Below are 144,179 nucleotides of genomic sequence, written 5' to 3' on the forward strand. Positions count from 1 at the left end.
CACAGGCACCAAAAAAGAGGAGGAAATAGTCTTTCTTCTCTTATTCACTGCTTTGTCTGGTTCCCTGTTCTGGGGACCATAACCCAATCTAGTGTAATAGGTACAGGTATGCCTTGGAGATACTGAGAGCTCTGCTGCAGACAATAAAGCAAGTCACATAACTTTATTGCTTTCTCAGTGCATATAAAAGTTACGTTTATACTGTAGTCTATTAAGTGTGCAATAGCACTGTGTCTAAAAAACAATGTACATACCCTAATTAAAGAATACTTTGACAGGGCACGGTGGCTCATACCTGTAATCCCAGCACTCTGAGAGGCCCAAGCGGGAGGATCGCTTGAGCCCAGGAGTTTGAGACCAGCTTGGGCAACACAGTGAGACCCTGGATCTACAAAAACTTAAAAAATTTAGCTAGGTACTGTGGTGAGAGCCTGTAGTCCCAGCTACTCGAGAGGCTGAGGTGGGAGGATGGCTTGAGCCTGGGAGGCAGAGGTTGCAGTGAGCAGAGATGACACCACAGCACTCCGACCTGGGTGACAGAGCCAGACTCTGTCTCAACAACAATAGCAACAACAACAATGAACCAACCAAAAAAACTTTACTGCTAAAAAAAAATGCTAACAGTAATCTGAGTCTTCACAGACTCATAATCTTTTTGCTGTCAGAGGGTCTTGTCTTGATGTTGACGACTGCTGACTGATCAGGGTGGTGGTTGTTGAATGTTACAGTGGCTGTGCCAATTTCCTCAAATAACAGTGAAGTTTGCTGCATTGATCGACTTTTCCTTTCATAAATGATTTCTCTGCAGCATGCAATGCTGTTTAATAGTACTTCACCCACAGTACAACTTCCTTCAAAATTAGAACCAATCCTCTCAAATCCTGCTGCTCCTTTATCAACAAAGTTTATGTTATACTCTAAATTGTTTGTTGTTATTTCAACAATGTTCATAGCATCTCCACCAGCAGTAGTTTTCATTTCAAGAAACCACTTTCTTTGCTCAGCCATAAGAAGCAACTTCTGATCTGTTCAAGTTTGATCATGGGATAGCAGCAATTCAGCCCCATCTTCAGGCTCCACTTCTAATTCTAGTTCTCTTGCTATTTCTGTCCATCTGCAGTGACATGTTCCATTCAAGTCTTGAACCTCTTGGTCATCCATGAGGGTTGGAATCAAATTCTTCCAAACTCCTGTTCATGTTGATATTTTGACCTCCCATGAATCATGAATGTTCTTAATGGCATCTAGAATGGTAAAGTCTTTCCAGAAGCTTTTCAATGTACTTTGCCCAGATCCATCTGAGGAATCAGTGTCTATGGCAACTATAGCCTTAAGAAATGTGTTTCTTAAGTAATAAAACTTGGGAGTCAAAATGACTCCTTGATCCATGGGCTGGATCAAGAATGGATGTTGTATTAGCAGGTGTGAAAGCAACATTAATCTTCTTGTACGTGTCCATCAGAGCTCTTGGGTGACCAGGTGCATTGTCAATGAGCAGTAATATTTTCAAAGGAAACTTTTTTTCTCAGTCTCAACAGTGGCCTTACAATATTCAGTCAATCACACTGTAAACGGATGTGCTGTCAACCAGGCTTTGTTGTTCCATTTATAGAACACAGGCAAAGTAGATTTAGCACAATTCTTAAGGGCCCTAGGATTTTCAGAATGGTAAATAAGCATTGGTTTCAACCTAAAGTCACCAGCAGCATTAGCCCCTAATGAGAGAGTGGGCCTGTCCTTCGAAGCTTGGAAGCCAGGCACTGACTTCTCCTCTCTAACTAGGAAAGTCGCAGACGGCATCTTCTTTCAATACAAGGCTGTTTCATCTACATTGAATATCTGTTGTTTAGTGTAGCCACCTTCATCAATGATCTTAGCTAGATCTTCTGGATAACTTGCTGCAGCTTCTACGTCAGCACTAGCTGCTTTGCCTTGCGCTTTCAGGTTATGGAGATGGCATCTTTCCTTAAACCTCATGAACCCACCTCTGCTAGCTTTCAGCTTTTCTTATTTTATTTCATGTTATTTTATTTTTTTGAGACGGAGTCTTGCTCTGTCGCCCAGGCTGGAGTGCGGTGGCACGATCTCAGCTCACTGCAAGCTCCGCCTCCCGGATTCACACCATTCTCCTGCCTCAGCCTCCCAAGTAGCTGGGACTATAGGCGCCTGCCTCCACGCCTGGCTAATTTTTTGTATTTTTAGTGGAGACGGGGTTTCACCATGTTAGCCAGGATATTCTCGATCTCCTGACTTCGTGATCTACCCACCTTGGCCTCCCAAAGTGCTGGGATTACAGGCGTGAGCCTCACACCTGGCCTTACTTCCAACTTTTCTTCTGCAGCTTTCTCACCTCGCTCAGCCTTCACAGAATTGAAGAGAATTAGGACTTTGCTCTGACTAGGCTTTGGCTTATGCGAATATTGTGACTGCTTTGATCTTCTATCCAGACCACTCAAACTTTCTCCATATCAGCAATAAGGCTGTTTTGCTTTCTTATCATTTTTGTGTTCACTGGAGTAGCATTTACTTCCTTCAAGAACTTTTCCGTTGCATTCACAACTTGGTTAACAGGCACAAGAGGTCTAGCTTGTGGCCTAGCTCAGCTTTTGACGTGTCTTCCTCTCAAAGCTCAATCATTTCTAGCTTTTGATTTAAAGTGAGAGACGTACTACTCTTTCTTTCACTTGAACAGTTAGAGGCCAATGTAGGGTTATTAATTGTCCTAATTTCAATATTGCAGAGTCTCAGGGACTAGGGAGGCCCAAGCAGAGGGAGAGAGATGTGGGAACAGCCAGTTGGTAGAGCTGTCAGAACACACAGAACATGTAGCGATTGAATTTGCTGCCTTCTGTGGGTGCAGTTCTTGGTGCCCCAAAGCAATTATAATAGCAACATCGAAGATCCCTGAACACAGATCACCATAACTACATCATAATGTTGAAATTTTGAATTGTTGCCAGAATTACCAAAATGTGACACAGAAACAGGCAGTGAGAGCACATGTTCTCGCAGGGTTGCTACCGACGTTCAATTTGTAAAAACTGCAGTATCTGCGAAGCACAGTGAAGTGAAATGCAGTAAAAGGAGGTATTTCTGTGCTATAATCAGTCATGAATTAGACGGGGTTCTCTGGATTCACTTGGGAATCTAGCGTTGGGTGATATGTGTATAAGGAAATATAGTCTCAGTTTTAAACAACCACTTTACAAATGAGTATGTGGATCACAACCCGTTTATCATTTGAGGATTATGCAGGTGAGACCGTCCTTACCAAAGTCATCTTTTGACTCCTCTGGGAATGATTCTTCCGGGTACGTGTCCTTCAGGGCCCTAAGTCTACTTGCTGCTTGTCTATTGACCATGTTTTCTTATTGAATGCCTACAAAAGTTAAGTGATGAATAAAAAGAGAAGGATGCATTTAAACCAGTTCTGCTATTTGGAAATTCTGAGTAAATCCTTAGTTTGGTGAAGAGTGATATATCTCAAAAAGGCAGTTTTGGTTTAAACGGTGCATTTTCTTTCTCCATTTTTCCCTCTGATCCCCAATGCCATGACTAGTTAAGTTATGAAAAGCCCTTCAGTTGCTTGAAGAGAAGGGTGCTCATGGGATCTGCATAGATTTTTGAAATAAATGGCGAGGCAAATTGCATCAACTTTCCTTCTTTCCTTGGTCCATTTTTTGCAGGTTTCTGAGCTTCCTTTGGGGGTTTCATGAATGCTGCATGTCTAACGAATGTAGCACAAAATAGTAGGGTCTAATAAAGCCAATGTTGTAAAAGCCAGTGTGTGTGCTTATTTCTATTTTCCGGGCACATACTGCACGTGTAACCAGGGCAGTACCTTCCTCATGGATTCCAGCACTACAGTTTTGTGCCATCTGCATCCCTTCAGACTTTTACAGGTAAGTTCTATAATCAAATCATGGTAATGAAATGATTCTTCTCAACCTTGGTTGCTCATCGGAATCACCTGGGAAGCTTTAAAAACTACTGATGCCTGTGTCACAACCCCAGGGCTATTGATTCAGTTGATTTGAGAAATGGCCTGGGTGTTGAGATTTTTAAAAAATCTCCCCAGGAGATTTTAATGTGCAGGAAAGGTTAACAATCATTGCTTAGACTGAATACACTTTATATAGAAATAAACTTACTTATATATGATTTAAAATTCCATTTAGGTCGGTAAATATTTATTGAGTGACTACTCTATATAAGGCATGAAGACAAACACCTGACACAGTCCGTACCAACAAGTAGCCAAAACCTAATGCAAACAAGAGTGGGCTAGTGCAAGAAGGAGGGCAGGCAGGTACACAGAGGCTGTGTTCTGTACAAAACACTGTAGAGGCCAGGTGCAGTGGCTCATACCTGTAGTCCCAGCACTTTGGGAGACTAAGGCTGGTGGATTGCTTGAGGTCAGGAGTTCGAGACCGGCTTGGCTAACATGGTGAAACCCCGTCTCTACTAAAATCACAAAAATTAGCCGGGCATGGTGGGGGGTGCCTGCAATCCCAGCTATCTCGGGAGGCTGAGGCATGAGAATTGCTTGAACCCTAGGAGGCAGATGTTGCAATGAGTGAGATCACACTCCTGCACCCCAGCCTGGGCGACAGAGTGAGACTCTGTCTCAAAAACAAACAAACAAAAAAACACTGTAGAAAGTAATCTTTTCTTCCTCCAGACTCAAGGAATTTTGTATAAGTCTTCAAAGAAAGTAGAATTCTATTTGGTTGGAGATATATTTGGTTCTATTTTAGGAGATCCTAAAATATATCAGAGGTAATGGCATTTGAGATGGACTTGAAGGAACTGATAAGGCTTCCGTAGGTGGAGACTGAGGAGAACCTTCCAGGCAGAAGCAGAAGAAAGGCATGTGGCTGGAAAGCGGGGTCTTGTGTGTGGTTTGCTGCTGTGTTGGGTACGTTTTCTGAGTAACGGATGAAAAGCTTTGGGATCATATTAGGGTAGCACACGGCAGGTCAGCTGGTACCTGAGTTGGCTCCAGGTAGCCATTAGGGGTTTGAACACTTGAAATAATATTAATATAACTGGAGCAGTTATTGAGTAGGGAGAAACAGCAGGACTAGAGGCAGGGAGACCAGAAGGAGTACGTCATGGCTGAAGTCAGAAATATTGAGGTCAAGTGGCCGGACCTGGTGGCTCATGCCTGTAATCCCATCACTTTGGGAGGCCGAGGCAGGCATATCACTTGAGGTCAGGAGTTCAAGACCAGCTTGGCCAATATGGTGAAACCCCGTCTCTACTAAAAATACAAAAATTAGTTGTGTGTGATGGCTCACGTCTGTATTCCCAGCTACTCGGGAGGTTGAGGCAGGAGAATTGCTTGAACCCGGGAGGCAGAGGTTGCAGTGAGCCAAGACTGTACCACTGCACTCCAGGCTGGGTGACAGAGCAAGACTCCATCTCAAAAACAAACAAACAAACAAACAACACGACTATTATTGAGTGCAAATGAAGGAAGTAATGGAAGTCTGAACTGGAGCACTGCAGGGGAAAGGAAGAAACTCCTGACTATAAGAAGAATGATAGAAGTAGAATTAGCAGGACTTGTCCATTGATAGGGTAGAGGAAGCAAAAACTGACTTGGATGTTTCTTATTAGAATTATGAAGAACGTTGATGGTGCCATTAACAGAAATCATTAAACTGATTAAGGAATGATTTATAAAGGGAAGATGAATCTGATTTTGGATATGTTGAAAACAAACATCCAATGGAACTAAAATTTTTATTCAAATATTCCTCATTGTAATTGAATTCTAATTGGATTCTTTTTTTAAAGTTAATATTTTGTAGAGATAGAGTCTTGCTATTTGCTTAGGCTGGCCTCGGACTCTTGGGCTCAAGCGATCCTCCTGCCTGGGCCTCCCAAAGTGCCGGAATTACAGGCATGAGTCATCGTGCTGGGTTGAATTCTAGTGGAATTCTTAAAGCAGGGCCCTGATTTGTTTGACACAGTGGTTCTCAACAAAGGGGTATTCTGCCTTTTAGGGAACATATGGCCATGTCTGGAGACATTTTGGGCTGCCACAACTTGGGGAAGAACAACTAGTGGGTAAGGCCAGGGATGCTGCTAAACATTCTACAATGCACAGGACAGTCCGCCATAACAAAGAATTATCCAGTCCAAAGTGTCAGTACCCTTGAGGTTGGGAAACCCTGCTTTAATATAATCTAATAGCTCAAATTTCAGGAATTGTTAGGCCTGTTAATATTTGGGAGTGAGACAGTGCCATCTAGTGGCCAAATGTAATATTTATCCTAGTTCTCTGTTGAACACTAAAGGCGAGAGAAAAAATTCAGAAAGCTAAGACACAGAGATGAAGAACATCCTTTCATGGGAGAACTATCTAGGGTTTACAGAAGTAGGTGTGATGGGGAGGTCTAGTGTACAATCTAGAAGCAGTCCTGGAGTTAGAAAGTGCTCTTTAAGCTGGACACGGTGGCTTACGCCTGTAATCCCAGCACTTAGGGAGGCTGAGGTGGGTGGATCACTTGAGGTCAGGAGTTCGAGACCAGCCTGGCCAACACAGCGAAACCCCCGTCTCTACAAAAAATACAAAAATTAGCCGGGCGTGGTGTTGCGTGCCTGTAATCCCAGCTACTTGGGAGGCTGAGGCAGGAGAATCGCTGGAACCTGGGAGGCGGAGGTTGCAGTAAGCCAAGATTGTGGCATTGCACTGAAGCCTGGGTGACAGCAAGACTCCATTAAAAAAAAAAAAAAAGAAAGAAAGAAAGAAAGAAAAAAGTGCTCTTTGTTTATAAGAGATCTCATAATAGAAGTCAATATGGAAACAATATTTTACTGGATTCCATATGAAATGCATTCTATTCCATTAAGGGTGCCTATATTGCATTACTGTTACTGAATACATTAAAAAACAGAATCTAATAATCCTGCTGAATAATTGAAATAGTTATTGCTTGGGGATGTAACCTATGGCATTTTGTTTTATTAAGAAATAAAGATTGAAAATATTTTTAAAGTTATGAAAAAATAGAACGAAGAGCACTAGAAACTTCTACTTTGCTTCAAGAGACAGCATTCTGCATGCCTCAAATATTACCTTCTCTAGTAGGTTGTGAGCTCTCTGAGGGCAGGGACTGTGACTTATTCATATCTTTATATCTGCCTCAGTATCTAGCACAGCATCTCATACAGAGTAGACATACAAATGATTTCTCGAGTGAATGAATTTATTTTTATGCTGGAAATCCTTGCCTTGAAGTGAAGAAAGTTTCAAGCCTTTCTAAGCAGTTACTATCTGTTCACACAAATACAATGCCAGCTGGGGGTGCTTGGCACAGACAGCATCAGAGATTCGAGCACAGGGAATTGGTAACAGACACCTGCAATTCATTTCCCTGCACAGCCTAGAGCAAACTGTGCTATCATGAGCGTTCCCAGGGCAGTGTTTGGACTGGTGTGTGGGTGGTATACTCCTGCAGAATATAAGATTAGGCTATCTTATAATAGACATAATAATAGAAGATTCATTCATCCAGCAAATATTTATTGAATGTCTACTTTGTGCTAGGTACTCTTCTAGGCACTAGGGATATCACAGTGAACTTAAGTCTAAAAATTCCTTAAGAGGCAGGGTTTGAATTGGTGATCAGAATAAAGATGCATATTCCCCTTTCCCCCAACTTTTCCACCTAGCAGAATATTTTCTACATAGAAAATGCAATTTGACTAATGATCTCAAAGCATTTCAAAGCGATTAAAGACCTCTCCTTCCCAAACCACTGCTCTGCTGGGGCAAGTGACAAAAACAACACTCTCCCATCATTTCCTCTCCTTGTTTGTATCTCTTCCTTCCTCCCGCACTTTCAGACTTTTGGGGAGAGGGGTAGGAGCTCGTGAGGTGTATTTTGTGGGTAAATGATGACTCTTGCACATTTTGTAAGTGGCAGTTGAAGCTAGTAGTTTTTAAAGTGACCCCGCAGAGGATTTCTTTCTGATTGGCTTATTAACAATCCTTTAGTTCTAGTGTCTAGGGATATGCAAAGTCAGAAAAAAACAGTCACCACCCAAAAGAAAATGGTGCAGACAAGCTGGTAAGGCCGTGTTTTGGCCACAAAACAAGTGCACTGTGCAATATCAACTGTTTCAGTGAGTTTTTGGACTCTCAAGCACATTTTGACACCTTATTATGTGGCTCAGTACACCCAGGATATGCAAATCAAAAGTGTCTGTCTGCATACGTGAGTTGTATGGCATGACCTCCTAATGCTAAGTGGAAGCTGATTTAGTGAATTCACCAAAACTACTGCTATACATGTAATCGATGAAAGGCGATGGTGACCTCCCCACCTTTCTCCTTGGCATTGTTTGGTGAGTTAGTTATATCCTAAGGTCACTACTGCCTAACTCCTCTCAGGCCAGGCATATTGCTCCTAATTGCTCCTAGTACAACCTAAACATCCCTAACACAACAGGGGGCAGGGGAACATGCTAGTTTTTTCCCAAAGCAGTGGATGGCAACTGTGTGACATCTTTGGTTCATCTGTATTATCTTCTCACATCTCTGTTGGAATCTTTAGAAGGCACGGCCCTACCTTTCTCCCCCAGCTGAGACTGCAAGAATCCCTAGCTGACTTGTTCAAAGCACTCCTTGCCACAGGTCCAGCAGCGTGGGAACTTACTCAACTTCGATTGTTTGGAAACCACCAAGTCTGGCTTGTTCTCATTCCCCCTCCACAGTCCGCTGTGTTACACAGCAGGCACCCAGACATTCTTAAAGTTCATCACTCTCCACCACACTCCGAGAAGAGCATGAATACACAATCGTGCTTTCCATGGAGGAAAAGGCAGAAAATATGTCAAGTCCTTTACTGGTGAGAGATCCGTAGCGACTGCCGCTGGGCCGGACAGACATGGGCGGTGGGATCTGATGGTGCCACTGAGCTGGAAAATGGACCAAATAATGTGTTATGATCAAAGGAATGAAGTCCAGCAGGTACACTTAGCGGCGCATTCGGTCCTCACCCTGATGCTCCCTGCAGATTCTTGGTAAAGCATGTAACTATATCTGGGTCTGAATTGCCTCATCTGTAGAAGAGAACAATAAAGCCTTCCCTGCCAGGAATAAGGAAACTGTGCTGGCGATGTCTTAAGCCCCTAATTCCAAAATCTGTGATTCTAATTCAGTAAGATAATAGAATCCTACAAGTGAGAGATCAGAATTCCTCTAAGATGGGGCCAGGCACAGTGGCTCATGCCTGTAATCCCAGCACTTTGGGAGGCTGAGGCGGGCACATCACTTGAGCTCAGGAGTTCAAGACCAGGCTGGCCAACACGGTGAAACCCAGTTTCTACTAAATACAAAAATGAGCTGGACATGGTGGCGTACACCTCTAATCCCAGCTACTCAGGAAGCTGAGGCATGAGAATCACTTGAACCCAGGAGGTGGCGGTTGCAGTGAGCCAAGATCACGCCAAGGCATGCCACTTCACCTAAGTGACAGAGCGAGACTCTATCTCAAAAAAAAAAAAAAAAAAAGAATTCTGTAAGATGGAAGAGTGAGTGACTAGGGCAATTTCTCAAGCTTATCCCCTTCCACCAGCCTACCATGAAGGCCTGTTAGGGGCAGTGTACAGAGGGTTGTAGGCTCTCAAAGAGGGTACCTCAAAAGATAGAGATAAGAAAGCTGCAGAAATGAAAGCCAAACAATGGGTTTGACCTGAGCAGTGCCTACCTCACACCCTAATCACCCTCATCAGCCATTACTTATCTACCCATCTCCCCAGTCAGGTTCTATTGTTACAGCAAGGAGACTGAAAAGTACTTTAGGTACAATCAACCATGGTTCAGGGACAAAAGACAATTTATTAGAGTTTCTATGTTCACCAAGTGCTGCTGTTTTTAGCAGACATGACTTTAAGGTTTGAACATGGCCTGAGTGAGATACCCATCCAAACTTCATAGTCTCTGCGGTGGTTCCTGATTCAGAAATTACCAGGCAATCTTCTGATTAGGTTTCTGGGTACTTTGATGTGGAGAAGCGTGTTCCCTACGTGGGGAACTCTCATGCTGTGGGTCCTGGAAAGCTGTGCCCCTTTCTAGCATTCCGATTTAGAAATTGGTCCTTTGTTGATTTCATCATCTTGATTCAGTTTTTCAGTCTACATACCTCTGAGTGAATTCGGAAAAATAAAAATCTGGGGGACCAAACCTAGAGCAGTTTCACTAAAGAGCAGACACTCAGTAAGGCCTGCTCTTGCACAGTCTCTCCTCCCAGCCCCTCCATCTCTTAGCCCTTCCCTGCTCTCTCTGACATCGTAACTGGACTACTGCAGTTCCTAGGATTAGGAAGTGAGAGAAGAGCGAGGGGAGCCCTACGTGTCCCCATTCCTCAGAAAGGCAGAAAGTGTGGTGGCGGGGAAGGGAACTGATTCCAGCCCAAGTCCTCCACGCCTTCTCCATCCTAGGTCCCAGCTGAGGAAACAGCACTGCCTATCGTTGGTGCTATGGAAGCAGGACAGGAATGAAAGGGAGAGGAGAGCCAGGACAAAGTGACCTGGAAACTCAGCCACTGGAGGGCAGGATTGGCACAAGAGTCATCTGTTTCAGGGCTTATTGGTAGGGAGTTTCTCAGTTGGAGACCTACTGCCTTCTGACTTGGTGAAGACTGGGAAATGGCTAAGGACTTAGCCTTGATTAAGGAACCTATCACTATTGGCCTCTTTCTCCCCCGATTTTTCCAGGGAAAAGCACATTAGTGTCTGCTTCCTTCACAGTTTAATTTCTTCTCAAGTCCTAGGATAAGGGAAAATAACCAGAAAATTACATATTTTCTCCGAAAACTAGACCTAGGGAAAATGGCAGGCTGAAGCCCCTCCTGCATAGTACTAAACAAACGGAATACCTGCTGTGTACCCATAAATAACAGAGACGTCTATCAGGCAATAGACAGAGCTACTCTTATTTATTATGTTGGTTAATCAGGTTAAGCCAGTTTTGAATGTGAGACTTCAATTATGTTTTTAAAAAAAAATATTAAAAAAAAAGAAACACTCTTTTGGGTTAAGAAATATGTCTCCAAAAATACCAGTTAATGTAAAAAAGTGTAGGATTGACTACACAAATACATAAATAAAAATCAATTTCTTGGATCCTTTTGAAAATTGGAAATGTCGTTCAAAGAAACAATGCAAAGGCCTAGATTTGCTTCCTAACTGTAGTCACTAACCTCTCTGAGCCTTCCACTAAATATATAACACAGCCAATTCAAGTGTGAGGGAGCTTCCCAGAAGACGTGCTCCAGCTCAGTCTAAAAGGTTGAGTGGAAACTCACAGGGAGGGTGGGGCGGGCTGTTCCAGGTGGTGGGACAGCCTGTACAATGTTGTTACTCTCATGTGATCTTCAGCCTTAGATGAAGGTAACTACAATTATAATAATCTCATGGGTCTGGGAGATTTAAGGGTATCACTTTGGATCCCGCCTTTGGAAGAGAGAGGGGATCCTATGTGTCATTCTACAAATGTCACCTGATATTATCATTATTAGGACAGCTCTCTATTATTAGAGACGTCTGATTGGGGGACTGGAGCAATACACATTTGTTAAATGAATAAATGAAAGGAGTGTCAAAAATTCTGCCGGGGGATCACAGGTAGTGGGAAGTTCCAGTGGGTAGCCCGCAGCAGCAAGGAGATGGCAAGAAAACATTGGATGTTCAGAAGCACAAGCACTTGGAAACTCTGGACTAGCTGTAATTCCTGATATTAGAGGCCCTCTTTTGGAAGAAGGTTAAGCTCATAGTAAAACGTAAAAGTAATGCCCTGAGGTAACCAGGATGAGATGACTTTTAAAATCTATCTCTTAAGCACTAAAATATAGTATAGCCTACCCAATTCATTTATGGAAGCATACTCCATCTATCTTTATTTTATTTATTTATTTAGAAGCAGAGTCTTTCTCTGTTACCCAGGCTGGAGTGCAGTGGTACAATCTCGGGTCACTGCAACCTCTGCCTCCTGGGTTCAAGCGATTCTCCTGCCTCAGCTACCTGAGTAGCTGGGATTACAGGCATGTGCCACCATGCCTGGCTAATTTTTGTATTTTTAGTGGAGGTGGGGTTTCACCATGTTGACCAGGCTGGTCTTGAACTCCTGACCTCGGGTGATCTGCCTGCCTCGGCCTCCCGAAGTGCTGGGATTACAGGCGTGAGCCACCTTGCCCGGCCCACTTATCTTTAAAGAAAGATTTGTAAGCTATCAGTTGCATACAGATGTTCAACTGACAGCATTACACTTACCATATATATCCAGCCTGGCGGTGCACGACACGATGCCGGCTTCGTTCTTGGCTGACAACGTGTACCATCCAGCATCTGATTTCTTGGCTGGCTGAATGAGAAGGCAGGCATACCCTGTCGTGTCCTGGTGCATACTGGAGAAAAAGAGAATATACCTATATTTTATTTGGGGGCGGAAGTGCCTTTGTCAAATTTAGGGTTCCAGGAAGAAGGGGGAACTCAGCTTAAGGCAAATATCAAGACAAATTTGAAGGTGGAAGATGTCACAGAAGAGCGGCAGTGAGCTTAATCATACTAGGAGGAGGGGGCAGCTGGGGCTGAGACCTGCTCTTGCCCTCCCCTCTGCTGCAAGTCCACTGAAGTTGCACTCCCCACCAGCAGAACCCCCACTTTTCACAACCAAAGTACAGAAAGATCTCTTTTCCAAACAAGGTTGGACATTGCATCGATTACTTTGTTAGGACGCTCTGGGAAAGCAGGACAAAACAGAGCCAGGGGGTGGATGGACTGGCAGCGTAGACAGCATTTCCTAATGTAACCAGCCGGGCTCACGCAGCATCCAGCTTCATGAGGTTTAGGAGGAAACCAGCCTGCTGTTTCCTTCTGTTTTTCTCCACATCAATAGTTTTTCACCTTGATTGCATGTTGGAATCCCAGGCCACATGCTAGGTAATTCTATCAGAGTCAAAGGCTGGGATCCAAGCATTAGGATTTTTGGAAACATCCCAGAGATTCCAATATACAGCCATGGATCAAAAAACATCGGGCCACATGTTCCCTACACCCCTTGTTGGCCTGGCCCTCTTATCACTCATAGTTCCAAGCTCTCCTATGGGGCTGCCACAGCTCATTTGCACGGTAGGGGCAATAGCAACAGCTTCCTGAGCTCAAAGGATGAATAAGTGTTTGCCTTTCATTGAAAGTTATTATGTCTAAGAATTTATAAAGTAATAAGAATAAACAAGAATAAATCAATTAATAACAAGTACAACAAGAATAAAGTAATGAAATATCCACCACGATTTCACTAGATTAACACATTGGCTGCCTTCACCTTCTGATTAGTTAATTAATTAATCCATTCATTCTTCGATATATTTCTTTAGTAAACACTTACTGGATACTATGTTGGGGAAAATGCTGGGTGCTGTTGCCTTTGGTGCTGAGGGTGTAAAGATGAACAGGACAAAAATTTCTTCTCTTTTTTTTGAGACAGAGTCTTGCTCTGTTGCCCAGGCTGGAATGCAGTGGCATAATCTTGGCTCACTGCACCCTCCACCTCCCGGGTTCAGGAGACTCTTATGCCTCAACTTTCCAAGTAGCTGGGATTACAGATGCCCACCACCATGCCTGCCTAATTTTTTGTTGTTTGTAGTAGAAATGGAGTTTCACCGTGTTAGCCAGGCTGGTCTCGAACTCCTGACCTCAGGTGGTCCACCCGCCTTGGCCTCCCAAAGTGCTGGGATTATGGGTGTGAGCCACCACACCTAGCCAAAGAAATTCCTTCTCTAGAAGGATCCCTAAGTTTAATGGAAAATAAATAAATAAAAGATAAATAAGTAGAAATAAAGATAAATAGAATGCAAATGCTAGAGTAATGCTGTGGGAAAGATGCCTGGGGAAGACAGAGGGGAAAAGGTTATTCTGGGAAGCCGCAGTCATCAAGGAGGAAGCATGAAGATACTGGATGTTCAGAAGCACAAGCATATGTGAAGCTAGGCTCACAGAAAAATGTAACACTGTATAAAGACCTGAGATGACTAAAATGAGATTACGTTAACAATCTATTTCTCAAGCACTGAAATATAATGCAGCCAATTCCAGGGTGGGAAAACTTCCCAGAAGATGTGCTCCAGCTCAGTCTCAAAGGTCAAGTGGAAACTCACAGGGAGGGTGGGATGTGGCTGTTCCAGGTGGTGGAACAGCCTGCACAAAGGCAGGGGAGGGAGGGAGGCATGTTCCTTACAGCTGGGGTTGGAGGGCACACCGGGTACTGGCAAGTGGGGGGACTGGGAAGAAGGCAGGGGAGAGGGTCACGTGCACCATGGTAAAGGGATGGGACCCTTCCTCTCAGATTATGGGAAACTAATGATGTATTTTAAGCAGGAGCTGATATGATCCGTTTGTATTTTTTATTTATTTATTTTTTCTGAGACGGAGTCTCACTCTGTAGCCCAGGCTGGAGTGTAGTGGTGTGATCTCAGCTCAGTGCAACCTCTGCCTCCCAGGTTCAAGTAATTCTCCTGCCTCAGCCTCCCAAGTAGCTGGGATTACAGGCACGTGTCACCATGCCTTACTAATTTTTGTATTTTTAGCAGAGACAGGGTTTTGCCATGTTAGCCAGACTGCTCTCCAACTCCTGACCTCAGGTGATCTACCTGCCTTGGCCTCCCAAAGTGCTGGGATTACAGGCGTTAGCCACTGCACCCTGTCAGTTTGCATTCTTAAAAGATCATCTTCACAGTGGTGAGGAGGTGTATTGAATAGGGCTTGAGCCTGGCCGCAGAGAGACACATTAGGATGCTATTGCTGTAGTTTGATGAGGTGAGGCAATAGCAGTGGAAATTCATGCATTTGTTCATAATTCCTTCATCTTACATAATATGCTACTAGGTGAAAGGCATTGGGTGTTGTGATGAGTCAGGACACATGAAAACAAAGGAGACGCGGTCTCTTCCCTCAAGATGCTCACAGTCTAGTTGTGGGAGACAGAATGAAAGCATCAATACTAACAATTGTGACTATGTGCAAGAGTTGCTGGTAGAAGAACATCAACTCAGTCCTGGACCAAGTAGGGGAGGAAGCAGGGGCGCTGCTCTTCCTTAGACAGATGATGTTTGAGGTGAGCGTTAAGGGATAACAGACATTAGAGAGGTGGGCTGCAGCGTGTGGGTAGGGGAGAAGGCGAAGAGAGTTCCCAAAGAAGGAACGTCCTGAGCAGAGGCATATAGGTGAGAGAAGTCAGGGACATGAAAACCGTAAATACTTACAGCACAGTTATAACCATGGTGATATACAGGCAGTTCCTGACTTAGGATGCTTGCATCCCGTATGCTCCTCAATTTATGATGGGGTTACATCCAGATAAGTCCATCGTAAGTTGAGAAGCAATTCTCTCTCTCTCTCTCTCTCTTTCTCTCTCTCTCTCTATGTGTGTGTGTGCGTGTGTGCATGCGTGCATGCGTGCGTTTATTTAGGACCATTCAGATGTTCCCAGGTGTGTGGTTTTCAGAAGCTAATCACTACGACTTTAAAGTATCAAAATATCCTATTCCTTTTTCTTTTGAGACTGAGTTTTGCTTATCCCCAGGTTGGAGTACAATGGCATGATCATGGCTCACTGCAGCCTTCAAATCCTGAGCTCAAGCAATCCTCCCTTCTCAGCCTCCTGAGTAGCTGGGGCTACAGGTGTGTGTCACCATGCCTAGCCAATTAATTGTTTTTTAGAGATGGGGCCTTGCTATGTTGCCCAGGCTGGTCTTGAACTCCTGGTCCCAAGCAATCCTCCTGCCTTGGCCTCCCAAAGTGTTGAGATTACAGGCATGAGCCACTGTGCCCAGCCAGAATGTTGTATGCTTACATTAAAATGACAGGCATCTTTTCACTAAAGGCAGGGGGAAGATGAATGGACAGTGAATGGGCAGCAGTCTCTGAGTCTTAGGCTTTCCCCACTGCAGCATCTCAGTCACTCCTCCTCCCTCCCCTGCCACTGCCTTCCCCAGGAAGTGGTGACCAAACCGAGCTGGTCCTCAGAGTCCAGGGCTGAGCAATTACCCAGCCCCAGCAGTCAGCCTCGACTAGGAATGAGCTTTCCAGACATTGATTTTGTTTTTGCCCAATAAAACCATATTTAAAATTGTAGACCCTCAGTTTACTTAGTGTATATAGTTTAATCTAGTTTAACATGTTGCATTGTTAGATTGGAGCGTTAACCCAAGACTGTTCTCTGTTCTTGCTTAAGTTTTACTGGAGAAAAATACACACCCCCACACCGCCAACACACACAATACACACACATATTTTAGATGACAAAATTCTTTAAACCCAACAGCTACAACATCCTCTGGGGCAATTTCAGTTTACTGTGGAGAAATAATTTTCAGTAGAAAGTTTTGTACGGCTACCTTTACTTACTTGTCCCCTTGTAGGATAAAACCAAAATGGCAAATAAATTGCCATTTCCCTAAGTTGGTTAGGGAAGATTTTTTTTTGAGACGGAGTCTCGCTGTGTCGCTCAGGCTGGAGTGCAGTGGCGTGATCTCGGCTCACTGCGAGCTCCGCCTGCCGGGTTCACGCCATTCTCCCGCCTCAGCCTCCCGAGTTGCTGGGACTACAGGCGCCCACCACCACACTTGGCTAATTTTTTGTATTTTTAGTAGAGACGGGGTTTCACTGTGTTAGCCAGGATGGTCTTGATCTGACCTCGTGATCCACCCACCTCCGCCTCCCAAAGTGCTGGGATTACAGGCGTGAGCCACCGCGCCCGGCCTGGTTAGGGAAGATTAAGCAAGGTACCCAGTTTAAGAAACCGGATCCTTAAGCTTACCTTAAAAACAATCATTTAGTGATGGATGGAAAAGGAGTGTAACTGCCTTGATGTTTTATTTTGTTTTAGTTTTTTTACTTCAAAGAGCTTTTCTGGGTCCTAATATAAATGAAGGCATGGGACAAAAAATGTGCAAAGTCTGTACCTGATCCTCTCTCTGGTGAAAGGGATGGTCTCATTGTCTTTCTTCCAGTAGAACACAGGTGGGGGCATGCCTATTACGCGGCACTCCAGTCTCACAGGGTGGCCTTCGGGAACACCGCAGTTCTGTAGTTTCTCCAGGATCACTGGTGCTTTCTTCACCTCTTTGGCTGAGCAAGAGAAGGGTCATTCTTTTTCTCTTTGGTGTTTTTTTTTTTTTTTTTTTGGAGACTTGCTCTGTCACCCAGGCTGGAGTGCAGTGGTGCAACCTCAGCTCACTGCAACCTCTGCCCGCATCCCTTCCCCACCGGGTTCGGGTGATTCTCCAACCTCAGCCTCCCCAGTAGCTGGGACTACAGGTGTGCACCATCAGGCCTGGCTATTTTTTGTCATTTTAAGAGAGATGGGGTTTCACCATGTTAGCCAGGCTGATCTCGATCTCCTGACCTCAGGTGATCCACCTGCCTTGGCCTCGCAAAGTGCTGGGATTACAGGCGTGAGTCACTGCGCCTGGTGGAGAAGGGTCATTCTTATTTGAATAGTAAGTACTTTGAGGTTCATGCCTCACACTCACCACAGTTCTGGAATTTAGCACAGCGGGCATGCACCCACCTTACCTCCTGGTCAGAACACTCCTCATGTCTCTTAGTGAGGATCACTGCCTTGATAAAAGCTTCATAAATGGTTTAAAAAACCAAAAGAAATGGGGCAACCATCTCTGCACATCCCACGAGAGGCAATACTTGAGGATCTGGGTCATACGCACGGGATGCAAATGCCAGGAATGGTGGAATTAAAGGAATTTATTTTATACCTCAACAGTAGATTTTGAGAAACCATATATTCTATTTACTGAAACAGATTTTGGGGGGAGGAGTTTTATTTTGTAGAAGTCATAATAGTTTTTCCACAAAAATCTGACACCTACAGAATACTACTATCTCAAACACACACACAAGACTGTGCTTCCCAAGGGGGCTTTTAGAGATTTGGCCAGGACAAATTTAGGTAAAGGTCCCTCATGTCTTAGGGTTCCCAAGCCAATATTTTTTAGCAAAATAGTGGAATAAAGGTAAAAGCCTGAAATCAATGTATTCTTGCAGAATGAGTTTTTCCTATTTTATTGGTGAGAAGAAATTAAAAGTGAGGAAAGGAAAAAGATATACAGGGGAAACTGCCACTAGCCTAGAGTGAGGATTAGCATGCTGAAGGCACCCTGATTTTCTTCTTCTTTTTTCTTCTTCTTCTTTTTTTTTTTTTTTTGAGATGGAGTCTTGCTCTGTCACCCAGGCTGGAGTGCAGTGGTGCAGTCTTGGCTGACTGCAACCTCCCCCTCCCGGGTTCAAGTGATTTCTCCCACCTCAGCCTCCCTAGTAGCTGGGATTACAGGTGTGCGCCACCACACTCAGCTAATTTTTGTATTTGTAGTAGAGATGGGGTTTCGCCATGTTGGCCAGGCTGGTCTTGAACTCCTAACCTCAGGTGATCTACCTGCCTCGGCCTCCCAAAATGCTGGGATTACAGGCGTGAGCCACCATGCCCCACACCCTGATTTTCTTAAAAGGTCACACCGAGAGCAGGAGGAAGCCCAGCACCAGAATTCCTGCATTCTGAAATTTACTTCTGGTTGGACTACTGCTCTGCAAGGCTGGCACCTCCCAGATGACAATGTCTTGTTATCCTTATGGATAGGCATTACAGTGTTTTGTTCACATCATCTAAGAATATAAAATTTCATTTGTTTAGATATTGATTCAATATTTCTTGGGCACCTTCCACGTTCCAGGCACTGAGATTCACAGAAGAGAGACAGAGGCACTGGAGATGCGCAAGACGAGCCACAGTCTCTGACCTCAGGAGCTCAGCATCTCTTCAGGGAGGCAAAGAATTAACAGTTACACAGAAGGCCCTGCGTACTCTGTGAATCTCTCCTTTTCTGAGTGCTATAGAAACACTTTATTGTTGTTAGGCTGGGAAGGGGTAGTTGTGCCTGGTGGATTCACTGTACCTGGCGGTGACATTTCAGTTAGACCTTACAGAATGAGTAGGAGGTTGCCAGGCAGAAAAGGAGATTCTGGTAGAGGGATCATTGGTGCAAAGGCATGAAAACTTAGACGGGGGACAAAGAGGCTGGTATGTTACAGGAATGATGGACTGCAGGGCACATAACTGGAATTTAGTGACGGCTAATGGATGGATGGATTGATTGATGATTACAATGGCTCTCATTTATTTAATGGGTATTATGCACATGGTATCAGGTTATGATTTTAGATTACTGGCATGGTTTTGAAAGTGATGTGGGAAATACCGTCCCACCACAGTGAAGGGGAAATTGAGATTGGAGTTAGCCGGGCAAAGGATGAAGGAATTCTGGCAGAGGCTCTGCCTATTTGGGCAATGACTTTGGAGGAAGTTTTGTTTAGGGGTCCCAGCAGCAAACCTTACCTACTACAGAGAGCTCCAGGCTAAAAGAATTCTGCCCGGTTTTGTTGGTAGCGATGCACGTATAGGTCCCCGCGTCGCGCTGAGTGAGCGGGTCAATGAGCAGAGAGTGGACTCCGGTCTCCCTGACCAGCATCTTGTGGGAGGCATCTGGTAGCACAGGTTGGCCATTGAGTAGCCACGTCAGCTCCGGGGGCGGTAAACCACTCACCTAATAAACAACAGGACAGCTGAGGCAAATGACTGACGACAGGCACAGTTATTTGATGGCTGAATTCTTTATCCTTGCTTGGCACCAAACAGACAGGGAGAGAAAACATGGAGTGATGAGAAAGCTCTCTGTAGGGGCATCGAGAGAAAAGAAGGGTCTGAATAAACGGCTGCATGAATTTGAACTGTATGGTACTTTGATCACAGTTGAGGTCATGGTTAACCTATGTGATTATACTCTAGATTAGAATAAATAAGAATTAAAAAGCGAAATAGATAGATACAGTAGGCCTGCAGCATCAATTTCAGAGACGATATACTGTTTACATACCTAATAGCCAAGAGAAAAGCCAGATTTTTTTTTCTAAAACCAAAAAACAAAAACAAAAACACAGGATACATGTGCAGAACGTGCAGGTTTGTTACATAGGTATGCATGTGCCACGGTGGTTTGCTGCACCTATTGAACTGTCCTCTAAGTTCCCTCCCCTCACCCCTCCCGCCCCCCCAACAGGGCACGGTATGCCTCCTCCCTGTGTCCATGTGTTCTCAGTGTTCAGCTCCCACTTATGAGTGAGAACATGTGGTGTTTGGTTTGCTGTTCCTGTGTTAGTTTGCTGAGGATAATGAAAAGCCAGACAGTAAACCAGAGTTCTTGAACCTTGCTGTATATTACAATCATGTGGGAGGTGTTTAAAAATCCTGGTGCCCATTTACCATAAATCAGAATCTCTGGGGATGGGACCCAGGCATGGGAATCTTTCAGAGTTTAGGGAGGGGGATGTAACAATCAATCTGAATATTATTTAGGCAGCCACAAAGAGAAGAAGAACCATAGATAGCATAGATAGAAGTGGACCCTTTACGGATGCTTAACCTCAAGCTTTGACTAATTTGCATCTAAGTCTTCCATAGCATTCTGCACCTATGGGGCAGAAAGGGTGATGCAAGCTTCTCTTCATACTGAGAGATATCCACGCTGCTCAACTAAAGCCTGGTCAAAAAATGAGAATGTAGAATAGCTAAAGGTAAAGGAGGTTGATTAGTATGAGAAACCAGCTTTTGTTCTCATACACTACCTTGGGGCCATATTTTCACGTCTGTACATTTTCAAAGGCCACAAGTCCAACAATTCACTTCAAGGATGTGAAAATCACACCATATGCTCTATAGTTTTTATTACTTTCCAGACACCAAATGAAAAGACTTGTAACTAAACCTTCTATGGCATTCTAGAATTCTTAAAAGGCTTAGATGCAAATGTCTGAATTATAGTAGTCCTCCTTTTATCTAAAGTTTCAGTTACCTGAGGTCAACCACAGTCTGACAATATTAAATGAAAAATTTCAGAAATAAAGTTTCTAAGTTTTCAGTTGTGTTTCGTTCTGAGTGGCATGATGAAATCTCATGCTGTCTTACTCCATCCTATCCAGGGTATGAATCACCCGTTTGTCCACCGTGTTCACACTGTCTATGCTACCTGCCCCTTAGATAGTAGCTGTCTTGGTTATCAAATTTAAAAAATACTATATATAGGGCTCAATACTACCTAAAGTTTCAGGCATTCACTGCGGGGCTTGAAACGCGGGCCCCTCAGATAAAGGACAACTACTGTGTGTCACCTCTTTGGTTGTCTTCTAAAAATGCAATTAACTTGATATAACACCAATGTAATTTTTATTAATATCTAAAGATTCAAAAATTTCATAAAATAATTTCGTCTGACATTAAATACTCCAAACAAGCTTTATGATTAAAAAAAAAGTAATCTCTGTCCCTTCCCCATCTCATCTTTCCTGAAAAAAGAAACCCACAAAACAAATACAAACAAAAATGAATGCAAACAAATACAAAACACGAACAGATCTGGAACCAAGGACGGGTGCCGGACTCTACCTTACAGTCCAGCCGACAGAGGCGCCCCTCGTGAGCTACCATATCCCCAGGAGCCTGCAGGAAATGTGGTCGGAAAAAGCGTTCCTGTAGGGGCTCTTTGTCTCTTTCTTGCACTCGGGATCTTCCCCTATAAGAACAAGTGTGTTCAGATATTAAACATAGAAATAAATTTACAAATTTATGATGATAGGCATTTAGGCATGGCTACAGGACCTAGAGAACAGATTTTTTTTTTTGTTTGTTTGAAGGGAGAAAGGGGAGGCTGGAGCATAAACAATAAATAATGGTGTAGAGCTGATGTAAAACACGAACTGGTAAGTATCTCACACACTGTGGGACTGTCTTGTGAGATCTGCAATCAAATAAACAGGCTTAGCTTCTTTCTGTCATTCTGGGTTAAGTGGGCTCAGCTCACCTTGCTATGAGTTCAACCAGTTGTTCAAAAGTCATCAAAATAAACAAATAGATCAGTATTCAATCCGAACTTCAAACAAGAGCCAAAAGAGAAGTCCTGTTTATTACCCAGAGCAAGGCAGCGGCAATCCCTGTGTCTTTGAGTAATAAAATTTAACCTGGCTATAAATCATGGCAGACCATTAAAGATGAGTATGAACTTAAACTGGATAAGACTGAACAACAGTAACAGCTGTTCTTAAAAAAGAAAGGAGGAGGAGGAAAAGAAGGAGGAGGAGGAGGCAAAGGGAGAGGGGGCCAGGTTTGGTGGCTCAAGCCTGTAATCCTAGCACTTTGAGAGGCTGAAGCAGGTTGATTGCTTGAGGAGTTTGAGACCAGCCTGGGCAACATGGTGAAACCCCATCTCTACAAAAAATACAAAAATTAGCCGGGCATGGTGGCACACATCTGTGGTCCCAATTACTTGGAAGGCCGAGGTGGGAGGATAACTTGAGCCCGGGAGGTGGAGGTTGCAGTGAACTGAGATTGCACCACTGCATTCCGGCCTGGATGACAGAGTGAGACCCCATCTCAAAAAAAAAAAAGAAAAAAAAGAAAAAAAAGAAGAAGAAGAAGGTATAGTTGCAATGCTGGTGAAATACTGTATCTGGAACATGGGTCACTATTTTTGTTCCTTTGGTAAGTCACATTTAATTCTTCTGTGTCAGCAGCTATGGAATGCTTTGCTAAGACTTTGTGGCACCGTAAGATTCAAGTGGAGAGCCAGGCTCTTTCTTCTTAGTGGTTAGTAAAATCAGAGAGGAAGAAAACCAGTTGTTACATTGGAGACAACAACAAAAACATTCCATCAATATACATTCAATCATGAAAGGTTTCTGTTTTATTAAACAAAAGATGGTAATTTACTTCAGTGGATCTGATTTACATATTACGTGTGCAGGTGCTACTGATGGTTACAAATTTTGAACCATTAAAAGCATGCCAGGTTGGGAGTGGTGGCTCATGCCTGTAATCCCAGCACTTTGGGAGGCCAAGGCAGGAGGATTGCTTGAGGCCAGGAGTGTGAGACAAACCTAGGCAACATAGCGAGACACCTGTCTCTACACACACATAGAAAAATTTAGCCGGCATGGTGGCATGCGTCTGTAGTCTCAGCTACTTGGGAGGCTGAGATGGGAAGATGGCTTGAGCCCATGAGTTTGAAGTTGCAGTGAGCTATGATCACACGACTGCACTCCAGCCTGGGCAACAAAGTGAGACTTTGTCTCTAAAAAATAAAAATCAAACTTAAAAAAAAAACCCCAGAGACTAGTGCTTGTTAAACTTTACTATGCTTGTGAATCACCTGGGAATTCTGTTAAAATGCAGATTCTGAGTCAGTAGATCCGGAGTGGGGCCTGGGATTCTGCATTTCCAGCCAACTCCCAGGTGATGCTGATGCTGAAAGTGAAGGACTACCTTTAATTAAGAATTCATGGATCCAGTAGTTTGGTGCTCATGATAGTGGGGAGGTGCTTGGGAAGGACCTAGAGAAGGGGAATTCTTATTGTTTTTACCTGTGAGACTGACCGGCAGAGGTTAGTCGACTGCGAATGGGCAAACTTTGTACCATCAAGTGGCCAGAACAGCTGATTCTCCCCTGACAAACAGAAAATGAACAAGATTAAAATAAGAAGAATCTCACACTTTTTCAATGTACATAAAATTTTCTGGACCAGAACACTGTGAAATTTTGACTATTATGAGTTTTTCTTTGGGGGAGAGGAATAAAAACAATAAAATCAATAAAATATGATTTCTTAAATCACTGTTAATATTCCGGGGGAGAGATTTTTAAGAGTATGGTAATGACTTTCATTTTAAATTGAGATATAAACAGCACAAAGGTAAAAAGAAATTTGAATTCTTATGTACTTAACGTTATTTGCAGTCATAATTTAAAAGCATGGCCAAATATTTTCATACGTTCCTCAACAGAGACTCTTTAAAACTAACATTTCAGTAGGAATGGATGTTATAGTTCTGTACTTCCTACTCAAATAGTAATTGAAGATGTTTATTCTGCCACATCTTTTAGGGGAGTTTTAATATTTGCCTTCATTCAGAAAAGGAAAGTGGATGATTATGGCTTTCCAAGTTTAAAAAACAAAACAATCCAAAAATGTGGACATTATGAGTTTGAGGGACATTCACAAACCTTTGCAAAGTAATTTGCCTATTCGCTAAAGAACAAAAACGACAGATCATTCCTGATAGAATGATTGGTCAATTGATTTATTGACTCTTCAAGAGAATCAATGTGTTGAGAAACACAAGACTGAGTTCAATAAGTCTGCAAGGTATACACAGTGAAAAAATAGTACTAGTGTCCCTTGACAAAGGCTGAAGCATTGAGTGACCTGTTAGTGGCTAACTAGTCTTTTAAGTTGTGACGCTGTGCCCTAGTTACACACAATCACAATGCTTCTCATTCATTTTCCTCAGCAATCCTTAGTAACTCGCACTTCTCAAGGTCTCATTCACAATGACATCAACTGCTCCTTCCTCAGAGTGCAGCACAGCGCAGAACCCTGCGTCTCCACCTGGGGGTTGGCTGCCATGATGGTGTAGTTGCCATCGTCATCGCTGGTGGTGGATTCAATGTGCAGAGAACATGTCCCATCTCCTTCTCGCCTCATTTTGCAGTGCTCATTTCTCTTAGAAATCTGCTTACCATCTTTGAACCAGTAAACCTGAAATGAAAAATTATCAAGATGTACACTGTTTTGTTTATCTTTAGAGGTTAATAAACTAGGGTCTGGGGTGAGGCAAGGGACAACTGCCATCTTTTAAGTGACCCATACTTTATGAAGCACTTGGAAAAAAAACTTATAAAACATATTAAAAATGACTGTATAATCTGCCCCTCGACTTGTACCTACATAATACTATTTAACATTAAATGTTATTATTTAAGTCAAGAATTCAATATAATTTAGGACTAAGATGACGTTTTTGACGATTTTTCTTGTGCTTCATATTTAGTTTTAAAAACTACCCTAAGGAATGGACATGTCTTCAGAAGCAAAATAATGAAAACCAGGAGACGGGATATTTTCTCATTACCTTATTTACAAGTTCAAGTCTCCTGCAGTTGCAGATCTCAGCACTTAGAATAAGTCACCTTGCTTGAAAGGTTAGTATGGTTTGTTGCACTAAATGGAATGAGGCTAGGATTAACTTGCTAAATTTCTCATCCACCCAAAATGTAAATATCTATGTGTGTGTGTGTGTGTGTGTATACGTGTGTGTGTGTGCATGCACATACACATCTATCTATATATCTCATGTTAAGTTTTGCATGTGTGAAGGAGATCTCTCAAAGACAGAGGAGATAAATACTGGTTGCAGCTGTCCTCCTCTACTTTTCCTGGTTACCTAACCATACATGATAACACCATGCTAATGTTTATGAAAGAAGAGCAGAGAGATTCTTTGCCACAAACCATGCTGGGTGTAAATCCTTCTCTCAGCTGACTGCCAAAAAATCTGCTGATTTATGTGATTTTTCAGCATCCAGTGATAACGATGTGACATTCTTAGCATTTACCAACCTAATAGTAATGCTACAAATATAGCTCACTTTGTACAAGAACAGGTACCCTGTGGATATTAAATAGATATTAAGTAGACAGAAAAATATCAGTTTGGTGAGCTTGATGGCTATGAAAATCAATAGCCCAAAATATAGTATCATGACTAGGACACTTATTTTAAACTTTTATTAAAATTTGAACTTACCCATAAGTCTGATTTCTTTTTAGCCTATTTAATGATCTCATTCCTGATGGTTTTTTTTTAAGTGAAATTATCTGGGCTTTGCTAATTTTCTGGTATGGGTTTTCATTCTCTTTGTATATACTTCACTAGAGTCTGATAAGACTTTCTTACTAAAAGGGAAGTTTATAGCAATAAATTCCTACATAAAAAAACCCAGAAAGACTCCAAATAAATTAGCTAAAGAGGCATCTCAAGGAACAAAGAACAAACCAAATCCAAAATTAGTAGAAGGAAAGAAATAATAAATACAGAGCAGAAATCAATGAAATTGAGACTAAAAAAAAATACAAAAGACCAAAAATACAAGAGATGAAAAGTTGGTTTTTTAAAAAGATAAACAAAATTCACAAACATTTAGCTAGACTAAGAAAGAATCAGAGAAGAGAGAAGACCCAAAAAAATAAAATAAGAGATGAAAAAGGAGACAATACAACTGATACCACAAAAATACAAATGATCACTACAGACTATTGTGAACAACTATATGCCAGCAAATTGCAAACCCTGGAAGAAATTGGCAAATTCCTGGACACATATAACCTACGAAGACTAAACTACAAAGAAATAGAAAACCTAAACAGACCAGACCAATAATGAGTGATGAGACTGAAGCAGTAATGAAAAAGTCTCCCATCCAAGAGAAGCCCAGGGCCTAATGGATTCACTGTTGAATTCTACCAAATATTTAAAGAAGAACTAATATCAATTCTACTCAAACTATTTCAAAAAATTAAAGAGGAGGTAATACTTCCAAACTCATTCTACAAGACCAGCATTATCCTGATACTCAAACCAAAGACCCAATAACAACAACAGCAACAACAAAAAGACGACAGGTAAACATTCCTGATAAACATAGGTGCAAAAATCCTCAACAAAATACTACCAAACTGAATTCAATAACACATTGAAAAGATTATTCATCATGATCAAGTGTGATTCATCTCAGCTCTGCAAGGATGATTCAACATAGGCAAGTCAATAAACACGACACATCACATCAATAGAATCAAAGACAAAAACCATATGATCATCTCAATAGACAATGAAAAAGCACTCAATAAAATTCAGCACCTCTTTATGATAAAAAACCCTCAACAAATTGAGTGCAGAAGGAACACAACACAATGAAAGTCATATATGACAAACCCACAGCTAATACCGTATGGAACAGGGAAAAATTGAAAGTCTTTACACTAAGATCAGGAACAAGACAAAGATGCCCACTTTCACCACTTTTATCCAACATAGGCCTAAAAGTCCTGGCCAGAGTAATTAGGCAAGAGAAAGAAATAAAGGGTACCCAAACTGGAAAGGAAGAAGTCAAATTATCCTTGCTTGCAGATGACATGATCTTATGTTTTAGAAAAATGTAGGCTCTATCAAAAACCTCTTAGGGTAAACAAATTTAGTAAAGTTGCATGATACAAAATCAACATACAAAAATCAGTAGCATTTCTATACACTAACAGCAATCAATCTGAAAAAGAAATCAAGAAAGCAATACAATACCTACAAAAATAAATAAATAAAATGCCTAGGAATACATTTAACCAAAGAAGTGAAAGATCTCTACAAGGAAAACTATAAAACACTGAAAGAAATAGAAGAGGGCACACACACAAATGGAAAGATATCCCATGTTCACGAATTGGAAGAATTAACATTGTTAAAATGTCTATGCTGCTCAACGTGATCTTCAGATTCAACGCAATCCCTATCAAAATACCAATGGCATCCTTTGCAGAAATAGAAAAAACAGGCTGGGAGTGGTGGCTCACGCCTGTATTCCTAGCATTTTGGAAGCCCGAGGTGGGTGAATCACTTGAGGCCAGGAGTTCAAGACCAGCCCGGCCAACATGGCGAAATCCCATCTTTATTAAAGGTACAAAAATTAGCCAGGCGTAGTGGCACACAGCTGTCATCCCAGCTACTCGAGAGTCTGAGGCAGGAGAATCGCTTGAACCTAGGAGGTGGAGGTTGCAGTGAGCAGAGATCTCACCACTGCACTCCAGCCTGGGCAATAGAGCAAGACCCTGTCTCAAAAAAGGAAAAAAAAAAAATAGAAAAAGCAATTCTAAAATTCATATGGAATCATGAAAGACCACAAATAGCCAAAGCAATCCTGAGCAAAAAGAACAAAGCTGGAGGCATTATGCTACCTGATTTCAAATTATACTATAAAGCTATAGTATCCAAAACACCATGGTACTGGCATACAAATAGACACATAGACCAATGGAACAGAATAGAGAACCCAGAAATAAATCCATGTATTTATAGCCAACTCATTTTTGACAAGGGCACCAAGAACATATATCGAGAGAAAGGATAGTCTCTTCAATAAATGGTGCTAGGAAAACTGAATACCCATATGGAGAAGAATGAAACTAGATCCTCACCTTTCACCAGATAAAAAAATCCACTCTAAATACATTAAAGACTTAAATGCCAGGCCTGAAACTATGAAACTACTAGAAGAAAACAATGGGGAAACACTATAGGATATTGGTCTAGGCAAATTTTTTGGGGGTTAAGACCTTAAAAGCACAGGCAACAAAGGCAAAAATAGATAAATGGGATTACTGCAAGTAAAAAGCTTCTGCACAGCAAAGGAAACAATTAACAAAGTGAAGAGACAACCTACGGAATGCGAGAAAATATTTGCAAAGTATTCATCTGACAAGGGATTGCTAACTAGAATATATAAAGAACCCAAACAACTCAATAGCAAAAAACAAAAACAAAAACCAAGACTGTTAAAAATGGGCAACAGACCTGAATAGGCTGGGCATGGTGGCTCACGCCTGTAATCCCAGCACTTTGGGAGGCTGGGGTCTCCAGGGTGGATCACCTGAGGTCAGGAGTTTCAGACCAGCTTGGCTAACATGGTGAAACCCCATTTCTACTAAAAATACAAAAATTAGCTGGGCATAGTGGCGGGCGCCTGTAATCCCAGCTACTCAGGAGGTTGAGGCACGAGAATCGCTTGAACCTGGGAGGCAGAGGTTGCAGTGAGCCGAGACTGTGCCACTGCACTCCAGCCTGGGTGACAGAGTGAGACTTTGTCTCACACACACACACAAAAGACCTAAATAGACATTTCTCAAAAGAACACATACAAATGGCCAACAGGTATATGAAAAAATGTTCAACATTACTAATCAACAGGAAAATGCAAATCAAACCCCAAGAAATATCATCTCACCAGAGTTAGAATGGCTATTACCAAAAAGACAAAAAAATAACAAGTGCTGGTGAGGATGTGGAGAAAGGGGAACCCTCATACACCGTTGGTGGAAATGTAAAGTAGTGCAGCTGTTATGGAAAACAGTATGGAGACTGTTTTCTCCAAAAAACTAAAAATAGAACTACCATATGATCCAGCAATCCCACTGCTGGATATATATCCAAAAGAAAGGAAATCAGTATGTTGAAGAGATATCTGCACTCCTGTATTTATTGCAGCACTATTCACAATAGCCGAGTTACAAAATCAACCTATATTTGTCCATCAGTGGATGAATACATAAAGAAAATGGGGTATCTATACACAATGGAATATTATTCTGCTATAAAAAGAATGAATGAAATCCCATCATTTGCAGCAAAATGGATGGAACTGGAAGTCATTATGTTAAGTGAAGTAAGTTGGGCACAGAAAGACATGTATTGCATGTTCTGACTTATATGTGGGAGCTAAAGGAAATGATCTCATGGAGGTAGTGAGTAAAATGGTGGTTACCACAGGCTGGGAGGGGTAGACGGGAGAAGGGAATGAAGAGAGGTTGGTTAATGGGTGAAAACGTACAGTTAGATAGAAGAAATAAGTTCTAGTACTTGATAGTACAGTGGAAAAATTATAGTTAATAACTTATTGTATATTTCAAAATAGCTAGAAGAGAAAAACTGTAATGTTCCTAATACACAAAAAAGATAAATGTTTGAGTGATGGATATCCCAGTTATCCTGATTTGATCATTTCACACTGTATACAAGTATAAAATATCGCATATACCCTAAAACATGTACAACTATATCAATAACAAATACAAAAAAGAAGAAAAAACATTGTGTATATGTTTTAAAGACCTTCTTGAAGGCACTGTCTATAGTTCCATGCTGTTAGGTGGCCAACTGGCTTGTCATCTTCCCCTACCTTTGGAACAGGTATCCCAACAATTTTGCAGGTGAATGTGACTGGAGAGCCTTCTGTGACCCGGAAGTGCTTGAGTCTCTTGTCAAAGATGGGAGCAATACACTTGCCCATGGGGATCTCATCGTGTTGAATTTCATCATCTGATTCATCAACAGGAGTACGTTCCAAGCGAAACTCTATTTCATTCATCAGCCTCTGCTCAAAGCTTGAAATTTTGTACTCCTGTCAAAATGACAAACATGTTTCAATTTCCATATGGCAAGGAAGAGCATGTCCATCAGGACAATTGAGGAAGCCACTTTTTAAGATTCAGACATTAGATTTATACCATGAAATCCAAATAAACCAGATATGTTCCAGATCCAGTTTCTCACCATGGAGCACTAAAGGAAATGTCAGTGTCTCTCCTAAAATCCCACATGGCCTTAGTGCATCCTGACATTCCACCTGAGCATGCAGTCCCAGTAGAATTCTGTAGGAAATGGAATGTAGATGGAATATAATTTTCAGAGCTATATTAGTGTTCCTTTCAATATGGATAACTTCCTATAGAGTTATTTTGGCAAAGCCATTCTGAACTGCATTCTGATATATGCCTGCAACGCCTGCATCACCAGCTTCTTGTCTCTACTGGATTTTTCCATCTTCACACTTGAGGAAAAGCTGTCTTGAAAAATATATCGCTACTGTAACAATACAAGATGGTGAAAAAAAAAAAAAAAGAGGCCAGGCACAGTGACTCACACCTGTAATCCCAGCACTTTGAGAGGCTGAGGTAGGTGGATCACCTGAGGCCAGGAGTTCGAGACCAGCCTGGCCAACACGGCAAAACTCTGTATCTACTAAAAATACAAAAATTAGCTGGGTGTGGCGGTGCACACCTATAATCCCAGCTACTGGGGTGGCTGAGTTATGAGAATTGCTTGAACCCAGGAGGCAAAGGTTGCAGTGAGCTGAGATCATGCCACCACAATTTAGCCTGGGCAACAGAGCAAAACTCTGTGTCAAAGAAAAAAAAAAAATAAGAAAGAAAGAAACAGAAAAGAAAAAGGAAAAAATCTCTCTTAACTCCATATCTACTTTCACTGCATCTCTCTGCCCCCCTCACAACAAAACCATTTGAAATAATCCTCTGCTGTTATGAGATCATTTCATTGTCACCTATTGTCTTGCTAACCTACTTCAATTAGTCTTGTGTTCTTTTTGTTCCTCTGAGATTGCGACTGTCAGGGTCTTCAAATATGCCACATCTAATTGTCATTTATCTATTCTTACCTTACTTGATCTAAGCAGCATTAGACACAGATGACTACATTTTCCTTTTGAAACATTTTCTTCCGTGACACACCATACTGGTCTTTCCTTCTCTTTCTCTCGCCGCACCAGTCTCCTGTGCTGGCTCCATCTCTGCTCTAGGTGACCTCATCCAATGTCCAAGCTTCACATACTTTCTGCTCATGACTCCCAAATCCATATCTCCAAGCCTGGTTTCTTTCCCAGAATTCCAGAGTCATATACTACTATTCTACATTATGATGTCTAATGGGCATGTCAAACAGGATGGCTCAAACAGAACACGCTTGATTTCTGTCCCCCAGAGATACTCCTAACCTCCTTTTCCTCATTTCAGGAAATGGCACCACTATTCATCCACTTGGTTAAGTGATTAAACCAATGTTTCTCACACTGTCTACCATGAAAATCAGGTTTTAAAAATTTCCAGCCTGCACTTTTGTAAAGTAAAATAAAAACAAATTACTAGCAAAATGAAAGAAATGCAAAATTATTGTATACTATGTAAAACTTCCCTGTCAAATTTCTATAAAATTTTCTGAATTGTTACCCTTTTTTTTTTTTTGGAGACAGAGTCTCCCTCTGTTTTGTTGCCCAGGCTGGCGTGCACCCTCTGCCATGCCCAGCTAACTTTTGTATTTCTAGTAGAGACGGGGTTTCACCATGTTGGCCAGGCTGATCTCGAACTCCTGATCTCAAGTGATCTACCCACCTCAGCTTCCCAAAGTGCTGGGATTACAGGCATGAGCCACCATGCCTGGCCCTGAATGATTACTCTTAATTTCTGTGCTAATCTCAAGGCAGAGAGGTGACATCTTGCAGGCTGGCACAGGTCCTTGGACCACACTTTGACAGCACTAAGTAAACCCTAAAACTAGGACTCATTTTGGATTCCTCTTACTCCCTCTCCCTGCCATAGCCTGCCCATCAAAAATGTCACCTCCCCAAAGCAGCCTCCCCAGATCCCTTCATCTAATGTAACTCCCCATTCTAATTCTCTACATAGCACTGGTTACTATCTAGTGTTTTTCTTGTTTGTTTATTGATTGAATGATTGAATCTCCAAGTGTTAGAATGTTAGCTCCACAAGAGCAGGGATCTTGTTTGTCTTCCTTCCCCCTATACTGACAGCACCTAGAGGAGTACCGGCACCATGGCAGGTGAGCACTTAATAAGTATCTGAAGAACGAGTGAATACATGAATGAAATAGAAGCAATCATTTGTTCTGACATTACCACATCTTTGAGGAATCTGGAGCCATGTGCTTGGGGTGAGAGTGAGACCTTTGGTTAAACTTATGGCTCTAGTTAACCCTAATTTTATAATTTAGGGGAACTCTATGGAGATGGTACTGGCATGCTCCTGAAGTGGAATTTGGAAGCACATGGCTGATATGCACCTGCCCCTAGTCAGTGGGAGAGTGACTGAGTTCAGCACTCGTGCATTCTCAAGCTAAATCACGTTAGTGATGTCCTCTAATTACTGTCTTATACATTCAGTATAATCATCTGAATTTGGATAGAATTTTAACTTCAGAACTACAGAAACTAAGTGTTTCTTGGTTTTAATTTGTTGGAATCAATTTTAAATCTGCTCCTCTCTGCCACATCTCAAACTGGGTAAAAAAAAGTAAGTACCCAGTTCTTATAGGGTGGAAAAAGTGATTAATTTCCCATAAAGTTTATTAATTTTTAACGAGATCATTCAAATCAGTTAAAGTAAAAGATCGTTACTAAATTCTGAAACCAGATTTAGTTGAAATATATTAAGATTATTTTCTACATTATAGGAATATTTTTGGGAAAAGTTAATAATTAAAGCTTCCACTATCCACCTATTAGGTGAAACTATGTGAAACTGACATTTTTGTAGGTCAACAATGGTAGACTATCAGAAGTTTCATATGATTCAACCTAATTCTTCACAATGACCGTATTTTCCATAAATATATTATATGGTCTCAAAAGTTTGAAGTATTTTCTAGACTTGCCAGTTTAAAATCACACCAGGAATTTTTTTTTCTTTGTTGGACTGTATTCATGATTCTAAATTGATATTACTTTTCTTTTTAACAAATTTGGGTTTATTTTCCAGGATGTTTAGAAGTAAACCAATAAGTCGTTTTATTCCGTTACCATGTGAGATAGGTGCTACATTTTATTGTTTATTATTTTCAAATTACATTCAAAAAGAATAATTCACATAGTTCTCACTCCACATGCAGATCCTAGACCCCAAACTTTCATGAGGGTGACTTCTCCATTTATTTCAGGCTCTGTGATCATTGGTGGAGAGGGGTGTGGACTGGGTGCCTGTGTTCACAGGGAGAAGTGCCTAGAGGTGCTGACTGAGCCTGTATCTGGCAGGGGGTGTTGGGGAGGGTACGTGGATGGCACCCACCCTAGAGGCCCACTAGGGAATTAGCTGGGGACTCTTGCTATGGGTAAATCATAAAGAAAAGGTTATTGTTTCCTAAAAGCTAATCTGTATTTTTCAGAGTTTTCTGTTCATATTTCAGAAACAAAGACTAAAGCAAGCAGAAGTCCCAGTTTCTTTCTTTTTTTCCTCTTTTCTTTTTTCTTGTCCTTTCCTTTCTTTTCTTTTCGCTCCCCGCTTCCTCCCCTCTTTCATTCCCTCCCTCCCTCCCTCCTTCTTTCTGACGTGATTTCGTCGTGTTGCCCAGGCTGGTCTTGAACTCCTGAGCTCAAGCAATCCACCCGCCTCAGCCTCCCAAAGTGTTGGAATTATAGACTTGAGCACGCCCAGCCGGAAGTCCCAGTTTCCATCATCATCAAGTTACAGTCATCCACCCTTAAACCGTTAACAGGAATGGGGAGGCTATATGGCTTCAGATGTTTCCTTTTCACCCACCAGAGATTTTCCTCTTTCTTCTCTCGATGCTACAGATCCTGGTCTTCCACCTCCCATTTCCAGCCCCAACTTCTCAGCATACTCCCAGGACTCGAGTAGTGCTGACCAGCCAAGGACAGGGCACAGGCACCGAAAGCCAGAAGGGAAAGCTCCAAGGCTTCGTCTCCCAACCTGTCCCTTCCCTGACACTGGGGCTGCAGCTCTTTCCCCAGACATAGTCCTGGTGTTGTCCATTGCCCGCCCTCATTCCATTCCTGTTTCCTCTGCTCCTATCTCACTTCTACGTCCTGCCACGGTTCCTTAAAGAAATGCCTCAAAAAATACAAAAATTAGCCGGGCGTGGTGGTGTGTGCCTGTAATCCCAGCTACTCAGGAGTCTGAGACAGGAGAATCGCTTGAACCCGGGAGGTGGAGGTTGCAGTGAGCCAAGATCATGCCATTGCACTCCAGCCTGGGGGACAAGAGTGAAACTCCATCTATTTAAAAAAAAAAAAAAAAAAAAAAATGACTCCAACAGTTAACACTGGATCTGCTGGGTTTACTCTGGTAAATCTTATTTGGGTCATTCATGCATCCGATCCTTTTATCAGTTCTCTATGAATGGCCCTTGTTCCTATGGGACTCTGTGAAGAAAAGGGCATATCAAGGTGGATATGACTCTTTTTACTCTCACATAGTCTGTTTCCAGTTATTCCTGAAAACCCTTACAAAGGCTTTTCTTGCTTCATATCAGGATATTACATATCTGAATCCAAATTACCAGGAACAAAAGAAGAACTTGAAGGATTAAGAGAAACAAGAAGACCAGTCCCTGAGGTCTACAGAATAAAATAAAAGGAGTAACCAAGGAGCCAGCCCAAAATGGAGAAGTATTCTGGGGGGTTTTCTTTTTTTTCTTCTTGAGACAGGTTCTCACTCTGTCACCCAGGCTGGAGTGCAATGGCATCATCACTGCTCACTGCAGCCTCGACTCCTTGGGTTCAAGCAGTCCTCCCATCTCGGCCTCCCAAGTAGCAGAGACCACAGGTATGCACCATCATGCCCAGTTAATTTTTAATTTTTTTTCTAGAGATGGAGTCTCCCTATGTTGCCCAGGCTTATCTTGAACTGGGCTCAAGCAATCCTCCCACTTTGGCTTCCCAAAGTGTTGGAATTACAGGCATAAGCCACTGTACCCGGCCTCTGGGGGTTTTCAATAGGCAAGAGGTCTTAACCTTCTATGGCTTCTTATCTTGTTTTATTATGTCAAATTTCCAATCCATCCATACCACCTCTAGCCCCTATTCTAATAGAGTTCTTGCTACAAGCTAAAGAACCTTCTCTGCAGTTTCTATTGCCTGACTAGGGAGAGCTGGTAAGTTCTTAGCTAACAACACTGTTAGAATTATTACAGGGAAAGATGAATTCCTGAAATTCTATATTATGAACTATTTTTTTTCCAAAGAATTTTTTTTTTTTGAGACAAGGTCTGGCTCTATTGCCCAGGCTGGAGTGCAGTGGTGTGATCTCAGCTCCTTGCAAACTTTGCCTCCTGGGCGCAAGCCATCTTCCCATCAGCCTTCTGAATAGCTGGGACAACAGGCACACAGCACCCCCACAGCTAGCTAATTTTTGTATTTTTGGTAGACGGCGTTTCGCCATGTTGCCCAGGCTGGTCTTGAACTCCTAAGCTCAAGCAATCTGCCCGCCTCAGCCTCCCAAAGTACTGGGTTTAAAAGCGTGAGTCACCATGCCTGGCCCCAGAGAAATATTATTATACATGGTGGTAAGTTATGACTATACTTATACTTCAGAAACACAATCGGTTATAGATATACAGCCTTTAAGCACCTGCCTGAGAATATAAATACCACATTGTCTCTATGTATTCCAAACAACAAATTTTAGGAAGTTGATTTTAAGTTGGGGCCTGATTTTACAGAATGTAAATGCTTGAATTGATTTAGCCAAAGGAACTACAGGAGCAATATGATGAAAATATGTGCTTTTTGTTTGACCATAAATGTGTATAGTAAATACACACTTGGCTATATATTTATTATCTTAACCAGTATTCCAAGTTGAGAGGTGATGAAAACAGAGAGCTCAATGAGTTGTTTAAAATACACTATTAGAGGCTGGGTGTGGTGGCTCATGCCTGTCATCCCAGCACTTTGGGTGGCTGAGGCAGGCGGGTCACCTGAGGTCAGGAATTTGGGACCAGCCAGGCCAACGGGGTGAAACCTCGTCTCTACTAAAAATACAAAAAAGTAGCCAGGTGTGGTGGTGACTGCCTGTAGTCCCAGCTACTTGGGAGGCTGAGGCATGAGAATCACTTGAACCCAGGAGGCACATGTTGCAGTGAGCCGAGATTGTGCCACTGCACTCCGGCCCGGGTGACAAAGTGAAACTCCATCTCAAACAAACAAACAAACAAACAAAAAACAAAAAAAAGCCATATATATAAAATATACATTATTAGTAACCAGGCAGTGAGGATACACTTGTTAACTAGATTGTAATCAGAAGTTCCTACTGAGGCACCAAGATGGGCTAGATATCAGAAAACAAGTGACTTTTGAGACATACTGTTCTTCAGAAATTTCAAAGCAGGTGCTTAAGAACAGCTTAGATGATTTCAACCTTTTACCTCCATCACAGACACAAGAGTCAGGAGGGAGAACACCCAGCAAGAGGACTTTGAAGAGAGCCATTAATGCCTGTGAGATGCCTACCTCCATCCCTAACCCTGGGGTACTTGTTTCACCTCAAGTTTAGCGAGGGAGACTAAATGGACCCCCGTGGAGAGGGTCCATTGGAGAGCTTGGAGAGCTTGCTATGCCTCCTACAGTTAGGGGACACAGGGGTTTGCCATCTGCCCCCTGCCTGAGAAATCTGAAGAGTGAGGAGCAAGCTGGCTGTTTGGGGATGGGCAAGCAGAAGGCTGTCTTGAGTGGCCTGCAGGCCTACAGTGTGTCAGGGCAGAGGGCGTGCTGTGGTTCCCATGGTGCATCCGTAGGCCACAGACAAAACAAAGTCAATGTGGGATCAGCTTAGGTCCTTTCAGGATCAGGAAAGGAAGGAATCAGGAGCAGAAGTTAGGCTGGGCGTGGTGGCTCACGTCTGTAATCCCAGCATTTTGGGAGGCTGACGTAGGTGGATCACCTGAGGTCAAGAGTTCAAGACCAGCCTGGCCAACATGGTGAAACCTCGTCTCTACTACAAATACAAAAGTTAGCCAGGCATGGTGGCGAGCACCTATAATCCCAGCTATTCAGGAGGCTGAGGCAGGAGAATCTTGAACCCAGGAGGCGGAGATTGCAGTGAGCCGAGATCATGCCACTGCAATTCAGCCTGGGCAACAGAGCAAGACACCGTCTCAAAAAAAAAAAAAAAATTAAAATTAAATGTAAAGGTATTTTCTGCACTGTTCTGCACAAATGTTTCACTATCAATCCACGGTCCATAAATGTGCATTTTAAATGTCCAGTACGGGGTTTATGCTGTGTTCTCCATGTTCCTTTGCCTCATCTCCTTTTTGAGTAAAAACAGGAGTTTTTGTGTTAGCTGCTCATAGATGATGTCTACACTCAAAGGAAAGAATATTTTTTTCTATGTAAATCTGGGTGTTACAGAAATTAAATCAATGAGAAAAGACCCATCCTCTCTAGGCTCATGAATTGCATAGAATTAGAGTTGCTCTATGACAGGAAATGAAAAGCTAAAAATATTTACTTCAGAAGAATATGCCACTTGAAAATATAACCATTTTTTTAAAAAACAGACAATCCTCTTAAGGCTGATAAATTGACAACTTGAAACATTTGATTTCTGGGACACATCTGCAAAAAGTTTCTTCAAATTGGCAGTTCCTTCAAATTGGTGGAGACAGTTTTTCTGTTGCCAACCATAGTGTAATGACGCATCCCAGTTGGACATGGCATTGCTGAGATATGGGCCATGATCCAACAGTCACTGCCTGAGCTCACCCCTGGCTTTCTCTACTCTGTGTCCTGAGCCTGGAATTCAGGGGCAAATAAACAAACAGGATCAAGCCAGCTAGGAAACCTGCTCAAAGTGTTCCCAATAGATTCTGGGTATGATGTGCACTAAAAGAAAGCATTGCGTGTTAGAGAAAGTGTTCTCCTTTTCTTTCCAGAGACAACCAGAGTTTAGAGACAGAAGAAAAGATTCTTAGATAAACTTGGAGGTAGGCAGGCCACAGTGGCCCACGCCTGTAATCCCAGCACATTGGGAGGCCAAGGCAGTGGATCGCTTGAGCTCAGGAGTTCAAGACTAGCCTGGGCAAAATGGTGAAACTCCATCTGCACAAATAACATAAAAATTAGCCAGGAGGTGGCACGTGCCTGTAGTCCCATCTACTTGGAGGTCTCAGGTAGGAGAATTGCTTGAGCCCGGGAGGTGAAAATTGCAGTGAGCAGAGAATGCACCATTGCACTCTGCACTCCAATCTGGGTGACAGAAACTTGGAGGTTCACATGCCTAGAAGATAATTTCTTTTGCTATTTATCTAGCAATCACTTGTTGCCCTCAATAGAAATAACTAGTTGTCATAGCCTACCCTGTCTCTGCTGCCAAATTCTTAGTAAGTACCTATTATGTGCTAAACACTGTGATAGACCATGGGGATACAACATTCTGCACCTTCTCTACAACATTCTCTCCAACATTCTCTACCTTCAAGGAGCTTGCATAAAAATACTTTTAATCCAGTTTTGTACTTAAGAATAAAGAATTCTTAAAAGATGCACAGATTTACTTTATACTTAAATGTTTGGTTAACACAAGAGTTTTGTTTAATTTCTGTGTGCTTTTAAAAGTTTTCATCTTGGCGAAACCTCATCTCTATAAATAAACTACAAATAAGCAGGTGGCTTGCACCTGTAGACCCAGCCACTGGGGGTGGGGCTGAGGTGGGAGAATCACTTGAGCCCGGGAGGTCAAGACTGCAATGAGTGGAGATCGCACCACTGCACTCCAGCCTGGGTGACAGAGTGATACCCTGTCTCAAAAAAATAAAAAAGTTTTCATCTTTTAAAATCAGCTGATTAAGTTGGATTGTTACCATAATGGGTAGTATCCATAATGAGGTATAATCAGAATCTATATAGTCAAGTGAACTATTTTCCATAGATTTGCAACAAATCCAAACTTTTCTACTTGGTTAACAGTTGTACTACCTTATCTGAAACTAATGTAAATCGATAGCTGGGATTGATCCAGCAATGTTCACTGAGCACCTACTCTGCACCATGCATGACAGGGATGCAGCAATGAACAAGACACCTCCCAATCTGAGCCCCCAGGGAGCTTCTGACTGCTGCCTTCTATGTGGGTCCATGGCAGAGGATACAGAGACACTTCACTATCCCAGCCGCCAGGGTCCTGCAATGCCCAAAGTGGGCAGCATAAAGCCAGTGGCCTTACAAAGTAGAATGTAAGGCCAATGTGAAATTCTTGTTAGAAAGGGAATGAATGGCATGACTATTCATGGCTCACAAAAGAGGATTGTCATAAAGAATTCATGGTAAGAGATGAAAGAGGAAAGACTTAAATAGAAGATCTGACAGAACAGCTTAGAAGGAGATTAGAGGAACAAAAGGCAGAACAAAAATTAGGTACTTATTTTTTTCCCTCTGTCACATCGGGCAGTATCTGGAAACTGCAGATAGTTTAAAAGAAATAATAATAATAATAATGATAATAATAATAATAATAAAAAGCAGGGGGTGTGAGAGGACCAAATAAAGAGATGGGAAAGTTTCCAGAGAAATGAGGTGAAGGAGGAAAGCTGGAATAAGACATTAGCTGGGGGTAGAGGGGTGGGAAATGGAGATTAGAAATTAACAATCAATCAACATAGCTAGTCAACAAATACTTACTGGGTGCAGAGCTTCATGCTAAGTCATGTATGAATTAAAATCATTTGTCATGAAAGCTGCATTATGCTTTGCGATCCTGGATTCCTTTTTTTAAATTTTTTTATTTTTGAGGCACAGTCTTGCTCTGTCACCCAGACTGGAGCTCAGTGGCACGATCTTGGCTCACTGAAACCCCCACCTCCTGGGTTCAAGTGATTTTCCTGCCTCAGCCTCCCAAGTAGTTGGGACTACAGGCACCCACCACCACACCCATCTAATTTTTGTATGTTTAGTAGAGACAGGGTTTCACTGTTGGCCAGGCTGGTCTTGAATTCCTGATCTCAAGTGATCCGCCTGTCTCGGCCTTCCAAAGTGCTAGGATTACAGGCTTGAGCCACCATGCCCGGCCGTGATCCTGGATTCCTTTGACTTTTTAGATTCACCACTCTAACCTAAACCATTTAGGTTTTATCGATGTCCCGTCAAGATCCACTGGTGATGAATGGTACTCTTCAAAATAGGAAACGATGCAGCCTAAAATCTAGAAATAAGGAAACCTTTCTCTTGGCTTATCCCCAACTCAAAGACACTTGGTTGTAAGTTTAGAAAGCTAAAAATTTTAATAAATATGAGCCTCTGAAAGGATGGCACCTTCTCATTTCACAAGGTTCTAAGAATCAACAAATGTTACTTGCTAATTGTAAATATATGAGATGAGTTAAAGGGCAAAGACTGAACTATCACAACAGAGAAACACAAAGCAGGAGATACATCAAAGGAAAACCATTTTAAAGCATAATTTATAAATCTGAGTTCTGGGGAGAAAATTGGTTATAGTCAATAGTATTCATTGTTCAAGGACTTGGACTTCTGATTTATTTTCATGCTCTGCACAATGTGTTAATGCTAGATCATGCAAATGTTCTAGGACAGTTTATTCTTTATTTACTCAGAACTAAAATAGGGCAAGAGAACCCAGCTTTCTGGACCTAAAAATTTTCAAAGCAAAACAAATGCATACTCTTCCGAAGGAATCATTTGCAACCCCTTCCCATGTGTGTAGGCTGATATGGGAGTAAGAACATAGATTGTTTTCACGCCTGTGACCCCAGACGCAGGCCTAGATCAATACACAGGTGTCTCTTCATAGTTTTTCTCTGCTTGTCTAATGTTTTTACACTTTCCTAAGCTGACTTTCTTAACTTCACTAGCGTGGGTCACAGTATATTTTAGACAGTTCTTCACGACGTTTTTACTATCATTTCCCAAGGCAGCAATGGATAAAACAATATAATACGATCATCATTTTATTTCCCAAAACTTCCTCAGAGTCAACATCTGCCATCCAAATGCAAGCACTCCATTTCAGACAGCTCCTAGTTTCCCAAATTTCATTTATGCAGCTTGGATTTCATTATCCATGGCATGGAATGTAGTCTAAGATCAATTCTGTAATTAACCAACTGTAATAACTCTCAGAATAATAATTCTCAGAAGAATGACACATGTCACAAATATTCAGATGAGTGTGTTGAGATGCTTTTAGAGACTTTTCTAGTTCCTGCGATTAGTCCAGAAGTTAATTCATGATGGAGGTTTAAGAGAGATTTCCACTGGATTTATGGCACTCAACTTGTGGAATTTCATGTTTACAGGTACACACATGTCAGGTAACTAAGAGAAAAACCCTTCTTTCCCCTGAGTTGGGCAATGGGGTATCCTGGATCTACCTACAGAGTAACTATAAAAGTAAAATCAAACAGCGTATGTACTGAGCTAGCATTGTTTTTACAAGGCTCTAATTGCTCGCTCTCCCAGTTGTAAAAGACATAGGCTGAATACAGCTATGATTACAATGACTTAGAAGGATTAACAACCACAAGTGTGGTGACAGTATTATAGGAAAACAAATCTGCATTAGATAGAGCAACATTTATAGGGCTTGAAGGTAACTGTTCTCATAAAACTGAAAACGCTGCAGCATTTCAGGGAAAATGTGAGAGTATTCTGGAAACCACAGCTCTAGTTCCAGTTGCACTATTGAGCCTGTGCCTTAGTTTCTCTGTCTAGAAGATGGAAGAGAAGAATAGGTGGCGTTGGTATTTGCCTCCCAGAAATAGATGAAATTTGGTGAAATAATCAATGAAAAGTATACTCAGTTATGGCAAGTTTAAATATTCCCCTTAATAATTTTAAGTGAATTTTTAAAAGGTTTTAAGCACCACATTTTCAAAAGAATCCACTCAGTATAAATTGCTTAATATATAACACAATTGCAAATTACTGTATATCCATGGCTCCACTGGAAGTAAGAAACAGAAACACTAAGGAAAACAGCATGTGCTCCGGGAAATCGGGAACTTTGTTTCTAAGAGTTCACAAATTCCACAATATTTGGCATATTGTATTGACGGAAATTTTGTTGTATTTTTGTCAGTTCCCATCTTGGGAAATAAACCAAGAGTTAGATTATTAAAATGTAAACCTGCATTAAAAATAACCATTTGATTCTCAAAAGCAAAAATAAATGCCTCAAATCAGAACATGTTCAGTCTATCTCTCTTTTGTTTGAATGATGCTCGCAGGTGGCTTTCCTCTCTTTCCTTTGGTGTAAGCATTTACTAGAAAGCAAAGAGTTGTACAGGTTGAACCACAGGAAATTGTCTAATGGCTATTTCACATGATTCAACCTAATATAAGGATTGAGAGGTACTGGTGACCAAACTTTTAAGCACATTAGATTGAAGATTAGATAACTTAGAACCCCAGAGTTCCTTAAAGTCTAGGTCATAGGCTGGGTGTGGTGTCTTACGCCTGTAATTCCAGCACTTTGGAAGGCCAAGGCAGGATTGCTTGAGCCCAGGAGTTTGAGACAAGGCTGGGCAACATGGCAAGACCCCTGTCTCTTCAAAAAATTAGAAAATTGGCTGGGCCTGTAGTCTCAGCTACAATGGGGTAAGGTAGTCTCAGTGTGGGCTAAGGCAAGAGGATCGCTTGAGCCCGGGAGGTCAAGGTTGCAGTGAGCCATGATCGTACCACTGCACCCCAGCCTGGGTGACAGAGTGAGACCTGTCTCAAAAAACTTTAGATTGTAAACTGAGCTGAGGATTGCTGGGATGCACAATAGATTGTTTACTCTCTTCTTTAATATATCCTATTCTAGGTAAATACATGTAAACAAGTAAACTGAATTAACTACTGGGAGAATTAAGAACTGCAGATCCACACAGGCAGATTTCTTTGGTTAGTCTGTGCTCTACCATCTGAGCTGCAACATCAGCCTCACTGAGGTTACCTGAGTATCCGAGCACTGAATCAAGCAAAATTATATTCCTTACAATAAAATTTCAATAAACCTTCTGAATCCAACAATCTTACCTGCTGGTTTGGTCTGACATCACTGAAATTTATTTTTTTCCCCAAGTCTCGAATCACCGCGTTCTTAGTTTCACGAATGTGATCATCATTCACTGGTTGAGGAGACTTTGTATTTTTCTTCACTAATCCCTGGGACGGCCTGTAAGATAAATCCACACCCGACACACCCATGAAAAGCACTGGCCAGGGTGAAAAGGCCTAGAAATCAGACTGGTTGAAGTGACAACCAGAAACCAGCAGTCATTAGGCACTTAGGGAATTAAGCCCTGTGCAGAGAATCAGTATTTGTAAACGTCTTTTTGGTATTTTAATTAAAACAAAATTTTTTTTGAAACAGAGTCTCACTCTGCCACCCAGGCTGGAGTGCAGTGGTACGATCTCGGCTCACTGCAACCTCTGCCTCTTGGGTTCAATGATTCTTCTGCCTCAGCCTCCTGAGTAGCGGGGATTACAGGCGTGCACCAACACGCCCAGCTAATTTTTTGTGTTTCTCCTAGAGACGGGGGTTTCACCTTGTTGCCTAGGCTGCTGTCAAACACCAGACCTCAAGTGATGCACCTTCCTCGGCCTCCCAAAGTGCTGAGATTACAGGCATGAGCTACCACACCTAGCCTGATATTTTAATTATTAATAATCATTCAAAGTAATCATCTCCTTTGTCCTGAAGTGTTCCACATCCATTCTGTGTCTAAGAGAATAAGATTATTTAGGAATCCACAAAATGAGAGCCCTGTCCCAGATCAAGCTATTCAACGCACATATCGCCTCTTAACTAGCATCTTACATCAAGAAACCTCAATGACACTTACATGGATGGTGCACTTCTAGGCAGCCCCATGGCATTTGTGGGTGGGATGGAAGGGAGAGAAGGCAGAACAGAGCTGAGAAAAGCCACGGGGTTCTGAATCCGGCTGGTAGGAGAGACAGGAGTTGGGGACACACAGCGGGGCTGAAACTGGTTTCCGCTGGGGATGGAAAATGTGAGTGGTGGTGGTGTTGGCTCTGTTGGGCCTGGTGGGGGTGGCTCATTTTGGATGGAAAGCCCTCCTGGAGATTTGGTTTGCATGGAGGGGTGAGACACTAAGAGGCTTTCTTTGCTCACTGTCCTCTGAATAGTTTGAGGAGTGCTGCTCAAAGTGAACACCGGAGAGCTGGAAGGGGCCACGGTTGCTGCGGTGGTGTTCGTGGAGGGGAAGAAATGCTTCGGCCGGGCCAAGCTGAACGTCTGTGATGAAGGAGCCTTCACCTGCTTACTGGATGTTGTCACCGCTGGGGGAGCAGTGGAGTTCAAAACACTCATGTTGAAAGGAAACTCCTTAGGAGATGAAGGAGATGGGTTTTGCAACTGGTGTTGTTCCAGTAAGACTTGGTTATGAAGCTGTTGTAACTGAGTGGAATCACTGTACACAAAACAAGGGTGGAGAGAGAGAAGGAAATGTGTTATTATTGGCCTCACCTTTCAAACAATGTACAGATAGACTGTTTATAACTTGATGATAGGCGGGGCACGGTGGCTCATGCCTGTAATCCTGGCACTTTGGGAGGCGGAGACAGGGGGATCACTTGAGTCCAGGAGTTTGAGACCAGCCTGGGCAACGTGGTAAAACTCTGTCTCTACAAAAAAAAAATTATATATATATATATGAGGCCGAGGTGGAGGGATTGCTTCAGCGATCCCAGGAGGATCCCAGGAAGATCACTTGAGATCCCAGGCTTGAGCCTGGAGGCGGAGATTGCAGTGAGTCCTGATCGTGCCACCGCACTCCAGCCTTGGTGACAGAGTGAGACCTGTCTCAATAAATAAATAAAATAAAATAAAATAACTTGATCCTAATAAAGAACACACAACCAGAGTGGCAAGAATCAGCTGACCAATAATTGGTGAGTTTGTCTTTCCTTCTTTCCAAGGGCATCATTGACACTGTATTCTTTGTATTGTGACCTTTGAGTTGTGCAACAAAGAGTTTATAAATTGGAAAAGAGAAACAGAGACAATGTTTCTCTTGTAGGCAGTGCTCAAAGTTCTGATGACCAGCGGAAAGTATCCCAGCTGGAGAACAGAAGGCACTGAGCTACACACAAGTGTGAGTTACTGAAAAGGGCTGAATTCTCCATAAGAATATGCTGTATTCTCCACTCTGCCTTGTTTTAGAGCAGACCTTAACAAAGAAGCCAGATGTGTCTCAGAGGGGTTTCTCATTCTCTTGTGATAACAAACCTTTATAGATAAGGTGACCATATGTCCCGACACATTCAGGAAGGTCCTGGTTTAACATCTTTTCCTGGCATCATTATTTTTGTTTTTGTTTTTGGTTTTGGTTTTGAGACAGAGTCTTACTCTGTTGCCCAGGCTGGAGTGCAGTGGTGCGATCTCGGCTTACTGCAACCTCTGCCTCCTGGGTTCGAGCGATTCTTGTGCTTCAGCCTCCCAAGTAGCTGGGACCACAGGTGTCTGCCACCATGCCCGGCTAAATTTTGTATTTTTAGTAGAGACAGGGTTTCACCATTTTAGCTAGACTGGTCTTGAACTCCTGACCTCAAATGATCTGCCCGTCTTGGACTCCCAAACTGGTAGGATCACAGGCGCGAGCCACCGTGCCCGGCCCTGACATCATTATTAATAGAACTCACTTTCACTCTCAGAAATGTCCTAATTTGAATGATGATTATATGCTCACCCTGATTATAAACCTTGCCTTAGACTTTTATGGTTCCTAAAAGGAGAAAGATCAAACTGGAAACAGTTTCTCCATTTACAGAACCTGAGTCACAGAGGCATCACATGATTTGCCTTAATGGTCCGTTGAATTCAATGGTCTGTTGAATTCAGTGGTCTATTAAATTTCTCTTCACGAAAGAGTTCTTTTTTAACAAAGTGTAATGAAAATGTCTTAAAATCATATATGCATAAAGTCATTAAGGCTGCCAAACTTTGATGTTTAGGAGAATCTACTCTTGAATGAGTAACCACAGGAAGACCCATATGTGGGATCACAGTGCTTCAGGACCACTAATTATATGATCTTCATTTTATTTTTATTTATTTAATTATTTTAGGCAGTCTTACTCTGTCACCTAGACTGGAGTGCGGTGGCACAATCACGGCTCACTGTAGCCCCGACCTCCTGAGTTCAAGTGATCCTCCTGCCTTAGCGTCCCAAGTAGCTGGGACCACAGGTGCGCACCTCCTGGCCCCGCCAATTTTTGTATTTTTTGTAGAGTTGGGGGTCTCGTCATGTTGCCCAGGCTGGTCTCAAACACCTGAGCTCAAGCAATTTGCCCGCCTTGGCCTCCCAAATTGCTAGAATTACAGGCATGCGCCACTGCGCCTGGCCGGTTTTATGTTCTTTGGAAATATGTGTTGCTTTTGGGACACATTAAAAGTTGATTCCTGCATTATAAGGAATACAAAAGAAATTATTAAGGATTTTGAATTCCTAAGATAAAATGCCAGACAACAAACTTGAGATACTGTATCAAGTGCTTTTGAAAACAGTTTTGGCAACGACAATTTCTGGCAGTGTGTGCTGGAGCCAGTTCACTGGCTTTGAAGAACAGATAGTACACATCTCATTTCAACCACCCATTCGATGACTTTCTCTTAGTAGATTGAAATTGGCGCAAATGCTAAAAATCAGGGCTTTCTCTCCCCTGTCAGTCATTAAACATTTGCCAGTGCTTCACTGACTTGGAAAACTAGTTCTGAGTAAATCTGCTATGGTTTTAGCAGCAGTCACTGTGCTGGTTGCACATTTGAATCACCTGGAGACTGTAAAAGACAAATGAACCTTGCTGATTTAGGCACCTGCTCAGTTAATTTACCTGCAATGGAATTCAGACAGTTATTATTATCTTTTCAAATGTAGGTCAGTCATTCTCAAACTTTACTGGGCCTCAGAATCCTCTGGAGGGCCTGTTAAAACATAGGTTTCTGGCCCCCATCCCTAGAGTTTCTGATTCGGCAGGTGTGGGGTGGGGCCTGGGAGTCTGCATTCCAACCAAGCTTCCAGGTGATGCTGATGTGGCGGGTCTGCCTACCACAAGGCCCCAGGTGATTCTCAATCATCCAGGACTGAGAACCGCTGCCCTAAAGAAACACTTGGCCCCAAAGCATAGGCTTTCCTAGTACATTCAGACTTTTGTCTGACATTTATCTCACTTTTAAATGTTAATTATTGTGTTTTCCTGGGTGTAGCGGGTGGGTGGTAGGGAGTGGGGAAGAGTTGCAACTCAGGGTTATTTCTTTCTTTTTCTTTTTTATCTCTTTTTGAGACAGAATCTTGCTCTGTCACCCAGGCTGGAGTGCAGTGGCATAATCTCAGTTCACTGCAACCTCTGCCTCCTACGTTCAAATGATTCTTCTGCCTCAGCCACCTGAGTAGCTGGGATGACAGGCACGCGCCACTATGCCTGGCTAATTTTTGCGTTTTTAGTAGAGATGGGGTTTCACCATGTTGGCCAGGGTAGTCTAGAACTCCTGACCTCAAGTTATCCACCTGCCTTAGCCTCCTAAAGTGCTGGGATTACAGACGTGAGCCACTGTGCCCAGCCGGGGTTATTTCTCTAACTCTAGACCAGTGGTTTCCAAACTGGCTGCACATTAAAATAATCTGATTCAATTGAGATGGAAGGCATAAATATTTTTTTAAAGCTCCAAATTTTATTCTAGAGTGTGGACAGGATAAGGAATCACTGCTCTAGACAGCTTAATATTCAATCTGAAATTTCAAAGTCAGGCTTTGATGATACAAGGTTTAAAAATGACAGCTTCCCTTTCTGTTGCAATTTTAAAATCTACTTTATCTCTATTTTCCAAATGAATAGCAAATTGAAGGAACAAGCAGAAAATTGTATCCTTGAGAAGACTGAGTCAATATATTTTAATGCAAAATGTGTGAGGTTAAACCAATGAGGTTAAAACTAGTAAGAAAATGTTGTAGGCATGTAGACTTACAAAGGGTGTGTGTATGTGTGAGTGCGGTGAATATATATATTCATATCTATACTAATGTAAACATATATATACACAAGAGAAAACTTAAGGAAGACAAAGAATATTAAAGAATTACATAGTGCCGAGAGCTATGTTTCTAGAGGGTGTCACTACATGATTTATTAGAGAGACGTCTTATGTTAATTGGAAGTCTCATGTGGCAGACACTGCTGTCTACTTAATTCCCCCCTTGTAAAAGAACCCGATTTTGTTTATGGTGGCAATATGTGCAGCTAAAGACTGTACTTCCAACCTCCTTTGCAACTAGTGTCCCATCTGCCTAAATTCTGGCCAAAGAGGCAGAAGCAGAAGATTTTGGTTGAAACCTCTAAGAAGTCTCCTTAGAAGAGATTCTAACATCAAGAGTGATGTCTAGGTGGAGTGGCTCACACCTGTAATCCCAGCACTTTGTAGATGTGATGACTTGACCACCATCAGCTGTCTTGGACCATGAGGGGACCTGGAGAAAAAGCCAGTGTTTGGGACGGCAGAGCAGAAAGACAGAAGGAGACTGGATTCTTAATGACCATGGAACAAAGATTCATAGCCCCAGATTCCCTGTCTACTTTCTTTATATGAGAGAAAATAAACCCTCAACTATTTAAACCCTGTTAGTTTGGGTTGTCTGCAACATGAAGCTCAACTTAATCCTAACTGACATACCTGAGGACTGAACTCTGACCTTTTTCCATGCTCAAATCCTATCCTAAGGGACCTAGGGAAAGTCACTTCCAAAACAAGCCAGAGCCAATCTCATGAAACAGGTCTTTTTTTTTTTTTTTTTTTTTTTTTTTTTTTAAAAAAAATTTCATTTTGTCACCCAGGCTGGAGTGCAATGGCACAATCTCAGTTCATTGCAACCTCTGCCTCCTGCGTTCAAGCAATTCTCTCACCTCAGCCTCCTGAGTAGCTGGGATTAAAGGCACACGCCACCACACCTGGCTAATTTGAAACATGCCTTTTTGACCCAGTGTATGGTGGTTTTCTTTTCATCCCGACTCTGGCATGGCATCACATGACAAACAGCAGACTCCCTTATTTTAACTTAAACATTCCTTTCTACTGACTCCAAGTTTTCAGACAAAACTTAACTCTTTCAATTGCCAACCACAGAATCCCCAGCCCCACCTATGACTGGTAAGTCCCTGCTTTGAGATGTCCTGCCTTTTGGGGCCAAACCAATGTTTATCTTCTTGTATTGATTTATGATTTTACCTGTAATTCTTGTCTTCCTGAAATGCATAAAACCAAACTGCAACCTGACTGCCTTAAGTGCACTTTCTCTGGACCTCTGGAGACTGTGTTTCCCTGGGTCGTAGTCACTCATATTGACTTAGAATAAACCTCTTTAAATATGTTGGCAGAATTTTATTTTTCCATCATACTGTATAACGGCCCCTAAAACTGTTACTGGGGAAGAGACAGTCCTACAAAGGAGGCAATTCCCCAGGAGGTTGTTTGGGGTTACCTGTTCCCTGTAACTCCCTTCTCTGAGAACTTCTCCCACCTACAGTTTCTTCCAAACATAAATCCTCTAACAGTTGAGTGTACTGGGGGAGGGGGCAGGAGGTCACCTGACCAGCCTGGACCAACTAGAATTGGGAGTTGAACTGCTGAGACTGATTTAGTTAACAGTGGTACTTGACACAGATTATGATGTGGAATGGGGACATGGCCATGATGGGCCACTTATGAACTGATGGGTCTTCAAAGAGAGAAGAATGGACCAGATAAGTAAAGAGGAAACAAGGAGATGCTCACGTAGATGGAGGGTGAATCAGCCGCACAAGCTCCAGCAGACAGAGGCTGGACTGACCTGTGATCCTGAGATGACAGGTGAAGAGGCCCAGCTCCCACCACTCTAGTTCTTCTCCTGCAGGGCTTGGTTGTGTTTGGCTTACCAATTTCTGCCTCTATCCCTGCAGTAACCTCTTCCCCTCTTTTTACTTTAAGTGGATTCCTGTTTCCTGTGACTGACAGGACTTTGAGGGGACTGAGACATTTCTGGATGTGACTTGCTTAGAGGCATGTTTCACAACATTGAATCTTATGTCCAGAATTTTGCCACATACAGTGATGAGAAGAATATAAACTAAACACGAATGGCTTCCAGTGAACATCTCATGGTGATGAGCAACCCACAGTGGGTGCACTGGTGCTGTAGATTTTGATGTTGATATTTAAAGGTTTTTGTAATTAGAAACAATTTTTTATGAATTTGATGTGTGGATGAAACGGGAAATAATAGCAATATCATGCCCTATATTTGCTATGTTGTGGATGGACATTTTGAACATTGCAACACGGCTTTCTTTTTCTTTTTTTTTTTTGAGACCGAGTCTCGCTCTGTCACCCAGGCTGGAGTGCAGTGGTGCGATCTCGGCTCACTGCAAGCTCCACCTCTTGGGTTCATGCCATTCTCCTGCCTCAGCCTCCCGAGTAGCTGGGACTACAGGCGCCCACCACCATGCCGGGCTAATTTTTTTGTATTTTTAGTAGAGACGGGGTTTCACTATGTTAGCCAGGATGGTCTCGATCTCCTGATCTTGTGATCTGCCCGCCTCGGCCTCCCAAAGTGCTGGGATTACAGGCGTGAGCCACCGCACCCGGCGCTGATTGCAACATGGCTTTCTAGAGAGTCAGAGCAACAACCACAGTAGGCTCCTGAGTTGAGTCAGAAAATCATGACCACTTCTTTATCCTACTATATTTATCCAGCAGCGGCTAGGAACTATCTAACAAATACTAAATAGCTTTTCTATAATGACTACAGAAGCTTAAATTGAAGCAGAAATGAGAAATATAAGGATGAAATTACAGACTGTAAAGACGATTAGACACAAAAAACATCTTTATAAGAGAAGCACAGAAGTGCTTTACCTGGGGCCTCTAATGTCAGAATGTCAGACAAATGTTTCTGAATTAGTTTAAGTGCAACATTGCTTGGAGGTAGAATATTAATTAAGGATAATAGTGATAGTATGCTTCTACTGATGTAAGGATGTACATTTGGCAAAACATTTAATGTGTATTTTCTCATTTGGGAATTCCCCTTTTTGGTTCCATCTTTTTTTTTTCCTGGACAAGTCTTGCTCTGTCACCCAGGCTGGGGTACAGTGGCACAATCACAGCTCACTGTAGCCTGAAACTCCTAGACTCAAGTGATCCTCCTGCCTCTGTCTCCCAAGTAGCTAGGACTATAACTATGCACCACCATGCCTGCTAATTTTTTTACTTTAAATTTTTTCTTTTAGAGACAGGGGTCTCACTATTTTTCCCAGGCTGGTCTCAAATTCCTGGGCTCAAGCGATCCTCCTGCCTCGGTCTCCCAAAGTGCTAGGATTACAGGTGTGAGCAACTGTGCCTAGCTGAGTTCCATTATTTTTAAGATCAGACTCAAGAAAAGATCACAGAAGCTCCTGGTTATTCATCCTACTTTTTACTTACAGTTTGGGTTTGGCCAGAACTGGAGGGGGCTCTTTGACGGGGGAAGAAGGCTCTGGGATTTTTGTTGCCTGTCCGTTGAACCTCTCCTGGAAAGAATCGGGCCTGGTCTGTCTGGTGGTCACCACGCCAGCCTCGGAGGATGCTTCACTTCCTTTGTCATCTTCAGGCAGGTTGAAGTGCACACGAAGCCCAATCCTGGAGCTGGACCGGGGCTCATTGTGGTTCACCAGAACTCCCTCGAGTTTGGGTTTGGGGGGTTGTTCCACAGATGGAGGCTCTGAGTGGGGTGGGGAGGGCTGTGGCTCAATAGCAGCCAGGTTGGTGGTGGAGTTGGCTGAGTGAAGAGACCCATTGTTGCTGAGGTCCTCATTTCCTGAAAGGACAATAACAGGACCTGAGTTGTTAGCCACTGTAAGCCTGAACTGGGGCATGTGCACAAATGGGAAAGTGTTCACACCAGATGAATGTATGAATGGGAAATGCTTGTCAAAAACAGATCATCATCGGGGCATTAAAGAATGGTAAGGATACAGGAAAAAAATTAAATTAAAAATAAAATACTAAATTTAAAGTATAAATACCCCTTTGGAAAGAAATTTAGAAATGTATTGAGGAGATGTTCTCTTAGGAAATATAATGACGACAGCAGGGTAACTGGGGTGGTGGCTGTAAGTGCAATAAGAAATTGAAAATTGGACACTGTTCAAGAACATTTTCCTCAATAATTCAAATCTTTTTGGGAGAGCCAAGCCAGCTTCGTATGAAAAATAGTAAGGAATGGTAACACAAAGTCTGCATATTCACACTCAAAGTCACAGGCTAAACTGTTCTGGCATTAAAGGGTCCTTACCTCTCACATGCAGCTGTGCAATGCTTGACACTGTGCCATATTTGTTGCTTGCAGTACATGTGAAGCACCCAGAATCTTCTGCAAACACCTCAGCAATGACCAAGGTGCAAATCTCCTCTATATGCCAGTGAAACAGAATGGTTACTGACTTAATTATGAAAATAGAATTATAGAATTTACTGGTATCAGATGATGATTCTACAAAGTCAATATAAGAAGCTGGTTATATTAATTCTTTGAAAACAATTGGTCAAAACAATTATTTGATTGAATTGACTGATTAGTAGGCAAAATGAGTCAAAGAATGTAGAAACAATAACTCCATGCAGACAGGCCTAGTATTGACAGGGGGAATTTTTTTTTTTTTTTTTTTTTTTTTATAGACGGAGTCTCGCTCTGTCACCCAGGCTGGAGGACAGTGGCAAGATCTCGGCTCACTGCATCCTTCACTTCCCAGGTTCAAGCGATTCTCCTGCCTCAGCCTCCCAAGTAGCTGGGATTACAGGCGTGTGCCACCTGCTAATTTTTGTCTTTTTAGTAGAGATGGGGTTTCACCATGTTGACAGGCTGGTCTTGAACTCCTGACTTCAAGTGATCTGCCTGCCTCGGCCTCCCAAAGTGCTGGGATTACAGGCGTGAGCCACCACGCCCGACCTGACAAGGGGATTTTGTAAAAATTGTTACATATTATGGATTCTCAGATAATCTTCTATTCTTATGTCGTCAGTACAGATGGCAAAAACAGAAATGAATGACAATAAACTTTTTAAAAATCACAAAAACAAACTAGGAGTCAAAGGAAAAGGAAATTTCTGTGAAATTAAAGAACTAATAAAACATTTTCTAAACCTAGGTCTCTCACTATTTCCCTGGGGAACTTTTGCAGTAAGATTATTTTAAAAAAGGACCACAATTTAAAATTGGACAGCAAATATTTTGCTTTACTAGTAGTAATGAACTGATAGAGTAACTTGAAATTCTGGGTGAAAGAAGAGTGAACGGCATTTCTACTTTTGTATTACTATGGTAAATCTTATGGATTACTCTGTTACACTGTGAACAATGATCCTCTGTGAATAACTACAGAGGTGATTCCCACATAGAACCACATGACTACCATCCAAAATTATTAAAGTTAGATATTCCTTGACAGCTAATAAAGAGGAGGTATAAGACAGTAGCATAAACCTCCAGTTATCACTCCATAGAAATGACATTAAAAACAAAATTATTAAAAAATAGTTGCATTAGGAGAAACTTGGCAGGCATCTCAGTGCTTCACGATAATTGAATTGAATTAACTAGACCATTTCTAGGAAATCTGGCCAGGGGGGCATGGCAGGCAGTATTGAGTATTGCTGTTTGAACGTGTCCCCCAATATTCATGTGCTGGAAACAATTCCCAGTGTTTCAGTGTTGGGATGTGGAGCCTAAAGGGAGGTGTTTACGTCATGATGCCTCTGCCCTAATAAATGGATAAATGTTGTTATCATAGGAGTGGATTCGTCATGAAAGTAAGAGTGGCCCCCTCTCTCCCTCCCTTCTCTTGTGCACTTGCTTGCTTGCCCTTCTGCCTTCTGCCATGGAATGACACAGCATGAAGGCCCTCACCAGATGCAGGCCCCTTGATCTTGGGCATTCCAGCCTCCAGAACTGTAAGAAATAAATCCCTGTTCCTTATTAAAAATCACCTAGTTTCAGGTATTCTGTTACAGCAGCACACAGTGGACCAAGGCAAGTACCTACTCAGTAACTCTTCCTCCTCCTACCTCCTTGTTGATAGAACTTTGGTGTTGTCTACTCTACTTGGAGTGGTCATATGTTTCGAAGAAAGCTGGCCCCTCTCAGCCTCAGGTGGTAAATCATGACTGGTCTAAGCCAGTCAAGCTAACTCTATTCTTGTTAAGTGGTAGTTGAGACACACAATTCCAGTCAGTGTGATATTGAAACCATCACCACAGGGTTGACAAGAATTGCATGCTCGGTTCGGGACAGAAATATTAACCGTTAATCAGCCTGCACTTTGACCCACTTTCTTTGTCACTTAAAGTCATACAGCACTAGATCCTGACCTTCTGCATCCGCTTGTTCCTATAGATAGGATTTCTGACATTAGGATCGTAAGACTATTTAAGAATTGATTTGCATCCCCATTGTTCTATAGACAGGATTTTATTTATTTATTTATTTATTTATTTATTTATTTATTTTTGAGATGGAGTCTCGCTCTGTCGCCCAGGCTGGAGTGCAGTGGCGTGATCTTGGCTCACTGCAAGCTCTGCCTCCCAGGTTCACACCATTCTCTCGCCTCAGCCTCCCGAGTAGCTGGGACTACAGGCACCTGCCACCACGCCTGGCTAATTTTTTGGATTTTTTTAAGTAGAGATGGGGTTTCACCATGTCAGCCAGGATGGTCTTGATCCCCTGACATCATGATCTGCCTGCCTCGGCCTCCCAAAGTGCTGGGATTACAGGCGTGAGCCACCGTGCCCAGCCTCTATAGACAGGATTTCTCACATTAGAATCGTAAGGCTTCTATTTTTTTTGAGACAAGGTCTTGCTCTGTTGCCCAGGCTGGAGTGTAGAGGCATAATTTCGGCTCACTGCAGCCTCTACCTCCCAGGTTTGAGTGATCCTCCCACCTGAGCCTCCTGAGTAGCTGGGACCACAGACATAAACACCACCATGCCTGGCTAATTTTTAAGTTTTTGTAGAGGTGGGAGTCTCACTATATTGCCCAGGCTGGTCTTTAACTTGTGTGCTCAAGCGGTCCTCCCACCAAAGTGTTGGGATCACAGGTGTGAGCTACTGTGCCCAGCCTCATAAGGCTTTTGTTTAAGGATCTCTTAAGACATTTTTTCAGACCATGAATTCCAGCAACTAGTTTGAAGACCCCCACAGAGGATCGAGATCAGCAATGAGAACATGGCTTCTTCATCTCCCCGTCCCATGACTTCACCCTGCACTTCTCAACCAACCAGTGATCTCCGCTCTTCAGTCCACTCCAAAACCCTTAAAAATCCTAGCCCGGCTAATTTTTGTAAATTTAGTAGAGATGGGGTTGTATGTATGTTGGCCAGGCTGGTCTCGAACTCCCAACCTCAGGTGATCCACCCGTCTCAGCCTCCCAAAGTGCTGGAATTACAGGCGTGGGCCACTATGCCCAGCCTGAAGAGAGAATTATAGTAATGAGATCACAAACCAGCTTTCTCTAACAGGGTTGCAAATACAATCTGATTTTTCTGGGTGGCACAGAGAGGGCCTTCGGATGTTTTTGCCCTGTTTTGTGAGTGACTTGAACTTTCTAAGTTCGCCTACTGTCACTTGTATTTCATCTTAGTATCCTCCCAACTAAATCGAATCACATCACAGATATTTTACCGAATCTCTGCAAGCTGCAAAATCTGATGATGCATAAGTTTTGAAATACCTAGGCTATGGAACTGAAATTCACCTAGCATTATAAAAATTGCTTTGCCTAGTTTTGAGGGGGCTCAAATGGTGGCCATTTATGGAGGAAAAGAAACACTTCTCAATAACCAAGAAACACTTCTCAATGACCAAGAACCAACTGCATTCATATGAGGTATTAAATATATATTCCAGATTTGCACATGGTCCCCTCCTCTCCTCCTACAATAATAGCTATAGTTCATTTGGATGGCTTTTTTTTTTTTTAAGAACAGACGCTTGTTCTGTCACCCGGGCTGGATTGTAGTGTCACAATCTTGGCTCACTGCAACCTCCACCTCCCAAGCTCAAGCGATTCTCCTGCTTTAGCCTCCCAAGTAACTGGGATTACAGACATGCACCACCATGCCTGGCTAATTTTTGTATTTTTCCTAAAACTTTATTTTTCACTTTTTATTCATCTCAGTGTAACTTCATTATGCATTCTTACATATATAAAATCACTCATATACTAATGAATTAAAGTTGAAATCATCTTTACCTGGCTCTGCCATGGATCGAGGTTCTAAAAGAAAAAGAAAAGTAAAAGATTCTGAGCATTTATTTTACTGAGAAACTACATGTTCATCAGAAGCCTCCTGTAGAATTTCACAGTCTCTTGCACACTCAGGAGTGATACAATAAGATTATGTGACAATATTGAGTAAGATGACCTTAACAGGGTAGGATGGATATTACAGAAAGGCAGCAAAAGAGCAAAAACTGGTTTTTTTTGTTTTTTTTTTTTTGAGACTGAGTTTCACTCTTGTTGCCCAGGCTCGAGTGCAATGGCACGATCTTGTCTCACTGCAACCTCTGCTTCCTGGGTTCAAGCAATTCTCCTGCTTTAGCCTCCCAAGTAGCTGGAATTACAGGCATGTGCCACCACGACAGGCTCATTTTTGTATTTTTAGTAGAGACAGGGTTTCATTGTGTTGACCAGGCTAGTCTCAAACTCCTGACCTCAGGTGATCTGCCTGCCTCAGCCTCCCAAAGTGCTGGGATTACAGGCATGAGCCACCACGCCTTGCCCAACAGCAACAGTTAAATGATATTGCTTCCTCTTGAAATAAATCTGGGCTTCACTTGGAGTACATAAACCTTAGCCAAGGAAGTTTCCGAGTTAGCTCTATTTCAGAAATGACTTGCTTTTATTGGCACTCATTCAGCCTTACCTGAAAAAGGTTTGTGAAGATTGAGAGATTGTTCTTGGCTTTGGGCTCTGATATTCTAATAAAATGTACACTATACCTCCTGCTCTGAGGTTTCTAAGATTAGAGCCTCAGGATAGATCATAGCTTTTTCAAGAGTAGGTTGTTTTGTTTTTGTTTTTGTTTTTTTTTTTTTGAGATAAAGTCTCGCTTTGTTGCCCAGGCTGGAGTACAGTGGCAAGATCTTGGCTCACTGCAACCTCCGCCTCCTGGATTCAAGTGATTCTCCTGCCTCAGGCTCCTGAGTAACTAGGACTACAGGTGCCTGTCACCACACTTGGCTCATTTTTGTATTTTTAGTAGAGATGGGGTTTCACCATATTGGCCAGGCTGGTCTCAAACTTCTGGCCTCACGTGATCCGCCTGCCTCGGCCTCCCAAAGTGCTGGGATTAAAAGGTGTGAGCCACCATGCCCAGCCAGGAGTAGGTTCTTACCTTAAAATTCTTTGGGCTTCATGAAAATGCCCCCGGTGGTACTGAATATAGGTGTTTGATTGATATTGAATTGCCAACACTCAAAAAGTAGTTGTTGAATTTAGTTTTAATCTTCTTCACTGGTAAACCCATTGAAGATTTTTTCTCTCTCTGTTTTTTTTTGTTTGTTTGCTTTTTGTTTGTTTGTTTTGTTTTGTTTTGTTTTGAGATAAGGTCTCACTCTGTTGCTCAGGCTGGAATGCAGTGGCGCGACCTCAGCTCACTGCAACTCTGTCTCCTGGGTTCAAGTGATTCTCCTGCCTCAACCTTCAGAGTAGCTGGGACTACAGGTGCATGTCACCACACCCGGCTGAGTTTTTGGTTTTTTTTGTTTGTTTGTTTTGTTTTGTTTTGTTTTCGGTAGAAACAGGGTTTCACCATGTTGGCCAGGTTGGTCTCAAACTACTGACCTCAAATGATCCGTCTGCCTTGGCCTCCCAAAGGCCTGGGATTACAGGTATAAGCCACTGTGCCTGGCATCTCTCAGTTTAAATGGTATTCAGAATATATTATTGTTGCTGCTACTGCCAGTAAAACCTGACAGTAGCACTGATTCCTATGTCACACTGATCTAAGGACTACTATTTTGTGATAGGCAGAAAAAGATTAAGAAAAAAGCAAGTAACTCAACACAAAAAATGATGTGTGTGAGGTAATACATATGTTCATTAGCTCAACTTAGCCATTCCACAATGTATATATATTTCAAAACATCATGTTGTACATGGTAAATTGTAAAATTTTTATTATTCAATGTAAAAAAAATAAATAAACAAAAGTTATACATGTTCATTATGGAGAAACTAAAAAAATACAGAAATGCAAAAGGAAGTAAAACAATCGACCCTAGACTCACTGCCCAGAGAAAGACTGCCAACATTTTAGCAAATTTCTTTCCCAAGTTTTTCTATAATAGATCGTTCTACATAGTTAATAAAACATATTTTTTTAAAAGCAAATATGTTGCAATGTAGTTTATGGCTGAAATGGGTTAAGGAGAAAGCACTGCATGACAAGGTGAAAGCATGGTGCGATAAGAAAAGAAGAACTAACCATGTAAATTTCTAAATAATTCTTACAATAAAAAAGAGCAAGAACCCAATGTGAAATAAAGAAATACAAAGACCTAAGTAAACACGAAAAAGAAAAGTTTAATCCCAGATTTAATTAGTGAAGTGCAGATTAAAACAATTGTTCCCATTTTTGGCCTGTAAAGTTAGTGAAGATTTTTAATAAAATGGTTAACACTCATTGTTGGTGAAGGTGTGAGACGAAAGGCATTCCCATGTATTGTTGGTTGTAGTAGGATATAGCTAGGGCGACATGTGTCCCAGTTCAACTGGGACAGACCTGGTTTATGCCTGGGATCCCTGCATAATTATTAATAGTATCCTCTTTCACTCCCCCAAAGGGTCTCAGTTCGACTGATTAATTGTGTGATCATCCTAAATTTAGTTCAACCCTTTGGGGTGGCATTTTGGCAACATATTTTAAAAGCCTTAAAAAGGTAAATTTACAGCAGCAATTCTCGTGCTAGAAATTTATTCCAGGGCAGTAACTGTAGATATTCACAGCTACTGGGGAGGCTGAGGCGGGAGAATCGCTTGAACCGAGGAGGTGGAGGTTGCAGTGAGCCGAGATCGCACCACTGCACTCCAGCCTGGGTGACAGAGTGAGATTCCATCTAAAAAAAAAAAAAGTAAGGAGGCTCTGTGTTTATTGACATTGAAAGGCATTCATTAAATGTTGAGTAAATAATCAATTTACAAAAAAAGAATATGATGATTTTCTCTAAAAACTATGCATGGAAAATTTCTTGGAGAACATACACTGAAATATTAACAGGAGTATGACTACAGGTGTTTTTTATTTTATTCTTTTGATTATATTTTTAGTTAGTTGTTAAAAAGTTATAAAAATAAGTACATACAATAATTTCATAAAAATAAAATATCAGAAAATAATTTAAATTAACTTACTTTTCTGTAAAATCCTAAAGTCTGGAGAATCTTCTATTAAAGTCCCTTCTCTATACCACTCAACCTTAGGAGATGGAGCTCCTTTTACTCTGCATTCAAAGACAACCAGCTGACCCTCAGAAGCTGACAAATTTTGTAGCATCTATAATGATAAGAAGAATGTAGTTAGAACCAAAAAGTACACATTTTTGTAATCTAGTCCCAGCGTTGAATTTTAGAAAAAGATGCCATCTCCAAATCTGGATTTTTCTCCAAAGCATCTACATCTCTAGCAGCTTCAGTTCTGTGGATGTGCATTCAAAAGTAGTTTTGAGAGCTTGTTTGGAGGTTCTAGCAGGGGAGCGCGGCTACTCCTATGTCCCTGACCGAAGACCGGTCCTCCTATATCAGGTATGGTCATCTTCTTCCACTGAGTGCACAGCTTCAGGAGGGATGCACATGGAGCAGGGAGGGAGGAAGAGGACACCCGCATAGCCAGCCGGATCAGCTGAATTAATTCTGACTGTCAATGGGGTGACAGATGTCGCAGCCAGATCGCCCTCACATCCCGAAAGTAGGTTTGAAGACAGAATCATCTGAACCCATATAAAGCTTTTCCCTCACTATTGTTTTCCTTTCTCTCTCTATCAATGCTCAGTAAATTTATTAAATATTAGGCAAGACATTTTGAGTAATGTTGCTACTTTTAATACAGTATCTTTGAGGTGGTTTTTTGTTGTTGTTTTGGTTTGGGTTTTTTTTTTTTTTTTTTTTTGGCGGGGTTTTTTGTTTTTTTTTTTCTGAGACAGGGTCTCACTCTCTTTCCCAGGCTGTTGTGCAGCGTTGTGATCATTGCTAACTGCAGCTTCAACCTCCCAGGCTCAAGCGATCCTCTCACCTCAGCCTCCTGAATAGTTGGGACTAAAGGCACAGGTCACCACGCCCGGAATTTTTTTTTTTTTTTTTTTTTTGATAGAGACAAGGTTTTGCCATGTTGCCCAGTCTGGTGTCGAACTTCTGGGCTCAAGCGATCCACCCGCCTTGGCCTCCCAAAGTGCTGGGATTACAGGCTTGAGCTGCCGCACCCGGCCTCAGTACCTCTGTTCTTAAATGCCCAAGTTGTGTTTGATTTCTAGAAATAATAATAATCTTTAAATCTGCAGTGAGTATCTACTAGATGTGTTCAACATAGGAGTGATGTATTAGTCCACAAAAGAATGTGGCTGCTCATAATATGGAAGGGTTATATGGCCCAAGTAACTGGTTCTGTCTTCCTAGCTTTGCCTTGTTTACATTCTGCAGTCCTGGAAATTGATTTTCACTTTGCCGTTTTGATTTCCTTAAGTGGTCTTTACAGGATAGCCTCACTAATCCATTGCGGAATAAAAACAATCACAGTCTTTATAAAATCCTAGTCACACATACAGTCATATGTCATTGTAAAATATGTTGTAAATTTGCAAAGGAATCATTAAATGCTTTTCCACACTCCCACAATAAAAGGTTTACGGAGACCACTTTGAATTGTAAGATACCACTGTATACTATACTAGACTCTAGAAGATAATAAAATGCACATTTTTTCACAACTAGTTTCTTATTCATCATGATTTGTGAGCTGAAAACCATACATTCTTTTCTGTAGTTGGCAATTCATGTGATTATGAAATGCTTCTTTGGCACATGTATTGGCATATTTTTGTTTTTCATTTGGCCCAAAGACTGTAAGCATAAAAAGGTTATAATTAAACTTCCTCCAAAAACTCTGTAAGCAACAAATGCTGCATGGCTTTCTATTACAATTTTTGGACCTGCTTTTAGGAAATACTGGCTCTTGCTTCAGAGAAGGGGAAAGTCAACCGTTTTTTCTCTTTTGTCATTCGCTGTTACAAATATTTCGTTATTTTTTACAGTTCTTGTCTGAACAACTTATGATATTCTGTACTTGGTCCTATCGTACTTAATAGCATTTGTCTAAGGAGAATATGGGGCTGGGGAAAACCACATAGCATTAGCTGCGTAAGAGACTTTCACCGCAGGGGTGTTATGCATTGATAATTGTGACAGCCAGGGGGCGCTGTAGTTCAATGCTAGTGTTTTGTTCTTTCTGAGGTCCCAAATTTGTTTGCTGAAGTAATTCAGGATGGGATTAGCACCGAGTGGTTTCTGAATTAATAAAGAACTATTTGACCGAAAAATTTAATTATTCTTTGTCTTCCCGAAACATCTACTAATGACAAGAACGGAAAACAGGAAACATCAGTGAATTTTGGGTGCTCCCGGCAAACTGGTGAGTATGTCCTCCACCCTGACCTCTGAGCAAATTGTGTGCTCAAATGGGAGCTTTGGGACCCATTGAAAACTTTAATGGCACTTAGACACTTTCCTGGAGCTTATACACAATAAAGTTTTCATTCCTTTACTGAGTATTGATGATGTGCCACACTGGAATGAGCTTCCATCACAGACATTAGGAGGCCCACTCCATACACTGTAGTATCTCACATAACTAGGCTGGGCTCGTGAATAGAACACAAGTCTTGGCCTTTGATGTCAAATGAATAACAACCAACTGATGGTTTAAATTGTGAGCACCATATTTTCTCAAAGAGATCCTTTTCAAGCAGGGCTTTCGTGTAACCTCTGCAGATTGAGAACTGGCTCATACATCTGAGCTGAACTTTAGGCCATGTCAGAGCGTATTAGATTGACCTCATCCTACTGTGAATGTACTGTTTCATTTACTCAACCCCTTCTGCCACCACCACCTTTTTGGTGTTTGGTTTGGTTTTCTAACTGGTTTGCCTCAAGAAGGAATGAAAACTATGACTCTTAACAGAGGGTCATCTCACAAGCCACTTAGAAAACTGTTAAGAGTCATAGTTATAAGGATGATGATGGTTGTTATTGCTGAAAGCTGCTTTTCTACAAAGTTTCATGAGAAAGAGCTGGCTCATATTGCCACAGATCAGGATCCAAACCAGTTACACTATTAGAACATAGTGTAGCTGACATCACGTTCATCACGGCAGTAGGTCTTAGGCTGTTTGTTACTAATGGCATGGGGTGTACAGACTTGATCATATTCATTTCAGCTTCACTGACAACAAATGAGACAAACAGTCTCCAACTAGCAAAGATTAAGTTAGTCTTTTCTAGGAATTATGAATCTGGACTAAAGTCATTATAACCAAAGATCTACAACTTCCTCAGGTATGCAGTATTCAAAGTGCAAATCTATCTTGTGTGTCATCACTAAACTGGTCATCTGGGAGGACATTTTTTGTAGGGTGACTTGACAACATAGAGACTTGGGAAGCATGTCTTCTTCCATGGCCATTTGACATTTTACTTTTTTTCTCTATTCTTCCTAAAGACACTCTGAAGTCACAAAGTAATGAAAATAATAATTTCTTCTTAGCTGAAATGGAAGGGTTTTTTTGTTTTGTTTTGTTTTTTGAGACGGAGTCTCGCTCTGTCACCCAGGCTGGAGTGCAGTGGTATGATCTCAGGTCACTGCAGCCTCCACTTCCTGGGTTCAAGTGATTCTCCTGCCTCAACCTCCCAAGTAGCTGGACCATAGGTGAGTGCGACCACGCCCGGCTAATTTTTGTGTTTTTAGTTAGAGACAGGGTTTCGTCATCTTGGTCAGGTTGGTCTCGAACTCTTGGCCTCAAGTGATCCTCCTGCCTCAACCTCCCAGAGTGCTGGAATTACAGTTGTGAGCCACCGTGCCTGGCCTGAAGTGGAAGTTATTTGTCACAGAATAAATGTGTGCCTGCTTTGTGCCAAGCACCATGCCCACTGCTATAAATGTGAGTTGAAAGGATATAGTTCTTGCATAGTAGATCTATAACCACAAACATAATGCTGGGACATCCTTGAGAAAGAGCATCTGCCTTATTGGTTAAAAGATGTCAGCTACAAGGTTCATTTTGCCATTTTATTTGTTTTTAAATTAGTTGATAATTTTGCACCTTGGAAGATGCTGCAAGTGCACAGTGCTTTAGGATGGAGTTAGATCAAAGTGGTTTGTGCCGATAAAGAACTGTTTGATTGAAAGCTCTTTTGCCTCTTGACTGTCACAAGTGCCCCATGCAATCATTGAGTAAGAAAAGTCTCCAGAATTGATTGACTGGGGAGAGGGGCCCATGAACTCCAGAAATCTGGATTCCACTACTGGCCCAGTTATTTCAGGGTTTCCTGCCTTTGCTGTTATATAATGAAGTGCTCTTTTTCAAATTCTCACTTCCCCTGCCCCCTTGCACTCTTCAAATTACTGCTGAAGCAGCTGGGGCCAGGGCTGCTGCAGCCTTGAAAGCCTGCCAGAGCAGCTGCTGCTGGGGTGGGAGCAGTGATAGGAGTAAGATTCTAATTTGATCATCGACCTCCCTTCACACTCAAGAAGTGTGAGTGCTGTTTTCCCCGCATAAACAGAGCGAAAGTATTTTTGATACTGCGTAGAGGATGGAGGATAACCTATCTCTATCCACAGTTAAAGAGCATTTAAAAACATAGGTATGTTTAAAAACATCACCTATGAGTAGAGTAGTGAACTAGTTTTGGAATCCCGTAGTCCACTCTCAAATTCTACCACTGTTTTGCTGGGCAACCCTCTTTTCATTTTAACTTTTTTTAAAAGAAGATAAGTACTTCGCTGTCACCAGCAGAGGAAGGAGTTAAATAAAACTCTGCTCTCTAAGCGTTTCTTTAAAAAAAAAAAAGTGGCTTCTTGCCACGACTGGCAAAGAAATGCTTTGTTGGGCAGTATAGAAAGTGAGTCATAGGGACTGGAATGCCAGAAGTCCCTAAACAAGTAAATAGAGCAGGAGTAAGCCAAACAAACATATGCAAATCATCTGTTATCATGGCTCATAGCCACATGATACCATCCATCACTGGTGGCTCTGACTCAGAAATTTGCTAATGACACTGGCAGTGACTATGACCTCAATCCTGCCCTCACTGACGGAAACTAACGCAAGCACATCATTGCTGATAAGTCTTTCTGGAATCTGAGCCACTGCCTATCCTAGTGCCCAATGCCTGAACAATCCTTATCCCATTTATGGAGGCAAAAGCACATATCCTGATGAGGCTGAGAAAACCTCGTCAGGGTTTGGGTCTGTGTACTAAGGACCATTTTCCCACCATGAAGCTATTTCTTTTAGAGATTTTATCTCACAAACAAAATATGTTAATGATTAATTCATTTTCCTATTTTCATTTATCAAAAGTATATGTATCTGCCAATCAGAGCATCTAATTAGTAATAGAAGGAGCTAATCAGAGTCGCCATACAAAGGCAGCTCAATCTGTGGCTCTAATCAGCTCATGAAAATTAAATGTAAAGAACAAATGTGGCTGGGTACCGTGGCTCACGGCTGTAATCCCAACACTTTGGGAGGCTGAGCGGGCAGATCACCTGAGGTCGGAGTTCCAGACCAGCCAGGGCAACATGGTGAAACCCTGTCTCTACTAAAAATACAAAAATTAGCCAGGTGTGATGGCACACACCTATAGTCTCAGCTATTCGGGAGGCTGAGACATGAGAATCGCTTGAACTCAGGAGGTATAGGTTGCACTAAGCCAAGATCATGCCACTGCATTCCAGCCTGGGTGACAGAGGGAGACTCTGTCTAAAATAAAATAAAATAAAATAAATGTTAATTAGGTGCAGTGGCTCATGCTTGTAATCCCAGCACTTTGGGAGGCTGAGGCAAGCGGATCTGAGGTCAGCAGTTTGAGACCAGCCTGATCAACATGGTGAAACCTAATGTCTACTAAAAATACAAAAGATTAGCCGGGCATGGTGGTGGAGGCCTGTAATTCCAGCTACTTGGGAGGCTGAGGCAGGAGAATCGCTTAAACCTGGGAAGCGGAGGTTGCAGTGAGCCGAGATCACGTCATTGCACTTTAGCCTGGGCAACAAGAATGAAACTCCATCTCAAAAAACAAACAAACAAGCAAACAAATAAATAAATAAATGTTAAAGTCCTATTGGACTTTTCAAAATAATAACAACATTTTACCTATTGCTGCCTCTATGGACTCCTATCTAGATACTAGAGACAGTCTTCAAGGTGAACAGGAGAGATTGAAAGGTAAACAGCTTTACTGTCATGATAAACGTGCCAGAGGTATGCTCTAGGTGATACGGGTAAACCAAAAATGAAATTCTTAGCGCACACCCGCTCCACACCCTCCCCTGCCTGCCCCCTACCATCTGAATGGACCCCTCCTCTCAGCAAGGGCATTCTGAAGCTAACCTGAAAACTAGTTCAGGTCATGATGGGAAGGGGACATGCCTCATTATACCTCCTGGAATTACTGATAGAACAGATTCTGTAAGTCTGATAAGATCTGATAAAAAAAATTTACAATCTATTCTCTGAAGCCTGCTCCTGGAGGCTTCAGCTGCATGATAAAACCTTGGTCTCTACAACCCCTTATCCTAATCCAGACATTCCTTTCTATTGTTAATAACTCTTTCAACCAATTGCCAATCAAAAAAAATTTGAATCTGCCTCTGACTTGGAAGGCCTCACTTCCAGTTGTCCTGCCTTTCCAGACCAAATCAATGTACATCTTACATGTACGGATAGATGTCTCATGTCTCCCTAAAGATATAAAACCAAGCTGTACCCTGACTACCTTTGGCACATGTTCTCAGAATCTCCTGAGGGCTCTGTCACAGGCCATGGTCATTCATATTTGGCTGAGAATAAATCTCTTCTAACTATTTTACAGAGTTGGACCCTTTTCATGGACAAAGATGCAGGGAAGACATCAGTACCTAGGAAGATTTGAAATTGAGTGGCTGTATCACCTGATATCCCTCTGATGTCACCTGTCTGTCTGGGCAGACAGAGTTGAGGAAGGGAAGAGAAGGGGAGACTAGCTGAGCCTGAGTATAAACTATCTTGTGGTTTAGCTGCCTTTGAAGAGTCAGCACTGTCTCTAAGGTGTGACAAACTGGCATGATAAATTAAAGTGTCTGTGGCACTTAATCCCTGTTTTAAGGTTAGATGACTTAGCAATGACGATAAGAGACAATAAGAAGTAGCTCTCTTAGCTGTGTTACAAATACACATACACCCCCCACATAAAGGTCCACCTAGGACTCCTCATCAAAGTCTTGCATCCGCCAAATCACAACATATTGCTCTCCTACTTCAAGACTTTGAAAATAGTAAAGCTAAAATCTCAAACGCAGGTTATGAAATGAACTTGAAAAATTGAGAGGCCTCTTGTTTCACATAAGAATGTTTGCCTAACTGATATGGATATTGGTAAATATGGTTTGTTCGCTCTAGACTCCACTCTGGGTTTTGGAAAACCATCTTGAATGATCAGTCTGATACAGCAGAACTCCCATGAAACAGATGCTTCTGTAGAAGTTGTGGATTTAGCTCTTCCTTTAAGGATCAGTACTTACTAGAAAAATAGCCCATTTTTCCCATTTTGCTCATACCAGGATTTCTCAGTTTCAACACTGTTGACATTTTGAGCTAGACTATTTTTGTTGTGGGGAGCTGTCATCCTATGTGTTATAGGATGTTTAGCGCCATTCCTGGATGCCAGGAACGCAACCCCCGAATTGTGACAACAAAAGTGTCTCCAGACATTGCCAATGACTCTGGAGGACAAAATTAACCATGATTGAGAACCACTGCTCTAAACCAAAGTATACTTGAAAGAGGATAAAATCTATTTGGGCCTAAGTTTGGTGTTCATACAAACAATAAACTGTAAATCCAGGCATAGATTCGGCCTATTTGGTCTTCATAATACCATAAAATCCAATGTGACTCAATTTTTTTACCTTCACACTCACTGGATTGGGTAACATATAAACACAGTCTGACAGTCTGAGAATTGGGAGAACTTGTTTGTAGTCCTGATTTTGCCACTAACTGGATCTATGACATTGGCTACACGGCTTCACCTCTCTGGCCCTCCCTTGGTTTTTCATTTGTAAATGAATGTGCTTGACTAAATTTTCTAGTGCTAAGTACAAAGAATATGAGACTCAGAATTTGATGCCACCTCAATAGTTGATACTATGGAATAGAAAAAGAAAGCTCTTTGTCCTACAGGGAGGGAGGCTTTATGTTAAACCCCCTAAGAGCATTTAACTCCATCTCCTTGAGCACTAAGCCAAGTACCTGTAATTGAATTTTTCTAAAAATTCAGAGAAACCTTTGGAGTAATATGTGACTAGAAATTTATCACTTGACCTCTAGGGGCGGCTCCTATGTTGAACAGTTGTGTAATGGCCACAGAGATCAGTGTGGTAAGAGGGAAAGACATTTCTCTCATTACTAAAACTGTTATTAGAAATCTGGGACTTGAAACGATACTGTAGTAACTACCAAAACAACCCCAAACCCTATACTGTACATATATAAGACCAAATCCTGAGATAAAAATGAATAAATCTTGTATCCTATAACTTTGGGTGCTGTGGTATCTTTAAAGCCATGACAGAAAGCAGTAATATTTTTATTACCTTTGTAAACACAGGAGCTGCAATGATAGGTTTTCCATCCAATCCTTGCAAGTAATTGGTGGGGCTCTGACACTGGTAGAAGGGAACCAACAGTAGATGCATTGTTACTAAGATTATTAGATGGACAGTGAGACATAACAAACCTATATAATTTGGCATATGAAATGCATCCCAAACCAAAAAACTGATGCAGAATTAACAATGTCAAATTTTAGACTGAACTGACTCTATTTCTCTTTAGGTCATAGTGGCTATAAAATATGTGCTGCCTATCCCCATGGCACCCCTTCACATATACATCTATGGATCTATGTCATTAACCCTAAACCTCCAAAGAGGCTCCATAGAACCCCTGGGGCTACAAAGATCACAGTTTGAAGACCAGTGGATTAGAACTAAAACTTGACTCCTCTGCACTACTAACTGGGTTGGATAATTTTTACAAAAAGGTTGTAGATAGATATATTTAAATATATTGATCATCAATAAAGAACTATATCAGGCTGGATATGGTGGCTTACAGCTGTAATTCTAGCACTTTGAAAGGCTGAGGTGAGAGGATGGCTTGAGGCCAGGAGTTCAAGATCAGCCTGGGCAACACAGTGAGACCTCATCTCTACAAATAATTTTTTCAAAAATAGAAAAGAATATATATATATATATATATATATATATATATATATATAAGAAATATATCAATAACATGTTATAAGTATAGGTAGTATGACTTCATATGTTTTAAAGTCTATGCATACATATATGTATTCTATATGCATAGACAATGCCTGGAACTACCCACTAGAAACTACTAACATGAGATACCTCTGAGGAGTGAAGGCACTGGAATAGAACCTTGACTAAGCTTTTTACTTAATACATTTTTTGCGGGGGTGGGAGGACAGGGTCTTACTCTGTTGCCCAGGCTGGAGTGCAGCTATGCTATCACAGGTCACTGTCACCTTGACGTCTCAGGCTCAAGTGATCCTCCCATGTCAGCCTCCCAAGTAGCTGGGACCATAGGTGCATGCCACTAGGCCTGGCTAATTTTTTTTTCTTTTTTTTAGAGATAGGGTCTCGCTATGTTGCCCAGACTGGTCTCAAACTCCTGGACTCAAGTAGTCCTCCCACCTTGGTCTCCCAGAGTGCTGAGATCACAGGTGTGAGCAACCACACCTGGCATACTTCTGTATTTTTAAATTGTTTTTACAATAAGCATATATCACTATTATTAACTTGAAGGATGAGAGCCTTTGCTGTTTTCTAAAAAATAACTACATGCTTGCTTCATCTTAGAAAGTGGAATTCTCTGCAGCTTCATGAAACGAATCAGGTTTTATGATATAGGGTGTTTGTTCTAGGCCAGTCTGAGAGCTGGCAGCTCACTGCATATGTAATCAGCACCCTTTAGAAAGCTGAAAAGCCAGGGACTAATTTGTAAAGCATTTCTTTTCCTCAGAAATTTGCCTATGAAGCCTGAGAATATGTTCCCAAAGCAACAGGAACCACTGCTCTCAAACACCAGAAATACAAGGTGATTATCCTGATGATGGAGTTGCACCTGAGAAGAACACGGATCATGCCATGCAAGATGGTTATGGTCACCATGCCTGTCTGTCACAGTGGACGGCACTTGTGTTTCACTTAGATTCTTGTACCTGCTGGATGGTTGCCACACCAGGTTGGGCCACCAAATGCTGGGCTTGGGGTACTGCCGGAGGAATGGCTGCAGAGGTAGTGGGAGGAGATGACACCTCATTTGGCTTCTGGATTCTGAGAAATTATTAAAATACAGATTATAAAACAGACCTATCACTCTTCGTGAAAATTATTTTAGGAAAACTAGTAATGGCATCACTGCTTACAGATGAGTGTAATACAAATCTTGGTTTGATGATATTTTACAAACATTGACCAAGGGCATTTTTGCTACACACTTTGTTAGGCAATGCAAACACGAAAATGAATAAGACACTATTCCTGTCCTTGGGCCGTTGTTCTCAGTGTAGCCAGGGAGTCAAACATATTAACAGTTAACTGAGATCCACCAAGACAAATGCAGTGACGGAACCACGTGCAGAAGGTAATTTTTTGAGATTCATTTTGTTGTTACCCTCGGTAGTTTCCCTCCCCCTCCCATTTCAAGTAAGAGGCCAGGCTTTGTAAATCTATACCTCTTATCCAAGACAGGGTCTCATATATATAAAACTTAACCTCTGAGAATTTGGCATGACAAAAAGCAGAAATGGCATAAAGTCAACAAGCTCTTCAAGTTTATACAAATTAAAGAGAGTATTTGAAGGGCAAGACAGCCAGCAAGTATTCTTGAGAAGGCTGCAGAGGGGAGATTATTTTAGTTTTGCTATGGAAGAGACAGAGGTCTGTGGATCTTGCCAGAGAACCTGACCCCAGGGAGAAACTGCGTCCAGAGGGGAAGGCCATCTCTCTCAGTAAAGGACTCCCAGTCTTGTTAAAGATATCAGTAATTACACATGTCAGAAAGCAACAAGCTCTGGGCTTGAAGGGAACTTGGAATTTGGGACATGGGCCTCTCACCTTTAACCCATGGATAGATGACTGAAGACAGAGGGCTTTCCTTTGGTCTAGGGGTTATATCTTTCTGCCTCAGCTTCCTCATCTCTAAAATGGGGAAATAATAATTCCTGTAGGGGGCACGGTGGCTCACACCTATAATACTAGCACTCTGGGAGGTTGAAGTGGGTGGATCACTTGAGGCCAAGGGTTCGAGACCAGCCTGGCCAATATGGTGAAACCCCATCTCTACTAAAAATACAAAAAAATTAACCAGGCATGGTGGTGTGCGCCTGTAATTCCAGCTTCTTGGGAGGCTGAGGTGGGAGAATCGTTTGAACCTGGGTGGCAGAGGTTGCAGTGAACTGACCTTGCACCACAGCACTCTAGCCTGGGCAACAGACAACACTCTGTCTCAAAACAAACAAATAAGTAATACAAAATTCTTATCTATAGGGTTTTGTGAGGATTAAATGAGATAATTCATGTAATGTGTTTAGAATGGTGCTTGCTCCAAAACTGCTCTCTCTCTCTATGGCTCATTGTAAAACCGTGAGGGGGAAAGTGACACTCAATACCAGACTGAATGTTTTCCCCAACCAGGCATCATCTGGTCTCAAACAGAATGATGTGCTGATGCAAAGCCAATCAGTGTGTCCAAAGCATCTGTTTTCTTCTTCTACAATAATTGAATACCTGATTTCTTTACGTGGTTGCTCCAAATAAAGACTACATATCCCACATTCACTGCAGCTAGGTGTTGCCACATGAGTACTTTCTGGTTATGGGATATTTGGGATAGTGGTATATGTATTTTAAGACAGATGGCCTTAAAAGGCTGACAAGCCTTTATTTCTTTCTATTTTAGCCTAAGAAGATGAGGGCAACATCTCAGCCTGAGACAAAGCAGAAAACAGGAAGCAGACAGGAACCTAGTGGAATGTGGAGTCATTTTACCCACCAAATTCAGATTTGTATGTAAATATGAAATAAATATCTGTTTCATTTAAGTCACAGTTAATTTGAGTCTCTATGATACACACCTGAGGCTAAATCCCAACAACTACAAGTAGATTTAGTGCAAATAAACAAATGGGATATTTCTTGCTTATTTAAGTTTATAGATCAAAATTCATACCCCTTAGGTTTGTAACACATTATGGAAGTCACAAGGAAGGAGTGATGCTTGTGCAATAGGGGAGAAGTTTATTACAGAGTTCAAAGAGAAAGAACATTTAGACTGGGTTTTGTAGGATAAATAAGAGTTTGCTAGACAGAGAAGATAGGGCAATCCTAGCAAAGTGAATAGCTTGAACGAAGGAGTGAAGAGGAACTATACATGACTTGGGTGAGATGTCAACAATGTAGACAGCCTGAGGTGGGGAAGGGAGGAGGGGACAGAAAAACTTGGTTGATGCTCTACTGAATAAGGCTTTGTATGTACGCCATGTTAAGATTTTTTTTTAATGTTGCTGCTTGTTTCGTGTTTGATTTTTGTTTTCTCATAGATAATAATCTTTTTCTGAGTCAGGAAAATAATAGGATCAGAATCTTGATCTCTTTTAGAGAATAACTGGTTGTAGTTTGGACACTGTAAAACAGAGAAAAAGGCAGAAGCAGACAGAAAGCCCTCTAAGGAGGTGGTTGGCATAAAAGGCAGGAGAGAAGGAGTTGACTCAAGGCCATGAGAATGATAAAGGAAGGGGGTCAAAGAGGGATCATTTACTCTGGTTATGAATGTTCATATCTGCACAAAAGCTAGAAGCAACTTATCATTTCAAGGTAGGCATACACAAAGGATTTCTGTCCTTAAGGAGCTCATCCTCTGTAGGGAGTAAATTGGAAAGATTCAAATTAATCTGCTAGGCAAGACTTAAGCAAAAGTAGGGTCTTCTTCAAATCCACTCAATTTGTTTATTTATTCATTTAATTTTGTGGTCAAACCCTGGAGCCGCCCTCCTTAAGTTCTAGTAACCAATTAATAGCTCTTTTTAAGCTATTAATTGATCTGAGGATGCTAAAGCTATAAGACAGAAAATCAGAATTACCGATTCATCTCTTCCTTGTTAGGGTCCCCTTCTGAGTCAGAAGAAGAAACCCCTGGAAAAATAAAAACAAGACACAAGATTGTTAAGATGATAATTTCTTAAATTGGTTCCTAAACACGACATAAGATTTTTAAGATGATAATTTGTTTACCTGATTCCTAGATATCTGAATACCTACAGAATCTTAGAAATGAACTCAGTGATTCCCTACAGTAACACCCAACTTAACAAACGAGGAAATAGGCCCTAAGAAGTTGAAGGAATTGCTCAAGGTCACATGTCTAGTTAGTGCTAGTGTTCAAATTAACTGACTCAACTTCTTTTTTTTTTTTCTTTTTTTCTTTTTTGAGAGAGTCTCACTCTGTCACCCAGGCTGGAGTGCAGTGGTGCCATCTCGGCTCACTGCAAGCTCCGCCTCCCGGGTTCACGCCATTCTCCTGCCTCAGCCTCCGGAGTAGCTGTGACCACAGGTGCCCGCCACCACGCCCGGCTAATTTTTTTTTGTATTTTCAGTAGAGACGGGGTTTCACCATGTTAGCCAGGATGGTCTCGATCTCCTGATCTCGTGATCTGCCCGCTTCGGCCTCCCAAAGTGCTGGGATTACAGATGTGAGCCACCGCGCTCGGCCACTGACCCAACTTCTAAGTGTTCTTGTATGTAAAGCACCTGCTGGTGCCTTTGGCCTAACAGAGCAGTATTTGCAGACATTCTCTGGTGTTCATAAGTCCTCTTGCTCTTGGCCTACACAGATTGAATATAAGAAGGGATTACACTGGATTCCAAACACTGTAGGTGTAGGTGGATCCTCTTCCGTTCAGTCTAATATTAACGAGTCATCCTTCATCGTGAGAGAGGGGGTATTTAAAGTCTTTTTGCCACAAAGAAAAAACAAAAACAAAAACCCAGCAATTGAATCTCAGCACTGTTAGCAGAGCTTTGATCCTGGATTTACTTCTCAAGATAGTGCATTCCACGAAGATATAACACAGCTAAATCTGGAGGTATTTATTGGACTCCAAGAATGTGAGGATAAAAACACATACACATACAACACATTTCTATTCATGTATTTATTCAAAAAATGTTTACCAAATACTCACTATGTACTTGGTACTATGTAAGTACGTTGTACAAATACATATCGGAGATGTAAATAAGTCCTGGCCTTACAATCTAGTTGATAAATGGGCATCTATACCATAATAATATGTTTAAATGCTAAAACCAAGGCATACATAAAGTATTATTGGTTTTTAAAGAAAAGGTGCTAAAGAATGATCTGCAGACAAAATTCAGAGGATAAGATAAAATAGGAGCACAAATTTAGGTAGATACAAAGGAGCATAAGTTGATTTTTTTCACCTCAAATTAATCATATAAACTTGATGCCAATGTAAACGCCTTTCCAGTGTTCCCAAATGGTATCCATGCATCTACCCTTGACTCCCTGCAGTATATTCTCAAACAGCAGCCAGAGTGACTGTTAAGTCAGATCGTCCAGGTGCAGTGACTCACACCTATAATCCCAGCACTTTGGGAGGCTGAGGTGGGCGGATCACTTGAGGTGAGGAGTTTGAGACCAGCCTGGCCAGTATGGTGAAACCCCGTCTCTACTAAAAATACAAAAATTAGCCAGGTGTGGTGGCACACACTTGTAATCCCAGCTACTTGGGAGGCTGAGGCACGAGAATCATTTGAACCCAGGAGGCGGAAGTTGCAGTGGGCCGAGATTGTGTTCCTGCACTCCAGCCTGGGCAGTAGAGTGAGACTCCGTCTAAAAAACAAAACAAAAAAACTAAGATCATGTTATGTCTTTGCTCAGAATGCTCCAGAACTTCTCATCTACCTCAGGGTCAAAACCAAAGTTCCTGCAATGACCTACAAGGACTTTTGTGGTCTGCTTACCTCCCTCCTTCCACTTCCACCCCGTCTTACCTTTCGACCTCATCTTCTGTTACTTTCTTGCTCACTCCACCCTGGCCACATTGGCTCATCTCTGTACCTTAAGACAAGCACACTCCTACCCTCAGGGCCACTGTACTTGCTGATTTTTCTGCCTAGAGTAAATTTCTCTCAAAGGACCTTGTGGCTCATTCCCCACCCCTCCACCTCCCACATTCACACATGCACTATTCCCATCTCTTTTTCTTGCTTTTTATTTCTTTCACAGTGTTTATATAAACCTATCATATCATATATTTTATTTGTTTATCTTGTTTATTTTCTGTCTTTCCCATCATGTAATGTAAATCATCAGTAAATGAGCCTAAGCGTTTTTGTCTACTTGGTTCACTGCTGTATCCTCATTGCCTAGAATAGCGTGTGGTAGAGGAGGCCCTCAATAACTATTTATTTAGTATAACTAAATGTCTTACTATTAAGTGTCATATACCTTCTATATAAATCTCAGCAGAAGTTGAATCTGTCCCATAGATGTTAGAAGCAAAGCAGGAATAGCGTCCTGTGTCCTCTTCAAAGGCTTCTGCAATGGTCAGTGAGTGCAGATTTCCTGCCTGGACGATGTGAATGTCTGGGGAATTTTCAAGCTCCTTGCCTTCACAGTACCACCTGCAGGGAAAAGAATATGGTCATTGGACATGACCCAAATGCGAGACAGTAACATTGACAGCTCCAGATATTCTCTTAAATGAGCTTCATTTAAAGTCAGAACCAACAACAAAAAACCCCCATCATTATAACATTATTTTTTTATAACAGTGAGAAGAGTTGGCAGTATTCAAACCGCATTGACACCACACTCAGGAAATTAGAAAGTAGCTTCAGTTAAGAATGGTACAACTGAGAAAACTGGTGAGAAAGCAGGAACAGCCAAGTACAAAGATCGGGGTCTTTGATGCGGAACTTGGCTTCTCCTAAAATGACTTTCTGATTCCTATCATATGCATTAAGTGCTACATTAGCTTATGTAGAGAGAATGTAAAAGATAATACAAGTTCGTAAAGTTGAGGACACTCATTTCTTTCTATTAAGTTTCATCTGACCTAACTAAATGAAAATTAATTTGTTCTGTTACTTGAACCATCAGAGTAAGGAGGAGGGGCCATATTCTCCCAGGAGTGGCCCAACTCTGGCAAATAACCCAAGTTAAATATGTTTCTATAGGTTACCATATTTTCTTTCAATTCTATATCCTTGAAGTTAGAAATTTATATTACAGCCTAGTTTTCTGGCCAAAGTTTACCAAAAATACTATATAAAATAATGTTTAAAATGTAGAGGTGCATAATAAGAGAAATGGACATTAAAATTAAATGGAAATTCCATTCTTCATGTAGAAGATTGGCAAAAGTCTAAATGTTTGACCACTCTTATGCATTGCTAGTGTGAATGGCATAAACCCTATGAAAGAAGTCTGCCAATACTGCCAGAATTACAGATGCAAATATCCTTGGACCCAACAATCCCACTTGTGGGAATCTTGTACAGATCCACTTGCATACGTACAAAATGACGAATGTATAGGCTACTCATTCAAACAGCAAAACATTGTAAACGATTCAGGCATTCATCCTTAGGGGACTGATGCCGCCACACAACGGAACGCTATGCTGCTCTAAAAAGAAGATGAGAATGATTACTGTGTACTAACATGGAAAGAATCCCAAGATATATAATTGAATTTTAACAGTAAGGTGCAAAAGAGTGCATATAGGGTGCTAGCCTTGTGTGAGAAATGAGGTTTACGGGTTGCATTATGTCGTCCTGCCATAGATATGTGGAAGTTCTACCCCACCCCCATACTTGTGAATATGACCTTACGGGGGACAAGAAATAAGATATGTTCATGTTGTTTGCATTTGCAGAAAGAAAATTGGAAAGAATAAAATGCAAATCATAAGCGGTTATTAGGGGCAAAGGGAAACAAGATGGATAAGGACAGATAGGAGTGAGATGGCTCAATGTACCTTTTTTTTTTTTTTTTTTTTTGAGATGGAGTCTCACTCTGTCACCCAGGCTGGAGTGCAATGGTGCGATCTCGGCTCACTGCAACCTCTGCCTCTTGGGTTCAAGCGATTCTCCTGCCTCAGCCTCCCGAGTAGCTGGGACTGCAGGCGCCTGCAACCATGCCCAGCTAATTTTTGCATTTTTAATAGAGATGGGGTTTCGCCATTTAGGCCAGGTTGGTCTCGAACTCCTGACCTCATGATCCGCCCACTTCGGCCTCCCGAAGTGCTGGGATTACAGGTGTGAGCCACCACGCCTGGCCTGGCTCAATGTACCCTTTTACATTTTTTCATTTTTTGAAATAATAACTGTTAATCAATTTAATAAAAAGTAATTAACTGGGAGGTATAATAACTACTAAGTATCAAAAATTAAGTAGCCCTGGCAGTTGCTAATCTTTCCTGTAATTTAGATCTAACCACTCAGTGCTGAAATCCATCTTCTCCCTCCTACCATTTATACAGCAAGATTCTTTTTTTTTTTTTGAGACCGAGTCTCGCTCTGTCACCAGGTTAGAGTGTAGTGGTCCAAACTCTGCTCACCGCAACCTCCGCCTCCTGGGTTCAAGCGATTCTTCTGCCTCAGCCTCCTGAGTAGCAGGGACTACAGGTGCACACTGCACACCACCACGCCCAGCTAATTTTTGTATTTTTAGTAGAGAGAGGGTTTCACCATGTTGACCAGAATGGTCTCGATCTCTTGACCTTGTGATCTACCCGCCTCAGCCTCCCAAAGTGCTAGGATTACAGGCATGAGCCACCACGCCCGGCCTTTTTTTTGGGGGGGGAGGGGGAAGGGTCTCACTCTGTTGCCCTGAAGTACAGTGGCATGATCATGGCTCACTCCAGCCTCAACCTCCCCGGACTCAGGTGATCCTCCCACCTCAGCCTTCCAAGTAGCTGGGAGCACAGGCATGTGCTGCCACACCTGGCTAATTTTTGTATTTTTAGTAGATATGGGTTTTGCTATGTTGCCCAGGCTGGTCTTGAACTCCTGGGCTCAAGCAATTCATCTGCCTTGGCCTTCCAAAGTGCTGGGATTATAGGAATGAGTCACCACACACATCTTGCCTTTAGGTGAAGGCAAGATTCTAAAGCACACTGAAGAAAACTCACCTGTTCAACTACTTCCCAACAGTCAAGCTATTCTTTATTATTCCATGAATATGTCATGGTCACGCCCCAACATTCAAGTCTGCCCATGTTTTTTCTCTCTGAGATTCTCTTTTTCTGCCTTTCAGCTACTACAAATATTCTGCTCAGATATCACCTCCTCCACAAAGCTATATTTTACTATCAATTCTGAATAATTGTTATGTTTTCTAACTTCACCTAAAAAAAAAACCATATACTATGTCATGCAAATACTTGATTACACACTCTTTTATTATTTTCATCAAACTTCTGCTCAGATATCACCTCCTCCACAAAGCTATATTTTACTATCAATTCTGAATAATTGTTATGTTTTCTAACTTCACCTAAAAAAATAAACATATACTATGTCATGCAAATACTTGATTACGCACTCTTTTATTATTTTCTATTTTGAAAATGTGTCCAGTTTCCTAGGTTGTAAATTCTTTGAAGGTAAAGACAGTGTCTTAGATGCTCTTGTAAGCATCCACAGTGCCTACCATAGTTTTCTATATACTCTCTCCTTTGGCCTTCTTATCCATCCTATAATTTCAATTATTACCTCTATTTGGGACAACATCCAAATTTGCCTTTCCAGCTCTGATTTCTGGACCACATCTCCCATCACTCTTCCCTTCACTACGTTCCAACCACATTGGTCTTTTGATTCTGTGAACACATAAGCTTTTCCCCACTTTGGAATTTTGGTACTTCCTGAAACCCTCCTCCCCCAGATCTTTACAAAGATAGGTCCTTCTCATGAGTCAGATCTCAGCTGAAATGTTGCCTTCTCAGAGAGGCCTTCCCTGACCCTCTTCCCAAAATAGCCCCCTTATCCTCAGTCACTGTAGCACATTACCCTCTTTTGTTATCTTCATAACATTTATTACTATCTGAAATTGTCTTATATACTTGTTTATTTTGTTGCGGTTTGCTCCCTTCACTAGACTGCAAAGTGCACGAGAGGACCGTATTGGTCTTATTCACCACTACAATGCCAGCACCTACAATAGCGCCCTGGAACATGGTAGGAACTCAGAAAATAAGTGTTTGATGGGTTTGTCGAAAGATTGAATGATGGAAAAAAATTCATAGTTAATATTTTCTAAGTATTTGTTATTTACTTCATCAAGTTCTATGGCAACCTTTGATTTCTGTTGTGGCAGCAGCAGTACATAGAGCTGCTGAAATGGGTTCATAAATCTCCCAAAGCATAAAACTACCAAGACCACAAGGAGCTTGTACAAACAAATCCTCAGAGCGTGTGCAGCTCCAAATTCAAATACTGGATGTCCGATTAAACATGACATATGGATCACATATATTTATCTTTACTATCCTCCTGAAATGCCCCCAAAATGAGAATAAAATAATTTTTTAAAGGTACAAAACCATAAGGACAAAAAGAATGGAAGGGGAGACAATAGCAGACCTAAGACTTCAAAACGCTTGGAAGGTGGAAAGAAGGTTGAGGAGCCAGGAGATCTGAGAAATGTGGAAACCAAGTGCCCACTTGGGGATATTAGTGAAAGAAGAAGCCAATTTGTGCAGCAGAACCCCAGAAAGTTTTGGGATTTGGAGACACAAGGTTGCTGACAATGGGGGAAGAGATACAGAGCTTACAACAGGGAGGTTGGTTACAAATTTGGAAAATGAGCTTTTAGATCTCCCCACTAGGTCACCTCTCCTTTTCTGAGCCATTAGTGAATGTCCCAAAATGAAAGCTGAGTTGCAGGCTGAACCAGCAGCTGCTCCATGTTGGAGCAGGAGGAAGGGCTTCTAAAGGGATTTCTCTAGGGAAAAACATGGTCCTTATGGATCACCTAAGACTGCATGGAAGAGAATATTTAGGAGAAGTTACACAAATCTGTTGGCGAATTAAGACAAATTTGCAATAGAAAAACAGAACTAAGCGTTAAAAAAAAATAGTGTCATCCACTTTAAGGTCAAAATAAAGAGTTGTATGAGCAAAGAAACATTCACTTTACCCTACCAGGCTTGGTAGTGAACAATACTTAGGTAGTAACAGGATGGTAAGCAGTTTTCTAAACCACAGTGTGATGATTATAATGAAGTGATAAAGAAAGGAGCAAGGGGAATGCTAGTGTAAGGGGTGCTAACCCTTCATCTTGCAGAATAGGAAGTCAGCAGAAATAGCTAACATCAGCAAACCAAGCAAGCAATAGCGGTAGAAGCATATCACAGTGGTTCTGAAGGTGTAGCTCACTTTCTGTGAAGACAGAACCAGTTTTATATAATACAAAGATATTATTTGCCTTTTCATTGTGTTAACATTTACACTGATGATGCAAAAGCCACTGTGGGTCTAACTGCTGGTGCTTTAGCAACACAAATTAAAGCACTGTTGCAAAACTGATTAGTGGTTATTGCATTTACCACCACACTTGCAGTTTAAAAAAAGAAAGAAGAAAGAAAAAGAGGCCAGGTGCGGTGGGTGGCTCACGCCTGTAATCCTAGCATTTTGGGAGGCTGAGGCGGGTGGATCACCTGAGGTCAGGAGTTCGAGACCAGCCTGACCAACATGGAAAAAACCCAACTCTACTAAAAATACAAAAATTAGCTAGGCGTGGTGGCGCACACCTGTAATCCCAGCTACTCAGGAGACTGAGGAAGGAGAATCGCTTGAACCCAGGAGGCACGGAGGTTGCAATGAGCCAAAATCGCGGGACTGCACTCCAGCCTGCACTACGTGAGAGAGACTCCATCACCAAAAAAAAAAAAAAGAAAGAAAGAAAAAGAAAAATTCCGTTTCACCAAAAAATGTCCTTGATGAAGCAGTAAAAATCATTACTTTTATTAATCTCCACCTTGAGACCATGTGTTCTTAATATTTGGGTGGAAAAATGAGAAGTATTAATAGCATAAGTATTAATAGCATAAAAATCTGTTGCATATGGAAGAACACTTGTGTGATGTTGACATTAAGGGCTGAACTAACTGCTTAATGCATGAAACAATATTTTAACTTGAAAGAACAAATGATAGACAAATTGTGGTTATTCAAACTTGGGTATTCAGCAGACATTTTCTCAAAAATGAAGGAAGTAAACCTGACATTTCAAGTAAAAAAAAACCTGACTGTATTTGTTGGAATGAAAAAATTTGAGGTTTCAAGGGAAAATTAGAAGTTTGGAAAACTTGTATCCTCCGCGGTAAGTTTATGGTTTTCCAATACTTAAATAATTTTTTATGAAATCAGTGATGATATTAACAAATGTGATTTTAAAATATTATATAATAAAATGTATCACCTTTTGGAAGATCTGCATTACTCATTTTCCTGATGACCAATGCGTGATATTATCCATTCAAAGTTCAAGACAGACCAGTAGGTTTCAGTACAGCAGAGTACAAATGTTTATTGGTGTGGTTTCAGATTTCACATTGCAACGAATCTTTCAAAAACGACTGCTAGTTAATTTTAATATAGTATCAAACAAGAATAGCCACAATTTCCTGAAAAGACTATTAAAATACTCCTCCTGTTTCTGACTACAAAACTGTGTAAGGTTGGATTTTTAAAAATTTACTTCAACCTAAACAACATAATACAACAAACTGGATGCAGAAGCCAATGTGAGGATCCAGCTGTCTTCCATTAAACCAGATATTAAAGAGATAGGCAAACATTGAAAAACAATGCTACTCTTCTCACTAAATGATTTTTTGTTCGTTTTGGAAAATGCAGTTATTTTTTATAACATTTTTTGTTAACATGTTTATTATTACTATTTAAAAATGAATAAACAAATATTTAAAATATTTTTTCAGTTTTAAATTCTAATATGATAAATAAATAAAATATTACAATTCACATAAAACCTCCTTTGGGCCTCATTGATTTTTAAGATTGTAAAGGGATCCTGAGAACAAAAAGTTTGAACCACTCTCATGTTATTTAGAAGCTAGCAGTAAATAAACAGAAAATTGCAAAAAAGTGTTGAAAATGGTCTGTTCTTTAATAACATTTGGCTTTTAAAGCAATGTAACTCTATTAATTTGATAAAACAAATATCAATAGCTATTTCAAAACTAATACTTTCCATTATACAAACATTATAGGATTATTTAAATTCTTTAGAGAACATTTCTCGTCCTTACCAAAATGAGAGTGGAAACATCTATGAGCAATTGGATAGCCAGAAGGAGATAAATAGAATGATTCAAATGCCCAAACTCTCTGTCAGAAGTGTTTTTGTCCTTACTCAGATGGCCAGGATGGCCTCAGCAGGCCTAAAAAAACAATCCGTAACCGTCACTCTGACTTTAACAGCATGACCCACTCAGAAATTAGGCAGGGATCAGGCTGGCTTCTGAAAAGGTATTAAATTTACCCAGCTATGCTGAAGACTTTTGAGGGTCAGGGGGAACCATACTCTTAAACCTCCATCCATGTTAGGGAATGCTTTCATAGAAATGGCCTGACTGGCAGCATGTTTTTAGAACGCCAAATCCTCATGACACTTACAGAATGGCAGTAGATGCCAGGCATGATTCATGGCTCAATATAAATGAGTCAATGATTGGGATAAATAGGGCAGGTCCAGATGGTTAAAGAAAAGGACCCACCTTTCATGCACAAGGATGGCTTGCCATATCTGCTCATTTGGCTAGCTAGCAAGCCTAGGAAGAAAGAAGGAAGACACTGAAGAGACACATTTTTCAGATTTAACTGGACTTTTGACTGCGTGTCACCATTCTGCTGTGAGGTTACTATTTCTTCTAAAATATGGCTTGGATAAATATTATGACTCATTGTTTTAGCACATTAACAACTTCTAAACGTAATTTGAATGTGTTATTCTGACTCACCAGTAATAACGCTTGTTAAAAGAATGATTACTCAGAGTCTTTCTTTAACCATGCCCCAGCCCTTCCAAAGTCTCTATCCCAACTTCTGTTATTCCCTGTCCTAACACCCTGTTCTTTTCCTTTCTGGAACCTTTATATATTTTATAATTATATATTTATTTGTAGTTTTATTTGTTTTAATGTTTCTCTTCCTTACTGGACAATAAACACAAGGGCAGAAATTATCTCGCTTGTTTTGTTTACCTCTGTCTATCTCACACCTAGCACAGTGTATGGTACGTTTCAGCTGCTCAAAACATATTTGTTGTATGAATGTTAACTGAATGAACTCAGTTAGGGTCATTATAGCCTCAAGTTTTTTTCGTTTTCATTTTTTCAAGAAGGCCTGGGCACTAGAAAAGGACTTTCCTTTAATTGTCTTTGCCCAGCTTCATTTAACAATGAACGCTTGACCTCTTAAGTGAAGAATGTGGGGCCTAAAACACAGCCAAAAAGTAGTACATTTACTTACTCACATTTCCAGCTCTTTCCAAGCATCAAAGCAACTCTTCTTCATATACAGAGTGCAACTGGAGTATATTGGACAATAAGATAATAATAGATGTCTAAAAAAGTTATGTTGAATTTTGTGACACAATTTGTATGTCCTGTTTGACTGCTACTGAGTTAGTAAACTTAAGTCTTCATGTCCATGTTCCACTCATGGGAGGGTATGGTGTAAGCGGGAGGATATGTCTATGTTTTAAGTGTTCTTAAAATTTATTGAGTTCTGGCCGGTCATGGTGGCTCACGCCTGTAATCCCAGCACTTTGGGAGGCTGAGGCAGGCAGATCACTTGAGGTCAGGAGTTCGAGACCAGCCTGGCCAACATGGCGAAATCCCCATCTCTACTAAAAATACAAAAATTAGCCAGGCGTGATAGTGCATGCCTGTAATCCCAGCTACTCGGGAGGCTGAGGTGCGAGAATCACTTGAACCCGGGAGACAAAGGTTGCCGTGAGCCAAGATGGCGCCACTGGACTCCAGCCTAGGTGAAGGAGTGAGACTCTGTCTCAGAAAATAAATAAATAAAACAAAGTAAAATAAAACAATTTATTGAGTTATTCCAGGCAGAAACTTCTTGGTAACTTAAGAAAAGCATAAATAGGTAGTGGCTAATACCAAGACATCAATACCACCCCTTACCACATATCCTATTTTAGATATAACAAAACAGAGGATGAATAAATGTGAAGATGAAAACAGTTCCTAAAATAGTTTTTTTTAAACGTTAAATTACTTTGAGGAGGGGTGACTAGAAAATTTTTATTGTCTCCTTCTAGAAATCTTTCTTTTTCTTTGTCTCATAGTACTTATTACTAAATTGCTATGTAATTTACTTATTTATTAAATATAATATTTATCTGTTCTCCTTCACCTCATCTAGAATGTAATATGGCAGGAAACTTTGCTTTACTTACTGATGAATCCCAAGTATCTGGAATAGTCCCTGATAGTAGTGAGACTAGTAGGGAGTGCTGAATGAATTGTTATTGAATGAATGAACAAATGAACATCTTGAATTTTTTAGTTTTGTTGTTATTGTTAATTCAATGTACTTGAATTTTTGCATGTTACATAGTTTGAAGAATGGTTTCTTCCCTTCCTCTGTTTGCTATGTTAGCTCTTTCTTTTAGAGTAAATTATTCTATTTGTTCAATTTAGAGCCTCTCATGGTGTTGACTTCTTAGCTTTTTGAAAATCTTGCTTTTTTGTGGAGGTTGGCTCTGATTACAGGGGGATATTTTTAGTGATTGCTGGGGAGGAGCACTGTAATTTCAGGTAGGCATGTACTGTGTACCAGTAGCTCCTCAGTCCTCCCGCCTATCTGGGACGCTGCCCTGCTTGTCCAGCACACATTTGCTGCTCTGGCTTCTTTATAAATTGGCAGTGCTTGTGGCTCAAGCAGGGGAAGCAGGAGGCACTGACCTACACAGCTGCTCTTAATGTAGCTCCCAGATTAATCACCCTGACCGCCCTGGGCCCCCTCTCACTTATTGTATCTTTTGCCCCTGAGCCTGGAGCATGTCCAGAGAGCTCCTTACTCTGCAACAGTCTTCTCTAGGATATAATTTGGGCTTTGGGTTCTCTTGTCAATCAGGTTCCATCTGCTTAGAGGCAGATTTACCATGAAGCCAGTGAAGCTTCAGGGTTCCTCACCTACACTTCCAAAGCCCTATACCTAATTGCATATTTACAATTTGTATTATTTATCTTAAAGGGGACTTCCCAAACTGTGTACACTTCTGGGCCCACAAAACTTGACTCTCTTCCATCTATATGCTTTCTACCTTTGAGAAATTTGTTAAAATTTCAGGTCTATAGGCTGGGCACGGTGGCTCATGCCTGTAATCCCAGCACTTTGGGAGGCTGAGGCAAGTGGATCACGTGAGGTCAGGAGTTCGAGACCAGCCTGGCCAAGATGGCAGAACCCTGTCTCTACTAAAAATACAAAAATTAGCCAGGTATGATGGCAGGCGCTTATAATCCCAGCTACTACAGAGGCTGAGGCAGGAGAATCGCTTGAACCAAGAAGGTGGAGGCTACAGTGAGCTAAGATCATGCCACTGCACTCCAGCCTGGGCGACAGAGCAAGACTCCATCTTAAAAGAAAAAAAAAAAATCAGGTGTACACATGCCATTCTATATGGTTTTCCAATTGGGTTTCGGGGTGTTGGAAGAGAAGATAGGCCCATATGCTCAGTCTACCATTTTGGGAAGATGATGCCCTTTTCACTGCTAAACTACTTCTAATTTACCTTCGGTGCCCATCACCCTCTCAAACTGCCCTTACTGAGGTCATTATGGCCTCCATGTTATTAAATCAAATGATACTTTTCAATTTTCATCTTACTTGATCTCTAATTAGTATTCACTGTAGTCAACTATTTAATCCCTCTTGCAGCAACTCTTCTTTTTTATGACTGTCCTATATCCCCCCTACCATTTGGGATGTTCCTTGCCAATTTCCTTTAGGGGATTTTTGTCATCTACCCAAACTTTAAATCTTGGCATTCCTTTGCAGTATGGTCTGGACAGGAGTGATACTCGAAGTAATTAACTGCTGATTCAGAATGGATGCCACTACCAATCAGAAAGATGTAAACCATAACCAGCCTCATGGGCTATACCAGTTGTACTAACTAAATATCACACTTAGAGCTTGGGGCCAATTATCTTCTGACAAAAATATGAGAAAGAAAATTGAGGCAAATTTTGTACTTGAACAAAAATGCAAAATCCTTTTTAAAATTAGCAAACCAAATCTTGAAATATATAAAAAGATAGTGGATTATGACAAAATTGTGTTTATCCAAAGAATTCAAGGTTGACTTACCATTATAAAATCAATATTCTTTACCATACTAACAGAGTAAAGGGGAAAAACACATGATAATCTCAATAAATGCAGAAAAAGTGCTTGAAAAGACTCGACATCCATTCATGGTTTTTAAAAATCTTAGTATTTTTAGACATCAGAACTTACAACAAAATCCTACAGAATATATTATTATAGAACTAGAAAGCATTCTCTTCAAGATCAGAAATAAGACTAGAGCATGTATTGAACAGAACAAGACACTTCTGTTCAACATTGTACCAAAGGATTCAGTCAGCTCAAAACAGCAAAAGTAATGAAATATGAAATAGAGGATTATAAAGGAAGAACACACCCAAAAATCTATAGATAGATCTCTATAAATTTAGTGGTTGTTGAGTGAGGAAAAGTCCTCCAAAGGAGAATTGTTTAATGAATTTAACAAGGTTATAGAAGTTGATTGTATTTCTATTATATAACAAACATAGAAAGTAATTTTTAACAAAGATACCATTTAGCATTAAAAATAATAATAATAGCATTAAAAATGAGATGCCTATGAATAAAGCTAACCAAGGATTTATAAAATCCCAAGAAAAGATTACAAATATTTTTTGAAAGAAATTAAAGAATACTGTCTATGAAGGCAGGCATAGTGGCTCACACCTGTAGTCCCTGCTACTCAGGACAACCAGGCGGGAGGATCACCTGAATCTGGGAGTTCAAGGTTACAGTAAGCTATCACTGTGCCACTGCACTCCATCCTGGGTGACAGAAATTAAAGAATACCTTTGAAAACTGAGAAATATACTATGTCCTTAACTATGAAAGCTCAGTATTTTAAAGATGTCAACTTCCCCTAAATCGATCTACAGATTCAATGCAATTCCAAAAATCTTATTAGTGGTTTTTTTTTTTGTTTTTTTTTTTTTTTTTTTTTTTTGACACAGTCTCGATCTGTTGCCTAGGCTGGAGTGCACTGACACAATCTCGGCTCACTGCAACCCCCACCTCCTGAGTTCAAGCGATTCTCTTGCCTCAGCCTCCCAAGTAGCTGAGACTACAGGCGCCTGCCACCACGCCTGGCTAATTATTGTATTTTTAATAGAGATGGGTTTTCACCATGTTGGCCAGGCTAGTCTCGAACTCCTGACCTCAAGTGATCCACCTGCCTCAGCCTCCCAAAGTGCTGGGACTACAAGCGTGAGCCACTGTGCCCGGACTAGATTTTAAAACTTGAAAAAAGGATTCCAAAATTTATATTAGAGGGCAAAAGAGCAAGAAGAGCCGAACATCCTTAAAATGAAAAAGTTGGAAACCAAGAGCTGTGAAAAGCCTATTATAATGAGATAAATAAACCACAGGAAAATAAGAGAAAGTCCATACGTTTAAGAATTTCAATTTATGATGAACTGACACTATAGATCAGTGGGGAAAAGATGTACTTTTCCATTAACTGGTGCTAGAATAATTAGCTATTCAATCTTAAAAAATGAAAATAGGTTCCCTGCTTTACATCATACACAAAAATCAACTTTAAGTGAATTAAAAACTTAAATGTGAAAGACAAAATTATAAAATTTTTGGAAGACAAAATACAAGAATATCTTTATGACTTTGAGGTTAGGAAGAATTTCTTAAACTAGATGCAAACTACAAAAACCAAAATCATAAAGGAAAAAATTAATTAATTTGGAGCTAAAGTTAAGAATATCTAATTATCTAAAGATAAATTAAAATAAAAATAAAAAGAGAAAATAGAAAGATAAATGAAACCAGAAGAGGATATTTTCATAACATGTTATATGACTAGTATCCAGCAGTATCCAGGACATTGTCCTTTTTTTTTTCTTTTTTTGAGAGGGAGTTTCACTCTTTTCCCCCAGGTTGGAGTGCAATGGCACAATCTCGGCTCACTGTAACCTCCACCTCCTGGGTTCAAGCGATTCTCCTGCCTCAGCCTCCCGAGTAGCTGGGATTATAGGCGCCTGCCACCACACCTGGCTAATTATTGTATTTTTAGTAGAGACGGGGTTTCACCATGTTGGCCAGGCTAGTCTCGAACTCCTGACCTCAGGTGATCCACCTGCCTCGGCCTCCCAAAGTGCTGGGATTACAGGCATGAGCCACCGCGCCCAGTCTATCCAGGATATTTTAAAAGTTTTGTAAACCAATAAGAAAAGAACAAACAATCCAATAGAAAAATGAGTGAAAGATGTAAACAGGCCCTTCATAAAATATGAGCCCTGAAAGGTCAATAAACAAAAAAATTTCAGCCTCATTTGTAACTGTGGAAATGAAAATCAAAACCACTTGAGTGGTACTTCATACCCATCAGACTGGCAAAAATTTAAAAGTCTGGTATAGGTTGAGTGTCCCAAATCCAAAAATATGTAATCCAAAATGCTACAAAAATTTAAAATTTTCTGAGTGCTGACAACACTCAAAGGAAATGTTTATTAGAGCCATTCAGATTTGAAATTCTCAGATTTGGGATGCTCAACCAGTAAGTATAATGCAAATATTCCGAAATTCAATAAAAATTGAAATTTGAAACACTTCTGGTCTCAAACAATAATATCAATATTGGCAATGATGTAGAACAACCAAAACTCTTACACAATGTCGGTGGGAATGTAAATCAAAACAATTCCTTTGCAAAACAATTTGGTATTATCATAAAGTTTAAGTTATACATAGTCTGCCAGCAATTTTATGCCCAACACACTCATTCACCAGGAAGAACTTGTGTACCAGTAAAGTATATTAGAATGTTTGTAATGACATTGTGCATATTAGGAAAAATCCTGTAAACAACCCAAATGTACATCAATAATATAGTATTCTAGCCATACAGTAAAAGACTACATAGCAATGAAAACAAGTGATTTAGAGTTGCGTGTAACATGGATATACTTTTTAAAGAAAAAAATTCAAGTAGTAGAAGAAAATAGACATTCTGATTTCACTTGTATCAAAGTTTTAAAACATGTTAAAGTTACTAATATTATTTTTAAATACCTTTTCATTATGAAAACCTTCAAACATACATAGAGAGACTAGAACAATGTACCCCTTTGCACACATTGCTTAGCTTCAACAAATTATCAGCAGTTTGTTAGAACACAGACGGCTGAGCCTCTTCTCTAGACATCCTGATTCAGTGGGTCCGAGATGTGGCCTGTGAATTTACCTGTCCATCAATGTCGCAGGTGAAGCTAACGCTGCTGGTCCACGGACCCACTTTGAGTAGTCTGCTCTAGGAGGCTTTTAGAATCTGACCTCTTGGAATTAGTTTAAGGCACATTTTAAAAAGAGAGAGAGAGAATCTGGCCTCTAGTCTCTCTCTATACTTATCTCAAACCATTTCCTCCTCACTCTTTAAGATTAGTGACATCAAGACATAATTTGTTTCTTCAATTTCTTAAACTCACCAATTACCTTGCTGCCTCAAGGGCTTCACATTTTCTATTCCCTAAGCCTGCACCACTTTTCCCCACAGCCTACTTTGCCAGGCTAACTCTTAGCTGTCCTTTACGTCTCAGCCTTAATATCGCTTTTCAAGAAAACCTTCACAACCCACAAGGTTTGGTCCCTTTGCTATATGCTCCCTCCTTTATAACATTTATCATAATTGTAATCATATAGACAGTTACGGAATTTGTGTTTATTATCTGTGTTCCTTACTATACTCTATGCTGCATGAAGGCAGGGAATTTGTCTGTCTTGTTTGCTGCTTTAACCTTAGTGTCTACAACAGTATGTGGCACATAAATAGGCACTTAATATTTGTTGGATGAATGAATGAATGAAGGTATCTAGATTTTTCCAAAAAGTAGAAAGAAAAAGCCTGTAAATAGTGTAATATGAAATTAAGATATGCTTTTTATTTATAACTGTTTTGTTTCCTACACTACTTGTAGACAAATGACTGGAAGCAGCAATAACAAAACTTAACAGCCATAGCAGGCATCAATATCTATAAAAGGTCAATTTGTGCTGCCTCGAAAGGTTGTGTACAAGCAAACATAGAGTTACCCAGCTGTACATTCCTGGGGAAAGAATTTGGAGCTGGGATACAAGAAGGGATCACGGCCATTTGCTGTGAATTCTCACAGACTCTTTCATCTCTGGGTAATACATGAACGTATTTCATTTTCTAAGACAATTCCTCCAATGAAGCTATGTCCAAGAAAGATTAACAGGCTTGCAAAACACACTAGCTTCAGTGATACAGGATTCCATCCTTCTTATACAACAATTTCTACCCAGTTAACTTGGAAATCAACAATATAAGCAAAATAATTTTTCAACTTGTTAAACTAGGGTTACAAGAACTTGGGCAAAATACTGATTATATAATACACAGGAGCACATAGGTTAGGCTTCAGTTGCCCAGTATACTTATTATATTTTCTTGCTAAGATAGCAAAAAAGAATACTATCCTTATTGACTGTGGTGTTCCTCTTCAGCAAACCAAAATGTCTCATTACTTTGTTATTTTAATATATTTTTTAAGGAAATCCTCTGAATCAAAATCTGTTTTCCTGGGTCCTGTGGAGATGCCTCAAGAGTTTCAGTGGCGAACAAACAGGTAGGGCTCCAGGCGTCTCTATTCCACCCCTCTTCAAAACCCAATAGCACTACTTTATCTTAAAAAATGTATGTGTCCCAGGCTGGGCACGGTGGCTCACACCTGTAATCCCAGCACTTTGGGAGGCTGAAGCAGGCAGATCACGAGGTCAGGAGTTCAAGACCAGTCTGACCAACATGGTGAAACCCCATCTCTACTAAAAATACAAAAATTAGCCGAGCATGGTGGCATGCGCCTATAATCCCAGCTACTCAGGAAGCTGAGGCAGGAGAATTACTTGAACCCAGGAGGTAGAGGTTGCAGTGAGCCAAGATCATGCCACTGCACTCCAGCCTGGGTGACAGAGTGAGACTCCATCTCAAAAAAAAAAGAGAGAGAGAGAGAGAAAAAAAAGATATATGTGTCCCAGGTCGGGGGGTGGTAGCTCACACCTGCAATCCCAGCACTTTGGGAGGGCAAGGCAGGTGGATCACCTGAGGTCAGGAGTTCGAGATCAGCCTGGCTAACATGGTGAAACCCCATCTCTACTGAAAATTCAAAAAAATTAGCTGGGTGTGGTGGCAGGCACCTGTAATCCCAGTTACTTGGGAGGCTGAGGCAGGGGAACTGCTTGAACGCAGGAGGCAGAGGTTGCAGTGAGCCAAGATCTGGCCATTGCACTCTAGCCTGAGCGACAGAGAGAGAGATTCTGTGTCAAAAACACTACTCCACTCTAGCACTGGACTGAACCAACTAGAAGTTGGTTCCAAGTGTTACTTGTGTTTACAGTTCCTTTGTAAGTACAGAGATATTGTGTCAAGCTTTTCTCAGTGTCCAGGGTATTCCTTGGAATGTTTCTAGTTCCACTACTCTCTCATCTGACTTTCAGTCCTGCATTTCTGCCTGCCTCTTGGAAATGGTCCATCTGTCCCCTCAGACTCAAATTCCCATCGACCTCCTCCACAAACCAGCCACTTATTCCCTTGCCTCCATCCTTACTGGAGACCCCATCTTTCTCTTAAGTGTCCAGGTCCACAAACTTGTGGAGTAAATTTTGTATACCTGTCCTTCCTCTGTGGTGTGTCACCAAGTTCAGCTTGATTTCTTTTCTTCTAAATATTGCTCGCTGACATCTTTCCTCCTCGTTCCTACCATACCCACCCGAGTCCCACCAGAGCATCAGATGCCTAGGATACCTTCCGCAGCTTCCTAAGTGGCTTCATGGCTTCATTTTTTCCAGATGTGACTTATTCTTCCAGATTAATTCTTCTTAAATCCTCCCTTTCATCTTGTTACTTCCCCATACACAACCTTAAATGGTTTCCAGTTTGTTTTGAAACCAAGTCTGAACTACTCTGCTTTGCTTTCAAGGTTCTTCAAAGTCATCTGACTCTACTGTCCTTTCCAGTTTGGTCAGTGTCCTCCCTGCCATATAAAAAATCTTATTATAATTAGAGTGCCTGTGCCCTTCCATAACATGTTGAAGTGACCTGGCCTGAAAGGATCCATTCCTTCCACCTACCTCTTCAACCTTATCTCTAATCTTTCTTACCTTTACTCTGTGTTCTTGACATAGATGAGTACTTATGGTTCCCTGATAACACTTGCCTCGGGAGCTTTGCACTTGCTTTCCCCTCTATGCTTGGCATCCTCTACCTCCTGAGTTAACGCTTCCTTTATCATGTGCTCCAGGCTAAGCAACTCATATACTCCTTTAAACCACCACTGCCTCCTCTACAGACTCCTGTCATAGCCCTTATTATGTAATACTGCAGTGATTGATTTGTTTGCTGTCTGTCTGATTCCTAGCTATTAGACTGTGAGCCACCCTCTCAGAAGACTTTAGATTTGGTTTCAAAACAAGATTCCTGACCTCCACTAGCTCACAATTGTTTTGTACTCCCAGTGAATCACTTTAGTAACTCAATTGGTATTTGTTGAATGAGTAAATAAGAAACTTTCTACCTAAATTTTCACTATTCAAAGTTCAAGTAAAATCCTCCTACATCTCTGAAGACTTCTTTGACTTTTCTAGTCCTTTGCTCCTTCTGTGACACCTGACACTACTTAAAGTTTGTACTATAAAAATTAGGATTATTTCTTTAACTGTATCGCAAGTTCCTTGAAGGCAGGGATGCATATTTATATTGTGTCTGTCATTGCATTGATCACAGTGCTGAGCACACAGTAAAAACTAAATAAATACATATTTGCTTTCTGATTGGAGTTATATAAATTCTGTGCTTAGGAAAATGACAGCTACTAGTCTACTTGGAAAATTCTAATTCTGTTCTTAATCTAATTGCAGTCATAAAATTAAGTACTAATTCATTCAGAAAATATTTAGCATATACCTACTAATTTCCTAGCATCGAACCAGTGGTTAGGATACAGGTATGAATGCTGTCAGTAAAGAAATTCTTCCCAGGAAAAATTAGCATTGCTACATGGAAACTGTGTACATTTCTTTTACTTTTAAATTCGAAGATTTGTAAATTTTTAGTTGGCTGATTAAATGGTTTCCGAGTGGCCACCACATTACTTTGCTTTGTGGGGAATGTCTTCCTAATTGATATTTCTTAGTAGTGAATTGAATTCATTCTTGTATCTGAGATTGTCATGGCTGAAAAATGGGTAGGATGAGACCTGAATGATCTGGTCTAATTTTTGTTTTATAATCAATCTATGTTCAGAAAACTAATGGATTGGACAGGACTAATCTAAGTTTTGTGTGTATCACAACTGGAGTTCTCACCAGCTTACTTAGACTGACCAGATGCCACTGAGTGGTAGCTGTCATGGGGGCTGTGATGACATCTCACTAGCATTACCGACCAGAGTCTCCGGGAGTATCATCAGGCACGTTCAGAGCAGAAGGGCAGACACCGCCCTGTGGTTTTCAGTTCCAACCCTTTGCTACGTCTTAGGCCAAAGGTCTCACTTCTGATTTAAATCTAAGTTGAGTTTCTTGTTTTCCTGTTTCCTTATCCACTAGCTTATTCAACATTTCTGAGTGGCTACTATGAGCCCAAACTGTGCTTGGTGCTCAAGACACGAAGGTAAAAACAACAGAATCCCTGCCCTCAAGGAGGTCAGTGGGATAACCTAATAGTCAAATGTATCTGCCATTGTAGAGATAATATTTGACATTGCCTTATGTTGCCTTTGAAAAGCAAAAATCAATATATGAATATGTCTTTGGGCCAGAATCCCTTGAATTAATATGCATGTATAAATAAAAATGCTATTATTAATACTACTATTGTCCTATAATATGAATATTATGAAATAAAAAGATGATGCCCTATTTACATACAGAGAATAAATGTTAAATAGTAATGAAATCATTTTCTAGTAATAATCAGGTAGTTACAAACACAAAGTAACTCTTATAAGACTCTAAATTCCAGGAATTCTCTACAAAAGTAATCCATTTCAACCATATTGTTCACATGTTATTCCATTATAAAATCAAAGGTAGGACATGTTACTCTGGGGGCTAAGGCTGGTTCCAGGTTTTGTGGGACCTGAAGCTCATAAATGTGGAAGGGCTCCTTTAAAAAGTAAAATAAAATTAGAATATGCAAAATCAGGCATAGCCTAGGCAAGCAAGAACTCCTGAAACTTATACTGCATTTGCCTCACAGAAAAGCTGACCATGGTAGGCAAAGAAAAGATGAATATCCTCTCTATCCATCAGTCATAGTGTTCATGAAGCTGACATTGAAAGTTTATAATACATTTAATACATGTATAATGAATCTTTAAATTGACTTTACCCTCAGCCCAATTCTGTCGGTGTTTATGCTATTATTTGGGTTTCTTTAAAGTTTAAAAAAATATTGCAGGTATTCATTGCATAGAGACCATTTTTAGGCTATAAACTATAGTCCCGCACTGTCCAATATTGTAGTCATTAGACACATGCAGTTATTGGGCGCTTGAAATGTGGTTCATGCAACTAAATAACTGAATTTTTAATTATATGTATTTATTTATTTATTTATTTACTGAAGGAGTCTCGCTCTGTCGCCCACGCTGGAGTCGCGTGGCGCGATCTCGGCTCACTGCAAGCTCCGCCTCCCGGGTTCACGCCATTCTCCTGTCTCCGCCTCCCGAGTAGCTGGGACTACAGGCGCCCGCCACCTCGCCGGGCTAATTTTTTTTTTGTATTTTCGGTAGAGACGGGGTTCACCGTGTTAGCCAGGATGGTCTCGATCTCCTGACTTTGTGATCTGCCCGCCTTGGCCTCCCAAAGTGCTGGGATCACAGGCCTGAGCCACCGCTCCTGGCCTGATTTATTTATTTTGAGATGGAGCCTCGATCTATAGCCCAGGCTGGAATACGGTGGTGCGATCCCGGCTCACTACAACCTCTACCTCCCAGGTTTAAGAAATTCCCTCTGCCTCAGCCTCCTGAGTAGTTGGCATTACAGATGCCTGTTACCACACCCGGCTAATTTTTTTGTATTTTTAGTAGAGATGGGGTTTCGCCCTGTTGGCCAGGCTGGTCTCAAACTCCTGACCTCAAGTGATCTGCCCACCTCAGCCTTCCAAAGTGCTGGGATCATACGCGTGAGCCACTGCGCCCAGGCAAAATGAAGGCTGTATTCCCTAGGAAAATTTAACATCCAAATTGAAATATGCTGTCAGTGTAGAATTCACGCTGGATTTCAAATCCCTGGTATAATAAAAATAATGTAAAATATCTTATTAATAATTTTTACACTGGTTACATGTTGAATGATAATGTTTTTATTTTTATTTTATTTATTTATTTATTTATTTTTGAGACAGAGTTTCGCTCTTGTTGCCCAGGCTGGAGTGCAGTGGTGCGATCTCGGCTCACCACAAGCTCCGTCTCCTGGGTTCAAGCTATTCTCCTGCCTTAGCCCCTCGAGTAGCTGGGATTACAGGTACCCGCCACCATGCCCAGATAATTTTTGTATTTTTAGTAGACATGGAGTTTCTCCATGTTGGTCAGGCTGGTCTCGAGCTCCCAACCTCAGGTGATCGGCTGGCTTTGGCCTCCCAAAGTGCTGAGATTACAGGCGTGAGCCACTGCGCCCAGCCTATGATAATGTTTTTAATATGTTAGTTAAATAATGTATGTTATTAACTTTAATTTCACCTGCTTCTTTTTAGTTTTTAAAAATGTAGCTACTAGAGAAATTAAAACTACATACGTGACTAGGTTTACATTTCTATTGGACCAAGCTGCTTTTAGACACCGACTACTTTTCTCAAAGACGGTATATAATTTTGGAAACCACGTACTTAAAGGATAATACTTAGGAGGGTCATGGTAGATGGAAAGCAACATTACTCAACATTACCAGTGGGGCATTTTTACCTTACTTGAGGTGGTGGAATTCCTACCACTATGCAATCCAACTGTACTCGAGTTCCTTCTGGAACTTCTCTGCTCCGTAACTTTTGAGTGAACCGGGGAGGTTGCCCCAGAGGTTCTTCATAGTACAGAGATGAAGGGGAAGACCCTGGGGTGGTGTCTCCACCAGCCGCCTCACTGGCAGCCTGCTCTGCTTCACGCCTCTTGGCTTCCTGCTCTTCAAGGGCGTGATTCACTTCATTATCCCTGGTATCCGCAGGGATAGGGATGGGAACAGAAGATCTTTCTCGTCTTTCTGACAGATCTGAGAAACTGGAGCTGTTTTCCTGCATAACTTTGTTTTGAGATTCCAGTTTACTCTTGTGGTTTTTGCAGGCACGAGGTCTAATCCTTTTGGAGCTGTGAGATTTGAAAAGGGAGGATAGCTCTTCAATGAAGTCGGCAGCCTTATTTAAGAATACTTTTTTGGACTGGGTTTCAGAACAATACTGTGGCTTTTTTGCCTCCTGGAGGCTTTCTTTGGAGCTGGTAGGACTTCGAGGGTTATCCTGGCAGAAGTTAGGCTCAAAACTTAAATTAGGTGTGTGTTTCATCTGATCAGAAGAAAGTCGTTTTCTAGCTTGAGTTTCATCTGCCTTCTCCAAAGGGTCGTGATTGATGGCTAGTCTTGCCAGAGTGACACTTTCATCTAATTCTTCTTGGCTCAGAAAGGCTGAAAGATCTGGAAGGTCATCTTGGCCTCCGCCTCCTTCAGCGGCCCCAGAAGGACTGCCAAAATGGAAAGGGTTGGAGGAAGGCTCTGCTCGACTCCTCTCATTGTTTCCCCGATGTCTGGTTTCAGCTAAATAGCTCTCTCTTAGAAGCTGAGATATGGAAGTAGAAGCTTCTACGCTGTCGTCTTGCATGCTGTCACAAAATAATAATAACAAAAAGTTTGGATCATTTCTAGGGAATAACAAGTCTGTGTCTATTATAGCATGGCAGATTCGTTAGAAATTAAAGCTCAAAATAAAGAATTGCCTAATTTTAATACTTTTACAAACTTACTATTTATTTATTTATTTTTGAGACAAAGTCTCACTTTGTCACCCAGGCTGGAGTGCAGTGATGCAATCTCAGCTCACTGCAACCTCCACCTCATGGGCTCAAGTGATTCTCCCACCTCACGCTTGCACGTAGCTGGGACTACAGGCATGTGCCATCACACCTGGCTAATTTTTGTATTTTTTGCAAGACAAGGTTTTGCCATGTTGCCCAGGCTGGTCTCGAGCTCCTGGACTCAGGTGATCCGCTCACCTTAGCCTCCCAAAGTGCTGGGGTTACAGGGGTGAGCCACCGTGCCCTCCCCCTTTTATAAACTTTAAAGACTTAAATATTACTCTTAAACTATGAAATAAATAAGAATGGAATGAAATTTCCCTGCAAATAAAGACCTGGATGATTACCACTTTATTAAACTCTTTAAATGCAAGTTCAGTTGTGAAAGCCATGACATAACTATAATAATATTAAATAACATTTCTAAGCCTGATATTGATAATGTCAATAATGATCTTTTAGTTATAAAGCGCTTTCATACACAGAGATTTGCTCTCCACCCTCTCCTCTTTACCTTGAATGTAATAGAATTATAGAAATTGATCAAAAAATAAATACTTTTTAAAGTCTTAAGAAAATAATATAATGATGCAAGCCAATTTTGTATTTTTAATATTATATCCATTTATTCATTCAAACATTTACTAACAGATGGCAAATTTGTGACTTAGGCTGTCACTACTCTCTCTCGTCCTTAAAAGTTGCAGCTCAGTGATTACTGTACTTCCCCTCTTTACCTTGACTTTCCTAACACTCCACTCCTTCAGCCATCACCAATCAGAGATGGCAATGGAGATGAAGACTATTTGCCATTCTTGGCTACTGTGTGGGAAAGTAGAGAAAAAAGTAATCTTCTAAATATTTTCTGGCTTTAACATCCTATAACAGAACTTACTTCAGTTAATTTCTTTCCTTTCTCTTATATGACAGCGTCACTTATATCACACGTAAGGCTTCCTAGGAACTGTCCCTGTTCCCAAACTTCTAGAATGCTATCCCAAACTAACCTCTGAATTGGCAAAGTAGGCAGCCACCTTGAGAGGCAATTAGAGATGACTGAAAGGACCATCCACAGTAAAATATTTTTCCTACCTACTTGGACAGACTGAGATTGCCCCAACTAGAGCCACTTATTTGGATGAAGTGTATTATGCCTTTTTAAAAAGGTTAATCTAAAATGCAAAGGTGACAGGGTGCAGTGGCGCACACCTGTGATCCCAGCACTTTGGGAGGCCAAAGCGGGTGGAACACCTGAGGTCAGGAGTTTGAGACCAGCCTGGGCAGCATGGTGAAACCCTGTCTCTACCAAAAACACAAAAAAATTAGCTGGGCTTGGTGGTGGACACCTGTAATTCCAGCTACTTGGGGGACTGAGACAGGATAATTACTTGAACCCGGGAGGCGGAGGTTGCAGTGAGCCAAGATTGCACCACTGTACTCCAGCCTGGGCAACAAGAGTGAAACTCTGTCGCAATAAATAAATAAAATAAAACGCAAAAGTGTTGGAGAGCAAAGATTTGTTTACAAAGGTGTTTATCACATGATAATTAAAAATTGGAACCATGTTCAGTAATAAGAAATTAGTTAATTAAATTATGACATACTCATTAAATAGAACTATATGTCTATTTGTTAAATTTTGTGGAACAGTGAATAATATACAAAATCGTATATGAAAGTATAATTGATACCCCAGCTGAAAAGCTTTCTCATTTGTGCACAAACTACATGGAGGAACGGTTAAAGATATATGAAACAAGGTGCAAAATGTTATTTGAAAATGTAACTAATACACCGAAAATCCTCATTTGTAACTCAACTATTTCTTTAGCCTCGTTTAAGTTTCTGTTTATGTTTAGATGGGGGAAAAATTAAGTGCCTTATAAATCAGGATGGCTTTCTCTCTATTCATTGGACATTACTGTTTGTTGTGTTTTTTTATTTCCTTCCTTCCTTCCTTCCTTCCTTCCTTCCTTCCTTCCTTCCTTCCTTCCTTCCTTCCTTCCTTCCTCCTCTCTCTCTCTTTCTCTCTTTCTTTCCTTCTTTCTTTCTTTCTTTCTTTTTTTTTTTTTTTGAGACAGAGTCTTGCTCTGTCGCCCAGGCTGGAGTGCAGTGGCCGGATCTCAGCTCACTGCAAGCTCCGCCTCCTGGGTTTATGCCATTCTCCCGCCTCAGCCTCTCGAGTAGCTGGGACTACAGGCGCCCGCCACCTCGCCTGGCTAGTTTTTTGTATTTTTTAGTAGAGACGGGGTTTGACCGTGTTAGCCAGGATGGTCTCGATCTCCTGACCTCGTGATCCGCCCATCTCGGCCTCCCAAAGTGCTGGGATTACAGGCTTGAGCCACCGCGCCCGGCCCTCCTTCTTTCTTTCTTTCCAGGGTCTCACTCTCTCACCCAGGATGGAGCATAGTGGCATGATCATAGCTCACTGCAGCCTTAAACTCCTGGATTCAAGCAATTCTCCCTCCTCAACCTCCCAAGTAACTGGGACTACAGCCACGCACTACCACACCTGGCTAATATTTAAATTTTCTGTAGGAACGAGGTCTCTCTATGTTGCCCAGGCTGGTCTCCAACTAAAAGAACCTCAAGTGATCCTCCCACCTCCACCTCCCAAAGCTCTGGGATTATAGGCGTGAGGCATAGTGCCTACCCTGTATATTGTGTTTTAATGTGACTTTGTCTTTTACCCTTTATTTTGAGATAGCTTTTACATTGAGGCAACATGGAATGAGCATTAACCTTGGTACCGGATAGATCTAATTCCAAATTCTGCTTCATGTCTTAACAATTATGTAACTTTGAGAAGTTTACTTAACTTCTTTGAGCTTTGGTTTCTTCGTCTGTAAAACATGAAAAAATCTGTTTCCCAAGGGAGTGAGGATTAATAACATCAAAGGCAAAGTCCTTAAAATAGGGCCTGCCACTATAATGGGTATTCGACTGATGTTCATAAAGAACAATACTTTGGTGAAGGTGACGTTAAAGTTGAAGAACTTTAAAAATGTTTATATTTGTGGTGGAAATAGAAAAGAAAATTCTTAGATGAGTTTTTTTTTTTGAAGAAGCCAATTGAGGTGTTAATGTACCTGTTCTTATGTTTATGGTTATGAGAAATTATTATAACAAAACTTTCAGGTATTCAAAATAAAGATTTCTTTAATGTTTTAATGTAGTACTTATGACCTAGTACATTGGCGTTAGATAGAACTGGGTTCAAATCCTAGTTCTGGCACTTCCTAATATCCTAGTATAAACTTGAGAAAGTTTAAACACTATACGCCTCAGTTTACTCATCTGTAAAACAGATATAGTAGCAGTAGCCATATCATAGGTAGAAGTGATGATTAATGTGCTTGGGATTTAGTAAACATTCAATAAATGGAAGTTACTATTACTATAATAATTATTATGATTTAACAGCCATGGCCATGTATCATGGCCTCCATTTTATAGATAAGAAATGGAGGCAGAACCAGTGAAGTGACCTGATCCGAGGAAAAATTTGAAGAGAAACCAAAGTGTACGTTCATAGTTAATTCAGTGTATCTGTATTCTATTGAAATACAGTCTCATGAATTAACTGTGTTGACTTCAGATCTTTGTATTCTCTTTGCTTGGACTGCTTCCTGTGCCCACCTCTTTTCACTATCTTATCAGGCCTAATCCTACATGGTCTTTGGTTCCTAGCTGAGACATCACTGCCCTGGGATTTCTTCTCTTCCCTGAGTTGGGTACCTCTCCAATGTGCTCCCAAAGCTCACTGTCCTTGACACAGTCTCCAAACACAGTACTTATCACAATACATTAAGTGTGTGTATTTTCTTCTCTGTCTCCCTATGTTTTGTACACCATCATCTCTACACCCACATAGCACATAGAAGGTGGTTAATAAATATTTGTTGAATTAATGTGTTCATTAGAATTTTCTGCTAACTCTATTATTAGCTTTCACTTTTTTCTTTTTTAAAGACAGAGTTTCACTCTTGTTGCCCAGGCTGGAGTGCAATGGTGCGATCTTGGCTCACTGCAACCTCCACCTCCCACATTCAAGCGATTCTCTTGCCTTAGCCTCCCAAGTAGCTGGGATTACAGACATGCACCACCATGCCTGGTTAATTTTTGTATTTTTAGTAGAGACACGGTTTCACCATGTTGATCAGTCTGGATGGCCTTGAATTCCTGACCTCGAGTGATCCACCTGCCTCGGCCTCCCGAAGTGTTGGGATTACAGGTGTGAGCCACCGTTGCTGGCCTATCTTTCACTTTTAATTGTAGGATAAAATAGGACAGATAAAGGAGGACAAAGAAAACTTATAGACACAAAGAAAAACTATAAACTGGTAAAGGCAGTCATAACTTTAAGATGACTTTCAAGTGAAAACTTATTTATGGTGGATAAAATAACTGAAATCATGCTTTGTTTTCTTCTTTCTTTTTCTTTCTTTCTCTCTCTCTCGCTCCCTCTTTCTTTCTCTCTCTCTTTCTTTCTCTCTTTCTTTCTTTCTTTCTTTCTTTCTTTCTTTCTTTCTTTCTTTCTTTCTTTCTTTCTTTCTTTCTTTCTTTCTTTCTTTTTGAGATAGACTCTTGCTCTTATAAATGGCACGATCTCGGCTCACTGCAACCTCTGCCTCCTGGGTTCAGGCGATTCTCCTGCTTCAGCCTCCTGAGTGGCTGGGATTGTAGGCACCCGCCACCATGCCCGGCTAATTTTTGTATTTTTAGTAGAGATGGGTTTTCACCATGTTGGGCAGGCTGGAATGCTTTGCTTTTATACCAGAAGTATCAGAGAACATCTGATTATAATCAGAAACCTGGGTTTGAATCCCAGCTCCAACACTAAATAAATTTGTTTTCTTGAGAAAGTAACTTAATGCATCTGAATCTCAGTTATCTTCATCTGTCAGATAGGATAACAATTCTATCTTTGAGGATTCTCAGATGAAAATGCATATATAAATTGTTAAACTGATAAAATATTAGCCAAAATAAAAAATATGAAAATTATTTTCTTTTTTAAGCATTAATTTAAAAACTTTATCTTTTAAGCATTAATTTTATAACTATTATAAAATTTGTACTTAAAAAATCACAAGTGCTATTATAGGTACCCTATAATTCATTTATTCATCCAATAAATATTTACTGAGCATCTACTATGTGCCAGGCACTGTTCTAGGCACTGTGGATTCACTGGTGAACAAAAGACAAAGTCTCTGTCCTAATGGAACTGACATTCTAGTAGGTAAAATCTCAATGTTAGGAAGAAAAATAAAATAGAAAATGGGGATCGAGAATAATGGAGGAGGGAAGAAGGTGTGTTATTTTAGCTAGCAAAGTCAAGCAAAGTTTATAATGCAGTGGAGAAGTTACTCATGTGACCATCTGGTTAAAAAAAAGAATGTTCCTGACTGAGGTAGAAGTAAGCGTCAAAGCCTAAAGAGGTGAGTGTTTTGTATGTTTAAGTCAAGCCCAGTGAGCGAAGAAGTGCGTGAAAAAGAAAAGCAAAAGAAAATGAGGTCAGAAAGGTACAAGGCCAGATCATTTAAGGTCTTGCAGACCATGGAAAGGACTTCAAATTTTATTAAACCTGTGAAGGGAAAACCACTTAAAGGTTTTGAGAAGCAGATGACATGGTTTTGAAAAAGTTCAATCATGGCTGCTATGCAAAGAATCAAACTGAAGGAAGTAAGAGTGGAAGTGAGCAGATCAGTTAGGAGACAATTGCAACATGCTACGCAAGAGATGATGGTGGCTTGGCTCAATGAGTGGTAGCCGTGGGAGATGGCCAGAAATGCTCATATTTGAGATATCTTTAAAAGTAGAGCCAATGCGGTTTGCTGATGGATTAAAATGGGATGTGAAAGAAAGGGCAGTCAAGAATGACTCCAATATTTATGCCCTGAACAACTAGGTCATTGGCAGAATCATTTGCTGGGACGAGGTAGGAGCAGGTTTCAGGAAATAAAATCATAAGTTCTCTTAAACATTTCAGCTGCAGTATTCAGAGTGTCATTTGACTTTTTTTTTTTTTTTTTTTTTTTTTGAGATGGAGTTCCACTTTGTTGCCCAGACTAGAATGTCGTGGCGCGATCTCGGCTCACTGCAACCTCTGTCTCCCGAGTTCAAGTGATTCACCTGCCTCAGCCTCCTGAGTAGCTGGGATTCCAGGCACACGCCACCACCCCTAGCTAATTTTTGTGTTTTTAGTAGAGATGGGGTTTCACCAAGTTGTCCAGGCTGGTTTCAAACTCCTGACCTCAAGGCTGCCTGCCTCAGCCTCCCAAAGTGCTGGGATTACAGGCGTGAACGACCACGTCTGGCCACAGTGACATTTGAGTTTGTTTCCTCTTTTCTGTTTCTCACAAAATGGAAAATTAGATTTTTTCCCACTTTCAAAATAAGAATGAGTAATTGCCCTTGAAAACAGATCATAGCATTGGTGAAATGGTACCAGATTGGAAATGAAACAATTAATGTGGTATCCACCATCAAGACAGACTTTAGCAAATCACATAAAATAATTTGGCAACATAGACAGCTTACTATACTTCCTTTACTTTCCTAAATATATTTTTTTCCCTATGACCTTTCCAGAAAAGAGGATCTGCCCTAAGAACTTTCCGAAAATGTTAAGAGTCAGGTTTATGGTGGGGCACAGTGGCTCACGCCTGTAATCCCAGAACTTTGGGAGGCCAAGGCGGGCAGATCACTTGAGGTCAGGTGTTTGAGACCAGCCTGGTCAACATGATGAAACCCTGTCTCCACTAAAAGTACAAAAATTAGCTGGGCATGGTGGCAGGCGCCTGTAATCCCAGTGACTTGGGAGGCTGAGGCAGGAGAATTGCTTGAACCTCGGAGGCAAAGGTTGCAGTGAGCCGATCGTCGTGCCACTGTACTCCACACTCCAGTCTGGGCAAAAGAGCGAGACTCTGTAAAAAAAAAAAAAAAAAAAAAAAAAAAAGAAAGAGTGAGTCAGGTTCATAAAAACAGAAGTTTGAGGCTGATACCTTTGGACATGTTTTTCAACTCATGTTAACTCGGTGCTATCCTTCTTCAGGCTGTAAGAAGACCCTGTTGTTGGAAATACATGGAATAAACTCATTTTTTAGTTATAATATGAAAATTTAAGCTGGGGAATTGATCAGAGAATTAGCAAAACCTAGTATGAAGTAACTTGAATTCAAACATAAGTACTGAAGTATTCTGACTGTGAAGTATTAGATATTTAAATGAGAAAACAAATCTGGGTGGGAGGAATGCCGAGATGTTGGTCAAAGGGTACAAAGTTCCAGTTACACGGGAGAAGAAATGAGTTATGGAGGCCTACTGTACAGCATGGGGGCTATAGTTAGTAATAATGTAATGTATTCTTGAATATTTCTAAAAGAGTAGAGCTTCAATTTTCTCACGACACAAAAAAGGGGTAAGTATGTGAGGCTATGGACATATTAATTAGCTTGATTTAATCATTGCAAAATGTATACATATAACAAAACATTACATTGTACACCACAAATATATACAATTTTTAATTTGTCAATTAAACCTTCATAAAGGTGAAAAAAAGGAATCTATTTTTTTAATGTGTCTTTTTTTTTTCTTTTTTTGAGACAAGATCTCACTCTTTCACCCAGGCTGGAGTATAGCGGTGTGGTCATGGCTCACTGCAGCCTTGACCTTTGGGGCTCAAGCAATCCTCCCACCTCAGCCTCCCAAGTAGCTAGGACTACAGGTGCTTTCTACCATGCCCAGATAACTTTTAAAATTTGTTGTAGAGGTGGAGTCTTCCTATGTTGCTCAGGCTGGTCTCCAACTCCTGGGCTCAAGCGATCCACCCACTTTGACCTCCCAAAGTGCTGGGATTACAGGCATGAGCCACTTGCACCTAGTTACATGTGTCTTTAAACACTGCTCTGCATTCATTATAGTGCGGGAAGTACATTCATGAAAAAAACAAAGAATGCCCAAGTAATCTAAATCTGGTTTAGAGGCAGGCCCAAAATTAGCCTAACAGTTAATAATTATTTCTAAAGAGAGCCAGAATAGGAAAAGATAAATATGTTTAAGTAACTCATCTAAAACAGGAATGAGCAGAGCTACCCTACTCACTTCGTAGGTCTGTTTGTGAAAGCACTTTAAAACTGTAGAGCACTATGCAAATTTGAGGTGACCTTTTGCTGGTGATGCGTAATTAATATGCCCAGAATGCTTTTTAGGGAAAGAAAAAAATAGACTTTGCTCCCTCTCTTTAATGCCAGTATTGACCTGTTGGTTTTGCCTTCTATATCCGATGATATCACCCTAGAGAAATATCTAAGTCAGTTCTTTTGGAGAAGTTCTTGCTGGGTCAAAAACCAAATCCCAGTGAACAGGAACCAGTCCTGGAGAGTTATGTACAGATCACCTTTTAAAAATCTGGGTGCAGATGGAGTGTACTTGCTACACTATTACAATATCCATCCCTTCACTATTAGAGTGATTATCCCATCTTAGTTTTATTTCTAGTCTATTTTTGGTGTGAATGGCATTAGTAATTTAATAAATTAGTATATACTGCATTACCAGAGTAAGAACTTGAGGAATATGGAAATGATATGTCAATAATAATATGGAAATCTTATAAGACTCATTATCTCAAAGATTTTTTAGTTTGAAAGAAGAAAAGATAAATACAGACAAATGTATACATCAGAAAAGAATGTTGAGATCAAGAGGCCGAGCAGAGATGATCTATCAGAGAATCAGTGCGAATCTGTTTAACTAGGGACATTCCTTTAAGGGCAGAGGTTAAGTAATGAAGACTTTTAGGTAATAGGCCAAAGGTGAGTAAGCCATTTTCTTATTATTATTTTAATCGAATTGGTAAAAGTAAGAATGTAGGGTAAAAAGTAAAGATGTCGTTGGAGTGGGAGAAAAAGATACTGGCTCCTACGAAGCGTATTATGTATGTTTTTGTATCCAGAGGATGATAAACATGTAGGGAAGCGCTAGTGAAAGACACTGCAGCCAGAGCTCAAAGGTACTATTTAATCTGAAAGAGAGAAAAGAAATAGTGTAAAAAATAAATCCTATGGCCCATAGAAAGTCTAATGGAAGGCAATCAAGAAGACTTCAAGAATCTAGGATCAAAAAAGAAAAAGGGTTTGGTGGTTGTCACAAAAGTGATAGGTATAAGAGGTTTTATGTCACTCTCAAGATCTCACCATTCACAGTGAACCAAGCTGTTATATAGGAAATCCCAAATGAGAAATCTTTGTCAATTCCTATTAACTCAAATATTTATTTTTTAAATGCAAAAATTTAACACTTTCATTCTTCTTCTGCTTCTTACTATTTGTGTCATTTTTAAGGTAATTAAGGATTTGAAAAAAGCTAACTTCCCTAATTAAATTGACATAATACATTTGCTAGATTGAGAGAGCAGTAGGTGTCCCAAGGGATCTCAAGATCAAGTTCTAGTTCAAGCACTTTGTCAGGAGGCTCTGTTGGGCCCCTCCCTGAGAGTGGAGTGCGCTGTGACTCCGAGTGGAAGTCCATGTAGCAGGAAGCCTGCACAGAGCTTGTCAAGGTGACTCTGGTTATACATGAACTCTGAGAACTCTATAGCTACTGCAGATAAATAGTCCCACCAACTTTTGTTCCCACCAAAAATAAATCTGCTGAAAATGTTCTTAAATTTCTAAACGGACCATTCAGTCTCTACTTGAGTTGTTCCCTTTAAGCAAATGGGTAATGTTCTAGTAGTTTTAAAAGCATTTGGTCAACCATGAAGCACCACAGAAAGTTTAAACAATATCTCTGTGTTGCTTGAGTCTTTTTCATCCCCTAGGAGAGGGGAAAACCTGTTAAGAAAACCCTTTCATTTTTCTATCTTGTTACCTAACACCATGAGACCAGCAGCATCTTTGTCAAATCTCAATGTGAATGAAAAAAAAAATCAATTATTCCAGGGTTGGCAGGAGGATTTGACTTACATTTTCAGGTTAGTGAACTGAGTCTACTAATGCTATTATGAGTAGGAATTAACTGTTGAAAAATTGAACTCTCACTTTTTCACATACCAACATTAGTTCGTTAAAACCCTTTCAAAATGGAACATGATTTACCTGTTGTCTCATATCTTCAAAACCAAATTTGCAAAAACTACCACTAGTTCCAAAATCAGCTTGGATAAAAACTCATTCAACTTCTTGTGTCCATAAATTGTGGTTCTGTGTCTGTTCTACTGAAAGTGACTTTGTAAGCATATTGTAGTAGTGTCTATATTATAAATTGTAGATATATGGAAGACTGGGGTTTTAACACATTATTATGAGTTCCAGTAGCATTAGCCATATACTATAAGTGGGGATAGAGACACACTTCCAGAATTTGGATAGTGTTCAACTGTTTGTTTCATAGTCCATTATTATAAGATTCTGTAATGCCTATAATTTTCTCTTGACACCTCTGTAAGTATATTATTCATATATTTCAGATTTCTTCGGACGGCCTTGATTTTAAATATTTTGCTTGTAGTCAAATCGTGTGTCAGACAGTAGTATATCTTATTTTCTGTTTTAAAAAATATGTTTATGATAGCTATAAGTATAGACATTCTCAATTTCCTAGAAAAGGACTATGAATTTTATGTGAACTCAAGAGCTGTTATTATTGAGAGACTATAAAGTTATGACAGATTTTTAATCTAGAGTTTGTAGGATTCATTTCATTATTACTAAAGTAATTGAATCATAGTTTTTTGATAAAGAAAACTGGATGACTATTTTGTTTCTTTCAAGCCGATGTTATTATCTTTAATAAGAATATAAAAATCTGTTGATAAGGTAATAAAATTCCTTAACACCATTACTGTAATGTTCACTTTTGAGGACTGGAAATGCTTAATAATCTATCTTTTCTTTTTCTTTGCTTATACAGTTTTTAAAATATAACTCAAGATGTGCATCTAATTACTGCTAATAGTGCAATGTACCAGGCCAAACATTTGCCACTGACTGTCAAGTGTCTTTCTGATGCAGCTGAAAAGGGAGAGAGAGAGAGAAAGAGACAGGGAGAGAGAGAGAGAGAAAGGAGAAAGAAAGAGCAATGTCCCTTGAGCAAGACTTTCTGCAGCTGTTGTGTACATTAATCCAGGGAGCAGATCTTCCAACACTAAATATAGCAAGCGTATCCTTTTACATGATAAAAAAAATTTTAAATGAAAGTCTTTATGCAGGCATATTATTTTAGATTCAACTTCCTTTAAAAAGGAAATAGGCATTGCATACATATTCCCTATATAAACAACATTCTTTTAATAAACGAATGTGTGGAAAATGCCAATGAGATATGCAACATGTCACAACTTCCTCTGTCGAGATATTTTCCTTAGGAACTCAAGTAGGCTGTGATCTCTGTGAGTCTCATCAATCCCCTCCAAAATCTTTACATGTAGAAGGCTTTATTTTTCACTTAATTTCATGTCCCATCATATGTAATTAGACAGTTATGCTAGGTTTCATTTCAAGTAACAGTAATGAGTTCTTTGAAATATTCGCTTTTCCACTGTCAGTGCCCTGTTATCAAAACACACTTGTGAACTTAAATCTGGATATTACCTTTCTTTTCTTAGTTGACCCAGATGAGGATGTCCAATCCAGGCACTCCACTGCAATGATAATTATCCAGGGAGAACTTTTAGATGAAAGCACAGGAGAAGAGGGAAATTCTTCACGCCCTTGGAAATAGAGAGTAGCCGTCCATAGAGAGTGAGGAGTTAACCTTAGTTTCAGTGAAGATGGCTGTAAGAAGCTGGACAACCTGTCACCACCAGAGCCAGAGCATTTGTCAGCTCACAGGTCCCAAGTTATTTTGAGCTGTATAAACCATGTGCCTGTGAAACATTCCACCTGATTGGACAGGAGAAAACTGAGCAAAGGGATTCCATAGCAGGACAGCACCTATAGGGGGTGGGGGTCAATCAGTTCTTTTACCTATAGAATTTCCCTTATAGCCAGAGGCCCAAGTTATTTATTGATTGATGTTTGGAATGAACACTAAATGCATTATACCATAGTTCATCAGTCAAAACAATGACATTATTTTTAAATGCATGAAAACTCTTAATTTTTAAGATCTTTAATTTTAATCAATAGGAAATTTACTCTCATTAAATCACTGATACATTTTAGGAAATTTGACTGTGAAAAGTCAACAGAAGCTAAGGTCTAACGTTTTAAAGCTGAGAGCTTTTTTGAATTGTTTGTCCAAAGGCTAAGCAAAAGCCGAGAAGGTAATTAATATTAAAAATTCCTTGGCCGGGCACAGTGGCTCACGCCTATTATCCCAGCACTCTGGGAGGCTGATGTGGGCAGATCACCTGAGGTCAGGAGTTCAAGACCAGGCTGGCCAATGTGGTGAAACCCCATCTCCACTAAAAATACAAAAATTAGCCAGGTGTGGTGGCGCATGCCTGTAATCCCAGCTACTCAGGAGGCTGAGGCAGGAGAATTACTTGAACTGGGGAGGCAGAGGTTGCAGTGAGCCGAGATAGCACCACTGCACTCCAACATGGGGGACAGAGTGCAACTCTGTCTCAAAAAAATAATAAAATTTAAAATAAATAAATAAACTTGAAAAAAAGTTAACCTGATTGCTTAGTATAGATTAAATGATGCTATAACATTATCAGTCATGGTAGAAGCCAGGACTTTGAAAATTCAGACTTAAATGCTAGTTATTATTCTTTAAAAGGGTCATTCTTAGATTCTGATAGCATGAAATACATTGGTTTAAATCTAGCTTTCTTAGCTAAGTCACACAACTGCTTATAGGGTTTCTTCCTAGTCATTCATTCATTTGATAATTATTTACTTAATGCCTACTGTGTACCAGGTACTGAGTATAAAGTAGTGCACTAAATACACAAAAATTTCTGACCTCATGGAATTTACAAAGAGATCTTTATCCTCTTCAGTCATTGTGAGACTATTTATAGTACATTGAACAGGTATAAAATTTCTTTGTTTATTGTGATAGCACTGGAGGTTTACACCTTTTTTTATGTGGTTTTAGGCTTACACAGGCAAAAAAACAATGAGGAACACTTTTAAATAATTCAGATGGAAATAACTGGTATTGAGGAAAGAAGAGGATACAGGAGGAAATGAATTATCTGGATAGGTTATTCTCATTAGCACTGGAATCCAGAGCTTCAATGTACAGATTCATCTGCTCTCTTACCTAATCTTGTGCTGATACTAATGTCAAGACCACTTAATTGTCTTTCTGCATATTCTATTTATGTGGATATGCCAACAATTTTTTTTTATTTAAAAAGAGGATCTTCCTCCACTATCCCACTCAGATCTTAAGCCATAATCAATGTAAGTGCTGCTGGGTCTTGGGTAGTTCTCTCCCACAGAAGAGTAGAACCTCTATTTCAGGTGGCTAGTAAAGGCAATGTTGAAACACAGTAAAAGTAAACACATTTTTACTTTCCTGCAAACTGCCATGATAAGCCTGGTATTCCACCTTTCACTCAGGTATAGAATACTAAGGTTGAAGGAGACTCATACTAAAAGGTAGAATAAAGCTGGTTGGGCAGTGAAATTAGGAATCTATATAAAGAATTAAAGTAGGTGTAAAATGCAAAAGAAGAGTTACAGAAAAAAAGAAGCTGGCCGGGTGCAGTGGCTTACGCCTGTAATCCTAACACTTTGGGAGGTCGAGGCGGGCGGATCGCTTGAGCTCAGGAGTTCGAGACCAGCCTGGGCAACGTGGCGAAACCCCGTCTCTACTAAAAATACAAAAAAATTAGCCGGGCGTGGAGGTTGGTGCCTGTAGTCCCAACTATTCAGGAGGCTGAGGCAGAAGAATCTCTTGAACCCAGGAGGCAGAGGTTGCAGTGAGCCAAGATTGTGCCACTGCACTCCAGACTGGGTGACAGAGCAAGACTCTGTCTTAAATAAATAAATAAATAAGAAACCAAAGAAATTCTGAATGGCAGTCATCTTTCTCTTTTCATTTTTACTGCAGCATTTTCAAATACAGATACCATACACAATTTTCGAGCTCTTTGAAAAAAAACTGAATATAAATGTTTTAAATAAATAATATTTAGCAATTGTGAACACTTTGTTTATAATACATCAAACATATTTTAGATTTTAGTTTTTAAAAACTAATTTCTGTTCCCAAATAAGCCAGCTACCACCTTGCTTATCTTCAGTCGTAATTGTATAAACATTATACCACAAACCTACTAGTTCAAGATTTCATCAGAGTTTATTGATACAAAAAATAATCTTTAAAACTTTTTAATGCCCAACATAGTTAAAAACAAACTTTGTTAAGTGGCAAGCAAACTCAAGGTTGGTTACAAGCCTTCCTATAAAGTTGAGTGGCTCATCCAACACATGTGTTTCTTGTGGTTTGAACACGATCCTGTGCTTGCCTTCAGCTGTTTTCTTAATTCAGTCAGTCAGCCACAGAAACAATTTACTCACATTGGGATGATCCACAGGAATGCCAAGGAATCTGGAAGATCTATGACAGAGGAAGTCTTCATTTGGATGAAAAGCATGGGAGAATTTCCATGCTATTAGATTCATATAAAATGTTTGCATTTGCTATTTTTTTATATCGCTATAGGCTCCAGTTCTCTAAAACAAATTACTCACATATACCAAAGCTTCAGTAAGTTTTGCTTGAAGTTCATAGATTCATCTTGACGTATCCAGTATCAGATGAAAAAATTAAACAAAACCTCTATGCCGTATTTTTGAAAAACAGAGACTGTATGTATTTTTTAGCCATTTTTAATGAGAAAAATTTTCACAACAAAGACAAGTTCTTGACCATCCAAAACAATAGATGGGTAGCAGATTATAAAAGATCTTATACAAAAGGCATGACAACAATGTAATTGAAAAAGACAAAGAAACCGTTAAGAAATTTCTTTTTCATCTAAACTACTGAAAATGCTTGCCTGGGAAAATGAAAAACATTTAAAAAAACTACTTAAAAGTTCAAAACCCACTTAGTTTTAAAAACTAAAAACATTTAAAAAAACTAAACAGAACACTTGCTTTAAAACATTATCCTGAGAAGTAAATTTGTGGTTACCTGTCTCAGAAGAAGCACCATTCCTATATCAATCAACCAGGATGATCTAAAGTCCAAATCTCACTGCCTAACTTGTGTCAGACACAAAAGTGGCATGAAGGAAATGTGATACTGCCCCGCCAGAGTAATGAAGGGTATTTACAGGGTTCCGTTGCAGATCCAGGGACAGTCATTTAGAACAGATTGCTCTTTCAGATCAACTTTAATAACTCAGTCTGCACGATGTTCTTAGCCTGGAGGGCTGGTGGGGGTGGATAATGACTAGGATGACTAAGGAAATAGGCTTTCTTGATTTCTCCTTAGACTAAATGAAAATAAGCGTGAAGAAATTCTCAATAATAAAGCATGTGGAATACAGAAGATATCTATACACAGGATGCATATTACATGTATAAATATCTTTATTTGGTACCAAACTGGGACTACGGTCAAGGCATTTAATAAGGTAAATATGGAAAAACAATCAATTATTACAACACTTCCTGTTTGTTCCCCTAATTTTAAGGTGATTAAATTAAAGCTTTACTATGTGGTTTGCATTAAAATACAACAAAGCTTCCTTTACTTGTGCTTTTGGGATGTAGTACATATCAAAGTTTACACTTTTCAAAAAGTATTATTTCCAAGAAGAAAATCTATTCAGAACTTTTTAAAAGAGCACTCTGAGACTAAATTACTGAAGAAATCTGGAACAATTGTTATCACGTATGTACTCCTCAAGGTATACAATTAAATCCTACTTCTCACCACATTAATATAATGATCATATTAACACATATAAATATGCTATAGTCTTGGTAGAAATAAGTTAATATTCCTTAGCTATGTGCTAAGCACTATGCTAGGCTCTTTGTGTATGTGTTTTATTTAATGAATTCCCTTAACATCTTTGAAGTAGGTATTGTTATAATTCTCATTTTACAGATGAAAACTTGAGGCTTAGAAAGAAGTTTAAAACTTGCCCAAGATCACACAACAAGTAAGCGACTGAGCCAAAATTGAACCTGAGTCTGTGTTCATAACCACTGCAAATATTCAAATGATTATATTTCCAACATATTTGTGAAAAATTAAAAGTAAAAATGAATAGAAAACATATCAGGCCGGGTGCAGTGGCTCATGCCTGTAATCCCAGCACTTTGGGAGGCTGAGGTGGGTGACTCACCTTAGGTCAGGAGTTCAAGACCAGCCTGGCCAACATGGTGAAACCCTGTCTCTACTAAAAATGCAAAAACTAGCCGGGCGTGGTGGTGTGTGCCTGTAATCCCAGCTACTTGGGAGGTTGAGGTAGCAGAATCGCTTGAACCCAGGAGGCACATGTTACAGTGAGCCAAGATTGCGCCACTGTACTCCAGCCTGGGCGACAGAATGAGACTCTGTCTCAAAAAAAATAAAGAAAGAAAGAATAGAAAATATATCTTTCTTTTAATAAATATTCTAAGGGAACACTACATAGGGTTTAAGTTTATAATTTTTCTGACTGAAACTAACCTTGAAATTATTTTGCATGACTAAGCAAACAAAAAGAAGTGATAATTTAGAAAGAAAAAAGCAAACGCTTGCAATAAACTCTATATGCAATGTTTTATCTGGGAATATGAATTGATAGGTAGACTGGAGCATTAGGCATTAGTGCTGAAAAGTGGGGCATTGGAAGCAGTCAGAATGCTGTGACAGACCTATTTTTTTTGTTTCTATTTGTTATTGTGCTGAAACAATATAAGAGGTTTGTTCTTTTAAAACTAAATTTAAACGCTTTGGTGTAATTTCTGAGTACAGCAACATAGGTCAATAAAGTTTTTACAAGTTAGGGGTAGGAAAATAGCAGCTTGAATATTCTCTCTTTGTAAGGTTAGCTCAAAATATGCCAATATGCCAGGCTCTGAGTGATTCCACACAGATTCTATTTTTGGTCTGCTTGGACATCTCCAAAAACTGAAAACAAATTTCAGTGTTCTTACTCATGACCCAGGTAATCACACTAATTCTAATGAGGTGCGGGAAAGGAAATAGGAACTAACATTTCTTACAAGTGTATTCTAGGCTGGGGAGTAACCTAAGTTACTCTCATTTAATTCTCACAGCAACCCTGCAAAGTGTTGTTATCTGCATGTTACTGGGAGGAAATTAAACCTTAAAGAAGCATAGTTTTCCCACAGTTACCCAACCAGTGAGTTACACAGTTGAGTGGATTCTAACTAAGCCTTTTAGAGGCTTGTTGTTGTTTGAGACAGAGTTTCACTCTTGTTGCTTAGGCTGGAGTGCAATGGTGAGCTCTCAGCTCACTGCAACCTCCAGCTCCCACGATCAAGCGATTCTCCTGCCTTAGCCTGCAAAGCAGCTGGGATTACAGGCGCCTGCCACCACGCCTGGCTAATTTTTGCTTTTCGAGTAGAGACAGGGTTTCACCATGTTGGTCAGGCTGGTCATGAGTCCTGACCTCAGGTGATCCGCCTGCCTCAGCCTCCCAAAGTGCTGGAATTATAGGCATGAGCCAACACACCTGGCCTAACCTAAGCCTTTTAGTTTAGAACTTGCTCTCTTTTCAATGGCCCCCACTGCCTTCTCATGAAGAATAATCTTTAAGATTAGTTCAAAAATCAGAACTCACTCAAAGGAGGAAATTCATCATGATTTTCATATGTATTCATGGGCAATGGGATTGTTAAAGATATCACTTTAGTTTTATTGACTTTGTGTTTATTTAATAGAAACATGAAGGGAACAGAAAAACAGCATATGACTAAGCTCTAGGGCTATTTTCACAAGGAAGACTCAATAAAATTGGTTGACTGAAATAGCAACAGCTAATACACACTTCTGGGAAGTTACCATCCTATTACATATAATTTGTCTGGAAAATAGTAAGTGCCAAATGGAATTAAACCGTTGTCAAGAAGGGAAGAGTACAGAGGAAGAGTTTGGAGAACACAGACCATGGAAAATTCAAAAGAAATTTGTATCTTATGTCCTTATCCAAGTTCACATTTTTATTTGCATATGAGTCTATATGTTTGGCATTTTCCTGAGTCAGCAAACTTCCAAGTGAATAAAGGTAGTAGGAAGACCTGCAAAATCTTTTTGTTTTGCTTTTTTATCCGTTTTGTTCGCCTCCAAATTGCTCTTCATTCCAAACTAAGAATGAATTAATCAAAACAGCCCAAACAAAGATTCATGGCTCAATGTAATTATCACGTGTATTAAACATCTTAGACCTCCTTTCCCTTCATCTTTTAGGCTAAACAGTGAGCTTTAGTTTGAAATGCAGGTGATAATGTCATTAAAAGGGATAAGTAAGAAGATAATGTTACAGAGAAGTTAAACACAAGAATTTATCACAATGGGGATAAATTTAGCTGGGGATAAATCTTTTGTAGATAAGTCCACTGGTCTGACAATATTGTGCAAATTTTCTTTTTTTTAATTGTAGTTAACTTAATAAAATCAAACACAAAGAAAATATTCCAAGAGCTTCCATAAGTAAAGAGCAGTTCAGCTGCAAAGGAACAAGACTCAGACTGCCATTCGATTTCCCAACAGCAACAATGAATGCAAAACAATAGAGCTATATTTTTAAATGATGGAAGGAAAAGAAATTTGAACTTAGAATATTATTTTTAGACAAACTGTCATTCAAATTTGAAGGTATAATAAAAGTACTGTCTCACATAGGTCTCAAACTGTTTGCCATACAAGGACTCATTTTTTGTGAGAAAACATTTTGGGGAAAAGTAATAATAATAAGAGAAGCACAGCAGGTGAAGTGGCTCACAGCCGTAATCCCAGCACTTTGGGAAGCTGAGGTGGGTGAATCACTTGAGCCTAGGAGTTTGAGACCAGCCTGGGCAACATGATGAAACACCATCTCTATAAAAAATAAAAAAATAATTAGCTGGGCGTGGTGGTCTGTGCTTGTAGTACCAGCTACCTGGGAGGCTGAGGCAGGAGGATCGAGCCCGGGAGGTGGAAGCTACAATGAGCTTTGATTGTGCCACTGCACTCCAGCCTGGGCTGCAGTAAAATGAGACCCTGTCTCAAAAAAAACCAACCAACCAACCAAACAAACAAAAAACAGGAGAGAGAAATAGAGAAATAGATCCCTGAAAATTGCTGTTTAAGAGATAGAGAATTAATGAAAACCAAATATTTTGGTAATATTCATTATTCACGAGAACCCAGAATTTAAATTCTGGGCAGTATCAAAAGATTAAAGGCAGATGACAATGTGATAAAGTACTTTTTCTGTTAGGAGAAAAATGCAAATATTAATAAGTTAAAGAAGTCAATAGTGATAAACATGAGACTGTATCTTAAGGATAACAAGTATAAAAACAAAATGTACAGCTTCTAAACCAGCAGAAGAAAACTTGACCTATACAATTAAAATCAGGAGCAAAAACAAAAAGGAAGAAATGAGAAGTTCAGTAAATTAAAAATACAATAAGCTATCAGAAGTAAGTTTTAAAAATTTGAGTAAATATAAGTACAAATAGGTTAAATCCACCAACTAAAAGACAGATACTGTCAACCTGGAGTTAAGAACAAGAATATTAAATAAACACATTGAAGACAAAATGAAAAAAATGTTAAAAATAAAAGGAATGAAAGCTTAAATTAAGCCACTATGAACCTAAAGAAAGTTGGCATAGTAATCTTAATATCTGACAAAAGATAATATAAGGCTAAAAAATACCATCGGGCCAAAGGATGACATTACATACTGATGAAGGCAGCTACAGCAAATTTTCATCAAGAATAAGAAAAGCTTTGGTATAATCAGAAATGTGGGCATCCCAATCTTATGAAATACAAACCACCGTTCTGGTCTTACCTGCCACTCTTCTACACAATTACTTATCTCCAACCAAAATGTTCCACCAATATTTCCTTGCCTTCTCTTTACCCTGTGCCTTTGTTCACTGTCGCTTCCACTTATGTAATTAAACAACTACTCGTTGCAGTGTTTCTTATATTGTTGAATTAAACCATGTCTTTATTTATGTATTTATGTATTATTTACTCAACTAGATCAACTTTTTGAGAATTGAAGCTATACAAAATTTTTCTTTTTGGGTCATACAGTTCTAATCTCAAGGCATGACACAAAGTAGGCACATAATAAATATTTATCTGTGGCATGCCATAAAAATGATGTATAAACTGTCCTAAATTATTCAGTCAATCAACACATATTTACTGAACACTTATTATGTGCCAGGAAAGATCAAATGGCCCAGACTCTCAGCAACATTAACTGATTTAATTGTCATTAATGGGTACGATATTTGTTTAACACAAAAATACTATTAAGAATTAAATCAAATGAAGAAAGGAGCTAAAAATGATTGTGTGTTCACCATGCACCAGTCACAAACTGAGGAACTATCTGTGCATTTGGCTCAATGGATGCTTATAATTCTTGAGATAACTGGTATAGGGGAACTCTTGCTTTTGAAAAAGACTTGGTGCTGTTTTCAGTGACCACCTTGCCCAAGGGTTCTTCCATAGGTGCTCATAAGAGGTGTTTTCGTACTTTTACATCCTTCTAAACTGGCTTACTACTATTTTTTTCTGACTACCTTTGCCCAACCTTTGTTTTACATAAGGTTTTTACATAAGGTCCTTTCCACCCTGTAAAGATTAGGCTCTTTCTTGCTTCCATATGCTGCTTCTAATGAGTTTTGTGCTTCATGACCCTAATCCTCATTGCGGATGGGCAGTTCCGTTCATTCTCATGTGCTGGTTTTGGGGATCCCAGCTCAAGCCACAGACTGTTTCCTGTTTGCCCAGAAATAAACAGTACCCTTAAAACACACATAATATTCTCTAATTTCAATCGAGATTTCAACTATTTGTGACTGACTCCAAACTGGACTTATTTCTGGAAAGGCAGATAAGCCAGAATGAATTATTTAGCTCCCTGAGTGACCCTAGCTCACCACAACCCAGCATCCACATCAACCAAGCTTTGTTGTTCATATTTAATTCATAATTTAATTTACTACAACAACCCAGGAAGTATAGGTCATTGTCCCTATTTTGTGAAGGATGAAACTGAAAAAATTATATGCTACTGTGGTTTTTGCAAATTCAAGGATCTGAAAAAGACTCAGGAAGCATACTTTAAGATTGTCCCAAGTATACTATATCATTATCCTCTTTTTATAGAGAAGGAAACTGAAGATCAGAGAAGAAATTGCACAAAGCCACTCAGAGCTGTGATTCACATCTAAGATCCACACAACGCTGAAGCCCAGCTCTTGTCTGCTACACCACGCCACAATTCAGAGGCCTGCACACTCATTAGTAATGCATTCAGAAATCTATTTGGAAAAAAACACAGAAGATGCAGAGTAACAAGATGGAGACATCCAGTGATATTGGGATTACCTTGATTTCATGACTTCCTCCAAAGTGTTTCCAAGTCCTTGGAAATGCAGGTGATTTACTATCTCTCACTAGTCAAAGAAACAGCTTAAAGGAATTGAAGCAACAATACATAATAAGCAATTCTCTCTGTGCATTTCTACCTGCAAATTATTAGGTTTTTTTTGTTTTTTTTTTTTTTTTTGAGACAAAGTCTTGCTCAGTCACCCAGGCTAGAGTGCAGTGGCACGATCTTGGCTCACTGCAACCTCTGCCTCCCAAGTTCAAGTGATTCTCATGTCTCAGCCTCCTGAGTAGCTAGGATGACAGGCACGCAGCACAATGCCCAGCTAATTTTTGTATTTTTAGTAGAGATGGGGTGTCACCATGTTGGCCAGGCTGTAGTTACTATTTTTTAAGTAGACATCTGAAGTTATCTACAATCACATATTGGTTATTACATGCCAATAAAAACAACAACAACAACAAAACAACACTCCTGCCCTTGAAATTGGTCTTCGTTATGATTATTTTGTATATAGGAAAGTTAAGCACTAGAAAGGCCATGCTGTATGTCCATGTAAGCCAGCAGTAAAACCCAGATTTTCAAGTTGACATTATTAATTTAGTCTAATGAGGGTTATTTTGGGAGGCATCCCAAATTTTATCTCTTAGCAAAACTGGAGCAATAGATGTGTGCCAAGAGAGACTTACAACAGCTTTGAGTAACTGGGTATACAAGGCAACAAAAAGAAACATTAAAAGGCGGTTATAGATTATTTTATGTCTCTAAACAGTAATTACTACCAATATTATTTTACTAAGTCTTAAGAAAACTGTGAGAACCAGATTAATTTATGTATTCATTGAAACATACCTAATTGCTTCATGAACTTTATTTTAAAGGTCACTTAGTGTATTAAAAACTTCTTCCCTGGATACTACGGGAAATCTCATAAAATAAAGACCTAGATTTTCAAAAAAAATTTTTTTTATTTTGAGATGGAGTCTTGCTCTTGTCTTCCAGGCTGGAGTGCAATGGCATGATCTCAGCTCACTGCAACCTCTGCCTCCTAGGTTCAAGCGATTCTCCTGCCTCAGCCTCCTGAGTAGCTGGGATTACAGGCACCTGCCACCACACCCGGCTAATTTTTGTGTTTTTAAAGAGACGGGGTTTTGCCGTGTTGCCCAGGCTGGCCTCAAACTCCTGACCTCGTGATCCGCCCGCCTCGGCCTCCCAAAGTGCTGGGATTACAGGTGTGAGTCACCGTGCCCGGCCAAAAAATTTCTTATATGCTTTCCAATTTTGCATGAATAGTGGTGAAAATAATCTAATTACTACATTAATAAAAAGAAGTAGCTGGACTGCCTGTTTGTCATTCGTTCCCCAATCATGTGAACTATGTATTGGAATGAAGTGTTTGATAGAGATTTATTTTATTTTACCTCTCAAAGTAATTTAGATTCTAAATCTATTAATTTAGAAAGTGAAGGGCAGAGAACGTTTCCAAGTGCCACAATCAGGTAATGTTTAACTTAAATAATAAAAAAAAATAGATAAGTATAAAAGCCATAGTAAAATTGAGATCTTTTTTTTTTTGGAGACAGAGTCTTGCTCTGTTGCCCAGGCTGGAGTGTAGAGGCACAATCTCAGCTCACTGCAATCTTCGCCTCCCAGGTTCAAGAGATTCTCCCACTTCAGCCTCCCAAGTAGCTGGGATTACAGGTGCATGCCACCACGCCCAGCTAATTTTTGTATTTTTAGTAGAGACAGGGTTTCACCATGTTGCCCTGGCTAGTCTGGAATTCCTGAGCTCAGACAATCCACCCATCTTGGCCTCCCAAAGTGCTAGGATTACAGGCATGAGCCACCACGCCCAGCCTAAAATTGAGATATTTAAGGACCTTAAGTTCAGAATAATGATGCACATGAATTAAGTTTAAGAAAGGGACATCACCTCTTTTGAAAACAAATAATAATTAAAAACTAGTACTGAAAGATGAACAATTTTAAAATTGGGAAATTGATATATGCCCCATTTGGTTTGGACACGGATTTCTTTTTTTTAATCAGTTATATAGTAAGATGATAAAAGAAATAATCAAATAAATGCTATAATTACGGAGAGACTTATTTAGTATTTAGAGCTGTATTCCAACTCTGCCACTTATTATGTGAGAAACATTAGGCAAGTTATTTAATCTCTTTGTGCCTCCTCTGTAAAAGAGGAAAATATCATAGGAATGCTGTGAGACTTAAGTGAGTTAATACTTTTAGAACAATGCCTGGCTCCTAGCAAGTGGTCAATAAATGTTAACCACCACTATTATCATTACTATTATAAAAATATATTTATTTTAAATAAACATCTTTTAGTTCACTTTGTGAAGTCACAAAGAGTGGAGCACACCCAGCTGCACTGAGCTGTAAACTCTAATGAAAGGCCAAAGGCTGAATGGGCCACCTAGACTGATGAGTCAGACACAGCAGTAGTTCAGGTTTCCAGACTGATTCAGTCCTTGGCGTCTATCCTGAGGCCGACAACAAGAATGCTAATTAGTGCCAAGGGTGATGAGTTTTGTAACATGGGGTGCTCCATTAGAGATGCAAATCAGATCACTTACATCTTGTATAGAGCACAAATAGTAATCAAGTTCAGATTCACACCAGTAACATAGAGGTAAAATGCTTCATATCTAGTTACCATGCTCCTGAACCATATACTTCTGAATTCTATGTTCTCGACTCACCTACTGCCAAGGAGCTAAACATAGCTAAAGGATTTAAATTATAATTTGATCTGACAACCAGGTATCAAACAATCCTTCTTTAGCCAAATAAGTAGAGCGGAGACAAATATCAGAGCCGTATATCCAGTTTATGCTATGTGCTTTGTGATGGGAAAATAATAATTGAGGGTATTGGTATATATCTTATATTATCTGATCTAAAAAGGATGTCAGCATAAGCTTGGTATTCAACATAGACTAACCAAAGTATTGTTAAGGTTAAGTGATTTAGAAGAGAGAAATCTAGGAAAGTGAGGAATATCCTAACCTTTCTATGATCGTGAATTGTCTGATAGACTACCACTGAATGCATATAAATACTCTCATGTAGAATAAGACAAAGCAGACTCAGTTCTTCTAAATAAATGCTCCTAAGGATAATGATGATGAACTGGGACAGATGTCAAATACAAAGGAACAGTGATGTTTTAAATCCTATTATATTAAAATGCCCAAATATTATTAATAACACTGTGCTTGAATAATTTTTTTGCCTTACTCTGTCGCCCAGGCTGGAGGGCAGTGGCGCGATCTTGGCTCACTGCAACCTTCGCCTCTCGGGTTCAAGCGATTTTCCTGCCTCAACCTCCCAAGTAGCTGGGACTACAGGTGGCTGCCACCACACCCAGCTAATTTTTGTATTTTTAGTAGAGACGGGGCTTCACCATATTGGTCAGGCTCGAACTCCTGACCTTGTGATCTGCCCACCTCAGCCTCCCAAAGTCAGATCTGCTTTAATACTCATGTTTCACATGTGAGAAAACTGACATACAGAAAGAACAACTGACTTAGAGTTACACGGCAAGTCAATACTGGAGTATTAAGAGTTATCATTTGCCCAGACCAGTGTTTATCTTATATATTTTCAGGTTTTGGTGAATCTTGTCCCCATAAATAGGATGACATGATTTAGGAATTATTAGAAATATCAGTTGATTTGTATATATTATCTTTTACCAATCTCTGAATCAAATTCACACCTAATAATGAACTGTCTTAGCATAATTCTGTTCTATTTCAATTTTGTGAGTAAAAGGCCTAATAAAAAATTTATTTTGAAATCTGATCTCCAGATAACAATTTTTTTTCCATTCTGAATTGTGGTAAAATATGCATAACATACAATTTACCATTTTAACCATTTTGAAGGTTTCAGTTCTGTGACATTGAGTACACTCACACTGTTGTATAGCCATCATCACACCCATCTCCAGAATCTTTTTCATCTTGCAAAATTAAACCTCCGTATCCATTAAACAATAACTCCCTTTATTCCCCTCTTCCCCCAACTGCTGGCAACCACCATTCTCCTTTCTGTCCCTAGGACTTTGTTTTGCTACCCTTAGTTCCACATAACCTATGCTTATGAACATTCAAAAATGTTTTGTCTTTAAAGAAAACTTAGGGGAAGATTCTTTAAATTATTCACTTCCAATTAGTCTCTGAAGTGAGACTCTGTAACAGAGTTCTGCTGGGAGGATCCACATTAGGCTGGTTCTAGGTACTCAGTTTGTTGAGTTGTAAATGGCTGGTACTTCAGATGGGAGGCAGGGAGACTCTGGTCTGCAGTAAGATTTGTGAGAGGCTCTCCCACCTTGCCACAGTGCACAGGATGCTTCTGCAAATTACGGCAAAAAAAGAGTTATTCATATGTACTGCCTTTCGTGCCTTATACTTTTTTTTTTTTTTTTTTGAGACAGGGACTGACTCTGTCACCCAAGCTGGAGTGTAGTAGAGCGATCTCTTCTCACTACAGCCTCGACCTCCCAGACTCAAGCAATCTTCCCACCTCAGCCTCCCGAGTAGCTGGGACCACAGATATGTGACGCCACACCCACACCCAGGTACTTTTTGAATTTTTTGTAGAGAAGGGGTTTTACCATGTTGCCAAGGCTGGTCTGGAACTCCTGAGCTCAAGCAATCCACCCACCACAGCTTCCCAAACTGCGCCTGACCTCGTGCCTTATATCTTCTTCTTTGTTTTTAAAAAGTCTCCCTCTGTAGCCCAGGCTGGAGTGCAGTAGTGCAATCTTGGCTCACTGCAACCTCCGTCTCCCAGGTTCAAGTGATTCTCAGGCCTCAGCCTCCCTAGTAGCTGGGATTACAGCACCCACCACCATACCCAGCTACTTATTGTAATTTTAGTAGAGACAGGGGTTCACCATGTTGGCCAGGCTGGTCTCAAACTCCTGACCTCAAGTGATCCGCCCACCTCGGCCTCCCAAAGTGCTGGGATTACAGGCCTGAGTCACCGTGTCCAGACCCTATGCCTTATATTTTACATAGTCACAGCCACCTATTTTTTGTTTTCTTTGAAAATGCTAAACTTTAAGTATAAGACCCAGTAACATTATTTCAGACGAGCCTAATTTACATATCACGAAGGAAATTTTATTTGTGATAAAACACTGCTAACTATGTCAGAGGGGTTTGAACCAGGGTGACTTCCATCTCGAATAGGGGCTGGGTAAAACAAGTCTGAGACCAAGGCCAGACGCGGTGGCTCACGCTTGTAATTCCAGCACTTTGGGAGGCCGAGGTGGATGGATCACCTGAGGTCAGGAGTTGAAGACCAGCCTGGCCAACAGTGAAACCCGTCTCTACTAAAAATACAAAAACTAGTTGGGCGTGGCGGCGGGCACCTGTAGTGCCAGCTACTCAGGAGGCTGAGACAGGAGAATCGCTTAAACCTGGGAGGCGGAGGTTGCAGTGAGCCGAGATAGTGCCATTGCACTCCAGCCCGGGCAACAAGAGCGAAACTCTGTCTCAAAAAAAAAAAAAGGCTGAGACCTACTGGGCCGCATTCCCAGCAGATTAGGCATTCTTAGTCACAGAATGAGATAGAAGGTTGGCAGGATTGGTTTCACAAGCTATAGATCATAAAGACCCTGCTGATAAAACAGGATACGGTCAAGAAGCCAGCCAAAATCCAGCAAATCCAAGATGGCGATGAAAGTGACCTTTGGTTGTCCTCACTTCTCATTATACGCTAATTATAGTATATTAGCATGCTAAAAGACACACCCACTCACCACTACTGTGACAGTTTTCAAATGCCATGGCAATGATAGGAAGTTTCCCTATGTAGTCTAAAAAGTGGAGGGACCCTCAGTTCTGGGAAATATCTACCCCTTTCTCGGAAAACTCAAGAATAATCTACCCCTTGTTTAGCATATAATCAAGAAGCAACAACATGTATACTCAGTCTATGTATACTCAGTTCTGCTTACGGAGTAGCCCTTCTTTTATTCTTTTACTTTCCTTTTTTCTTTTTTGAGACGGAGTCTCGCTCTGTCGCCCAGGCTGGAGTGCAGTGGCGCCATCTCGGCTCACTGCAAGCTCCGCTTCCCAGGTTACTGCGATCTCGGCTCACTGCAAGCTCCGCCTCTCGGGTTCACGCCATTCTCTTGCCTCAACCTCCAGAGTAGCTGGGACTACAGGCGCGCCCGCCACCACGCCCGGCTAAGGTTTTGTTTTTTGTTTTTTTTTGGTAGAGACGGGTTTCACTGTGTTAGCCAGGATGGTCTCGATCTTCTGACCTCGTGATCCGCCTGCCTCGGTCTCCCAAAGTGCTGGGATTACAGGCCCGAGCCACCGCCCCTGGCATATTCTCTTACTTTGTTAATAAGCTTGCTTTCGCTTTACTCTATGGACTTGCCCTGAATTCTTTCTTGATCCAAGAACACTCTCTTGGGGTCTGAATCGGGACCCCTTTCTGATAACAGCTACATTTTTAGAGCCATGGTTTTATCAAGAGTTTTAAGCCATTTTAGAATACTTGAGAGCAAATATAATGAAACTTAGCAAGGTCAAAAGCACTGGTTTCTAACCTTTTCAAGGTTGGGATGAGGCCTCCTTTTTCCAACATGTAAAAATGTTGTAGACAGCTGGACCTGGTGGCTCACACCTAAAATTCCACCGCTTTGGGAGGCCAAGGCAGGAGGATCACTTGAGCTCAAGGGTTCATGTGAGACCAGCCTGGGCAATATGGTGAGACTTCATTTCTACAAAAAAATAAAAACAAAAAATAAAAAAATAAAAAAACTTATCTGTTTTTAGATAATCTTTGATGTACACATGGATTTGTGGGCCCATTACAGTTAATTCATGGCCCTCCAGGGGTCTTGCTCACAAGTTGAAAACCACTGATCCAAGAAAACAAGCAGGTTCTAGCCCCAGCTGTATCTCTCACTAGCTATACAGCCTTGGGTAAATCATTCTACGTGCTTCAGTTACCACACCTTTTCAGTTACAGAAAAGTGAGGAAACTGTTTTGCTTACTTCAGGAAATTTACAATGAGTATAAGAATGAAATAATATATAAAGGATTGAAAGCTTAAACATGACACATAAAATAAAGTGACATAATTATGAAATAATTTGATTTTATAGATAACACATGGAAGCATCATAGAGCACTCCTACACTCTGAAATTTTAACTAGAAAATCAACATATTATGAATAATGCATGTAATTTGACGTGTCTTAAGAAAAGAACAACTAGCTTTCCTATATTTATAAGGATGTTCATCAAGAACTGCTTGTAACAGCAAAAAAACTGGAAACAACATACGTTTCTTTTTTTTTGAGACGAAGTCTCACTCTTGTTCCCCAGGCTAGAGTGCAATGGCTCGCTGCAACCTCCACCTCCCGGGTTCAAGCGATTCTCCTGCTTCAGCCTCCTGAGTAGCTGGGATTACAGGCGCCTGCCACCATGCCCGGCTAATTTTTGTATTTTTAGTAGAGACAGGGTTTCACCATGTTGGCCAGGCTGGTCTCAAACTCCTGACCTCAGATGATCCACCCATCTCGGCTGGCCTCCCAAAGTGCTGGGACTACAGATGTGAACCACTGCACCCGGCCAACAAGATACATTTCTTAACATGGAAAGATGACATGTAAAATTTTTTTCACTGGTTATCAAAACAATTATTTATAATATGACTTCACTTTATTTTTTTAAATTCTGGAGTAAAATACTCTTTTCTTTATTTTTTTAAGAGACAGAGTTGTGCTCTGTTGCCCAGACTGGAGAGCAGTGACACAATCATAGCTCGCTGCACCCTCAAACTCCTGGGGTCAAGCAAACCAGTCGCCTTGGCCTCCCAAAGCACTGGGATTACAAGTGCTAGCCAAAGAACCCAACCTGGATTACAATATTTTTAAATGTAAGTTATAGCCGGGGAGTGGAATTACGGGTGATTTTTCTCTTGTAATTTTTTTTGGGGGGGCTGCACTTTAAAAAAAAAACAACTTCTAATAAAAGTGTTTATTTTTATAAAGAGAACAAAATAGTAAAACTCTTCCTCCACATCCAAAAAAGAGAATGCCTCAAGGACATCAAAAGAAGGGAAAAAAAAAAAAAAAAAAAAAAAAACAAGAGCAAATTTGGGCTGTAGTCTAGGCTGGGCGTGGTTGCTCATGCCTATAATCCCAGCACTTTGGGAGGCTAAGCGGGGGCAGATCACTTGAGCCCCGGAGTTCGAGACCAGCCTGGTTAACATGGTGAAACCCCATCTCTACCTAAAATACAAAAATTAGCCCAGCATAGTGGCAGGCACCTGTAGTCCTAGCTACTCGAGAGGCTGAGGTGGGAGGATCACCTGAGCCTGGGAGGTAGAGGTTGCAGTGAGCTGAGATTGCACCACCACACTCCAGCCTGGGCAACAGGGCAAGACCTGTCTAAAAAAAAAGGGGGGGGGCTGTAGTCTAGTTGATGGTACCTATGTATGTAGGTGCACTTGTATATATGTCTTTAAATGTAAATATGCATATATCTATATCTTAAGAGGTAATAGAATGACTGGTAGGAAAGAAAAATCAGAGAATAAGGAATCAGCACTGTCCACCCAAGAGAGCCCTATCTGCTCCTGATGGTGAAGCTGGGAGCCCAGGCCAAAGCTCAAAAGATGCCATAATCAATTACCTGCCTTTCTCCAGTCCATGCCTACCCAGCAGCGTTCTAATTTCAATTTAGTTTTTTAAAACACAAGTTTCCTCATAAAGAAAAGAAAAGCTGACTTATAACATGCTATTTGGTTTGCTTTAAAATCATTTTTCTCATAGTAAATTAACAAATCAGAATTCTGGCTGATATAGTACTCTCTTAGGAATTTGGTTAATGCGAGTACTTTGCTAAGGGACTGGATCACTCTAAGAATTTTGGGAAAAAATAGGTATTAAGTTTCTGAGTTTGAAAAGCTGTACACCAGACAATGAAGCCTGGTAATTTCATCAATGTAATTACAAGCTACAAGGTCTTACGACGGTCAACCAACTGGACTTCCCTAAGAAGCAATCCTATAATTCAATGTGTCACCTTTAGCATGAAATAAACACAGGGCAGGTATGTCTTGGAGACATAATGGAGTTTTACAGTATGGACAATGGGTATAACATTTTAGCTATAATCCAATGTTATCATTCCTAGTCTGGAGATGTAGATAAATTAAAGATCAGAGAAAGTAAGTAGGTTATCTAAGATTATAATTGATAGTTCAAACTTGAAATTATAATTGATGCCTCCTAGTCCGGGATATGAAACTATTTTCCCCAGCCCTTATGAAAGAATGTCACAGCTCTATATTGGAGGTATTCATGACTATATATCTACCTTCCCTCTTTTAATAAGTGCTCATTGAGACCGGGCGCAGTGGCTCATGCCTGTTATCCTAGCACTTTGGGAGGCCAAGGTGGGTGGATCACTTGAAGTCAGGAGTTCAAAACCAGCCTGACCAACATGGCGAAACCCCATCTCTACTAAAAATACAAAAAAACTAGCCAGGTACGGTGGCGGGCACCTGTAATCCCAGCTACCTGGGAGGTTGAGGCAGGAGAATTGCTTGAACCCAGAAGGCAGCAGTTGCAGTGAGCCAAGATTGCGCCACTGCACTCCAACCTGGGTGACAGAGTGAGACTTTGTCTCAAAAAAAAAAAAAAAAAAAGTGTTCATTGAGTACTATGTTCAAAGCGCTCTGCTAGGTTAAGATTTTTTTCAAATCTGCTCTGTAGGTTTTATAACACAAGTAGGCGTCTAACACTGAAAGTAGGATGGAGGAAAATATGCCTATTTACCAATAACCTAATACCTGCAAGATGCTGTTCTAGACACACTACATCATACTTCATTTATTATTTACTAAAACCTTAGGCTGTGTCCCATATAAGTTCTCTAATGATATCCTAAATGGATATACTTCATTCCAGCAGATCATATCCGAGATGATCGTTAAGTGAAAATATCATTACTGTAAAGCATTTATTAATCATTTAATTATATATAATACTGAAGTATCACTATAACTGGAAAATCTTAGGGTAATGGGTTATAAATATTCACTGAAAACAGAGACTGGAGACAATTACAGATCCTCTTTAAGGTGAATCAACAGTTGATACTTCAACAACAAAAGAGCCTTCTTTTCTCTCTTCTCACATATTTAAGCATTCTCTTAAAAACAAACAAACAAAAAACAGGCCAGGCTAAGTGGCTCACACCTCTAATCCCAGCACTTTGGGAGGCCAAGGTAGGTGGATTACTTGAGGCCAGGAGTTCAAGACCAACCTGGCCAACATGGCAAAACCCTGTCTCTAATAAAAATACAAAAATTAGCTGGGCATTGTGGCACATGCCTGTAATCCCAGCTACTTGGGAGGCTAAGGCATGAGAATCACTTAAACCCGGGAGGCAGAGTTTGCAGTGAGCTAAGCTAGAACCACTGTACTCCATCCTGGGTAACAGAGTGAGACTCTGGTTCAAAAAAGTAAACAAAAAAACAAACAAACTCACAAAAGACTACACATTGTATGATTTCGTTGATGTGAAATATCCAGAATAGGTAAGTCTATAGAAACAGAAAGTAGATTAATGGTTTCCTGCGGCTGTGAGCAGGAGGATGTTGGAGGAAAAGAGGAGTTACTGCTATTGGATGTGAGGGGGGTGATACAAATGTTCTAAAATTGTTTGTGGCAATGGTTGCACAACTCTGTAAATTTTCTAAAATCCATTGACTTACACACTTTAAACAGGTGAATTGTATGATGTATTAATTATATCTCAATAAATTTTTTTTTTAAGTTCTGAACTTCTGTTATTCACTTGCACAACTCCTTCAGATTAACCCTGTGAGAAACTGTTAATAGCACTGGAAGGTTTTACCATTAATGAGGAGCTGTAACTTTAAAAAGCAATTGGTAATATATTATTAAAATGAATTCTAGTATGGGAGACAGAAACTTATAGAAATGATGGAGAGTGATAGATCAGTACCCTGACTGGGAGCTATTCATGTGCAATGCAAAAATCAATCACTGAGCCAGTTCTTTATGAAACAATAATACAGAATATTCTGGTCCCCTCCAGGATTCTGTTGACTGTCCTCAATCAGCTCAATTGCTCTGCACTTCATTCATGAAAAAAGCACACTGTTGCCCACTGAGTCCTATTTGTATTATCTCTGATCTTTCCTTTCTGGCTCTGCAGTTTCTTTACATTGCTTGGCAATGCCCTTTCATCATTCCTTTTCCCACATGGCTTTAAAGATTTTCTAGGACACCCTCCCCTCTTTACTCTAACACTTGAAAGAAGCAGCAACTACACACCCCAGAGAGCCCCAATTCAGTAAGGTGAGAGTGAGTGGTTCAGATGAATACCCTGAGTAAGGATGAATAGAAGAATGTTCTTAATCTATTGCTCTCTTAATCACTAGATTCCTGGAGGCACCTTTTTACTGGACAGTATTAAATATTTCAATTATCTGGACATCCTCTTAAGAAATATCTTGCTTTACCTCCCAAGATGAGTTTTGAGGGAGGACCTTACCTGGCACAAATAGCAGTGGAGCTCCAAAGGCTACATTGGATAGTTCCAGCCGAGACTCCCAGCCGCTCACCTCACTTGTTGACGGCAGGGAAAGCTGCCGTGGCTTTCCCTTCCTGGGTTTGCCCGTCCTGCTAATTTTAGGCTGCTTCCTCATGCGGCTGCCATGGGTATCAGAGCATGTGGCTCCCCTTGGAGGAGCTATTTTCTCCTGTGAGCCTCACTTGTTTGTTTCCAGCTTCTCTCCCTTCTCCCTGCTCCCCACCTCTGTAAGGTAGAGCTGTTTCATAGTACAAAATCAAACATCTTTCAGAATCACGCTCTGATCTGCGTTTATTCCTGAATCTAAGACACCAAGGGAAACTTTATTTTTTGCCCCAAGGGAAACTTTTCACATTAGATTTAATTGTACCTGCCAATAGCAAGATTTCCAAATCATGTTTATTTAACGAATATTTGCTAAATTCCTACAATTAATAAGATCTTGCTCTAGGTCACTGGGATAAAATGATGAGCAAAGCAAACTTGTATTTCACTGATGAAATCTTAATAACAGAGATTTATTAAACTTCTGCTATGTTCAGTGTTCTCTGTTAAGATTTTAAAATATAAAAATCAATAGGTAGAACCCCTTTCCCCAAAGAGCTCACAGATATTTCAATATGTAGGGAGAAATTCAAAGACATAGGTCTTATAAATTCCTGTTGAGATTTAGAGATAATTAATGGATTCACTCATTCAGTTAATCAGTAAAACTAGATCTGAGATGATTTTATGGACATAGTATTCTGTTACGCACTGGAAACAATAAATAAAAGTATACCACGAGTCCCTTCCTTAGAAAGATAACAATCTAAACAAAGAAGGATTGCTCAATTGACGAATATTTAATGGATATTTACTACATATATACTAAGTCTTTTCCATTGAGGACTTCTTGATAAGCAGCGTGTTTGCTTATGCAAGTAACATATAAATATATAATTCCTTTGCTTTTTGGCAGTAATTATTTCTATCTTCATCCTTCCTACCATGGCCTCAGTTCAGGCTATCATCGATTCCAGCCTGGAATGATCCTTTTTCCTTACAGACATTATTTTGAAAGATTTTATGTACTAAATAAAATTTTCTGAACCAAGGTTGGTGGATTACTTGAGGCCAGGAGTTTGAGACCAGCCTGCCCAGCACGGTGAAACCTCATCTCTACTGAAAATACAAAAATTAGCTAGGCGTGGGGGGGCGGGGGGACCTGTAATCCCAGCTCGGGAGGCTGAGGCAAGAGAATTGCTTAAACCCTGGAGGCAGAGTTAGCAGTGAGCCGTGATCACACCACTGCATTCCAGCCTGGGCAACAGAGTAAGACTCTGTCTCAAAATAAATAAATAAATAAATAAATAAATAAATAAATAAATCTAACAATTTATTATATTTATTAGTCAAAAATAAATATTTGATAACTACAGCTTCTGAGTATATTAAACAAGTTGTATTCATTCATTCCTGTGGATACAAGGGTAAAAAGATCCAAGTTCCTGACCTTCAGCTAGCAGTCTAGTGAGGGAGAAGACAAAAAATTGATTATGTTGAAGTGTGGCAAGCTCTGTAGCAGAGGATGGCACCAGAGAGGAGGGTGTTAACTGTCACGGATAGGGCAAGTCTTCATTAAGAAAGTACTGCCTAAGCTGAGTATTGAAAAATGAGAAACTTGCTAGGTTGGGAGCAACATGAAAATTTAGGAAGATGTGAGAGAGCATATTTCATACCTCATAAAACAAAGATGAGGTGTGATTTGAGGAATGTGACAGGAATGAGGTTGCAGAGGAGGGCAAAGGCTTAATTATGAAGAACTCTGAATGCCTAAATTATAAATGTTTTGAGGAGGTATGATCAAATCTGCATTTGAGAAAGATCACCCAGTGGCTGTGTGTTTAGACCAAAGGGCCAAGACTATAGGTAGTCCACAGACCAGGGGAAAATGTCCAGGCTGGAAGAGATGATAGCCTGAACTGAGGCCATGGTAGGAGGAATAAAGATTGAAATAATTACTGCCAGAAAGCAAAGGAATGATATCTTTAAATGTTATTTGCCTAAGCAAACATGCTGCTTATCAACTTAAATGATAAAGTATAGTGAACAATATGAAAACTCTGTGCAGCATCTCAACATTCTCCTTTCTATCCCCCTGAGAGTTTTGCTCTTCTTTGGAGTCAGAGGGGTTGAACAACCTGGAGAAGCCATTCTAGGCATTCAAAGCACAGGTGATGATTATTAACACAAGATATGCCAGAATACATTCAACTTAAGATTTGTATTCAACTTGGATAGAATAAGACTGAACATATCCATTATTTATTTCTGTTTGTGGTTAACTGCCCCTGTAGCTTCATGGTCTGGCATGTCTTCCATATGAATATAACTAAGCCCCCCAATACTTGGAAAGAGGTACTCAGTACCTTGATGAGTAAAAATAGGTTACAAAACTCCAACATCCATTGAACAAACTTTCATTGACTTCTACATGTGTACAATATGCTTTGAAGTAAAGAAAAATATCAGGGCTGGGCATAGTGGTTCATGCCTGTAATCCCAGCACTTTGGGAGGCCAAGACAGGCAGATCACAAGGTCAGGAGTTCGAGACCAGCCTGGCCAAAATGGTGAAACCCCGTCTCTACTAAAAATACAAAAATTAGCCAGGGGTGGTGGTGGGCACCTGTAGTCCCAGTTACTGAGAAGGCTGAGGCAGGAGAATCTCTTGAACTGGGAGGCAGAGGTTGTAGTAAGCTGGGATCGTGCCACTGCACTCCAGCCTGGGTGACAGAGAAAGACTCCTTCTCAAAAAAAAAAAAAAAAAATCAGAATGGTGTTCAGTATAGTATTAGCAGTATGTATCTTGGGTAATTTTTCTGATAGTTCTTTACTTCTTTACTGAATTATTTTAATTATTAATTATTAAAAATAAGCACTACTATTTTAAATAAAAGGTATTTTAATTTTTTTCTTTTTTTTTTTTTTTTTGAGACAGGGTCTCACTCTGTCACCCAGGTTGGAGGGCAGTGGTGCAATTTCGGCTCACTACAACCTCTGCCTCCTGGGTTGGAGCAATACTCCTGCCTAAGCCTCCCGAGTTGGAGCAATACTCCTGCCTCAGCCTCCCGATTAGCTGAGATTACAGGCGCCCACCACCACAGCTAATTAGCCCAGCTAATTTTTTTGTATTTTTAAAGTAGAGATGAGGTTTCACCATGTAGGCCGGGATGGTCTCAAACTTCTGACCTCAAGCAATCCACCCACCTCAGCCTCCCAAAGTGCTGGAATTACAGGCATGAGCCACCATGCCCAGCCTAATTTTTTTTTAAATGGGAGTTCCCCATACTAAGCAAATTTAAAACTGAATAGTTTTACACTTAAAAAAAAAAAAATCTTCTCTAGTCTGTTTGTAACTGACTTAGAGAAGGATGACAAGATATTTCACCCTTATCATAGATTAATTCAATACATAATTATATTCTCTGATTATACAGTCCTTTAAAAATAAACAAAGATGTTTCAACATTAAGTACAATTCTGACATTAACCATTCCTCAGGGTTTCTATTTTATTGTCAACACTACCAGAGCTTGTGAATGGGAGCAGTTTGAAAGCTGCTCTTTGGAAGTTAGCTTGCTGGATAATGCTTCCTTTTAAAGATTGAATAGATGAAGTTGTTTGTTGGAAGTGAACAGCACACAACACTTCAATTCACTTCTTAAGATCCTATGTTTACAAAGAGTAATTTTTGTTTGGCTTAAAAAAAAATAGGTAAAACAGCAGCTTGAATTGCATGGCATATTTCTTGGGCAAATATTTCTGTCATTTCAATATGGTTAAACTCTATTTAGGCAGTGTGGAGGTGGCAACTATAATTTGTCTTCTAGGAACACTCTGTCCTTCCTAGTCACTACTGCTTAACTGTGCTGTCAGGCTATCAGATTTTACATTGAGATTATAGGAACATTTTTCAAACTCTAATGAAAATCTGTCCATAAAAATTGTGGTGTTTTATTTATTTCTGGATGCCAACTATCAGGACAATCTTTCATTTTTCTGAAAGAAGCACAAGTAGCAATAGAGTTTTTTTTTTTAAATTTGCCATCACTGTGCATAAAAGTTATCTGTATGCTAAAGGAAACCAATAATTAGTTCTATTAACATAAGAAGTACACTAAACTTAAGGAAATTCGGGGCAGGGAGGGTTAAAAAGCTTTTTCATCTTCTTACTTTTGTAGTTCTCCATGCTGCTTTCATAAAAATTGTAATGCTTGGTTAAGAATCTGAAATGCACTGTCAGTTCCCATTATAAAAGTGATAATCAAATAAGATGCTTAGCAAGGCTTTGTCTTTTATAACATTACTTTGAAAGTTACTAATAAGGGATTCAATAGATGAAGATATCCATGCTCTGGCTAATTGTTATCCAAAGCAGCAGTACTATTAATTTGACACAGATCTGTAGTTACTATCAGTTTTAGTCTTAATTTTATTTAAGGGAAGTGAGGCATGCAATATAAAAATATACATATTCATCCCCAATTTATATTTCTGACAGTTATATTAGAACTTTCAACCTCAAATATCTTTACAAGACCCTTCAAAATCAGTAGCAACAAAATAGTTCAGTTTGCTACTCAAAAGTATGACTTATAAGCTCTAATAGTTGAGATTCCTTCTTCTTTGCTAGTCTCTGCTATTGCTATGCTCTGTTTTCTTTAAGACACATAGATTTAAAGGAATCATATAAGTATAGGTTCTACACTTTCATATTGTATTACTTTGGTGATGCTGACTATTAACTGGAATTCACAGAATCCTCATTTTAGGATTGCTGTGGTTTAAAGCTAATTTTAAAGCACAGCCTATCATGCAGTTAAGTCTTTGATTCTAAACACAAATTTTATTTTTTTACTGCCACAAAAAGCAGGGTGGTTTGAGAGCTTTCTCTGTTAAGAAAAAGTAGTAACTGAAATAATCGCACTATAATTTCAAATGTATGAACACATCCCCACATACTGGTGAAGGGCTACATTACATGTGATTTTTCACATTTATGCCTGTTTGAATGCCATTTGAATTTTGAATTCCTATAATCAGGTGATGGAAAACAAACATAAAGAAATCATACAGAGTTATAAAAGGAGAACATTTAAAAATATTTCTGGTATTATGATGCAAACAGTACTACTATTTCACACTGGGATACTGAGAAAGGAATTGAAGCCAGAATGTAAATTTGGAACCAGAATGGAGGTTGGGATAATTGTGAAGGTGAAAGTAGAGGAGTCCTATAGTGAATAACCTGGAATTACTATTCTTCATGTGTAGATTAAGTGGCATATTCTGTGACATACAATATTCTCAATAAAATTATTTTGCTTGCATCCATTAGAAAGAAGGGCCAAATTTTCCTCTCTGCTGTCTCATTTATGTGGCAGGAGTGAGTTATTTCTCCCATCTTATGCTTTTTTGGAACAGGCTCATACTTACCTAAGATAACAGAAAAATGACTTTTTTTTTTTTTTTTTTGAGACAGAATCTCTCTGTCGCCCAGGCTGGAGTGCAGTGGCATAATCTCAGCTCACTGCAACCTCCGCCTCCCAGCTTCAAGCAATTCTGCATCAGCCTCCCAAGTAGCTGTGATTACAGGCACCCGTCACCATGCCAAGCTAATTTTTCTATTTTTAGTAGAGATGAGGTTTCACCGTGTTGGCCAGGCTGGTCTCAAACTCCTGACCTCAGATGATTCAACTGCTTTGGCCTCCCAAAGTGCTGGGATTACAGGTGTGAGCTGCTGCGCCCAGTCACAAAAGGACTTTTTTATAATGTAATTCAGAAGAAAAAAAGAAATGGCTATGGACTGAATTGTGTTACACCCCTCAATCTGCCACCCCTGAATTCATATGTTAAAGTCTTAACCCCAGTACCTCAGAATGTGACTGTATTTGGAGTTAGGTTCTTTAACGAGGTAATAAGGTAAAATGAGGTCATATGGGTGGGACCTAATCCAATATGACTTTATAAGAAGAGACGTCTAGGACACAGGGACCACACAGACCAATGGAGGAAAACATGAACACACAGTGAGGAAGTGGCCATCTACAAGCCAAGGAGAGAGGCCACAGAAGAAACCAAACCTGCTGACATCTTGATGTTGGACTCCAGAACTGTAAGAAAATAACTTTCTGGTGTTCAAGCCATTCAATCTGCGGATTTTATTATGGCAGCCCCAGCAAGCTAATATAGAAACTCACTCTTAATTTCTCAAACCTAAGGTCAAAACAGAACACTTGCTTCTTCCTAGTCAAAACCTGTCCCCCTTTACTTCCCTCAACAGTCATCCTCAATTTTGTAAATGTCATTTCTGTTCACCTAGTTGCTCAAGTCAGAAAACTACCAGTGGCCCAACATTTCTCATGTGTTCTGATCCCCACATACCCCATGTCACAATCCTGTTAATCCTATCCCCGAAGTTTCTTATGAATCTACCTCTTCATCTCCATCACTACTACAGTCCCTGCCATTATTATCTCCCACGTGGATTATTGCAAAAGCTTCCTCAGTAATCTGATTTTCTCCATCTTCTCTTTCCTCCAATCCAGCAATCCTGTCCAGTTCAGTAGCAGAAGAATTATTTTGGTCACTACCCGCTCTTCCGGCTTACAACTCTTGAGCAGTACTTGGAATAAAAGCAAACTTCTTAACGTGCCCTACTTGATCTAGCCTCTGACCGTCTGATCCATCTTCTGCCTATCTCTGAACTTATCTAGTATCCCTGGTTTTTTTTCTATGCTAATTTTTGTTCAGTTCCGGGAAAATGTCCAGTTCTTTCCTGCATCAAGGGCTTCGTTTTGCTCCCTCCACCTAGAATGTTTTAGGACTTGATCCTTCTCTTCCTTTATTTTCAGTTTTAATTGCAAAACTCCTCTACTGAGGCCTTCCTTACCCATTCTACTTGAAGGATTCACTCTGTTATTCTCCATGTCTGCCCCTTATTTATATTCATGACAATTTGAAGTATTTTTACCTGCCCACCCACTTGTTTTTGTCTATCTTTCTAATAGAATTGGGAGGGAGGTGCTCAGTAAATACTTGTTTAATGAATCTGGTAAAAGATTTGATGCCTTATGTATGTATGTTTCAGGCTAACGCCATAATGCTAAGCCAAAGGCCCAGGAGAAGGGATGACCATGGAACCCTTAAGAAAAAGGATGGAAAGAAGGGAACTCTCTACATGGAGGTACTCACTGAGGAACTAAACAAGGCATGGTTGTGCTTGACTGAATGAAGGTTTGCTTTCCAAACCTTGGAAAGCAAGAGTGAGTAAAAATGACTAGAGGAGGCTTTTCCAGTTGCCCACTCAAAGTGGAATCTGTGATTTGGTTACAGTTAGTGAAAAACATTTTTAGACAATACCATCATGTATCTTCAAAGTTAACAATAAAAGGACTACACTTCCACACATCCTTATTAAAGCTTACTTCACTATATTATAATTTTTATATATATAATTTTTGTTTTTTGTGTCTCATTGACTAGAAAGTTCCTTGAAGACAAGATATTATTTTATCTCCCTTTGTGTTGCCCAGAACCTAACAGAGTTCCTTGTCCCATGTAAGTACTCCACAAACGTTTGCTGAGTCAAGTGGTCCTGTCTAAAATCCATGAAACCATAAGTTTATTTGGGCTATGTCCACAGCCTCTAATATGCAGATAGAAGAAAGCAAGAAAGAACTATAAGATGTTCAAGAACAATGAAAAGGTGAATGGGAAAATAGACTTTAGGGCAGGAAGAACTGTGGTGTCAAGGAGAGGAAAATGAACATGCACTTAGCAGATGTCCAGAATCCCAGGCTAATGAGATTATCTGTAGGCAGAAGGCACATAGATAATGTTGGTCTTTATCTCTTCTGAAATAATGTTTTCAAAATAGATGTTACCACATAAATCACCAGTTTTTCTTTAGGGTAACTGAGAGGTAGGTGCAAGTCACATTAAGTTTATAGAAAATCAAGATAATAGAACAGTTATGACTTATTGATAACGGATTGCAGTGGGTTGAATAGAGCTCCCCCAAAATTCATGTCCATCTGAAACTTCAAAATGTGGCTTTATTTCAAAAATACAGTCATGCACTGCATAATGATATGTCAGTCAACAACAGAACACATATAGGATAGTGTAGTCCCGTAAGATTATAATAGGGTATTTTTATTGTACCTTTTCTATGTTTAGATACACAAACACTTAGTGTATGATACAATTATGTTACAGTTGCCTGTGGCACTCAGTATAGTAATATGCTGTACAGGTTTGTAGCCAAAGAGCAATAGGCCATACCATATAACCTAGGTGTTTAGCAGGCTACACCATCTAGGTTTGTGTAAGTCCACTCTATGTTGTTTACACAATGACAAAATTGCCTAACAATGCATTTTTTAGAAAATATCCCATCATTAAGGGACGCATGACTGTAATATCTTTGCAGATGTCATCATTATGGTTCTAGAGATGTAAATAAGTTATAGATCTAGATTAGGTGGGCCCTAAATTCAATGACTGGTATTCTTAAAAGGGAAAGGAAAGAGGAAAGAAAGGAGAGATCACAGAGGCAGGGAAGGAGGCCATGTGAAGATAGAGGTTGAGATTGGAATTATACTGCCACAAGCCAAGGAATGACGGGAGCCACCAAAAGCTAGAAAAGGCAAGGAAGGATTCTTCCTAAAGCCTTTGGAGGGAATGTAGCACTCCTAACACCTTGATTTTAGAATTCTCACCTCCAAAACCATGAGAGAATAAACTGTTGTTTTAAGTCACTGAGTTTGTGGTACTTTGTTACAGCAGCTCTAGGAAATTAAACACAAGGATCAAAAGAAAACTGAGGGGTAATCTTTTAGTGGCACAAATGAACTCAAATTGGCATTCCCATGTATACAGTTCTAAAATGTCTGACACCTCTAAAAGCAATGCTTAGCAAAACAGAAACTTCAAATTCACTTAAAGGAGTCAAATAATTCAGTATATAACTCATAAGATCCTCTTAACACTCAATATTTAAAAAATTTCATAGAATTACAACCTTGACTTAAACTATACATAAATGTGAATACATACATTGCAAATAAAAGGAAAATTTGATTCATTTGAAGTTCTATATTTACTTTTAGATTAAGAATATAATTATGCATATTTACACTTTCAACCTCTTCTGTTTTTGAAGCAAGTAAGATTTCTCTTATCCACAACTTTTTAAGCCATAAGGTAAATATTTATAGAAATCTGGAAAATAGAGAAAACAATTGCTTCAAATTTCAACACTCTAACACAATTTGTAGTATTTTGGTATGTTTCTTTTCCATCTTTTAAAAACATGGCTACAAGCAAGAAACATACAATTTTGTACTCTACTTTTAAAAGAACCTTATGATCGTATCATGTAAATTTTGCAGCAACACAGTTTGTCAAATTGTAATTTTACCAGCCACATATCAATACCTATTTTTCCATGTTGGAACTTAGGTTGCTTTTATTTTTTTATTTTTTAGTTTTTTGTTTTAATATGGAATTTAGGCTGCTTTTAATTTTTTTTATTTTATATTTTTTGTTTTTTGAGATGGAGTTTCATTCTCGTCACCCAGGCTGGAGTGCAATGGTGTGAATTTGGCTCACTGTATCCTCTGCCTCTTGGGTTCAAGCGATTTTCCCGCCTCAGCCTCCAGAGTAGTTGGGATTACAGGTGCGCACCACCAAGCCCAGCTAATATTTGCATTTTTAGTAGAGATGGGGTTTCACCATGTTGGCCAGGCTGGTCTTGAACTCCTGACCTCAGGTGACCTGCCTGCCTGGGCCTCTCAAAGTGCTAGGAATACATGCATGGGCCACTGCGCCTGGCTGGCTGCTTTTAATTTTTGCTATGGGAAATAACACTACAATAAAAATCTTGTTCATACTTTCATTCACCCACCCTCATGTTTTTATCTATCCTGCTAGAATTGGGAGGTGTAACATAGCAGGTGCTCAATAAACATTTGTTGAATGCATCTTGTATTTCTTTAGGACAGAATCCAGAAGTAATATCATACAGGTAAATGGTTTAGGGCAATTTCTCACAATAAATATTGCCATTATTACGAACTATTATTAAATGAAATTTACTGGCTCTTGAAATATATTGCCAAATTTATTTGTTAAAAGGTTGTGATAATTTACAATGCTGCCAGCACTATTAATTAATTAATTCAAGAAGTTTTTTTTTGTTTTTTTTTTTTTGAGATAGGATCTCTTACTCTGTTGCCCAGGCTGGAGTGCAGTGGCACAATCTCCACTCACTGCAACCCCTATCTCCTTGACTCAAGCAATCCTCCCACCTCAGCCCCCCGAGTAGCTGTGACCACAGGTTCACACCACACCATCCAGCTAATTTCTGTCTTTTTCATGGAGACGCCATCTCATCATTGTTGCCGGGCTGGTCGCGAACTCATGAGATCAAAGCAATCTGCCCACCTCGGCCTCCCAAAGGGCTGGGATTATAGGTCTGACCCACCGCACCCAGCCTCAGAAGTATATTTTTAGCACTTGCTGTGAGCCAGGAACTGTTCAAGATCCTGGGGGATAGAGCACGGAGCAAAACGGACAAAATCATTGCCTTTATGAGTTTTCATTCTAACGGAGGAGGTAAAGTTAAATATCTATTTAAGTAACATATAAACAGATTGTATATAATTGCTTGTCCATTTTCTCAGTTATATATATTTTTATATGATAAGCATAATACATATTTATAAATTATATAATTAAATGTCAGTTTGCTATAATGGATATGAAGGAAAAGCAAGCAGGATAAGATGATAGGGAGAGAGGGGATGGTTTTATGAATAGGTTGATCAGAGAAGTCTGGAGAGGTGACATGAGTAGAAACCTGAATGAAAAAAATGAGGTGAGATCCAGCAGGAGCAGTATGGCTGGAAAGAAGGGAGAAAGAGAAAGAGTGGAAGAAGAATGAATACTACTTTTAGATGTCTCTCAACAGTCTGAGCATTATTTTTTTTTAACAAAAATAGGTAAAAAATACTTTACTCTTGTTATGAATTAAAATTATTTTTTTTCTGGCCATATGGACTGCATTCCCTTACTAGTAATTCAGGAGAAATAATACTAGTAATGGTAAAAGCTAACATTTACAAATCTCTTGACACATACAAGGCACTGTATGTGTCATTTTACTGGCTTCACAATAACCCAGTGTGATATGGATTATGAACATAATTATAAAAATTATGGCTGAGATGCAATATTCTGTAAAACGGATCATTAGCAAATGCCTCTGTGTTTGAGGGGATAGAAGGACAGAGGTCTGAGGTAAGCTTATAGGTTTAGGCTCTGAATTCAGATAAACCAGCACCAGAGATCATACTCACCAATATCTCATGCTGCATTTATACAACAAATTTACATTATTCTAATAACCCTAGGATCCTATACTTGTTTCATCTTAAAGATAATCACATGCTACTTTCTAAAATCTTGCACCATAGTTTCACAGATTTATAAGGTTAAAAGGAACATGCAGAAATGTCCATTCCACTTTCTACAAGCAAGATCGATCTTTAAAAATGTTCCAGATAGATATACATCCAGGTGGAAGAGACAGCTGTCCACCAATTCATGCTCTCCCTTCCACAGCACGAAGTAGTACTTGGGAACTCAGGGACTATGTTTCCCAGCACCTTTGTTTCTAGGGGCGGAGTTCTGTTTTGTGTATAGTAGTGATATGTGGCATTTCCCAGACAAGGATTTTAAGAAGCTCACCCTCCCTCATCTTCTCAGGTCCCTGGAAATCAGTTTTCACTCATTAGGAACACTTATTTGGACCGCTAAAAAGGTTAAAAAATACACTTTTATTATATTAAGTCGCTTACATTTTAATTTTTATGTATTGTAGCATCAAATGTATATCTTAAAGATCCTGAATTCCATAACTTCCCTTTTAATGATATATTCTGAGGCAACAAGCCCTAAAGGTTAAAAGACCACAAACAAAAATCCTACAAGAGGCCTGGAGCAGTGGCTCACACCTGTAGTTCCAGCACTCTGGGAGGCCAAGGTGGGCAGATTACTAGAGCCCAGGAGTTGTAGATTAGCCTAGGCAACATGGCAAGACCCTGTCTCTACAAAAAATACAAAAATTAGCCGAGCGTGGTGGCATGTGTCTGTAGTCCCAGCTACTCAGGAGGCTGAGGTGAGAGGATCCGTTGAGCCCGGGAGGTGTAGATTGCAGTGAGCAGAGATGAGCAAGACCCCACCTCAAAAAAAAAAAGAAGGCCAACAAGAGTAATGAAACTCAAAATATGAGTATTTTTTGTGAACATTCCTACCATTTCTAATGTTGAAATTATGCTTTCCTTGCTTAAGCATTTTGTCATTCTACATTCATTTCTTTTCTTTTTTCTTTTGTTTTCTTTTTGAGACGGAGTTTTGCTCTGTCGCCCAGGCTGGAGTGCAGTGGCGCGATCTCGGCTCACTGCAAGCTCCGCCTCCCAGGTTCACGCCATTCTCCTGCCTCAGCCTCCCGAGTAGCTGGGACTACAGGCACCCGCCACCTCGCCCGGCTAGCTTTTTGTATTTTTAGTAGAGACGGGGTTTCACCGTGTTAGCCAGGATGGTCTCGATCTCCTGACCTCGTGATCTGCCCGCCTCGGCCTCCCAAAGTGCTGGGACTACAGGCGTGAGCCACCGCGCCCGGCCTCTACATTCATTTCTGTAACATACTGTTGTGGGTTAAATTTGATCCCTCAAAATATAAGCTGAAGTCCTAACCTCCAGTACCTGTGAATGTGAACTTTTTTTTTTGAGATGGAGTTTTGCTCTTGTTGCCCAGGCTGAAGTGCAATCGCGCGCTCTAGGCTCACTGCAAAACCTCCGTCTCCCAGGTTCAAGGGATTTTCCTGCCTCAGCCTCCTGAGGAGCTGGGATTACAGGAATGCGCCACCACGCCCGGCTAATTTTGTATTTTTTCAGTAGAGACAGGGTTTCTGCATGTTAGTCAGGCTGGTCTCGAACTCCCGACCTCAGGTGATCCGCCCACCTCGGCCTCCCATAGTGCTGGGATTACAGGCGTGAGCCACTGCGCCCGGCCAAATGTGACCTTTAATTGGAAATGAGTTCTTTGCAGATGTAATAACGTTAAGATGAGGTCATAATGGATCAGGCAGGGTAGGCTCTAATCCGATATCTGGTGTCCTTATAAAAGGGAAATTTGGACACAGACACACAGTGAAAACAAGGTGAAGAGGGATGCTTCGACAAGGATTGCCAAGGATTGTTGGCAACCATCAGAAGCTAGAGGAGAAGGCTGGAAAAGATTATCTCTCAGAGGCCCCAAGAGAGAACTAACCTTGTTTTCACCTTGATTTTGAAATTCTGGCCTTCAGAACTGTGAGACAATAAATTTCTGTTGTTTTAAGCCTCTCAATCTGTTTTAATTTATTATGGCAAGCCTAGGACACGAATACACACACTTAAACATATTCTAGAACAGACAATTCTTACCTAAAACATGTTTTTCAACAAGAGATAAAGAAACAGGCCAGGCGCGGTGGCTCACGCCTGTAATCCCAGCACTTTGGGAGGCCGAGGCAGGTGGATCGCCTGAGGTAAGGAGTTTGAGACCAGCCTGACCAATACGGCGAAACCTTGTCTCTACTAAAAGTACAAAAATTAGCCGCGCGTGGCGGCGCATGTCCGTTGTCCCAGCTACTCGGGAGGCTGAGGCGAAAGTTCCAGTGAACCAAGATTGCGCCGCGCCATTGCACTCCAGCCTGGGGCACAGAGCAAGACTCTGTCTCAAAAAAATAAATAAATAAAATAAATAAATAAAAATAAGAAAAGAAAAAGAAAGATGGCCTATTTGTGGAACTTCTTCTAGGTACTGAATATTCATTCTAGCAATGCCAAACT

At 40.4% G+C, this 144,179-nt stretch overlaps 1 protein-coding gene across 5 annotated transcripts; it reads right to left on the reverse strand.

The window, feature by feature from the left end:
• Nucleotides 1-7,199: 7,199 nt before the first annotated feature.
• MYPN (myopalladin) lies at nt 7,200-112,284 on the reverse strand. Of its 5 annotated transcripts, XM_025396639.1 has the most exons (24): nt 108,710-109,191; nt 104,117-104,180; nt 96,012-96,914; nt 83,243-83,296; nt 82,485-82,538; nt 82,017-82,148; nt 75,185-75,360; nt 72,792-72,843; nt 69,870-69,984; nt 68,215-68,286; nt 59,724-59,865; nt 56,562-56,585; nt 52,610-52,726; nt 51,760-52,132; nt 44,129-44,719; nt 43,320-43,458; nt 29,916-30,137; nt 24,520-24,669; nt 23,494-23,576; nt 21,524-21,650; nt 19,421-19,628; nt 16,977-17,142; nt 12,286-12,419; nt 7,200-8,931 (listed from the first exon to the last, which is right to left on the reverse strand). In XM_025396639.1, exons 6-24 carry the CDS (start codon nt 82,034-82,036, stop codon nt 8,762-8,764), a joined length of 3,081 nt encoding a protein of 1,026 aa, XP_025252424.1. In that variant the 5' UTR covers nt 82,037-82,148; nt 82,485-82,538; nt 83,243-83,296; nt 96,012-96,914; nt 104,117-104,180; nt 108,710-109,191; the 3' UTR covers nt 7,200-8,761. The 5 variants fall into 5 exon arrangements, with proteins under 5 accessions (XP_025252424.1, XP_025252420.1, XP_025252423.1 ...); XM_025396635.1 differs by lacking the exons at nt 82,017-82,148; nt 82,485-82,538; nt 83,243-83,296; nt 104,117-104,180 and adding an exon at nt 112,218-112,284 and having other exon boundaries at nt 108,710-108,828; XM_025396638.1 differs by lacking the exons at nt 82,017-82,148; nt 82,485-82,538; nt 83,243-83,296; ... (1 more) ...; nt 104,117-104,180; nt 108,710-109,191 and adding exons at nt 111,599-111,860; nt 112,218-112,284.
• Nucleotides 112,285-144,179: the final 31,895 nt, after the last annotated feature.

The sequence above is a fragment of the Theropithecus gelada genome, chromosome 9 (genome assembly GCF_003255815.1).
Source record: "Theropithecus gelada isolate Dixy chromosome 9, Tgel_1.0, whole genome shotgun sequence".
Taxonomy (NCBI): domain Eukaryota; kingdom Metazoa; phylum Chordata; class Mammalia; order Primates; family Cercopithecidae; genus Theropithecus; species Theropithecus gelada.

What these genes read in the sequence shown, in the direction of transcription:
- MYPN (XM_025396635.1), bottom strand. Translation starts at nt 96,913, where the DNA reads ATGCAAGACGACAGCGTAGAAGCTTCTACTTCCATATCTCAGCTTCTA. An exon ending in CTTTAGGATTTTACAGAAAA is followed by an intron (nt 56,586 to 59,723) that starts GTAAGTTAATTT and finishes TTTTTCTTTTAG; the next exon opens with AACCTCGATCCATGGCAGAG. An exon ending in TTCACCAGAGAGAGGATCAG is followed by an intron (nt 12,420 to 16,976) that starts GTACAGACTTTG and finishes CTTTTTCTCCAG; the next exon opens with TATGCACCAGGACACGACAG.